The sequence below is a fragment of the Malus domestica genome, chromosome 02 (genome assembly GCF_042453785.1).
Source record: "Malus domestica chromosome 02, GDT2T_hap1".
Taxonomy (NCBI): domain Eukaryota; kingdom Viridiplantae; phylum Streptophyta; class Magnoliopsida; order Rosales; family Rosaceae; genus Malus; species Malus domestica.
The window spans coordinates 15,230,651-15,372,438 of record NC_091662.1 but is presented as its reverse complement, the minus strand read 5'-3'; the positions used below and the strand labels follow the sequence as shown (position 1 = coordinate 15,372,438).

Genomic DNA, 141,788 nt, shown 5'->3' with positions numbered 1-141,788 from the left:
ATCTTTATTCGAAAATCTATGCGTAACTTACAAGGTACAAAGCAGGTGCTGTTACAGCTTAGATTAATATTTCGATTGGATTCACATTCAACTGGGTTGGTTATTAAACTGCCAGGTGCATGCTTGCATCTTATCCTTATCATGCAATTTGGTTTGATGATCGAAACTGCTTTCTTTGAGTCGAACTCAATGTTTTGAAACAAACTCAAGTTATTCTATGTTGAGAGAGTGAATATCACGTTAAGAGATCATGCTGTATTTATATCGAGTTAGATTACTTTTTGGGTAAAGTAAAAAAAACTATCTCAACTATTGGTCTCACGACACTTTCATACCTCATCTTTTTAAAATGACAATGTCATACCTCATCTTACGAATTTGTGTCAATGTCGTACCTCCGTCGGTTTTTCTGTTAATTTTTCTATTAAGTGATGACATGGTTAGATAGGGGGCCACTCACTAATCCAACTAGATTAAAATATAATATTTTAATAATTAAAAATTAAAAAATTAATTTTTTTTAATTAAATCTCTCTCCTCTCTCTCCCATCTTTCTCGCCTTTCTCTCTTCTCTGCATCCCCAAAACCCCTTCCCACCCGTCCCCCTCCCCACCTTCCTCCAACACCCTCTCTCTTTCTCGCCTCTCTCTCTTCTCTTTCTCTGGACACCCACTTGCATCCCCAAAACCTTCCCACCCGTCCCCCCCAACCTTCCTCCCCCTCACCCTTTCTTCCCCCCCTCCACGGCTCCCATTAATCTAAATTAGTAAATTGTTCAAACTAATCTTAATTGTACCCATTGCAACAGCTATCAGGCTAATTGATATACCAAAACGCTATCTAACCATATCAATCAAATGGAATTAACACACAACCCACAAAACAAAAAACAAATCCTTTTTGCAAAATAAAAAGTGGGTTGTTTATAATTTCTAATTTTCCAAATACTCTTCAATTAAAATTCAAATACAACAGGAAAACAAAAAGGAGAAAACTTGAAGCATCCATGACTGAACAAGTTGAGAATTACCAGAATATGGAACATTACGATGATGAAGAAAGCTAGAAACAAGTGGACCCCGCCATGTAGCAGCTTGGGTCCCCAAGTGACGACGACGACGAGTGGGAAGGTTGGGAAGGTTTTGGGGATGCAGGTGGGTGTCCAGAGAGAGAGAGAAGAGAGAAAGGCGAGGGAGAGAGAGGGGGTGGTGGAGGAAGGTGGGAAGGGGTCGGGGTCGGGTGGGAAGGGGTTTTGGGAATGCAGAGAAGAGAGAGATGGGAGAGAAAGAGAGAGAGAAGAGAGATATTTAATATAAAAAAATTAATTTTTTAATTTTTAATTATTAAAATATTATATTTTAATCCAGTTGGATTAATGAGTTATCTAGCCACGTCAGCACTTAACAGAAAAATTAACAGAAAAACTGATGGAGGTACGACATTGACACAAATTTGTAAGATGAGGTATGACATTGTAATTTTAAAAAGATGAGGTATGAAAGTATCGTGACACCAATAGTTGAAGTAGTTTTTTGTACTTTACCCTTACTTTTTTTATTGTCAATTGATTTTATGATAAAACCTCAATTTTCTTTATGAGAGTACTGAGAGTAGGTTAACTTACGTGTCACCACGTCATTAGATATATTTGCTCACATGTTAGGTTTAAATGATCTCACACATGAGGAGGCACATTGAGAATGTGAATCCTAGCTTAGAGAATAAAGAGACATTCCGTGTACTTGTAAGGACTTAAATTATTTTTCATATTGTCTATTGATTTTGTGAAGACACCTCAATTTCCTTCATTGTATTTTGAATAAATGGCTATAAACGACTTGTGATTTCTTTTTTTGTTCTTTTTTGTTCTTTTTTTTTGTAAAATAATCTTTGAGGAATTACACCAAAAATGAATGATTAGCAAACAATGTTGTAGAATTGAAAAGAAAATGGAGAAGGCATATATAACACAACAACAACAACAACAAAGCCTTTTCCCACTAAGTGGGGTCGGCTATATGAATCCTAGAACGCCATTGCGCTCGGTTTTGTGTCATGTCCTCCGTTAGATCCAAGTACTCTAAGTCTTTTCTTAGAGTCTCTTCCAAAGTTTTCCTAGGTCTTCCTCTACCCCTTTGGCCCTGAACCTCTGTCCCGTAGTCACATCTTCGAACCGGAGCGTCAGTCGGCCTTCTTTGCACATGTCCAAATCATCGGAGCCGATTTTCTCTCATCTTTCCTACAATTTCGGCTACTCCTACTTTACCTCGGATATCCTCATTCCCAATCTTATCATTTCTCGTGTGCCCACACATCCCACGAAGCATCCTCATCTCCGCTACACCCATTTTGTGTACGTGTTGATGCTTCACCGCCCAACATTCTGTGCCATACAACATCGCTGGCCTTATTGCCGTCCTATAAAATTTTCCCTTGAGCTTCAGTGGCCTACGACGGTCACACAACACGCCGGATGCACTCTTACACTTCATCCATCCAGCTCGTATTCTATGGTTGAGATCTCCATCTAATTCTCCGTTCTCTTGCAAGATAGATCCTAGGTAGCGAAAACGGTCGCTTTTTGTGATCTTCGCTAGATTGCTCCGGTCATTAGTGTGGATAAGTATATAAATGGATAGAGATAGGAAAGCAAACACAAGATGTACGTGGTTCACCCAGATTGGCTACGTCCACGGAATAGAAGAGTTCTCATTAATTGTGAAGGGTTTACACAAGTACATAGGTTCAAGCTCTCCTTTAGTGAGTACAAGTGAATGATTTAGTACAAATGACATTAGGAAATATTGTGGGAGAATGATCTCGTAATCACGAAACTTCTAAGTATCGGAGTGTGGTGTCGTCTTGACTTGCCTTATCTGTCTCATAGGTAGATGTGGCATCTTCTCTGGAAGTACTCTTCCTCCATCCAGGGGTGGTATCTTTAACTGGTGGAGATGCACAAGGTAATGTATCAATTTCACTTGAAGCTTACTTGTAGTCTCAGGCTTGGTCAAGCGCGATACAAACCATGTAGTAGGAGTCCCCCAAGTCGCCGAGCTAGGGGGTCTGCTGAAAAAGGTGACAGACAAGGTAAGCAATCAGAGCTCCGACTGATTGTTCACCTTCTCCCCATCTTGCAGCAGCATGAAGGATAAAGAGAAGAAAAATGAGAAGAGATGATATGAGATACTTTTGCTTTTGAAGAAGTAACTTTCCACAGGCTTATTCTTGAACTGAGCTGGAGGGTTTTCTGGTTTCCTCCAGAGTATAAGGCCGACTGAAGAATTTGAGGGTCAAAACAAGTCCATCAAATCTAGAGTACGTTCCACCCTGCTGATATGGGATACTTTTGCTTTTGACAGAGTAATGGGTGTATCGGCACGTGTGCTGTTACGCTTGTCTCCACATGCTTCCTTGTATCCTTCGCACTTGCCCTATCTGTTCCTCAAGCAGATGCGGAATCTTCCCTGGAAACATAAGATGTTGAAGATGAGTACTCGAGAGCAATGCCAGGTAAGTAATCAGGTAAGGGGTTCCAGGCAGTCAGTTCCTGGCTGGAAGCTTGATCCAAGTGCTGACTGATTGCTCTCTTTCTCCTTGTCTTGCAGGTAAAAACAAGGCCAAAGGAAAAGACAGGGAAAAAGCATGATATGGGATACTCTTGCTTTTAACCCTGATGATATGAGATATTCTTGCTCTAGTATAGCTTGTTTGCAGAGGTATTATCGGGGGGAAAGAAAGCTGAATATTTCGAAAGGCTTCGTTGGGAGTGCCCTCTCAGATATGATGAAAGGTTGAGCATTTTTGCAGGTCTGCCTGTCCGTTGGGGATGGAGGTCGACATATATAGGAGTCTCCTTAACAACAAGTAGTAATGCTATTCCTTTACCCTGCTTGGTCATAGCACGGTAGTGGGAGCTGCCAGTTTCACATGTTTTAACTCTGTCAGAGCACTTTGAAAAAGTGGTCTGTGGTATCTGGCTCTCGAGATTCGGAGAACGATGCCTTTTCGATTTTTAAGAAAGCAATCATGCTGGGGGTCTGGCTCTCGAGATTCGTAGAGCAGTGTCTCTTCGATTTTTGAGGAAGTAATCATGTTGGGAGTCTGGCTCTCGAGATTCGGAGGGCGGTGCCTCTTCGATTTTGGAGCAAGCAATCCTGTTGGGAGTGTTGTCTCGAATGTGAGTAAAGGTTGGGCATGTTTGCTAGTCTACCTTGCCACGAAGCACAAAGGTTGACACACAGAGACTTTCCAATTATCCAGCAATGGTACTGTTCCTTTACCCTCTCTTCGCTTTTGAGAAAGTAGTCATGTTGGGAGTCTGGCTCTCGAGATTCGGAGGACGGTGCCTCTTCGATTTTGGAGCAAGCAATCTTGTTGGGAGTGTTTTCTCGAAAGTGAGTAAAGGTTGGGCATGTTTGCTAGTCTACCTTGCCACGAAGCACAGAGGTTGACACACAGGGACTTTCCAATTATCCAGCAGTGGTACTGTTCCTTTACCCTTGTGGGTAATAATATGGTAGCTAGACCTTCAAAATTTATGTGTCTAAACTTTGTTAGTGCTGTTTCTTTGCTATTCTTTTACCTTTCTTGGTCAGAGCGATGTAGTGGGAGCTGCAAGCTTCACGTGCTCAACTTTGGCAGAGAACTTTGGCAAAGTTATCTGTGGTACCCATGAGCTATTGTTGCGTGTGGGAAGTGGGTGATTGAACAGTAAGATTCATGTGCTTTCTACTTCACCAGAAGTCTTCGACAGAATGCCCATAATTTCTGCAAAGCTGAGTGTGCGTGTGACAGGTGCTGACAAGGCTAGAAAAGTAGGTGCCTCTTCGATTTCTGAGATCGGCCCTCGTGGTCTCTGAGCAGCCCAGCTTTTGAGAAAGCGAGCCCCTCTTCAATTGATTCGGAGAACGATGCCTCATCGATTTTTGAGAAAGCAATCATGCTGGGGGTCTGGCTCTCGAGGATTCGGGGAGCAGTGTCTCTTCGATTTTTGAGAAAGTAATCACGTTGGGAGTCTGGCTCTCGAGATTCGGAGGGCGGTGCCTCTTCGATTTTGGAGCAAGCAATCTTGTTGGAAGTGTTTTCTCGAATGTGAGTAAAGGTTGGGCATGTTTGCTAGTCTACCTTGCCACGAAGCACAGAGGTTGACACACAAGGACTTTCCAATTATCCAGCAATGGTACTGTTCCTTTACCCTCTCTTCGATTTTTAAGAAAGTAGTCATGTTGGGAGTCTGGCTCTCGAGATTCGGAGGACGGTGCCTCTTCGATTTTGGAGCAAGCAATCTTATTGGGAGTGTTTTCTCGAATGTGAGTAAAGGTTGGGCATGTTTGCTAGTCTACCTTGCCACGAAGCACAGAGGTTGACACACAGGGACTTTCCAATTATCCAGCAATAGTACTGTTCCTTTACCCTTGTGGGTAATAATATGGTAGCTAGACCTTCAAAATTTATGGGTCTAAACTTTGTTAGTGCTGTTTCTTTGCTATTCTTTTACCCTTCTTGGTCAGAGCGATGTAGTGGGAGCTGCAAGCTTCACGTGCTCAACTTTGGCAGAGAATTTTGGCAAAGTTATCTGTGGTACCCATGAGCTATTGTTGCGTGTGGGAAGTGGGTGATTGAACAGTAAGATTCATGTGTTTTCTACTTCCCCAGAAGTCTTCGACAGAATGCCCATAATTTCTGCAAAGCTGAGTGTGCGTGTGACGGGTGCTGACAAGGCTGGAAAAGTAGGTGCCTCTTCGATTTCTGAGATCGGCCCTCGTGGTCTCTGGGAAGCCCAGCTTTTGAGAAAGCGAGCGCCTCTTCGATTTCTGAGATCGGCCTTCGTGGTCTTTGAGAAGCCCAACTTTTGAGAAAGCAAACGCCTCTTCGATTTCTGAGATCAACCCTCGTGATCTCTAAGCAGCCCAGCTTTTGAGAAAGCAAACGCCTCTTCGATTTCTGAGCAGGCGCCTCTTCGATTTCCGAAGCTCCGTCGAGTGCAGATTTTTATAGAGGCTGACATTAAGTTCCAAAGCACACTTGAATCTCCACCAGTAGAAGCTTCATTCTTGCACTTCTAAGATCTTGATTTGTCCGACCTCTTCTCTCTTCAACACCTTTGAAAATGTCTGGCCCCTCCGACCGTCGTTTTGACTTGAACCTTGTTGAAGAGGCAGCCCCGCCTTCTCCAGACAACATATGGCGCCCATCCTTCGTCTCCCCTACTGGTCCTCTTACCGTTGGGGATTCCGTGATGAAGAATGATATGACCGCTGCGGTGGTGGCCAGGAACCTTCTCACTCCCAAAGATAACAGACTACTTTCCAAACGGTCTGATGAGTTAGCTGTTAAGGATTCGTTGGCTCTCAGTGTTCAGTGTGCAGGTTCTGTGTCTAATATGGCCCAACGCCTATTTGCTCGAACCCGCCAAGTTGAATCCTTGGCGGCTGAAGTGATGAGTCTCAAACAGGAGATTAGAGGGCTCAAGCATGAGAATAAACAGTTGCACCGGCTCGCACATGACTATGCTACAAACATGAAGATGAAGCTTGACCAGATGAAGGAAACTGATGGTCAGGTTTTACTTGATCATCAGAGATTTGTGGGTTTGTTCCAAAGGCATTTATTGCCTTCGTCTTCTGGGGCTGTACCGCGTAATGAAGCTCCGAATGATCAACCTCTGATGCCTCCTCCTTCTAGGATTCTGTCCAGTACTGAGGCTCCAAATGATCCCCCTCCGGTGCCTTCTCTTTCTGGGGCTCTACCGACTGCTGAGACTTCTCCTAAGCAACCTTTGTGAAGGCTCCGTCTTGTGTGTTTATTTTGACTCATGTATATGTACATATTTGTAGCTGGTTGGGGATATCAATAAATAAGCTTTCCTTCATTTCAACGTATTGTGTTAAATACACCAAAGCCTTCTTCGCTAAGTTCTTTGAATTTTCTTTTGTTGAAGCTTGTATGTTGAAGCTTTCTGAGTGGAGCATGTAGGTTGGGGTAGTGTTCCCTTAATTTCCCGAGTGAGGAAAACTTCTCGATTGGAGACTTGGAAAATCCAAGTCACTGAGTGGGATCGGCTATATGAATCTTAGAACGCCATTGTGCTCGATCCTGTGTCATGTCCTCCGTTAGATCCAAGTACTCTAAGTCTTTTCTTAGAGTCTCTTCCAAAGTTTTCCTAGGTCTTCCTCTACCCCTTCGGCCCTGAACCTCTGTCCCATAGTCGCATCTTCTAATCGGAGCGTCAGTAGGCCTTCTTTGCACATGTCCAAACCACCGTAACCGATTTTCTCTCATCTTTCCTTCAATTTCGGCTACTCCTACTTTACCCCGGATATCCTCATTCCTAATCTTATCCTTTCTCGTGTGCCCACACATCCAACGAAGCATCCTCATCTCCGCTACACCCATTTTGTGTACGTGTTGATGTTTCAATGTTGGGCGGTGAAACATCAACACGTACACAAAATGGGTGTAGCGGAGATGAGGATGCTTCGTTGGATGTGTGGGCACACGAGAAAGGATAAGATTAGGAATGAGGATATCCGGGGTAAAGTAGGAGTAGCCGAAATTGAAGGAAAGATGAGAGAAAATCGGTTACGGTGGTTTGGACATGTGCAAAGAAGGCCTACTGACGCTCCGATTAGAAGATGCGACTATGGGACAGAGGTTCAGGGCCGAAGGGGTAGAGGAAGACCTAGGAAAACTTTGGAAGAGACTCTAAGAAAAGACTTAGAGTACTTGGATCTAACGGAGGACATGACACAGGATCGAGCACAATGGCGTTCTAAGATTCATATAGCCGATCCCACTCAGTGACTTGGATTTTCCAAGTCTCCAATCGAGAAGTTTTCCTCACTCGGGATTTTCCAAGGCATATATAAGAGCAACCTTTTTTCTTCTTTTTTTCATTACAACTTACAAACTAAAAAACCCTAGCGGTGTCGCTCCCTCTCTTTCTCTCTCGAGCAAAGAACAAAAAAACAATCTCACCCAGAAGTCCATTCTTAGGTGGGGTCGGTTGGTAACCCCTTCTTCTTTTGCAATTTTCCTTTTCCTTTTCCTATTTAGAATTTTCCATTTCCTTTTCTTTTCTAGAACCTCAAGCCATGCCCTTCGTAGATGGCTTGTTTTTTCGGCGTGCTTTACCATTATCCCGACGTTCTTTGTTAATTTTTCGGTGTTTATCATCGTATTTTGTCTTCAGCAAACCTAATCCCTCCTTTTTCAAACCCCAACACCCACGTCCCCCCTCCTCAACAACCTTTGCTCAAAGTTATGAGCAGAAAACCTAATTTGGCTGCCAGATTTAAATCATCCCTATCACTACCTGTTGACCCTAAAAACTACCAAGCCTATGTGGTGCGCAGACCAAGTAATTAATAAGCTAATTAATTCATTCGGTTGTATGCGGGCGTGCCAACTCGTCAGTCGAGCTCGGCCGAGGAGTAAAATTTGTTGATGCTACGTTGATCGCGTTGCTGACTCCTTAATCTTGCGATTGAGGCCGAAGAAGGAACACGTCTCGGCCTTCAGATTCTAGAGCCTGAAGACAAGGCTACTAGTTTTGCGAAGTTCACAAATCGTCGGCGTCGGATTCGGTCACAGTGATTATATTCGTAAGAGTATAAGCATGCTGAATCAACACCAGAGTATAAGGGCACAAGTACTCAAAACAAATATATGTCTTGATTGTGAAAGTAGTTCGGCCGTACGAATGCCGAACTCTAAAACGTACTTGTGAATAACCAATCATAAACAACTCGGCGTTTAATGTGCCGAGCCTAGTAATTCGTAACACCTCACTTCGCCGAGAAGGCTCGTGAGATGACCTCTGCCAATAAGGATTCGAAAATCCTTCTCGACCGAGACTTAGATAGATAACCAGTCGGCATTGTCACAATGCTGTTTATCCAAACTGAAGATGCTTCATGGTCGGATGATTCTACGGCAACAGCGTTGTTTATCCAAACTGAAGATGTTCACCAGTTGCCTTCACAGTGCTGTTTATCCAAACTGAAGGTGTGTCGGCGGAAAAAGAAAATAAAAATCTCAAGGTTGTTGAGAGGTTTCGCAAAAGCGAGAGTTTGCGCAGGGCAGTTGTGTGTTGAATTGGAGGGTGCCTTATCGATATTCTTCCTCCTCTATTTATAGTAGCCAACTTGTACTGAATCATATCATTCTCGGATTAGAACTCCTTTCCCCGATCCAACCTTATCTCGGTTAATCCTACTCCTACCAGGATTCTGAACTCAACCCGTCATTAGGCCACATTCAGTCTTAAACTCCAACATCCTTATCTTATCGAGACTTCTTCCCATAATAGGACTCACCCACATCCCTCAGATTCCTAATGGGATATGGCTAATCATGACTACGAGGCCCATGAGCCGGATAACCTTCTGACGACTCCCACACACGGCCTCTGGGACGAGAATAATTCTAAACTCGACCCAAACCAATATTTTTGGGCCCAAACATTGCCTCATCCGTCATTTCTCCTTGATTCTCTAAGCATGTACAATGATTACCAACTCTCCCGCTCAATTTTATCCTTGATTTTGAAAATTAAACGCTTAGCCTTCCGCCTTAAATGTCTATAAATACCCGGATCCCTTCCATTCGTACCTTACACTTTCCAAAACCCTTGAAATTTTCTCGCCACTTTGTTTTCAAAACCTAGAAAAACTTAAGCTTCCATCTCAGAAATTTTTAGCCTCTCAATGGCCTCCTTCATCTCAGAGCTCTCCCCCGAGTACAATAAGTGCAAAGACTTTATAGATTGGAACACCATCAAGACTCTGCGTTTCGAGGGTGAACTAAACTCTACTCACCAAATTCTAGGCTCACTCTTCAATGACACGGTGCCATCATCCATCGTCAACTTGTTCAAAAAACATTACCTATCAGGTTTGCTGCAAGGATTCAATTGGCCTGGGTTGTATGAATGGAAAAATTCTTCGGTAAAGAGTGAGAGGCTTTTGGTATCCACAACGGTATTAAGCTCTCGACCATGGAGATTACAATGGATAAAGAACTCCTCATGGAAGCTCTAAGCCTCTGGTGTTCGGCCACCAACACCATGGTCCTTCCGTTCAGCCCTATAACTCCCACCATCCTCGACATCTCGACTATCATCGGGACTCCTCCTTCTAGCATTCCAGTTGACGTCACCCTGATTGGATGCCCATCAAACCTTGACCTCAAGGCCTTGTTCGACGCACGAGCCGTTAAGGTGTTAAACCAAGAAGGTCAAGAGCCTTCAAAAGATGACATTCATAAATTGCACAAGAATTTTCTGAACTACAACACCCTTATCCTCCATTTTGCTGGTCGATGGGAAGCGAGTCTACGAAAGGGAGAACATGAGGCCTTCCTTTTTTACTAGTACAACAAGTTCATATGTTGTACCAAGTCAAATAAATGCTTGGTCGAGAAAATGCTGGTGGCGGATGCCTTAGCTAGTGGTCACTCTCTGGAGCTCAGTCCCACCATCCTTGCCAACCTTCTACGTTGCCTGGCAGAAACCACCATCGACAAGATCGACTCGCACCAGAATGGACCTCTCTGGGTGTTCCAACTATGGCTACAGGTTTATTTTTCCACATTGCAGCCAGAAATCTTCGGCCTTCAGTTTGTCCCTCGACCAGTTCTGTCTCACTGAGCTGAATAAGTCTTTAAACATCTATTCGACCTGGACGTCATTTTTTATGATGATTTTTTGATATGTCATCGTCAAGAATACCCCTACTTCATTAGACTTCCTACCTCGACTTGGAGTGAAAGTGCAGATGCTGGTCTTTATCAAAACTGGGGGTCGTTCGTTTTAACTCGTGACATTCCCCTCGATTGCGATGCTCGCCGAGCAAGTTGGGAAGTCTGCCACTCTCATTTTGCCGCTCGACAACTTGGGTACCTTAAAGGTTGCTCGATGCCTCTACTTTCTTCCCGTTCCCTTCTAAGCCGATGACGTGTCTCTGGTTCCTCAGAAAGGGAGTGTAGAGACACCGAGAAAGAATTTCAGGAATGGTGTAAGAAATTTCACCTTCGACCAACTGTTCCTGAGTCTCTCGACACCGACACCTTCGGCGACTGGTGGGACAAATATACTCACAACGTTTTTGGCACTTCGGTCGAGGTTGTAGTCAACAAAATTTTTGGCGACTGACCCAAGAAAACCTCCGACCCTCAATCTAAAAAGGCGCCCCAAGGTATACCCCTATTTCCACCTTTATTCTTCAAACACTTGTACGGTTTTACTAACAAGATTTCACTTTCTTAGGCGGTCGAGTACTGAAACGGTGGACATGGTCATCCTGGCAGTGGTCAAGAAAAAATTGGCCCCTTCCTCCAAGAAATCCAAAGCAACCGCACAAAATACACCAAGGAAACAGCTTCACCCGGACGTTGAGACGACTAGTGAAGCTCTCCGTCCCTCAAAACGCGTCAAGCAATTGGCGAAGAAAGGAGCACGGGAGATTCATGTTATCTCTAGCCATACCACCGGGACAACTGTTTCGAGTACCTCTCCTCATGCTCTTGTTGTTCAGTCCTCAGCGGAGAATCAGTCATCTTCAACTAGCCCGGTAACCCAAGCTCAACCAGCACCTGAAGTCCCCAAGGTTGTGGTTGAGCCAATTACCGTACTGCTGGTCGACACACCTGCAACTCCAGGGCCGACCATATAACCTGTACTGGGGGAGGCAACCTCTTTAATCAGGAAGAATCTCCCCAATAATCCAAAACAATCGGCGATCATTTTAGAAGAGGTATAACTATGATGGCCACTCTCTTTACCTATTAAATTCAAAAGTATTAACATCTCTTTTGTTTCGAGATGACGAGAGTGACGAGATTCTCCCGGCAAGTCGTTCTCGACCAATCGAAACTTTTTTTGTTGATCATCCTCCTGTGGTTAAGGCGGCCACCCCGGTTGATCCTCATGCAGCCGATCGTAGGAAAAGGCCTATTATTGAACTTAAGGCGACGTCAGAAACTCTAATTCACCCGCGGGACCAGGACCTTGGCATCCCCTCTCAAGAAGTGACCTCGGCTTTTGTAAAGCTTAACTACTTTCTTTTGTCAATTTTGTTATAATGAGTTTGAATCGAGAAAAATATTTAAATGTCAGGTATCCAGTTATTCATTTCACCAAAAATTCTATGTGCCAAAAGCTGTTATCTATATTTCCTGGCCACCTCAGTGGCCATCGAACGTAGATAACTTTCATCGGCCGTGTGAGTTAAGAAGCAGTTTGAAACACTGGCCTCGGCCATTAAGCTCTCTAGGTTCGAGCAATGAACCTGAAGACATGGTCGAAGTCTTATCTTGGCAGATCTAAAGCAAATCCTCTTTGTTACCTTCTTTTATGATTTTCCTTACGCCTAAACTGTTTTCTTGTGCAGCCTTCATGGGAAGTCGAGTTTGATACTTTCAGCACTTCGGGAGCGGCTGGTCCTTCAGCAGCTACGACTGAGCCCACCGAATTAACTATTCTTGTTCGGTTGCAGAAGCTTTTGTCTCTCTCAGCTTCGTAAGTTCTCGAGCGCAAGAGCCCTGATTCGATGGGTGCATGTCTGAACTATCTCAGAGCTGATGGTCAATTGAGCAACGAAGCCATCATTCAAGTGTCGTCCGCCTTAGAATGGACTCGAGAATATTTCATTATTTTCGAGAAAGCTCTTCAGGCTGATGATGACTTGAAAGCTGCAACAGCCGGTCGAGAAGCTTTTAGTCTGAAGGTTGAAGTTTTAAAGGCCAAAAAAGAAACCCTGGCTGACCTTGATCGTCAAATTGCCGAACTTCAAAATCGAAGGTTGGCAATTGCTTCTGAGCTTGTGAAAGATTTTGAGTCGGGCGGTAAATCTTGCTTAACCGAACACGTGGTGAGCGTGAAGCGAGTTGAGTAGCTGAAGATGGACAAGAGGAATCGGCAAGCTGAGGTCACGATGGGCGAGCTGAGGTGGTTAGAGGTGAAGGCTGTTCTTGAATCTTTTATTCCTTCGTCACCCTTGAATTATTTGATTGTAAACTTGATCGACTAATGAAATGAACTTAATGAAATGAAGTGAACTTTTATTCTCGCATCTCCCATGTGACTGGATAGTATTTCTTTAAAAACCTTCCATTAATTGGCTACTTATGAACAATATCGGTTTGATCTCTAAGATGGTATGCCCCATTGCCGAGTACTTTATGAATAACAAATGGCCCTTCCCGATTCGGTGACCATTTACCGAACCTGGGGTCTTTAATTCTTACGGGTAGCATGGTTTGCCAAACCAGTTCTCCTAAACCAAACATTTGAGCCACTAATAAGATATAAGCATCATGCCGAGCTTCTTTTAAATCTTCTAGTTCTTGTCTCATAGCTTGACTGTACTCGGCGTTGAACAAACTACTTTGTTCAATTATTCGTAACGAGTTTATACTTAGTTCGACAGGCAACACTGCTTCGTGTCCATAAGTCAACGCATACTGATTCGTTCTGGTGGCTGTCCGCAGAGAGGTTCGATAAGCCAATAACGCTTCGTTTATCTTTAAATGCCACATGCCTGGCCTTTCTTTTATCATCATTTCAAGAATACCAATAAGAACCTTATTACTTGCCTCGGCTTGTCCTTCATCCGCGGGTAGTATGGCATAGATTGCTTGAATAGAATCTTTAGATTTACCGTATAGTCCTTAAATATGTCGGATGTAAAGATCGTACCGTTATCTGTTATGATTGTTTTTGGCACGCCAAATCTAGTCACAATGTTTTCTTCAATGAAGCTACAAACCTCCTTAGACGTTAGCTCGGCATATGAATTGGCTTCGACCCATTTGGTGAAGTAGTCCATTACAATAAGTATCCACGCGTGTTTGGCTGCACCAAAAGATGGTGTGATTTCACCGATAACATCCATGGCCCATCCTCGGAACGACCATGGTTTGGTGATCGAATGTAATGATTTGGCCGGTACTCTTTGTATAAGCCTATAGATTTGACATTGTACACAACCTTTTGCGTACTCAATACAATCCTTCAGAATACTCGGCTAGAAATAGTCGTGCCGTCGAAGCAACCAACGTATTTTTCGTCCAAATTGGTGGGCTCCGTAAATTCCTTCGTGTACTTCTACCATTGCTTGAGCAGCTTCTTGCAGGCCGAGGCACATCAACAGTAACCCATCATCACCTTTTCGATACAGCTCATTCTAGTGTAATACGTAGTTTATGGCATGAACCCTTGTTCGTCGGTTGTGTTTTTTGTTGAGGTTATCAATATATCGCATAATCGTCTTTCTCCAATCGTCTGGTAGTGCCTCGACAACATAAACCTTAATAGTATCCTTTCGTTCTAACAACGAAGGCAAATACATGACCCGTGTACGGATCACGTAATCACGTTGGAGAACTTGTTGATTAATGAAGGCCGAATGTGCTTGTTGTGACACAGGTATTTCTCACCCTAATTTGCCCCTCATAAGTTGGGCTCCGGAGGCTATTTGAGCCAGTTCGTCAGCGTCAGTGTTACGAACTCATGAAATGTGTTTGAAAGTTACACCGTCGAATGATTCGACCAAATAGCTAGCAACCATGTGATAAGGCGCCAGAGTACAACTTATGCAACAAAAAGTCATGTTGAGTTAATTAATGACAAGTTTAGAGTCACCAAGAACAAGGACATGAGTTGCCCGCAAATCGTGCAGCAAGCTGAGGCCAATAACAAGGGCTTCGTATTCGGCCTGATTATTTGTACAATCAAAATCGAGCTTGAGAGAAAACTACCAACGATTATGAGTGGGGGATTGAATAACGATCCCAACACCAGCCGAGACTGAAGTACTGGAACCATCAAAGTACATCGTCCAGTAATTATCACGTGTTTGTATCAGGCCGATGTCAACGTCATTGCCCCCGAACTCATACGGAAAAGGGTGTTGAGCAAAAAAATCGGCCAAAGCTTGACCTTTGACAGCTTTCTAGGGTACATATTACAGGCTGAATTCAGAAAAGGCCATCGTTCGCTTGTCGATTCGGCCATTTATGATCGGCTAAGTAAGCATGTAATGAATAACATCTGTCTGACCGATGACCTGAGTGACTGACGGAAGCATGTAATGTCTAAGTTTGGACACAACGAAAAAATAGGGCAAGACAGAGCTTCTTGACAGCGGAGTAATTAATCTCTGGTGGATTGAGGTTTTGGCTAAGGTAAAAAATGGCTTGTTCTCGCCCAGCGTCATTGTCTTGTGCCAGAAGGCATCCGATGGATTCTTCGGTCGTCAAGATATATAGCTTAAGAGGTCGACCCCGTCGTGGTGGAACGAGGATGGGTGGAGTCGTTAGAGAGACTTTGATTTGTGTGAATGCCTTTTGGTGCTCTGCACGTCATTCGAAGGTGTCGGAGTCCTTGAGTTTCAAAAGCATGGAAAAAGTTTTCATTTTCTCGGCCGAGTTAGCAATAAATCATCGAAGAAAGTTGATCTTACCGAGTAACGACTGTAATTGTTTCTTAGTTGTTGGTGGTGGAACATTAATGATTGTGTGGGCGTTGTTGTCGTCTACCTCAATACCATGGTGATGTACGAGGAAGCCTAAAAAAATACCGATTGATACGCTGAAAGCACATTTGGCAAGATTCATCTTCAGATTGTGATGCGCAGGAATGCCTGACGGAGGTCATCCAAATGCGTCTGCCGTCGTGCTGATTTGATGACCACATCATCAATGTAGACATCGATAATGGTACCAATTAAATCATGGAAAATAATGTTCATATCTCGTTGTATGTAGCACCGGCATTCTTGAGGTCGAAAGGCATGACGACCCATTCGTATGTGCTGAGTGCCCAGGGACATTGAAAGGCAGTCTTATGGATATCAGTTTCGACGATGAAAATCTAGTTATAACCAGCATGCCCATCCATGAAGGATATGATCTCGTGATGTGTTGCGGCATCAATTAGCAAGTCAAAATTTGACATCGGGTACTCGTCTTTGGGCGTTGCAGGTTCAGATTACGAAAATCGATATAGATGCGTAGGGCGCCATTTCTCTTTAGCACCGGGAAGATATTGGCCAACCACACGACGTATCGAGCGGTCCGTATAAACCCGGCTTTTAAAAGTCGAACTAATTCATCTTTTATGCCGAGCTGTACTTCGGTCAAGAACTGGTGAGGGGGCTGGCGGAAAGGCTTACACCCAGCTTTGATACGTAATTCATGTTCAACAAGGGTTCGAACAAGGCCCGGCATCTCATGATAACTAAAAAAAACAATCTTTAAACTCGTTGAGTAATTGATAGAGTTCGACTTTCATGGCATAGGGTAACAGTGCACTAATAAATAACGGTCGAGGGTCATCAGTTGTTTCGACATTTATTTCCTCCAAGGGGTCTTTAACTTAGGGTCAATTGTCTTCGAGTTTGGCCGGTGTGGCCTGAACTTTGTCTAATGACAGTACTGGGCCATTATCTTCCTCAGCCAAAAATTCAATTAAGTTGATGCCCGAATGTGGGTGATTCAAAATAGCATACCAATGGGCCAACAAACGTTCCATCATGGATGAAACCGCGGCCCGACGCCTCTTGCCTTTGATGTCAATCATCAGTAGTAGGGATCAGGTTGGCCAAGCCAAGTCTTGCCAAATCCTGGTGGACAGTCTCGGCGTCTACCTCGATTGATTTCTGGAATGAGATCCGAGTTGGCCGTCCATCTTCATTAAAACTCTGTAGGGTAATGTAGCCGACGTGATCATCATAATAATGGGCCTGAATCATGTTGGTTTCAAATGGCTGATTATCGGTTGGGTGGACCATGACCGATTTACCGTCCCAAAAAATGAGAACTTGGTATAAAGAATAAGAGATGCAATTCGTTTGATGAATCAAATCCCTACCGAGTAAAGCATTACATTCGATTTTGGAGTCAACGATAAAAAATACAGTCATGTGATTGTGACCTGCAATGTTCACCTCCAAAGGGAGTACTCCTTTAGTTTGAGACTTGTCACCGATGAAGCTGCTAACGATTATTCCTAAAGGTATGAGTTCGTCGTTGGATCGTCGTAATACTTTCATGACGGATACAAGCATGATATTGACCGTTGCTCCGCAATCAACAAAAATTTTAGAGATTGGGTAACCTTCAATATGGGCTGTATCATACAATAGCTTTAAGTGCTGAAGATTAGCTGAGGAGGAGCGAGGAAACAAGATGGCCAGGGTTGTTTTTAGTATGTCGTCGTTGTTTGCTGGCTCATCTTCATTGGCGATGAAGAAATCAACTTGTGTTGCTTCATCGATGACCACATCACCATCCAAGGAATTTGGTTGGTATGTAGTTAGCTGGAATTCAGCAGGTAGAACATGGACCATGCTGATTTCCATATTCTCAATAACTGAATGGCCCATTAGGTCCTGATTGTCGTCTTTCAGGTTATTAATGACTATAACATCGTGCGTTAGAGCATCCTCGGCTTGATTATTGTGTGTCACAACATGCTCTTGCTCTTGTGCCATGTAATTCGACCTTGTTTCCTTTTGAGTGTCGTCATCGGGCCCACTTGCGTCTGGTATCTGATTTTGCCCCTGTAGTGTCTTACGAATGCGTTCCATATAAGTGATCCGGGCATCTCTTGTATCTAGGTAGGCATCCAAACATGCCACCCGATCTTTCTCATCGGCCATTAAACCGAATAAGGATACGGCCGAGAAGACTTCGAAGTGATATCGAATGTGTTAAAGGTCTTCAAGAGAAAAAGGGAGTTCGGCTATATCAATGTCCGTGTATGGGTCGACCTCGAAGCTGTGAACCTTAGCTTCTCGTATGTGCTGGAATCTAGCTTTCATCGCTGAATCGGTGGTTTTTTTTATGATTTGTTCAGCATCGGGGCAAGTTAGTGCCAGGTCAAGAGCTTCTTGGCACGCCTTGGGTAAACCGTTCAAATCGTTGGCAGAATATTTCTTGTGAAACTCTTTCATGTATTCCAAAGATTCAACGAGGAATAGCTTACGCCGAACTCTTATTAGCGGCTCTTTCGGAGGTAAGAGTGAAAGTTGGCTTTCGGCCTCTTTCCTAAATTGCTCGAAGTGAGCTTTCATCTTTCTGGGCTGAATGAGGAGTTTGATGTGTTTCTCGGACTCTTCGATGGTAGTTTTGAAGTCATGATTGGTGCCCTTCTGCCCTTGTAATTCGGCCATGATTGTTGGGGTTGGCCAGTCATTTCCGCTCCTTACCGCCTCTTTCGGCTGCCATTTAGTGGCCAAAACAATCTGAGCTGCCTGCCGTCGAGCCATGTAATCGATACACTAACATTGACGTTTCTGAGATTTAGAGAGCACAGTATACATGCCGGTGGGAGAATTGTAACTATACCAACGTTGGTCACGTGGTTCAGGCAACCGGAAAGTTTTTGGATTCGCTGATGAGCTTAAGTTACTGGAATTATGCGAATAATAATCCTTGTTATAAAACGGTGCGTCGAAATTAAGGCGTCGTCTGACTGAGGTAGGTTCGTTCGTCTGTTTCTAGGGGCCGAGCCTATCGAACATTTTCTGGCGCTAGCCTTTACTAGGTTCCTTTGGCAATGCCACCGTGGCCATAAATTGTTGCCGTGATGTCGGAGTCCGAGTTTGAGGCAATTTCTCCTTGGGTTCAATTAATACAACGCGTGCTCTACAATTGCTGCACAAAACTATCGGCCTGTCACTTTCTTCTACACTGGAATCTGACATGGATTCAACTACATCCGGTCCCAAAAACTCAGTAGGGGGTTCATTGGAGAATAGGTCGATCTTGAGTCATGGTTGGGAATGTTTCTTTGGGACGTGTTGTACTGGAACAAACTTGGCCTTCCATTTCCCTTTGCTCTTGGGCAAAAGGGCATCTACCATGCCAACTATTGCCGAAGGGAATGGATCAGCGTCGACCGTTATTCGTTTTTCGAGAAATTTTAGCTTGCCTTTGTCAATCCAGCTTTGGATATCATCACGGAATACGACACAGTTGTTTGTGGCATGCTTGGTCGAGTTATGATACTTGCAATACGTCTTTCCTTTAAGCTCTTCGGCCTTAGGAATATTATGTCCTAGCCGAAGTTTGATGATCTTTGCCAATAACAATTGGTCGAAAATTGCCTCGGCCTTTGTGATATCGAAAGTGTAAACTTTCAATGTTTTCGCTGTCTCTTTGATAGCCGAGCGGGTTTTGTCACCTTGGAATTAATTTGAGTTAGTGCCTTGCAAACGTATGGTTTATCTATCACTATCTCGACCGCATCCACGCTGACGTATTGAGAATTTTCGCCTTCGGTCGATGCGTAGCTGACCGTGAGATTCTTGTAAATCGTTCCTCGGGATGGAGATTTCAAGATCTTTTCTTCTCGGAGCAAATAATCATATTGTTAGACATGCTAGACTAATTCATACATATCCCGAAAGTTTGCTCCTAAGAATTTCTTTTTGTACTCTACGTCAAGCCCATTCAAAGCAAGCCTAACAAATTCGATTTCGGGAAGAGGTACTCGGCACCAATTCCTGGCTGATTTAAATCTTGTAAGATAATCCATTGGTGACTCATCAAATGCTTGAGCCATCCTAGCCAATGAAGAAACTGACATTTCCATCCCCGGCCGATAAAACTGTTCGTGAAATTTCTCGACCAACTTCTCCCAATTTTGGATAGAATTAGGTGGAAGGTTGATATACCATGCAAATGTTGAGCCTGTCAACGAAAAGTTGAACAACCATAGTTTATGAAAGTCACTATTGACATCTCTGCATTGCACAATGAAACGAGCCACATGTTCTAACGAGGATAAGGACGATTCTCCAGCAAAAGGGCTAAAATCTGGAAATATTCGAACTTTTCCACATAAGTTGGATATGGGTGGATGAATTTCAGGAACTTCGGCCCCTTTTTCATGGCCGAATCGATCATCCGTTGGACGTCGGTCATATCGACGTGTGTTGCTTCCACTCTCTGGTCGGATTCATCTGACCTACTACTTGATCTTCCCCTCTTTTCTAAGTCCATTGTTTTGGGCCAAGTAGATACTGTTTCGGCCTGTAAGGGATAACCTTAAAGTGGAAGCCGCCGAGCCTGATCAACAGGTCCTAATTCGAAGACCTTGCTAACTAATAGTTCGAGTAATCCGGTTTGGGTATCACCATTGCTTTCTATCACTTCAAGCAAACTATTCATTTTTTTTACCCACTGTCTGTTCAACTTGTCGAGATTGCTCATCAAGTCGTCTTCGAAGAAATGACCTAGTCGGAAGGTCAGAGCCTTCACCACCGTCTTCGTCACAATCCTCCACTATCCCTTCAATGAAAACACCTGCTGTTTGGTTGGGTACTCCTGTATTTCCAGGCTGGGTACCGAGGCACACTTCATTTTCTCGGTGTGTCACACTTGCAGCCTCAGAGGTCACAGCGACGATAGGATTTTGTGCATGTGATACCTCTTGTCCAAGACTTTGAACCGGCAGATCGGTCGTTGATTTTCCCATGGTTGTTTTCTTTTTTACTGATCGGGTGTCGATGGTCATAAACTTCGTAGTTTTAGCACTGGGTCCTACTGGGCATGCCAAAATGTTGACCCTAGAAACTATCAAGCCTACATGGCGCGCAGGCCGAGTAATTAATAAGCTAACTATGTCATTCAGTTGTATGCGGGCATGCCAACTCGTCGGCCGAGCTCGGCCGAGGAGTAAAATTTGTTGATCATCGCGTTGCTGACTCCTTGATCTTGCGACTGCAGCCGAGGAATAAACACGTCTCGACCTTCAGGTTCTAGAGCCTGAAGACAAGGCTACTAGTTCTGTAAAGCTCACAAATCGTCGGCCCCCTGATTCGATCACGGTAATTATATTCTTAAGAGTATAAGCACTCCGAATCGACATCAGAGTATAAGGGCACAAGTACTCAAAACAAATGTACGTCTTGATTGTGAAAGTAGTTCGGTCGTCCGAATGCCAAACTCTAAAACGTATTTGTGAATAACCAATCATAAACAACTCAGCGTTCAATGTGCTGAGCCTAGTAATTCATAACACCTCACTTCGCCGAGAAGACTCGTGAGATGACCTCTACCAATAAGGATTCGAAAATTCTTCTTGACCGAGACTTGGATAGATAACCAATCGACCATGTTGCAGTGCTGTTTATCCAAACTGAAGGTGTTTCACGGTCGGCTGATTCTACGGCAATAGTGATGTTTATCCAAACTGAAGATGTTCACCAGTTGCCTTCACAATGTTGTTTATCCAAAGTGAAAGTGTGTCGGCGGAAAAAAAAAATAAAAATATCAAGGTTGTTGAGAGGTTTCGCGAAAGCGAGGGTTTGCGCAAGGCAGTTATGTGTTGAATTGGATGGGGCCTTACCGATGTTCTTCCTCCTTTATTTATAGTAGCCAACTTGTACTGAATCATAATCATTCTCGGATTAGAACTCATTTCCCCGATCTAACCTTATCTCGGTCAATCCTACTCCTACTGGGATTCTGAATTCAACCTGTGATTATGCCACATTCAGTCTTAAACTCCAACATCCTTATCCTGTCGAGACTCCTTCCCGTAATAGGACTCACCCACATCCCCCGGATTCCTAATGGGATATGGCTAATCATGACTACGCGGCCCATGAGCCAGATAACCTCCTGACGACTCCCACGCAGGGCCTTTGGGCCAAGAACAATTCTAAACTCGGCCCAAACCAATATTTGTGGGCCCAAACACCACCCCTTGCCTGACCGACGTCCCAAAATATCAAGGCTAAGTGTGCTGCAGCTTAACCTAAAGCGATGGTGTTTTAGATGTCCCCTTTAGCCCCATCTCTTTCTCAATTATTTTTGTTTTGGTTCTTCTTGCAGGGTTGTGTGAAGGTGGTTTCAATCTGGTAATTCTATTTTGGTGCAGCGGTTTTCATGATGAAATTTGATTTTGTTGCGGGTTAGAAATTTTGTGCTACAATGCCTTGGTCGAATTCAACTCAGAGTTGATTTTGGATTGAAGGATTATGCTTTTCTTTTTCGTTTTTTGTTTTTTTTTTTGTCAATCTATTGAATGGGCTTTCTGGCTACCCCAAAGCAATTTTGTTTTATGATTTAATAATGTGCAAAGCATGAGTCATTAGAATAATTCAAAACAAAACTAATGAAAATGGTTTAAAAATTTTGAGTTTTAATCAAATGAATAAAAGTGTATTGTAAATGAATAATACTATGAGTGATTTTTTAGAATAAAAATATTTTTTTTATTAAAAATAAACAATACTAAAAATGTTTCGTTAAAACTTTTATAATTCAAGTGATTTTTGGTCAAATTTACTTTTTAAGTAACAACCAAGGACCGGTTTATAAAGGCTACGCAAAGAGGCAAGGACAAAGGCAAATCCAGTGATAGCCGCCCCCCACCAAGCATCCGAGAGTATCGTAGTGCCATACTTTATGGCCTATGGTTTCCAAAAGCTCTCTGCTAATTATTGTCATGGAACTGTTGTGCTGTCCGATCTTGTGATTTATTTGTCTGACCCTCTCAATCAGTTTCCACATGCATCATCTGAAGTTTAACTATTTTTCTCAAGGAAAAGGATCCTCGCGGCATTATTTTTCTAGAGATTCTAAGGATTCTGTGATTAGGATCGTTTATCATATATCGTGCGATCAAAAATTATTTTAAAATTTAAAATTTAAAATTAAATATAAATAGTACATAATAAAAACTGATCGTACGATGTACAATGAACGATCACGATCACAAAATCTCTACGATCCTCAAAAAAATGATCTGGCGAGGACCCTTTTCCTTTTCTTACCAAGTGGTAAAGTAAATTTTTGACTCTTTTGATCATTTGCATATCATGTTTGGTGAAACAGAGGTAACTGATTGAACAAGCATCGTTCTCTCTCTATGGAAGGTGATGTCAAAAAATATTTAACCTTTTATTTTTCCCAAAGTTTGAGAACAATTTAAAAGGTAAAATATATATAACTTCCTTGTAGCGGTGTGTTGTATTTGTCCATCCTCTTTCTATCAACCTATCGTTTGTTGTATTGTTCATCCTCTTTCTATCAACCTATCGTCTCACATGACCTATTTACACTATTCTCCTTTATATTTTTCTCTCGTCACTTGATATGACAATTTCTTCTCTCGTAATTTTATTTATTTTGTGATATAGTTTATTACACTACTCTTTTTTAGAAAGAGGCTGAGAGACTGGGGTAATGACATTGGTAATATGTAAGTTTCTCTTTCTCATCTTAAAAGCTTGGTAATACGTAATTCTCTCTCTTGAGCAAGAGTGAATAGGCTTGGTGGAAAATGATTAAGGTTGACTTATTAATTAAACAAAAAAATATACATATATAATTATAAAACACTTGAGCTAATTAAGGCTCAAGGAAATTAGACAGAGAAAATGATTCTAGGATACTCTTCTTTATTATAAACCCCGGTTTAATGAAGACTTTCGAACCAACATCCTATTAGTTTATTACGAGTGCATGCATGTGTTCAACGTACGTACAACTCCATAACCCTAATTGATCAGGTCGTCTTTCCAGTGGTTGTTGTACTAGACGACCAAGAACTCAACCACTTCCAACATTTCGTTGTCTTGAAAGTCTACAAACTCGGACTTTTCTTTGTTTTGCTCTTACCCACCGACTACACGTACACGGTTAAAAACACACAAACCTTTGCTCTTTCTGGGTTAAATTATAAAAACAAACATTTGCATACATACATACATACATATATATATATAAGATGTCACAATTGCGTGCATGAAGAGAAACATGTTCCGTTCATTGGGGCAGGAAAAGTAAACTGCTGCTGCGTTCGCTGTAAGTAATAAGTTCAGCTTTATATACATGGAGTCCAAGGTCTAATTTATGTTTTTCTTTACCTTATAGGTAAGGTAGAAATTACTCCATTTGTGGGAAGATTAATGTTGCTCACCGACTTCAAAATGGTAAGACCTTTTTCTTCTAATCAGCCACAAAATGACATAACACGATAGATCTAGAATGAGAGCGCACTTGAGGACTCAAACTCGCCTGTAGTGAAAACTCAAACTCATCTAAAACGAGAATACATTACACAGACAACTCAATTGAATTTATGGAATCATTATAAGACCAACAACAAAGTAATCCTAGATCAAGAACACCTTGCTACCATGCAGCACCACGTACCAAAACTAAGCATGAACGACCATAACCATACAACTTTACCTAGAATAGGTAGGCCTGCCCAAAATCACCTAAACATGAGACACCATATGTCAAATATGAGGAGAAACATCAACACATCAAGCCAAAAAATCGATTGATGTCTTGCTGACCCACAAGAAGATGAAAGTAAAAACCATAGAAAAATAAGTAAAAGCACTTGAATTTGACCCCAACACATGAAAAGCATGGTGCAAACCACAAGAGAGAATAGACAGAGAAGGTAAGGAAGTGGAGGGATTGCCACCGATTTCATAGCAAAGATAGGGGTTGGCGGCTAAAGAATGACTCTTTGAGTTTCTCTTGCTTAGTTATTAACTAATTATAATAACAATTACTTGAAATATAGTTGAGATTTTTTTAGAGATAGAGGAATATTTGAGTTTATTCACTAATTATAATAACAATTGTAAGCACAATTGTGCCATCAAATATAGGACTTTACGGAGTCCATGGACTCACTTATTTTTTTACCTTATAGGTATAAATTAATTAATTTGTGGCATGAGTATGTTTCCCCAACAACAAAGATGACAAGAACTTTGTAAAAACAAGTCACATGCTTCTGAGAAGACATTGTGTTGGGGAGATTTTGCATCTCAAACCCACCTACTATTGTGCAAAGTTGAAGTTTGAGATTAGACTTTAACTAAGGATGATTTAGGGAATATTTTTTGTATTTATCATCATTTGATAAGTTTAAATTTCGAGATCTGTGTAGAGGATAGACATAAGTCTTAAAATTTAAATTTATCTAACAAGGATAAATAAAGTGGTGAGCAAAAATGCACCGGGTGATTTATGTGTTCTCATCCACTTGATGAAAGCTAGCTCTAATAACATTAGAACTCAATTGATACCATCTAAAACACTAATTATTGACTTGAGCACCAAAAAGCCTTTTATTGACGCTCCTATGATTATGATTATCTCTCTGTCTTGCAGAGTTTTGTGGCATTATGATTGCTTAACGCTCTTAACAACCTTTGATATTGATAGGTAACTTTTATTTGTAGTCTTTATCTAAAGCGATCCTTATTTTTTAGTAAAAAAGAGAACTAATTGTGGGGCCTAATATTTTTCGAATTTGAATGATACGAATTGTCTATTTGTTAAGTCTTCATTCATAGATCATTCTTACAAAAAATTAATTCAATCTGAAACTATTTACTCATTTGATTGTCATGATAACATTTTAGTGTTTTTAGAACATAGTGTTCGCCAATTTTTTTTAACTCAATTAGACGCCTCAAACATTTCTGATTTGGCTAATATTTTGCAAGCATAATCTATAAAGTGCAACTTGAAAAATAGACAGTTCAGGTCATTGAAGCTCGATGTGAAGTGGATCCACAACTAGTCTTCATGAGGATCCCTTTGAATAAAAGTCCTGTTTTATTTATACAGACCCTTAATGCAAAGGGATTCCTCTTTTTTTTCAAAAAATGGGGATTAGGTGTGGGGTTCACTGCACATCGAACTTCAACAATCCGAACCGTCTATTTTGTAAGTCTCAATTCATAGATCATCCTTACAAAAATTCAATTCAATCCGAAACCATTTGCCTATTTAATTATCAAGATAACAATTTCATTGTCTCTTACATAACAAAGTATTTGTTAATTTCTTTGAACCCAATTAGATGTCTTAAACATTTCTAATTTGGATAATACTTTACAAGGATGATCTATGAGGTGCAACTTGAAAAATAGACAGTTCGGATTGTTAAAGTTCGATGTAGTGTGGATGTAACATCCTACATCGATCAACGTAGAGGAGGTGATGTACCTTATATGTACATGCCCACCTACTATAGCACAAGGCATTTTGGGAACTTACTGGCTTCAGGTTCCATCGGAACTCCAAAGTTAAGCGAGTTCGAGCGAGAGCAATCCCAAGATAGGTGATCCCCTAGAAAGTTCTCGTGTGAGTTCCCAGAAACAAAACCGTGATGGCGTGGCCAGGGCCCAAAAAGTACAATATCGTGCTACAATGGAGTTGAGACTGGGATGTGACAGAATAGTATCAGAGCCAGTCTGCCATGTAGTGCGAGTGTGGCCCAAAAAATCTAATATCATGATACGACGGAGTCGAGACTGGGAAGTGACAGAATAGTATCAGAGCCAGTCTGCCATGTAGTGCGAGTGTGCCAACGAGGATGTCGGGCCCCTAAGGGGGTGGATTGTAACATTCCGCATCGACCAACGGAGAGAGGGTGATGTGTCTTATATGTACATGCCTGTCTCCTATACCACGAGGCATTTTGGGAACTCACTAGCTATGGGTTCCATCAGAACTCTAAAGTTAAGCGAATTCGAGCGAGAACAATCCTAGGATGGGTGACCTCCTGGAAAGTTCTCGTGTGAATTCCCAGAAACAAAGTCGTGAGGGCGTGGCCTGGGCCCCAAAGCAGACAATATCGTGCTACGGGGAAGTCGAAACTGTGATGTGATAGTGGACCTCACAACAACTAATCCCCATTTTTATAAAAAAATGAGAATCCATTCCCTTAAAGATTTCCTATTTATACATATGTATAGAGTATAAATGTAAAAGAGTCCATTCAACAAGAGTGAATACTAATGAAATTCCGTTTGAGAGGAATATTTATAACTATCTGTCTTGATCAATGAAACATTTCATTTTATTTAAGTGACTGTCTTCAAAAGGGTTTGAGAAGGATAAAAGGGTGTGCTATCCACACACCATTTTTTACTTCTCTCACACTCCTTGTTAATTTATGTCTCTTGATTTTCTTTAATTCATCCGATCTGACGGTCGAAAATTAAAAAGGTATGAAAAAAGTAAAAATGGGTGTGTGATAAATAGTTATCTGTGCTCAGAGTGATGACAATTATTGTTATGTATTGAGCTTTGTAAGAATAATTTTCTCTTCGCTTGGTTGCATGCAATTTTTTTTTTTTTCCGAAAGACGCTTAATTGTACGAAGTTTTAGCATTTATTGTCTGTATGAGTGTATTATTATGATCATGGTGACATGGTTGGATCCAGATTGTCCTTTTGAAAAGCTACCTGTCTAAACATGCATGACCAGATCTCCACCTTCAACAGTTTTTCTACTGTAGTATAAGTTGCTTGCATTTTAACATAATAAAGAAAAAGCTCAATGCTGTGGGAGCTTTTCGACACATTTTATTCTTAGGAAAATTAATGAAAAAAGTATGAAAGTTTTGAGTTTTAACAATAAAAAAAAAATAAAAGGTAAAATGAATAGTATCATGATTGAATTTTTAATGTAAAAATATGATTTTTCGTTAAAGTAAACAGTACCATAAATTTTTCGTTAAATTTCCCTTTATTCTTTGTATGTATAAACTTAAAGTTCAAGGAGCAAAAGGAGCTTTTCTTAATACAACAGAGATACGTAAGAAAATGGGACCATATATATAACCCCAATCTGAAAGCACGCACTTTAGACTTTTGCATCTGGGATTAATTAGTTAAATATGATACGGATCACCTACTCTAATTTGTTGATTAATTTTTTCCATAAAAAGCCAAGGTAGTCAGTAAATGAAGTTGTCCTCGTACTTAACAATTTTAGAAAGAAGAAAACAGGTAATAAAAAATTAATAATGCTTGGCTTCTCCATGGTGAGGAGGAACTTTCTTCAAAACATTTTTTTAGCTGATTTATAGAATTTTGTTCTTATAGTTAATTAGAATCGTTTATATTATAAATTACTTTTTAAAGATAATTTCACTAAAAATTTAATTAGAACTAATGTAATTTAATTAATCAACTGTAGTAAATAGATAGATGATTTATAATGTTTTTATCAATTCATACCATCTATTTGTATATACATTTCAAAAACTAAATGATCTCATGTTTTATTTATATTTTGTAGAGATGAACTTTACATCTAATTTATATTATGAACTGTTCTGATCATAAGTATGAAGTTCTATAAAACAACTATGAATACTTTAAGAAGGAATTTCACCTCAAATGAGGAGTCACGTTAATTCTAAAAAAGATTAGATGGAGATGGCTGAGATTGCTTAATGCATCTGCGTGGTAAAGATTAATTAGCTTTTGGATTAATACTCGATTGAAGTAGCTTCCTTAGTGCAGTGGAGGACTAAAACGCAGACCCAAGTATAGCTTGGTGCCAATATAGTTATAAATTCCATGCCAAGTTTACAGCCTTGGTTTGGTATTTCAGAAAGTAGTCCCACAAAGAGATGTGGTGGTCCGGCTGAGCCTGTTCATCATTAAAATGTGGACAGCTTGGAGCTACCAGAAATGATTTCAAAGACTTCTTTTGCATTATTGTCATCAATTGTTCGTTTAAAGTTTGTGCCTCGAATAGCTAAATTATCTGAAATGAATTTACTGTTATTGTTATGTTTTGAACTAATAATACAGTATTATATGTAAATTTCTCTTCACGTGACTTTACATAACTTTACATATTGAACTCGAAATGCCGCTTGATGGAAAACCCTTCTATTGCAATTCGCTCTCCTCATAGAGCCTCGACGCTTGAGTATCATTAGAAAAATTATTATATATAACTGGAAAGAAAATTTTATTACGTGATGAGAGCTGTAATCTCTCCCCAAGAATAACCTATATTATTGTAAGTTGTAACTATGTTAATAAATGTGGTTGGTTTACTACCCTTGGTAACGTTGAATTGTGAAAAAGTAAAACCTTTTCACCCTGGTACCCTCCATCCGTATGTACTTGGCTACCAGTCAAAATTGTACCAGAACTTCTCAATATGTTTGTGAAGGGACGTCGGTAGATATTTGAATCAATGTTCATAGTGAATTTAGTGCCTATTTATATTTCAGAGTTCAGCTCAACGTGTCGACTTTTCACATTAGTACGAATGAATGAGAATCGTTACTCAAAATGAATTGTGTGCTTTATATTTTAGATGTGTCATGGTTTCATATTAGTATGTATGAGAAATTGAGAATCGTTACTCACAATAAATTTCGTACATTATGTTTCAAAGTATGACACAATAAATGGAGTTTTCATCTTAGTACGTATGAGATTATCGTTACTCAAAATAAATTTCGTAGTTTATTAGAATTTAGCTTAAAAAGTCGAGTTTTTATGTTAGTACGTGTGAGAATCGTTACCCAAAATCCCTACCATATATCTCAGTCCGGCTCAATGCAAGATAGAATGTAGAGTGAGATGTGCAAAAGTTTATGTACCATATTGACACCTGTCATTTGGGAGATTTAGGTTCAGCGATGAGCCAACATGGGATCATTAGTTGTCCTTGATCTCAACAACTTAAAAAACCCCATGTATATATGTTTGTATCTTATATAGGACTTCTATAAACAGTTAACACAAACTAAATTACAACTTCCTCCTCCTACTTTCTTCTATCGTATTTGTCTTCCATTTCTTTATCCTTTTATAAAATTCTTTAGTTGAACAAATCAAATTGGACCAAAGCATTGACAATTTTTAACATTACTTTACAGTATTCTGCATCCATCATCTCTAAGTCTTTACAAATAATAATAGTTGTCGACATATATTAACAATAATTGACATATGCCTACTAAATGCTATATGAAATAGCTCAATAAAAAAAAATTTGATTGATATTATGTTCCTATTATTTGAAAATCATGATAACGCCACTATTTAGGTTGCTAGCCTATTTTACTCGAGCGTTAAACTGGCAGCAGCAGTTTAATAATCCAAAAACCTAATTAAAATAAGAACAAATGGTTTTGTAGTCAATCTAAAAGGAGAAAAGCTTCTGCAACTCCCAAACTCCACCTACATGTCATGTAGCAAAAGATGCTATTCACTTCACCTCCATAATTTTTTGTTTCTCTTTTTTTTCTTCTAAGATTTTTTTTTCTTAAATGTTGAGCTTGGCAGAGAGATGAGGCAATCTCCAAACGGTGAAGGCATTTAAATCAATTTCCAGAAAAGCACTTAAATTTTATATATCTGCAGCTGCAGAATCTGATCATCAGCTGTTGCGAAAAACAGAGAGCATATTGGTACCAACCTTGTGAGCTGTTCATCCCTACACCTACTTTTCCCCATAATATTTAACAATTCCTCCCTCTCACAGGCCTCACTTTTCCCATGAATCTCACTCCTCTCTCTCTCTCTCTCTCTCTCTCTCTCTCTCTCTAGTGTGTTTTTCTAGATAGAGAAATGTGGGATTCCAGTGCAAAAACATCATGAGCTCCCAAAGCCTCCATTTTTTCATATGCTTTCTTCTTCTCCTCTCGGTCCAATCTTTTGGTCTCGACAGAGATGGACTTCTGTTACTTTCTTTCAAGTTCTCTATCCTCCGTGACCCTCAGTCCGTTCTTGCCACCTGGAATTCGTGCGACGAGACGCCATGTTCATGGAGAGGCGTCGTTTGCGCGCCGCAGCCGACGAACTCGTCGGAAAACTACCAACGAGTGGTAAGTTTAAATCTTCCCAACTCTCAGCTTCTGGGTTCGATCCCTGCCAAACTTGGCATGATCGAACACCTTCAAAGTCTCGATCTTTCCAACAATTCCCTCAACGGTTCGCTCCCACAGTCGCTCTTCAACGCCACGGAGCTTCGGGTTCTTGATTTGTCGTACAATTTGATCTCCGGGGAGCTGCCGGACACGGTGTCGCAGCTGACCAACCTCCAGAGTCTCAACCTCTCCGACAATGCCTTGGCGGGAAAATTGCCCACCAATCTATCTTCTCTGCACTCTCTAACGAGCATTTCTTTGAAGGATAATTACTTCTCAGGCGGTCTTCCGAGCGGGTTCGAATCCGTTCAGGTTTTGGATCTGTCTTCGAATCTGATCAACGGCTCTCTGCCGTCTGATTTTGGCGGCAACAGTCTGAGTTACTTCAACGTCTCCCACAACGGACTTTCCGGGAAAATCCCGCCTGAATTTTCCGAGAAAATTCCAGGTAACGCCAAAACCGACCTATCTTTCAACAATCTTACCGGCGAAGTCCCGGAAACTCAGGTGTTCTTGAACCAAGAAACTGGGTCTTTTACCGGCAATCCTGATCTGTGTGGCCCACCTACTAAGAACCCATGTCCGATTCCTTCTTCTCCTTCCTCTTCACCCAATGATTCGTCTCCGAATTCTCCTCCGGCATTTGCTGCAATTCCCAGGAACCCAGAAGCCAGTTCGCCGAGATCGAAAAATGGGCATTCGCAACAAAGCCAGACCGGGCTGAGACCAGCCGCCATTGTCGGAATAGTCGCCGGTGACATAGCGGGAATCGGAATCCTCGCTCTCGTTTTCCTGTACATATACAGATTGAAGAAGAAGAAGAGCACCAAGGCCGAGATCACAGCAACGCTCAAGAAAGATGCTAATACAAATTCAACGCCGGTAGTCAACGACTGGTCGTCTTCCTCGTCGGAATCGAAAGGGTTCACCAGATGGTCGTGCCTGAGAAAGAGAGGCGAAGACGAAGACAGCTCCGACACGACAGCCTCCGACTCCGAAGAACATCAGACAGAGCAGAATCCGCAAAAGGGTAACGAAAGCAAACGGCAGCAAGAGCAGGAACAGAGCAAAGGCGGGACCTTGGTGACCGTCGACGGCGCAAAGGAGCTAGAACTCGAGACGCTACTCAAAGCTTCGGCGTACATTCTGGGCGCCACCGGTTCGAGCATAATGTACAAGGCGGTGCTCGAAGACGGAAGCTCGTTGGCGGTTCGGAGGATCGGGGAGCAGAGTGTGGACCGGTTCAAGGATTTCGAGAACCAAATCAAGCTTGTGGCCAAACTGGTCCACCCGAACCTGGTTCGAATTCGTGGGTTCTATTGGGGAGTCGACGAGAAGCTCATCATCTATGATTTCGTTCCAAATGGCAGCCTCGCAAACGCACGTTACAGTGAGTTCTCTCTGTTTTCCTCTGTTTCCCTCTGTTTTTCCTCTGGGTTTTGTGCATGGGCATGTTAGTGAAATAGTATCGGGTTTCGCTAACGTGCACTGAAAACCAACCACCACGGTGTAACAATCACACTAAAAATTTTCTCCTCCGACGGTGAGGTAGGTATAACTGAATATTTGATTTTTGATGCATTCAAGTCTTCCGATAGTGATGCTTCCACACAATAATTTAAGGATGAGATATCTACGCAACTTATTTTACTTCTCACACATCTTTTTAATTTTCGACCTTCGGATCGAATGAATTGAAGAAAATCAACTGACATAAATTATCAAGGGATGTGTCAGAAGTAAAATATGGTATGTGAATAGCACACCCCTAATTTAACTCACATGATAATAACAGCCAATGGTTTTTGCTTCTTTAGTACCGATAAATGTTATTTCTCGTACTAACATTATAAAATATTATACTATAAATATGAGCTGACAGATAATTATGTAGAGTCTTACTGTCTTACTTTTGAAAGAATCCCCCTTATTATCTAATAAATGACTTTGTGAATAAGATTTTTTTTTCCAAATTTGGTACTATATATCATGATTGAAATTTGATACTAATTATGTGTCCTAAAAATTTCAGGGAAGGTGGGTTCGTCGCCTTGTCATCTACCGTGGGAAGCGAGGCTCAAGATAGCGAAGGGGGTTGCCCGTGGGCTTGCGTACCTCCACGAAAAGAAGCACGTCCACGGGAATCTCAAGCCGACCAACATTCTCTTGGACACAGACATGGAGCCCCGAATTGGTGATTTTGGACTTGAGAGACTTTTGTCCGGCGACACAAGTTACAAAATCGGAAGCTCGATAAGAAATTTCGGAAGCAAGAGATCAACCGCTTCACGGGATAGCTTTCAGGATTTTGCACTTGGGCCTAGTCCAGGCCCAAGTCCAAGCCCTAGCTCTATGGGTACATCGCCTTATCATTGCCCCGAATCGCTTCGGAGCCTGAAGCCGAACCCAAAGTGGGATGTGTACTCATTTGGGGTGATATTGCTTGAGCTACTAACCGGGAAAGTTGTGGTTATGGATGAGGCAGTGCAGGGTCTTGGGCTTGGAGTGGATGATAGTGGCAGGGCTTTCCGGATGGCAGATATGGCAATCAGAGGTGAATTGGAGGGCAAAGAGGAGGCCTTGTTGTCCTGCTTCAAGTTAGGGTACAATTGTGCGTCACCTGTCCCACAAAAGAGACCACCAATGAAAGAAGCCCTACAAGTCCTTGAGAAATTCCCATCTTCTGCTTCATCATCATATTATTATGCCCTCTAATGACATGTTTTGTACCCTTAAATTGTAGAGAGAGAGAGAGAGAGATGTATGTATGATTTATTTTATTCTCAAGTCTTTTGTAGTTGGTCCATCCATCCAATTTTTTTCAGTATGAATCCATCTGTTTTTGGGATTATTAGTCCTTGTAGTGGGTTAAGTGTTGACCAACTAATATTTAATCTTTGTTAGGCTCTTATCTCGGACTAGATTAGCTTTTGGAACTAAGCTGAACTGATTTGACTTAAACTGAGCAAAAATAAAGCGTTTTGTGCAATGCCAGAGTAGTTACTTACTAAATATTCAAAAACGTTTTTACCATTTTTTTAATTCACACTTTTACTTTCAAAACTAAAAAACAAAATAAACCCTTACATCACCTCCGTTTCTCTCTCTCTTTCAAAAATTATCATTTTCTTCTGGGAAATTTTGTTTAACCTAGATGAAAATTTGACAATTTGTTAGCTGATCATCGTCCTTAATTTTAATATGCGCAGTGATTCTTCACCCCCTCCCGTCGACCGATTTACTCAACAGAAATGGACAGATTTGTGAAGCTCTTAAGGCAGAGCTTCAACAAGAACTTTGAGTTTTCAATCGGAGTTTCTTGACAACGTCAAATGACGAAAGGGGCTGAGGCTGACGAATCTTGACTGATTTTTTTTGTGGGAATTTCTTGACGGTTTTGACAAAAACATTTTGATCGGAATTTTTGGTGCGCATCGTCTGTCAGGGGTGGAGCGTGAATTGACAGCGTTGATCTGAAGATACGATGAAGTGGCAGACGAGGGAAGAAGAAAGAATCTGTAGTCAAGCTAATCCCCCACTTCTACCCAGGATTGTGTAAGACCAGTTAATGACGTCTGAAGGCCATGCGAGTCCCTCTTAAGCCCTGGTATCGTCAAACATGAGACAATAGTAGTATCTAAGCTAGTCTTAGTTTTTTTAATACATCGATATTTTTATAAATGAAGAGTTCAGCAAAGTTTCATAATGGTCAGCTTAATTTGATATCAAATTCGTCGTCCACAAGATTAGAACCTCAGACCTTTCATTTTCAAATGAAGAAAAATATCACCAAACTGTATTAAAGAGTGGCAAGCCAGTCTTACTGAAAAGAGGTAAAACAAATGTAGCTGAATCATGCACATTAAAGTTATTGAAGTTCTTGGGTCATTAATTAGGTATGTTGCTTTGTCAAATAATTAGGTATGTTGTTGAAATACCATTAAACATACCCAGAATCGTGCATGACTTTATTTTTGGACCTCAAAATAATTGGAGGTAGAGGAACATAACCTTAAATGCCAATTGACTAAAGATTTTTATAATTTATATGCCAATTTGTCGGTGATGCAGATGTTGGTCATTTTATGTCAAAGATTTGAGCTATGATGGTGACTTTAATGTTGATAAATACTTTTGTGTCATCGATTATCTTACAAACACAATCAATTGTTAATTTTGTGAGATTGTGATTTTGTAGAGTGGAGTAAGATGCATCAAAATACGAACACTTTAGAAATTCAGTCACAGACTTAATAGCTCTTATTCACAAATAGACCAGCGTTGCCACTATCATCTTGTATTCCTCATGGGTAGCCGAAGTTTGCAGACTTCGTTGAGATTGACAATTCTTGTTTTGCAAGGAACAAAAAACTAATCCGATTGGGAATCAGATAAGTTTCTATATTATTGAAGATTCCTACAATCTAGGAATTGGTGTGAGTCCCAAGTAATCACAACCCAAGTTTTCTATATTCTTGAAGATGTCTACAACATATTCCACCTTGTCTTTATACTATTTACAGTTTGATAGACAAGTTTATTCTATCCCTTACATCCCTATTCTTCTCTCTGCATACCGCCACATATCCCCCAGTATCAATATCATCCCCCAATATATGCATGTATCTCGCGTATCAGACTCGTATTAGTATCTGTTACGCTATATGAACCCAGATTAGAGTATTCTTGCTTCATAAGGTAATACAATAAAAGTGATTTTCGCATTCCCTTTTTTTACTTCTTGCAATGCACGACTCTCTTTCTTTTTTTTAGTTATTGGATCGAACAAAAGTTATAAAAAAAAAAAATGAAGAGACGTAATTAAACATATAGAAGTGCATAATATCATAAGAGCAAGTCCACCGGGGACTTTTTAGGCAGGCACCCAGCTCAAAAAATGGACCAATCTGCCTTTTTTTGCTCCACCCCATCCTAATAGGCTAACATCCAGCCCAAGCCAGGCAATAGGCCGGCCCAAAATCGACAGACCCGAGAGCGGGGCCATCTGACGTCAGGCTTGCGTCAGCCTAACGTCAAAGCCCACTAAGTCGCTGCTACTTCCGCTGCTACTATTGATCTTCAACGTTGAGGACGATCGATCCTCTCTGCTTCTCTATTGATCTTGCCAGCCGATTTTCAATTGGGATGTGGTATTTCGGTTTTCTCCGAACAGCGAAAAACTCGAGACGAGCGTAGTGGGATGGGTGAAGCAAGGAAGATGAAGCAAATGGAAAGGGCAAAGCAAGGAAGATGTGGAGATATAGAGACGTCAAGATTTTGTCCCACTACGACTGCAGTTGCGGAGTATAGCTGTGAAATGTGATGAGATTATGGAAGATTAGGGTTTTCTAGGATTAGATGGTGAAAATATTGAAGAAGGGAAGGGTATTTTTGGCCAAAACGCACCACATATTTTAGTTAACCGAAATACGCCACATATTTTATAAAATATTTAATAATATTTTAATACGAATTGATTAGGCTGGATGCCAGCGCATTTTTAGGTGTGGAGATGCATTTGACCAATCATTGTTCATGAGAGTCGATTACTATTCATTTGAGTGGATTAAATGGGATGTGCACCAGTGCATTTTTAGGGGTGGACTTGCTATAAAAGAGTGCAAAAATCAATTCCCTCAATACAAAAGCACTTAAAGTGATTTTAGAACTCAAAATCAATTTCACTTAAAGCATTTTCAATCATTTTAAAATTACATCCAAACAAACCCTAAGTTATCCCACCATTGTGTTTTGCCATCGTTGGACAAAAACAAGAAAAGCAAATAACACAGACGCACTTTCAAGAAGCAGCCTGAATATTGGGCTTAATGCTTGGGCTTCTGTAAAGCGGTTTAAAAGCCCACAGCTATCCAACTTTCCAGACAAACGGTTCGATCCGAAAGCCACTTTTGAATTTAAATTGAGAAGATCCCGCTCCCCCAGACTCCTCCCATTTTTAAATTCCCCTCTCTCACTCTCGACTTAGAGACCTTACCAGAATCTCCCATGGCGACGAATATTGGTATGATGGACGGTGCTTACTTCGTAGGTAGGACAGAGATCTTGGCCTGGATCAACTCCACTCTCCATCTCAATCTCAGCAAAGTCGAAGAGGTATTTTCTCCAAACCCTAACCCTAACATTTTACCCTTCGAATTACTCTTTTGGCTCATCGATTTTCTCCGATTTTTGTTTTGCAGGCGTGTTCCGGTGCCGTTCACTGCCAGCTCATGGATGCCGTTCATAATGGTATTGTGCCGATGCACAAGGTAAATTTTGATGCCAAGAGTGAGTACGAGATGATTCAGAACTACAAGGTCCTTCAGGACGTTTTCAACAAACTCAAAATAACCAAGGTTCAATCTTCTTCGCTTTCTTTCTTGTAGTTTAAATCTAACCGGAGTAGATTTGATCTTCATTTTTTTCTTCAATTTCTGCGATGTGTTAACCCTTTTTGTTTTCTCTGTGTGTGTGTGTGTGTGTGTTTGGGGTTTTTTTTAGTACATTGAGGTGAGCAAGCTCGTGAAAGGAAGGCCGCTTGATAATTTGGAGTTTATGCAGTGGATGAAACGATACTGCGATTCTGTCAATGGAGGCTGTATGAGCAAGTAAGTTCGACGCCTAAATGCATTTGTTTTCTTGAAATTCCCTTTCATATCGATTTAGGGGTTTAATGATATCACTCTAATATGTTGTCTGGGTTTGCATTTTGTTGTAAATTGAACTCTTGAGTGTTTGTAAATCTGTTAGGCATGCTGAATATGTTTACACATTAATTTGGGCTTCATCCATCTTTGAATTTAAAACTCGTATTCTTGTGAATTTTCATTTTGATTCTGCCTTTGTAGGAATCAAATTTAATTTCGACATTTTATAGTTATGCTCTCTCATTTGCATTCTGTTTGGTAGCACCTTTCTGCTAGGTTAGTACATTGGAGAGTTATTGGCTCCATCATGCTCTGCAAATTCGTAACATACGCTTGAATACGATGCTTACGGAACAGAACCGATGAAATATTTAACTCAAGACAGTTTGCTAGTTCCTTGGCCTTTCGGCTATTTCAAAGAAATTAGGGGGAAATTGTGTGTATAGATGATATACCTTTTGTTGTCTCTGTTAGTTACAATGCTCTGGAAAGAAGAGAAGCTTGCAAAGGAGGGAAAGAAGCTTGCAAGGTTGGGAAAGAAGGAAATAAGAGAGGTGCCCAATTGCAATCATCAGCTAAGGGTGCAGCAGCTACCCAAAGATCTCAGTCCACCCACACTGCTCGAAGAAATGATGTAGCACCTTCGGTGAACCCCACAAGTCAATCAGGGAAGACCTCGAGGCCTTCTTCTAGTGGAGGCCCTACTCCCCCTGCATATGATGAACAGGTACTTTCAGTAAGTACAGGAGGGAGAATTCAGTCAACAAATTTTAGATGGTCTAATGCTAATTTGAATGCAGATCACGGAGTTGAAGCTGTCGGTGGATAGCCTTGAGAAGGAGCGGGATTTCTACTTTGCAAAGCTCAGGGATATTGAGATACTTTGCCAGAGTCCTGAGATTGAGCACCTAACTGTACTGTACTGTCACTCTTCGGTTTTGGTTTTCTTTGGTGTCAGAATTACTTGAAACTTTTCTTTGTGACCACTACAAATAGGCAAAGTGCAAGCTGATGGTCTTTATTCTTCATACAGGTTGTTGCTGCTGTACAGAAAATTCTATATGCAACTGAAGATAATGCATCGGTGGTGGCAGAAGCTCAAGCCATGCTGTCTGGCCCCACAAAGGAAGCGGAGCCTTTGAGTCCAATCGCTGAAGCTTCAGACGAGAAGGCAAGTTCAGAGACACAAAAGAGGAAAACTTATCTGAATCTCGACGTTGACGCTGCTGCCATGACGACATTATCTCCAAAACAAAGGATCTCCGACGCTTCTGATGTCCATTGTAGTGGGTCACCCCTTATGACTTACTGATTTCCTCAGTTCCATCTCTGCATAAAACAGTCATCCATTAAACTTCTTAGTCTTACCTTTCTATTTTCGGTTCCGTTTGATATATTTGTCGAAATGTAGTTCAACAAAGTAATTGGTATGGGACATGGGATTTTATGCCTTGTTGGATTGAGAGCAGTCTCATGCTTTTTCTGTTGTAAGGTAGAAGCAGGTACAATATGAATGAAAATATTTTAATTTCTGCTACAGGATTTATGCCCTTTATGTGTGTTTTTGTTCCTTATTAAAAGAAAAATATGTTTCGGATGTTCGCACAAGCACCACCTAGACTATTATGAATGTGCGTAAATATAACGTTCACAAACTTTTGCAAATTTTCCATCCAAACTCTACAATTGAACAAAATTATTAAGGGTAAATTACAAAAAACTACCTCAACTATTAGGTCGTTAACAGTTTCATACCTCATCTTTAAAAAGTTTCAATGTCATACCTTTACTTACGAATTTGTTGCAATGTGCTACCTCCATTACATTGGTTGCCAATTGGTCCGTTATATGATGACGTGGCGTATGCCACGTCCCATCATCTCCACATATGAACTTCCACGTTGGCATCTGATACAGGTAAATCATCTAAAAGGATGACACGTGTATATCACAAAAAATTTAAAATAAAAAAAAAATTTAATCAAATATTTTAAAAAAACTTCCCTCGTGAATCCTGCAATTCGAATTGAAGCGTAAAGCCCCAACCCGTGTGATTCCCTTCCATTTCTTTCGTTCCAATTCCTAAATCAAAGAACCCTAACCCTAATTTCATATCACTCGCCCTAAATTGCCGTCCAAATCGTGATCAATAGTTCATTGAGCGAAAACCCTAAGTTCGTGTTGTCGTCGCCTACCTTCCTTTTGTTCGTTTTTGTTGAAAACCCTAAGTTCTTCTGGTTTTCGAAAGACTTGACAGTATTTCGAAGGATTCGAAATGGGGTGGAATGTGCGCGATGATCCCGAGCAAACAACGCCTACCTACTGTAAGTACAAATTTCAGTTCGTTTTGTGCTTTGTTACATCCCTTTTTTATTCCCGTTTTTCTAGGTTAGTTGATTTGAAAATCTTTATTGGCGATTTGTGGGTTTTATTGATTATTTAATCGAAATGCTTACGAATATGTTATAGAATGGGGGTCATGTGGGTCATTTGTTTATTGTTGTCGAGAAAAAGGTTGTTTGGGTGCTGGTGGTCCAAGGGTCTGGTGGGTGCTTTGTATTGTTGTCGAGGCCTCGGGGAAAAGGTAGTTTGGGTGGTGGTGGTCCTGGGGGTCCTTTGTATAATTGTTTAACAAAAGTTGAAATTTGGGTGCTTTCTTTTGTTTTCTTTATTCAAATGTTTGATAATGGAAGGTCCTTTAGGTATCTTGTTTGTTGGAGATGGGTGGGTTGTTTTCAAATTTATTCAAAATGCTTACTAATTTGTTGGATAATGGGGTCATTTTGGGTCCTCTTGTGCTTTTATCTGTGATGTGCTTTGTGCTTTGCTTTGTTGTTGGTTGTTGAATTTCAATTGTTTACATTTGGGGTGTGTGTAGTCCTAAGGTTTGTTGCCCACACTAACTAGGGTCATTTTGGTGTTTTTTTGTTGGTGAAGAAGATGTAGTGTTTTCAGTGTTTAGGGCTTAGGGTTTACAGCTTGGGGGTTAGGGCTTAGGGGTTACGGGTGAGACCTTAGAGGATAAAAGTTTAGGGTTTAGGCCGTAGAGGTTAGGGGTTAGGCCTTAGGGCTTAGGAGTTACGGGTTAGGCCTTAGGGGTTACGGGTTACGGGTTAGGCGTTAGGCCTTCAGGCTTAGGGGTTACGGGTTGGGCCTTAGGGCTTAGGGGTTACGAGTTAGGCCTTAGGGCTTAGGGCTCGGGGGTTAAGGCTTTGATAGAAGCATATTTATGCGACTTTGATAGCTTGTTTCTTTGCATTTAGTGAGTTAGTTTATGTTTATTATAGTGATTTAAGCTATTTTCGTGTGTTTATAGGTTCAATTGGCAAAGGTGACAAGAAAGAGCAATTTGGAGCATTTTGAAGCAGTTTTGGACATGGAATGGATTGCATACGTATGAAGCATAATGGATGGACGTTTTTGAAGTTTAAAAAGGCTAGGAATGTGCTACAAATCTGAAGAAATTAAATCAAGACTTGGAAGATAATGAATCAGCTAAAAAAGAAGGAACATTATCTTAACTAACCTTATCTTATCCAACATTATCTAAACTAACTTTATCTTATTTTATCCTATCCTAATCTTATCCTACCTTATTTCCAGCTGCAAGGGGGATTCCTTTTCATATTAAACCACTTGTTATCTGGTTCTAGAAGCCCTAAGATTGTGCCGAACCACCCTATCCCTTTCCCCCTAGGAATCTGCCACACCTAGTCCTTCTCCTCTACAACTTTGTGTCGTGCCCTAGCCCTATAAATACACACCTTTGCTACAGTATTTAAAGAGAGCTTTAGAGAGAAATTCAGAGATAAAAAAAATATAAAAAGTGTCGTAGCTTTGCAAGGAAGGAAGGAGATAGAGTTTTGTGCAGTGACCTGCCATCCAAGGCCATTGGAGTGCTGGAGCATTTCTAGGTTCTTTCTATCCTTAGTTTTAGTTTAATGTTTAAATTAGATTGGTTTCGTTTAATTGCAAACATGTGGAACTAATTTTGTTTTAGTTAGAGGTGAATTCGAAGCCATGATCATATGTTTTATATGAATTGATTACATCCAGTTATTGTTTTGTAAAACCGTGAATGCAATTTTCTTATCTGTTTTATTAAGAACTTATTCTTGTATGTTGATTAAGGATGCATACTTAGTTTGCATGTAGGGATTTGATGCTAAAATATAAGGGAATTTCACATAATCATTATGAACTTATATTTACAAGTAATAAAAGTCACTAGTCATGATTGTATTAAGTAAATTCCTGATAGGAGTATCGTGCAGTTCATAGTTATGAATGTCTTGTCAATGCTTATGATTTTCACATAACTTAATGATCTTTGATATGTATCTCTATCATTCAATTCATATATGGAACTTGATAAGAATAATTTGGTTGCGTCGCTGAGTCCAATTCAATGAACTTAGGAAAATCTGAGAGTTAATTTGTGCAGTTTACGATTAATTTAGGGCATTGTCATTCATGGTTTATAGGAATAATAACTGGAAATTGATTTGTATGCATATGGTTCATGTGTGGAGAAGTGTTTGTACCATACTTAGGGCATCCGTATTTAGATCTCATATAAATACTCGGGGGACTTAAATGTAATTATTAATAAAGGAAATGGCAAATATGTAATAAGTGAGGAGCCCTTATTCTATAAAATGACTCCTCACTCTCCTCATTAGGGGAGGCCAACTCTTAGGCCTAAAGCCCCCTCACCCTCTCACATTACAGAGGTTCTCTCCCTCACAATCCTCTCAGAGAAATACAATATCAGTGTGGACGTAGCCCAAACATTGGGGTGAACCACGATACATCTTGTGTTATTTACTTTCATGCAGATTCACGATCGGATTTACGTTGTTCCAAGACCTCCAGTTTTGTGCATCAACATTTAGCGCCATATGTGGGAAACGACACAAAAAGCTATGTCGGTTCCCTTTCATTTTTTCATCTCACCACCGTGAAAAATCCACCACCTCCACCGTACTTACACTTTCATGTCATGCATCCATTTTTCTCTTATCTGTTCATATTTTCTGAGTGATCAGACACTAGCCGTGGCTACCAGCTTGTACATTTTCAATTCACTGTTTCTTTTTGTTTCTTTTCTCTGCTACTTAATCATACAAGTCAAGCTCAAGAGCTAGCTCCCTTTGTCTCTATTGATCTATGTCTCTCTAAACATGGCTCTAGCTACCCAGTCCACCACCAACCTCCTCCAAAACCCATTCCCCTCCTCCAAACCCCAACCCAGACCCCAGCTCACCACCGACGTCCCCTGCCCTGCCCGGTGTCGTTCTGGCTTCATCCAATGCTCAGTTGCCGTCGCGTCCACCGAGGTTGCCAAGGCCTCCAAGGAGTACATGGTTAAGTCGGTAAAGGCGAGGCAGATCATCGACAGTAGGAGCAATCCAACCGTTGAGGTTGATCTTATCTCTGACGATCTGTAACGATCGGCCGTGCCTAGTGGTGCCTCCATCAAAATTTACGAGGTGCTAGAGCTTAGAGACGGTGACAAGGCTGTCTATGGTGGGAAATGTGTGCTTACTGCTGTAAAGAACATCAATGAGATTTTGGGACACAAGCTCGTCGGCGTTGATGTCAGAAATCAACCTTCCCATCCTAGCACGGAACCAAGGGTTCATGGTCTCATTTGTAGCAAGCATGACTCATGAAGCACCAGAAAACATACAACGACATCGGGGAAGAGAAGAGGAGGTTCGAGATCTTCAAGGACAACTTGAAGTTCGTCGACGAGCATAATACACTGGACCGTCCGTACAAGGTTGGTCTGAATGTTTTCGTTGACCTGACCAACCATAATTCTCAGTTCCCCTCTTCTCTCAGAGTGCTATCTCCCTCTCGTCCTCACAAGTAAGGCCAGATCTAATAATCTGATTTCAACGACGCATTCGGCTACCTGATCTAGTATTAGCAACCATTTTTGCTTGAGGATCAAGAGATTGCCATGTTGCTGTTTGAAAACGGAGGACTGCGATTGATGTTACTGGAAATATCCAGCATTCTCTCGCTTCTTCTGGAGATGGCACGAGAACAACTAAGCTGGATTACTGGTTGACATATAACTTTGGTTGTTTGTACCATACTATAAAGAGCATACCGGTCTGGGACTGAACTGAGAAAAAGCCCAAAGTCTTAACTTCCGATTCTGTGAGGATTTGGTCAGTCTATGCAACAGCAAGGGAGCGTTGATCTCAAGGTAGGTTTGGCGCCTGACGTATGCAAAGACAGAGACAGAGAGAAAGGCAAAATAGAAAGAAAGAAAAGCACTCTGATGGGGTTTTTTTTTTTTTACAGCTGGAGTACACCAGCTTGTGTTCAAACGGCAAAAAAAAGAAAAATGAGGAGGCATATATACCAAAGCTGCTTATGTCGATACAGATCTTGTCGGCAAGGTTGAAAGAAATATTCCCGATGATGACCCAAGAAACCCAACTGTGATAGCTGATAATGTCGGAGACAATGTTGGAGATATAACTGGTATGGGATCTGATCTTTTTGGATTCTATGCTGAACATTGAATTGCCTGCGCACTTCCTCAACCAATAAGGAAGCGTTGTCTGCCATCTGCCAAAAAGGAAAAGAGAAAGCAAAAGTAAGGAATAAACACCCCACTAGAATGATGTGATTTACCTTTCTTGTTTTTGTATGATGTGATTTATTTTTCTTATCTTTCGAATACATTTGTATAAACCATATCAGAGGGTAATAAAAAAAATGTCAAGCCCAAAATAATGGGCTGGAATGTTATGTGGAAGGCCAAGGCCTATATGCCCAAAAGAGCCAGACCCTATGGCACCAAAATTATCCGGCAATATGCCGCCCTTATTACCAACCAGGTGATCAAAAGTACGCTTAGTACTTCAAATTATACATGAGCATTACTCATGTCAATCATACATAAACATTTATGAGCATTACTCATATCAATCATACATAAACATTCATGAGCATCACTCACGTCAACATTCATGAGCATTATTTATGTCAACATCCATGAGCATCACTCATGTCAATCAATATAAACATTCATGAGCATCACTCATGTCAATCAGCTTCAAAAGCTTCATTTATAGAGCTCTAGCTTCAAAAGCTTCATTTACAGAGCTCTAGTTTCAAAAGCTTCATTTACAAAAGCTCTAGCTTCAAAAGCTTCATTTACAAAAGCTATAGCTTCCAAAGCTTCATTTACAGAGCTCTAGCTTCATAAGCTTCATTTACAGAGCTCTAGCTTCAAAAGCTTCATTTCCAAAAGCTCTAGCTTCAAAAGCTTCATTTACAGAGCTCCAGCTTCAAAGCTTCACTTGCAAAGCTTCACCTACAAAGCTTCAGTGCAGGGTATACAAATACCACCTCCGAACAACCGCCACTTCGGCGCATACATGGATTCAATTTGAAGTCTCCAGCCAACAGACTCTATTGACTGAAGACTTGGGGGACTACATTATACACTATATATTGGGCCTCAAATGGGCCTCATGAAAAATACTTGGGGGACTTAGCCCATTATTTATGTATTGATGAGCGAGCCCTTATTCTATAAAAGGGACTCCCTCACTTTCATTAAAGTGCACCCATTATTCATGTATTGAGGAGCGAGCCCTAATTCTATAAAATGGACTCCCTTACCTTCATTAGAGAGCATCGCCGCCTACTGAGCAACCGCCTCGCCGCGAGCATCAACTCTAGCCCATCATTTATGTACTGAGAAGCGAGCCCTTATTCTATAAAAGGGACTCCCTCACCTTCAAAGCCACAAGCCGAGCCAACCAAGGCAACATAAGCCACAAGCCGAGCAGCCTCGCAACATGTGCTATTTCTAGTTGAGCATCATTTCAGATTGAGCACCGCCTCATATAGAGTATCAGTCCAAGACGACATCTAGTTACTTCGGCCCACACATAAACTGAATTTCAAGTCTCCAGCCAAAAGACTCTCTTGACTGAAGACTTGGGGGACTACTGTTTGTACCATACTTAGGGCCTCCGTATTTAGATCTCGTATAAATACTTGAAGGACTTAAATGTAATTATGTAATAAAGAAATGGGCAAATATGTAATAAGTGAGGAGCCCTTATTCTATAAAAAGACTCCTCACTCTCTTCATTAAGGGAGGCCAACTCTTAGGCCTGAAGCCCCCTCACCCTCTCACATCCTCTCTCACATTACAGAGGTTCTCTCCCTCACAATCCTCTAAGAGAAATACAATATCAGTGTGGACGTAACCCAAACATTGGGGTGAACCATGATACATCTTGTGTTATTTACTTTCGTGTAGATTCACGATCAGATTTACGTTGTTCCAAGACCTCCGGTTTTGTGCATCAACAGGAAGAATCCTCTAGCTTGTTTTTCACCCCCTTCATTCACCCTAATTTTGTATCAATTAGTTTGTTTTCTGCAAGTTGCTTAGTTTTAGTTTCAAATTTCGTTCAAACCTGTTCCCTATTAGTATTTTAAGTTAAGTTAAGTTTAGAATTCATCCAAATCACCCTTTAATTCCTATTTTGAGTCAATTTGTTTGTTTTGTGCTATTTAGAGTCAGTCTGGTCAGTTTTAAGTCACTAGAGTCTAGTTTTGTATTTTTGAGTTAAATTTGTGTAGATTAACATCCCTTCTAATCCCTGGCCTAGAACGATCCCTACTTGCTCATACTACAACTGTCTAAAAAGGGTTTAATTTGTGTATTTAGCAAAATTGCTAATCTTCCCCTTAGTTTCTGTTCATGTTTCTTTTGTGTTTCTGATTTTGTTTTGTTTTGTTTTCTTTGTTTTAGGTACTAGTTTATGACTCGAAGTTCTCAACTTGTTCGTGAGCATATATTAGAGTTTGACGACGATTTTGAACGAACTTTGAGAAGGAAGAGGAAGCAGCCAGAATTCAATCCACCTAGTTCTAGTTCCGAATCTGAAATTGAAGCTGAAATTGAGACAGATTAGAAAAGGGAACAAGACATGGTTGTGGACAATCAAACAATCAAGGAACTTTCAGCCTTGGGTTTGGACAATGCCGTTCATCTTTGCATTCAATACCCTACAGTAGCTCAAGGCAAGACCGATGAGTTTGAATTGAAGTCTAGTTTGCTGCATCACATTCCCAAATACCATGGGCTGTCCATGGAAGATCTGAACAAGCATTTGAAGGAATTTGAAGTAGTGTGCTCGAGCATGACACCAATCAAAGTGGATGGCAATATTCTGAAGATGAAAGCCTTTCCATTCTCTCTTATGGACAAGGCTAAAGATTGGCTCTATGAACTAGCACTTGGAACTGTTACTTCTTGGGAAACCATGAAGAAAGTATTCTTAGAGAAATTCTTCCCAACTTTAAGAGTCGTTCTTTTGAGGAAGAAAATTAATGGAATTCAATAAGGCCCGGAAGAATCATTTCCAGCGTACTATGAGCGTTTTAAGACGTTAGTTGCATCTTGCCCACAACATCAAATGAAGGAAGAGCTTTTAATTGAATATTTCTACGAAGGACTACTTCCAATTGAGAGACAAATGCTAGATGCCTCGGCAGATGGTGCTTTGGTTGAAAAAACACCAGTTGTTGCAATGATCTTAATAGTTAACTGAGCCTTAAATGCACAGCAATACGAAGGAGTTGGACAAAGAGACCCCCCACGACAGCATCAAGCTTATGAGGTAAGTGCTATTTCCGAACTTCAGTCTCAAATGGCTAATCTTTTTGTTCTTATCACAGGTTGTTGAAGGATCCAAAGGGTAAGGAACAAGTGCTTGTGGCATGTGCTCTATGCCAGGACATCTCAATGATCAATGTTCTCAGTTGATAGAGAATGGGGGATGGGAAAGTGCCAATGCCATAGGTTATCAAGGCCAAAATCAACCAAGGAATGACTCATTCTCCAACACCTACAATCCGAGCTGGATGGATCATCCAAATATGAAGTGGAGGGAACCTCAAACTCAACAACAAGGCGGATATAGACAGCCACCTCTAGGGCTCTTTCCAAGGCCATTCGCACCACCACAACCTCATCCATAATCTGCCCACCAAATTTAGGTTCATTAATGGATAACGATAAAATTCTTCAAGTACTAACTTCATTAACACAGGGCCTACAAAATCAAGCCAAGGAGATGGGCAAATTAAAAAATCAAATGGGGCAAATGGCGGAATTCATGGGACAGTTTAGAGAACAAGGCAAACTTCCTAGTTTAACCATTGTCAATCCAAAATGAGGTTTTGAAACAGCTAAAGCTATCACCCTGAGAAGTGGCAAAGAGGTTGGAACCAACCCACAAACGTCCAAACAAAGCCAAAAAAAGGACGAAAAGCTGTTGCTCGAGGAAGAAGAGGATGACAAAGCCACATTAAGGAAAAAACAACCTTTACCGCAGCCCCCTAAGAACCCTATGCCATCCAATGCAGGTAAAATTGGTTCAAATTCATACCCTTCTAACCCTATTCCACCAAATATACCCTTTCCTAGCAGGTTTATGCAATCAAAGAAAGAAGAGAGTGAAAAAGACATCTTAGAAACCTTCAAGAAAGTACAAGTCAATATCCCGCTTCTTGATGCTATAAAGCAAGTTCTGAAATATGCTAAGTTTTTGAAAGAGCTTTGTACAACAAGGAAACGGATCTCAAACAAGGAAGTGGTATGGGTAAGTGAGAATGTTTTAGTAGTTTTACAAAGAAAAGTGCCCCCTAAATGCAAGGATCCATGTAGTTTTACAATCCCTTGTATTATTGGCAATACCAAGTTTGAACATGCCATGTTAGATTTAGGTGCTTCTATTAATGTCGTGTCATACTCTATTTATGCATCTATGAACCTAAGAGAGCTTAAAAACGATGGTGTTATAATTCAATTAGCCGATCGTTCTAATGCATATCCGAAAGGAGTTTTGGAAGATATTTTGGTGCAGGTTAACCACTTGATATTTCCAGTAGACTTTGATGTGCTTGAGATGAAGGATTCGGCCCATTCTACACCATTGCCAATCTTACTTGGAAGACTTTTCATGAAAATAGCCCGAACCAAGATCGATGTGTTCAAGGGGACGTTGACAATGGAATTTGATAGCAATATCATTTATTTCAATATTTCCGAAGCTATAAGGTACCCTATTGATGATCATTCGTGTTTTTCTATTGATGTATTTGATGCTTTGGCGCATGATTATCTTGAATCCCTAAATAGGGATGCCCTTGAAACAACCATTGCTCAAGGAATTAAACTCATCACCAATGGAGCCGAGCCTAATCATGAAGAAAGTGGCGAGATGGTGGCTGCCCTTGAGTCATTGCCATAATATGTTCGTAAGCCTCCAATCCCAATTCCAATTCTCGTTTCTATTAACAAGTTGTTACCTTCAGTGATTTAGGCACCCACTCTCAAGCTTAAACCGTTACCGAATCATTTGAAGTATGTCTTCTTAGGAGATAAAGAGACTTTGCCCATCATAGTCTCTTCATCACTCATAGCAGTGGAGGAGGAAAAACTAGTTCGGGTGTTGCAAGAGTACAAAACAGCCATTGGATGGACTTTAGCCGACATCAAGGGAATTAGTCCTACAACATGCATGCATTGCATACTTCTAGAGGAATGGCCTAAACCAATTCAAGAGGCTCAACGCCGACTCAACCCTCCAATAATGGAAGTTGTGAAAAAGGAGATCATCAAGCTTCTTGATTGTGGAGTTATTTATCCAATTTCGGATAGTTGTTGGGTTTCACCAGTTCAAGTCGTTCCAAAGAAATCTGGAGTCACTGTGGTGAAGAATGAAAAGAACGAACTTATGCCCATTCACATCCAAACAGGTTGGAGAGTTTGCATTGATTATAGGAAGCTCAATGCCACCACAAGGAAATATCATTTTCCTATGCCATTCATTGATCAAATGCTTGAAAGGTTAGATGGCCATTCGTTTTATTGCTTTCTTGATGGTTATTCAGGATATAATCAGATTGTTATAGCTCCAGATGGACAAGTAAAAGTATGATCAAGAAAATACTACTTTTACTTGTCCATTTAATACTTTTGCTTATCGTCGAATGCCATTTGGTTTATATAATACACCAGCCAGTTTTTAGAGATGCATGGTAAGTATCTTTTTAGATTATGTTGAGAAGATTATTGAAGTTTTCATGGACGACTTTAGTGTCTTTGGTGACACTTTTGATGATTGTTTAGCTAATCTCACTTTGGTATTGAAACCCTGCATCGAAACTAACCTTATTTTAAATTAGGAAAAATGTCACTTTATGGTAAAACAAGGCATAGTTTTAGGTCATATAGTTTCAGAAAAGGGAATTAAAGTTGATAAATCAAAAATAGACCTTGTATGCCACTTACCCTCTCCCACTTCGGTGAGAGAGGTTCGTTCTTTCCTTGGACATGCAGGATTCTATAGACGTTTTATCAAAGACTTCTCGAAGATTTCAACACCCTTGTGCCAACTCTTACAGAAGGATGTGCCGTTTGTGTTCGATGACGAATGTGAGAAGGTATTCAATCACCTCAAGAAGATGCTCACTTCGGCACGTATCATTGTTCCACCAAATTGGAGCCTTCCTTTTGAGCTTATGTGTGATGCTTCAGACTATGCATTAGGGGCCGTTTTGGGACAAAGAAAGGAAAAGCAGCCGCATGTCATTTACTTTGCTTTTCGGACCTTGAATGACGCTCAATTGAAATACTCCACCAATAAAAAAGAACTCCTTACTGTTGTGTTTACTTTAGATAAGTTTCGTTCTTATTTACTTGGAACTAAAGTCATAATCTATTATGATCATGCAGCTTTGAAATACTTACTCACGAAGAAAGAAGCCAAGCCAAGGCTTATTCGCTAGATGCTTATTCTCCAAGAGTTCGACATCAAAATCTAAGACAAGAAAGGAAGTGAGAATGTAGTGGCTGACCACTTGAGTCGTTTGGTACATAATGAAGAGCCATTACCTATCCCAGAGGCATTCCCAGACGAGCAGCTACTGACCATTAAGGTAAGTGAGCCATGGTATGCTGATATTGTGAATTATATTGTGTCTAAACAAGTTCCAATCACCATAACTAGGCACCAACATGATAAACTTAAGAAAATGGCATGGTTTTATGTATGGGATAACCCTTATTTGTGGAACTATTGCCCTGATCAAATTATTCGTAAATGTGTGCATGATTCTGAGTTTAATTCAATCTTCGTAAATGTGTGCATGACTCTGAGTTTAATTCAATCTTAACTTTCTATCACACTTATGCATGTGGAGGTCACTTTGGTACACAACGCACAACACTTAAGGTTTTAGAATGTGGATTTTATTGGCCTACTATATTTAAGGATGCTAGAATTTTTTACATAACCTGTGATCGTTGTCAAAGAACAGGGAATATAGGTTCAAAATGCCAAATGTCGCAAACCCCAATCTACTCTGTCGAAATTTTTGATGTTTGGGGCTTCGATTTCATGGGTCTTTTTCCTTCATCTCATGGTTTTAGTTATATTTTACTTGCGGTTGATTATGTATCAAAATGGGTGGAAGCAAAAGCCACCAGTACTAATGATTCCAAAGTGGTTGCAGATTTTGTCAAAACTAACATATTTGCCAGATTTGGAATGCCAAGAGTACTTATAAGTGATGGGGGTTCCCATTTTTGCAATCAAACCATAGAGGCGCTGCTTAAGAAGTATAATGTCACACATAGGGTCTCAACACTCTATCATCCTCAAACAAGTGGGCAAGCTGAGGTGTCTAATCGAGAAATCAAGCAGATTTTGGAAAAGACAGTTGGACAAACTCAGAAAGATTGGAGCTTGTGCTTGAATGATGCCTTGTGGGCATATCGTACAACTTACAAAACACCAATTGGGATGTCTCCCTTTTGGCTCATTTATAAGAAACCATGCCATCTTCTAGTTGAGTTGGAACACCAAGCTCATTGGGCAATCAAGACGTTCAATATGGACATAGATGTGGCTGGTCTTCATAGGAAACTTCAATTGAATGAGCTTGAGGAGATTCAAAACAAGGCTTATAAGAACGCTCATATCTACAAAGAGAAAACGAAGGCATTCCATGACAAGATGATTCATAGCAAGACGTTCTCTATAGGGCAGAAAATGTTGCTTTCCAACTCTCGCCTTCGATTGTTTCTAGGTAAGTTACGTTCTAAATGGATTGGTCCTTTTGTTGTTACTAATGTCTTTCCCTATGGTGCAGCCCAAATTCAAAGTTTAAAGATAAGACATGAATTCAAAGTGAATAGACATCGTTTGAAGCCGTACTATGAGTATTTTGAGGAGCATGTCGTGGAGGATGTACCCCTCCATGCCGTTGGCTCTAGTAAAGCTTAAATGGAGGTATCGTCCGACTGGAAGACGTTAAAGCAAGAGCTTTTTGGGAGGCAACCCATGTGTTCGAATAAAGAGACCTTGGACTCTCCGGCTCCTACAACCAGATTTACGTTCTCTAACCTTTCTCTTTATTATTTTTACTTTGACATGCTTGTCTTGTTTGCTAGTCATCTTTTGTTGCTTTCTTGTTTAAGTTTTATTTTGAAACATTGAGGACAATGTTTGGTTTAAGTATGGGGGTAAACAGATTGCTTTTCATGGCTTAGCTTTGAATTACATCACCTGTCACTTCTAATGTTGTTACCCACTGTTTTTAAGTGTCTTATTGTGTTTTAAAGTTAAAATTCGAAATTTTTGAAAAAAAAGATTTGAAAAAAAATCCAAAATTGTGAGAAAAATACCAAAAAGAGTCATTTTTGTTGTTTGTTTGCGTCTTAGGATACCTTCCAACACAATGATGAGGATTTGGTTTTTAATTGCATGACTATTAAAGAAAGTTACAAACATGGGTGGAAGTTTGATATGCTCTTTGGTTAATACTTGGTTGTAGTTGTCATTAATGAATTCACATGTAATCACAAAGAGAAAAAAAAATTAGTTTGATTGCATATAACAAAGACAAGATGAAGTGTTCAGTTACCATCAAAGCCAAAAAGCCTTATTCCTTTGCATATGTTTTGTAGGTTTAAACCCTTTGAGCCTTATTTAGCCTATTTTTCTTTGTTAGCCTGCATTATCCTTACCTAGCCTAGCATAGGAATATCCATACCATTGTTCTTAGAGAATAGTGGAGCATGACTTGTTGGGAATTCCTTTTGATCTACAATTTGCAGAAAAAACAAGTGTGGGGGAAGAATTTGTCTTTGTGAATTGGTGAAGTAGTACTTTTTGTGTTTAAAAAAAACGTGGAAAAAGAAAGAGAAAAGAAAAGTTGTGCAGAAAAAGAAAAAAAAAGGTTGAAAAGAAGTGAGAATGAGCTCACAAGTGTTGGTTGTTGAAGAAGGGGTCCAAAAATGTGAATCTGACCCTAAAGTTGTATGAATCTCCCCTTTGTGTTTAAAGTTAGATGTTGCAATCAAAAGTTGAATTCTAAGTGTTGATTTCATTACTTTGCTTACTATCACTTTAAGAACCTTTATTTATCTTTAACCTTTCTTTGTTAGCCATTACAACCCTAGACTTTTATCTTGGTTATTATGTGTTTGAATATGTGGAGTTTGAAATTGGTACGAGCATATGGAATCCCTAGTTCTCGCTTCTAAGTAATGTCATTCCGTTCATGAGATCATATACATGTTATATTAATAATTCCAGAAAGTGTCTTCTTTGTTATAACATATGTAAGTGCTAGTCTACATGTTTACATCAATCTTCTCACATATACTTAGTATAGGTAGTATAGTCAGAAAATCTGTGTGAAAATAGAGAGTATATCCGGTGAGGAATTGAGTAAATTCTCTAAGGCATGTTACTACATTCAAAATGTTGTTTTAATTGATTAAATGCGATCTAGTGAGTGGTTGCGATTAAGTATAAGCTCGAGGGTAAGGATAGCTAAAATCTATGGGAGTAGTGATTTTTAACATGTCATGTTTAATTGGAAATCCCTAAGGCAATTGTTGGAAGGTTTAGGTTGTGTTTTGCTTTCTTTGTTTTGCTCGGGGACTAGCAAAAGCTAATGTGGGGGAATTTGATAGGAGCATATTTATGCGACTTTGTTAGCTTGTTTCTTTGCATTTAGTGAGTTAGTTTCTATTTATTATAGTGATTTAAGCTATTTTCGTGTGTTTGTAGGTCCAATTGGCAAAGGTGACAAGAAAGAGCAATTTGGAGCATTTTGGAGCAGTTTTGGACTTGGAATAGATAACATACGTATGGAGCATAATGGATGGATGTTTTTGAAGTTTAAATAGGCTAGGAATGTGCTACAAATCTGGAGAACTTAAATCAAGATTTGGAAGATAAGGAATCAGCTAAAAAGAATGAACATTATCTTAACCAACCTTATCTTATCTAACATTATCCAAACTAACCTTATCTTATCTTATCCTATCCTAATATTATCGTACCTTATTTCCAGCTGCAAGGGGCTTCCTTTACATATTAAACCACCTTTTATCTGGTTCTAGAAGCCCTAAAATTGTGCTGAACTACCCTATCCATTTCCCCCTAGGAATCTGCCGCACCTAGTCCTTCTCCTCTACAACTTTGTGTCGTGCCCTAGCCCTGTAAATACACACCTTTGCCGCAATTTTCAGAGAGAGCTTTAGAGAGATATTCAGAGATAAAAAAAATATAAAAAGTGCAGCAGCTTTACAAGGAAGGAAGGAGAGAGAGCTTTGTGCCGTGACCTACCATCCAAGGCCATTGGAGTGCTGGAGCGTTTATGGGTTCTTTCTATCCTTAGTTTTAGTTTAATGTTTAAATTAGATTGGTTTCGTTTAATTGCAAACATGTGGAGCTAATTTCGTTTTAGCTAGAGATGAATTCAAAACCATGGTCATATGTTTTATATGAATTGATTACATCTAGTTATTGTTTCATAAAACCGTGAATGCAATTTACTTATCTATTTTATTAAAAACTTGTTCTTGTGTGTTGATTAAGGATGCATACTTAGTTTGCATGCAGGGATTTGATGCTAGAATATAAGAGAATTTCACCTAATCGTTATGAACTTATATTTACAAGTAGAAGTCACTAATCATGATTGTGTTAAGTAAATTCCTGGCAAGAGTATCATGCAGTTCATAGTTATGAATGTCTTGTCAATGCTTATGATTTTCACATAACTGAATGATCTTTGATATGTATCTCTATCATGCAGTTCATATAGGGAACTTGATAAGAATAATTTGGTTGCATCGCAGAGTCCAATTCAATGAACTTAGAAAAATCTGAGAGTTAATTTGTGCAGTTCACGATTAATTTGGGGCATTGTCATTCATGGTTTATAGGAATAATAACTGAAAATTGATTTGTATGCATATGGTTCATGTATGGAGAAGAATCCTCTAGCTAGTCTTTCACCCCCTTCATTCACCCCAATTTCGTATCAATTAGTTTGTTTTCTGCAAGTTACTTAGTTTTAGTTTTAAATTTCGTTCAAACCTGTCCCCCGTTAGTATTTTGAGTCAAGTTTAGAATTCGTCCAAATCACCATTTAGGTCATGTTCCATGTCAATTTGTTTGTTTTGTGCTATTTGGAATTAGTCTGGTCAGTTTTGAGTCACTAGAGTCTAGTTTTGTGTTTTTGGGTTAAATTTGTGTATATTAGCATCCCTCATAATCTCTGGCCTAGAACGATCCCTACTTGCTCATACTACAACTGTTTAAAAAGGGTTTAATTTGTGTGTTAGTTCTTACCACATCAGGCTTAAGCCTTAGGGCTTAAGGGTTAGGCCTTAGGGCTTATGGGTTAGGGGTTAGGCCTTAGGGCTTGAGGGTTAGGGGTTAGGGGTTATGCCTTAAGGCTTAGGGGTTACGGATTAGGCCTTAGGGCTTAGAGGTTAGGCTTTAGGGCTTGGGACTTAAGGGTAAAGAATTAGGCCTTAGGCCTTAGGGGCTAGGGGTTAGGCCTTATGCCTTAGGGCTTATAGGTTAGGCCTTAGGGTTGGGGGTTAGGGGTTAGGCCTTAGGGCTTAGCGCTTAGAGCATTTCTCTGTGATGTGCATTGTGCTTTTTTTTGTCTACATTTGTGGTGGCTTGTGGTCTTAGGGTTTTAACTGCTTTTTATTTTTATTTTTTTGTGAATTTCAGGTTATCCAGAACTATTTTCCATTCGTTTGCACCATGGTGGGGAGCTCAGTCATGAATACTAATGTGGGGGGAAAGTTGCATATATAGATATTGCGACAATGTCACTCCCTGTGATAGATGATAAGGTGGAAGCTATAGGATATAGTGAGATGTTCATGAACTATTACTACAAGATTCCCAACATGGACATTAGTAATGGTTTGAAACCCATTCAGAGTGATGCTGATGTACAAAAGATATTTAACTTTGTTCCAAAGGCTCGGGTGTTAGACATTTACATTGAAGAATTGTCTACAGAAAAAGCCCTTACCAAGGAACAACAATTTATGGAGTCTATGGAGTGCATCGGTCCAAGCACAGTGATTATTGAGGAATTAAGTGAGGAGGAAAGGAATGTTATGGCAATAACTTGTAAACCAAGAAAAAAAAAATGTTGCTAACTATTGAAGGCCCTCAGATAATAAGAGGGTGTCTATTGAAGAAGAGGTGACTATTATGTGCTCGAATAAAGGTTTTCACCAAGAAGAGGTGGCTAGTACAAGTGTGGCTGAGGAAGAAGATGTACAAGTTGCTCAAGAATGAGGTTTACAAGATGTACAAGTTGATGAACAAGGTGTACAAGTTGGTGAAGAAGGTAAAGAGAAACACGGTGATACATTCTTTGATGTACCAGTCGATTTTGAAGGAGACCAAGAAGAAAGTGAAGAAGAAGATCCTCAAGAAGACAGTGACTTTGTAGAGAGTGACTATGGGAGTGATGAAGATAACCTAACTTTTGCTAAGTATAATGTGATTCAGGAAGCAGATAAGGTGCAAAAGACAGGAAGACAATCTCAGAAAATGACAAAAAGGCAAATTGAGGAAAGCAATGAAGGAGAAGAAAAGCAAGTAAATGAAAGAGAAGGGGAGAGACAAGAAAAAGAAGGACAAGAAGAGGTTGAAGAAGCTGGAGATAGGGAGGTGAATCTAGTTCATAAACCATATTATAATTCTGATGATCTGGAAAGTGTACATTCTGAAGATGAGAAATAAGGCAAAAAAAAATAGCATTATCCAGAGTTTAATAAGAAAACGGATATGAAGAATCCACAGCTTGTTCTAGGGCTTATTTTCAGAGACAGTGTGCAATTCAAGAGAGCCGTCATGATGTATTCCTTAGTGAATGGATATGGGGAAATTCATTTCCATAGGAATGAGAAGTTGAAGATTACTGCCAAGTGTGCAAATGACTACCCTTGGATGTGTGCTGTTGGCAAGATGCATGAATCAAGCAGCATTCAAATCAAGACAATCCTTGATCACCACACCTATGGGAGGACTTGGGCAAATAATAACATGAATGCTTCTTTACTCACATATTTGTACTTTGATCGAATAAAGCTCAATCCCACATGGCTTGTCGAATTTTTTTATCCACTGTGGAATCCAAGTGGAATCATGGGTGTACAAAGATGAATGCTTATAGGGCATTAAATAAAGCTTTCAAGATTATTGAAGCGAAACATGCATACCAAGATACAAAACTGTGGGATTTTGCTAAGGAAGTAAGAAAGACTAACCCTAGAAGCACCATGAAGTTGAACTTGGATGGGGAAAGGTTTCCGAGGATATATGTTTGCTTAGAGGCATGCAAAGAAGGCTTTAAGATGGGATGTGGACCTTTGATAGATTTAGATGGGTGCCACTTAAAGGTTTTACATGGAGAGCAGTTACTGTGTACTGTTGGCATTGACCCAAATGATGAGACATGGGTTATTGCTTATGCAATGGTGGAAATGGAAAAAAAATATAGCTTGAGTTTGGTTCTTACAACTGTTAGTTGATAGAAAACCAAAATAGGTGGACATTTATCAGTGACAAGCAAAATGGGCTAATTCCAGCATTTCAAAAAGTCATCCCCAGATGCCACCATCGATTCTGTGTGAGGCATTTGTACACAAACTATAAGAATTTGTTCAAGGGGAAAACTTTGAAAGATGCTCTATGGGCAGTTGCCAAAACAACAACAGTTCCACACTTCAAAAAGGCAATAAAGAAGGTTAAAAAGTTAGATGAGAATGCCTACAATTGGCTAGTGAAGAAGCCTGCAACTCAATGGAGCAAGTCCCACTTTGAAACCTATCCAAGTGTGACATATTGCTCAATAATTTGTGTTAATCATTTAATGCAGTCATACTAGTGCCAAGGCAAAGGCCTATTATAACTATGCTGCAAATGATTCAGACTATTTTGATGAAGAGAATTCAAATGAGGTGAGGTATAATGATGAAGCAAGTAGGAGATCTATGCCCTAAGATTAGGAAGAAGTTGGAGGAAGTCAAACTCTTAAGTGGCAGGTACATTGCACAATGGTCAGGAAGGACCAAATTTCAAGTGGATGCTGGAGGTGGGGAACAATATGTGGTGGACTTGGTTGAAAAGACATGCTCTTGTAGGAAGTATGACTTGACGGGAATACCTTGCAACCATGCAATATCTGCCATCCATTTCAAGAGAGAAAAACCTAAGGATTATGTGGATGCATACTATTCAAAGGCACGGTACTTGGAAATTTATTCTCACTTAATAATGTCAATGAATGGTATGTCATTGTGGGGGGATATTGAAAACCCACCAATCTTGCCTCCATTATATACAAGGCAACCTGGAAGACCAAGGAAGAAAAGAAACAAATAAGCTACTGATTTGGAGAAAGATGGTGAACAAACTCCCACCAACCCACTAAATAATCCTTAAGGTCCTCTTAAGCCACTTAAGCTAGGAAGGAAAGGGCAAGGTGCTTTGAAGTGTACTATATGCAAGCAAGAAGGACATAATTCACAGACCCATCATCAACATATTCCTCCAAGGGACAAACAGGTAATATTTTGTACTTTCTTTAATCCTTTAATCCTTTAATGAATGACTTTATACTTTGTTATAGGTATCCACAGCAACCCAAGGGAGAGCATCATCATCAGCCGAAGCTACACCTAAAAAGAGAACAAGGAAATCTAAGGTACAAAACCTAATCCTCTCCTTTGTAGCTTACAACAGTAAGTTTAGTTTAGAACCTTGCTTTGCATCTGACCTTTTTGTAATGAACATTGAAATTAGGCATCACAATCAGGGGACGGTTCATCTGCAAATCCTGAAGCTCATTCATCGAGAGCCACCAAGCAGAGAAAGACAAGGCAAACCAAGACCTAAAGATGCCAGAAATTGTAACAAATTACTGTTTTTCACTTCATGTTTTATGTGCAATAGGAACTAAAATTATGGTACATGGGTTCTGGAATTAGACGTCACAAACATTGAATTTCTTTTGGTTTTTTGAACTGATTTGTATCCCTGAAAATGCATTGTTTTGCACTGTTTTGATAGATGGATTTCAGTATGTTTTTTAGATCAGTGCACTGTGCATTTTGGGATATTTAAGGATGTCTAATGCATATCTTTGTAAATGTTAGATGGAACAATGATGCTATATGAATTACAGTTCATCTTTTGGTCTTTGCAAATGTTTTGTTTCAAGTGGACTTTGTGTTCATTTTTGGTTATATCATGTGTATATATAGGATTTGTGTTGATATGGGATCATATGTTTATGTACAATTTCCATTTGGTTTGGTTTTTTTAGGTTGTATTATCTTCCAAAATTGGACCCCTTTAAAAAAAAAATAATAATTTTTTTTTTTTGCTGACGTGGACGATTTTTGGCAGGAAATAATTATGTTGAAAAAAATTCTAGTTTTTTTTTAAATGACGTGGAAATTAATTTGGCAGGAAATCTACGTGGCAGACCACCTGGAAGTTCATATGTGGAGATGGTGGGACGTGGCATACGCCACGTCATCATATAACCGACAATTGACAGCCAATGTAACGGAGGTATCACATTGCAACAAATTCGTAAGCAAAGGTATGACATTGAAACTTTTTAAAGATGAGGTATGAAACTGTTAACGACCCAATAGTTGAAGTAGTTTTTTGTAATTTACCCAATTAATAATGAAAAGTGTGGTAAGCGTTCTAGAATATGAGTCTGGTGGATAAATTAACAAGATTTTTGAAGCCAATGTTGTAGGATTTTGTAATAAAAGTAAATGAAAAAGGTCCTAAAATCTAAATGGTTAACTTGTGGATGTTTGGCATTGACCATTGGAGCTCCTCTTCCTTCGGCTGAGAAATCGTCCCATCAAACACTATGTAGTGATAAATACCTCCATTTTTCCCTAAAGAAGCTGACAGAGTTAATTATTTACCCTCACTTACAAAATGAATGCACAAGCCATCAAGGTATCATTCCCAAATTTAAATCTGTTTACTTTTTACATTTTTCTTGTAGTTTCTTCGTTTTCTGAATCAAAATTCATGCAGGAAATTAAGGAGATAAATGCACAACATGCCAAGGAGGCAAAGGTGAACACAGTAGACATTCGTTCATCGGCGGGGCAAGGCCAAGAACAAAGGAATGTGCAGGTGGTTCACCAGCCACATCCCTCCGCCAAGACAAATACCAGTGGTGGAGTCCTGACTACTGCAGCTGCTGCGGTGGCAAACACCCTTCAATCCGCCAAGGATGCCATCTCCAAAAATGACTAGCGCATTACATTTCGGATATCAAGACGTATATGATCCCAGATTTTGTCATGAATTGTCTATGTGTATTACTAAAAATTGTCAAAATAGTTCGTCTTTTTTTTAATTGGCAATTTTGATTTGTCATCTGTACAATGAAAATGTTATGATATGCATGTATGATATTGTTTTGGCTTAGATTTCATGGTTTCCCACAATACTTTAAACAGTTTCAGGCAATGCTAACAAATTTGTTACTCTCCTTGGAAGCTTTCACATTGCGTCAAGAACATGTTTTCAATAATTTGTTGTTCGGAATTGTGAATCAAATACAATCGGATCCCGCTACGCTCAAAACACGAGCGCTTCGGGGTAGAATATCTTGTCATATGGCAGATACTGTCCGGTAAAAATCTGTCGTATAGACGATATTTGATCAACCCTACTAAGCCATGCATGTAACACCAGCTTGATATTTTCTTACGACGTTCCCTATGATGGACGATATTCGATTAACAAATCCTATGTACATTCTTTATCCCGCCAACTTGCGACGTGAATGTATAAATATCACAGCCATCCCCAACCGGGCACAGTTGCAGCATGAAATTATTCCCAAACGATTTAAAGCAATCGTTCTTTTAATTATATTATTCTCCTCCAATCTTCATCAGAATCCAGTTCTCTTGCTTCTTTATTCCTTTGCTGCCACTATCATATATACAAAAAATACAAATATAATGTAACAGAATCCTTATTTATTATAATTTATATAACACACGAATGTCTATTTCTTTTACTTCCCTGTGCTTCTGATCAGCCCTTGAACTATCATACCATTTCTCGGCCGCCTGATTTATCGCTCCGGTAACTCGATCCTTCAGTTTATTCTTCCTGTAAATGATATAGTAAAAAGGATTTTCTTTTCTTTAGGGTATTCGTTTTCTTGGTCTCATGTTATTTTAACTACCTCTTTGGTTAAAGAAGTTGGAAGCAATGGGCATGGCAATCTCAAGGCTGGTGAAGATCCTCTTTGCAAGGAAAGAGATGAGAATACTAATGGTGGGTCTCGACGCTGCCGGAAAAACCACCATCCTCTACAAGCTCAAACTTGGAGAGGTTGTCACTACCATACCCACAATTGGTATATACTACTGATTATTGATTACCCCAACTTTTGCTTGTTATTTTTTCTTCAACTTACTATATATAAGTATATACACCTATTCGAATTTGGATGAAGAAAATTGTTTTCGATTGATTTTTCTGTAACCAGGGTTTAATGTGGAAACTGTTGAGTACAAAAATGTGAGCTTCACTGTTTGGGATGTCGGAGGACAAGACAAGGTACTAGCAAGTTCTTTTTTTCTTTTTTCTTTTTTTTTTTTTTAGACTAATTTTTCTGGCGTAGTGCTATGTCGGTTTCACAAACAATCTGGTAGAGAGTGCACATGTACAAGTTTTGTGTCTCTAATAATATGTCGTAGTACTGATCTTTGTGACTGCAACGTAGATTATTTTGAATCCTTTTCTGAGAGAGATTTTGTTATGCTAGAGAAGCTAGAAATTAAAGGAAGGGTTAAGCTGATGGGAATTTGTTCTTGATGAACTATATGTTATATGTAGATTCGACCGCTATGGAGACATTATTTTCAGAACACTCAAGGTCTTATCTTTGTGCTGGATAGCAATGACAGAGACAGAGTTTTGGAAGCAAGAGATGAGCTCCATCGAATGCTCAGTGAGGTCAGTTTCCTTGTTCCTCGTATAAATTGCTATCAAAACAATTTAATTTTGTACTACACAAATATCAATTAATCCCTTTTTTCCTTTGTTGTTGCAGGATGAACTCCGTGACGCAACACTGCTTGTATTTGCCAACAAGCAAGATCTTCCGAATGCCATGAATGTCTCTGAGATCACTGATAAGCTTGGCCTGCATTCACTCCGGCAACGCAGATGGTAACAACTAAAACGTGCTACATACATATATTATAGCATCTAGATGATAAGGAATGTTGTCAAACTTGAAGATTCAAACGTGACTTGGCCTTACCGAAGGGGTCTTGATTTATGATCTGACATGACTTAACTTAGCCTTACCATGGTTTTAACATATCTGTACAGGTACATTCAGGCTGCTAGTGCCACATCCGGCCAAGGGCTCTATGAGGGCCTCGATTGGCTATCCAGCAACATCTCAAACAAGGCATGATAGATAAACCTGTCTCCTTTAATGTCTTGTTTCTTATTTACCAGATGTTGGATATTGTATTTTTACTGGATATAGTACTTCATTACTTATATATTTTTACTATACAATGTATTTTTACTGGATGATGTCTTTGCATATATACAGACATAACCCATCCAGTCTACCAAGGCTTTGGCTTCCTAATTATGTTTAGAATGACCCAAAGGAGCAAGACTTTATGTTGTAATAATATTGTTAAACATATTGGTATATAATATATGTAGTCGTTGGTTTGTTAATAATTATTGACACTAAAAAAAATTAAAAAAATCATCACGCGCTTCTCCCTTCTAAATATAATGGTATTAGAGATCGCTATGGCAATTCACATGAGAGTAAAAACCCGGCATCTTCAGCTATGTCGTATGTCACTTCATTTGGTAAATCAAGAATACTTAAACCAAAAAAGAGAGCACGGGGTGTAAACTCATAGACCTTAAATCTCTATATACTTCCATTTACGCAATCTTTCTTGAGTATTATTTCTGACTCGATCACGAAGAGTCCTTCACGTACACCGATGTTTCATTCGCCCCCGTTAGATTTAGATTAGTGTCTTTTATCTTTTTAGGGTATAACTTGACCCAGCATTTCCAAGCAGAACCCAAACAAAATCAGGACTGAGACAAAGCACCAACCAACATGACATTTCTCTTGAACTCCTATAACTTTGTCTCTTGGGCATACCAAAAGGAAAAGGAAACATCATGTTAACAGATTAGATAGTTTGATAAAGTAAATTTATTTAAGAAAAAACGCAAAGTTACAAAAGGAATAGGTGGAAGATGAAAGGCTCTCTGAAATTTCCTAGTGAATTAACACTGAGGACTTGCCATTTCAGCAGCTTGATAGGAACAACTGATACACTTTTGACAATATCTCCAAAAAGATACAGAAACAAAACTTTCTAGCTGTTCTCAACAACTCTTCACTTCTGTTCTCTCACATGTCTTGTGTACTATTTCCTCTATATAATTTCTTATTAACCACAATACATATGTTCATAGTTTACCTTGTGATTTACTCCTTTTTATATGCTAAACCAGATTAATTGGCTTAATTAGCAGATGGAAATTTGGAAAATGGTTAATGACGCAGCTCTTGCTCCCGCCTTTTGTTTCGCACACTTGCAAGGTTTGCTGTTTAACGTTTAGGGTCAGTTATGTCTTCGACATAGTCGTTTAGGATTAAGCGAGATTACCTTCCTCTGCAAAGGTGTTTATCCAAACACAACGAATAGAGGAAGGTAAAGCTGCAAGACGCTCATCAATAAAATGGATGACAGATAACAAACAGGAGCCATTTTCTTCCTGGTGAGTACATTTGGTGGATGCACAACATTTATGCATGATAATTGCAAACCAGTGAAGCCACTTTTCCTTTAATTTTTGCTCATTCGGAGAGGACCCTACTCTCGTACTCCTAGTCCTAGTCTGAGTTGGATGCAGGAGTAGTTTCTTGTCACTACCTCTGCAGTGTTCCCAACTTAATCCACTTTATCTAATACGTTAAACGTCTTTCAACATTCTTATTAGTTATCGCTACAATTACGCACTGGAAGATTAGAAGGAGAAGTGAGAAGGTTGCCAGCATTTCTTAATATTTCTTTCTTTTGTATCAAGGATAAAACCCTCCCTCCGACCCCGCACCCACGGGCAATCTCAGAAGTTGTGTACCCCATAAGACATAAAGCATACCCCGGTCACACGAACCACTACCACAACTCGGGTGAGGTCAAATCGAGACTCGCAGAATCGATTGAGAATTGACCGACTAATGTCTAGATTTACAATTCATCCTATTGTCGTCTTACCAACCAATTTCCACTAGATCGCTAAGCGCCAGGTATTAGGTGGTAATCACCAAACAAAACTAGTACATCTGACCTTAACATTAATTTTGTCATTGAAAACCCAAATCAATTTACAACCAACATGACAGTGCCTGTCCATCAGCTTTTAACTGGTCAGCCCTCTTCGGCATCAAAAATATAATAATGTTTGGTGAGACAGACAGATACATCATACGCAATTTTCGTCTTGACAACGTGGTGCTTGACATCTGGCTTGGAAGAATAACATGGGAAACAAAACAACATAAGTAGTTGTTTCTTGTTGGTCATACGTTTTAAGTTAAAATTTCTGACCTTTGACTCTTCAAATTTCACAGTATGAACGACTATGGCACGCCTAATGTTAAGGACAGAAGGAAAGAGGGGATGGAAAGATGCAAACAAGTTCTGCTTTGTTTGCTCTAATTTTTTGAAGAATCTTATGCTGTCATGAATCATCATCTTCTTCTTTCTCTGCATGCGACTTATGATACGAAAGGGATGTAGCTAAAACTTTAACCAACCTAAAGAAAAAAAAGGCAGGGGAGGACCACAGACAACAAGAACAAAGATATCTCCTCACAAATTCCCATATCCTGCAAAAACCCAATTTCAAACCTTTCCTTACAGAAATTTATGGATGATAATTCACGAACACAATTCGTTGTTACTAAACATAAGACGCTTGTTACTATAAACATTGACATATTCTACTTGCTGATCGCATTTGCAGTCGACAGATGGAGTCTGACTTACAAATGTAACTAGGCATTCAGATGCATAAATGTACAAACAAGGTGCTTAAACTTGCAGACTACGGACTTCTACAAACATATGAAGACGACGTTACTAAAATGCTCATTGCCTGCTTGCAACAGTTACATTGCTCATTCTCTTAGCAATTGACTATTTGCAGATTTGAAATAAGGTGTTGGATCAAAATCAAAACAAAGAAGGGAGTAGGTGTTGACAGGGGACTTAAAAAGACCGACAGAGAAACAAATCAATGTGGCTAAATAACCTTACGATAAGTTGTTTAGACTTCAGAGTCTGATCTGTTAGAAAACAACTGGAAGCCCATCAACAACTATGCATTGTTTGAACATGTACTAAGATCAAGCTACACCAATTAGACTAGCTACTCAGCCACAACAATCATTTGTATAAGTGAAAAGAATAGATAAACGTATTACTCAGATTGTTCTAGTTTGGGACCATGTATATCATTTCAATTAGCATAATCCAAATATGAGACTACTTTATGAGTACTGTACTGGTTTTGGACATGTGCACAGGCACAAACACAAAGTTAAACGCCTCTAAGGCAGGACAAATTGTTGGCAAGAAAATATTCAGTGGTTTGGAACCTTGCAAACGTCTAATGATGAGTTTGATCATGTTGTAAGAGAAACCCGATCAAATTACCTAATCATAGGGTTTTGTACATTTGAACTTCAGAAGTGGACATTCCATTCTCTCTCTAATGTAGTTCAACAAACCAACTAACAGGCACACTGCTCATTTCTCACCTCTCTATAATTAGAAAACTCCAAAGTCATTGTTTTGTTCAATCATGCTGAACAATCAAAGACTTTCAGTGCCCAACATTTACTTCTTTTTGTTTGGTATAAAGTACTAGCGTTGCCCGTGTCCATATCTGGCTTTTTTATTGTTCCATTTCCATTTTGCTTAGAGGAACTGAACTTACACTTCTATATCTACCCTCATCCCACCCACTGCGGCGCTCATGGACGCCTCAGGTTTAGTTTCAAGCTAAGTCAAGGTAGATAAAGGGCATAAAGAGGATGTCTAGGACTTATTTTTCTTGACAACCACTACATATAACAAAATGAATAAGTGATAATATATACTTGTGTCAATTGTGGGTGTATGCATGATATAAGTACTTAAACACTATCATATGGCAGATCAAGCATGATGGATTTCTTCGACTCATCCGTAAACCACCACCCCCAAACCACATCTCAAGAAAGAGGTAAGAGAGGTGGAGTTTTAATCTCACAGGGTTTCATTTTCATAGTTTGGCCACAAAAGGAATGATCATAATATTAGAGAATGTTCTCAAAGTAGATACTGCCAATAATATAATATGCAAAAGAGGGATTTTATGTTTAATAGTAGACAAAAGACAATTAGAGACTAACGAGAGCTGCTCAGCACGTCCACAGACGCACGATTTAAAGAGGGCAACCTCATCTGCTGGTCCTCCAGTCTGCTCCTTTTAAATCGAGGATCCGGTGATGCTACAGCCCACGAATCACTTGACGTATCACAGCTGAAAGATGCATCAATAACTCCATTTGGGCTGCTGGGTACCGATAAATGCTTGCGTTTGTGGCCTTGGTTTTCGACGCTGCCTGCTAGTTCCTGGATGAGCTTGTAGCACTCATTTACCCTGTCCTGTAAAGGACATAATAATATTCTACTATTTAAGACATCATGCCTGAATTGAATTACGTTTACAGAAGCAGGAGATGAAATTACGTGACAAGTGAGAAATCGATGTATTAAGTACAAACCTTACTGACTTTAAGTACATTCATAAGCTGATTTTGGTATTCCACAGGATTAAATGCCTCAATCTCATCAATTACATACAGCATTGTCGCAGTGGCTAATACGGAAGGCAAATAACATGTAAATCTCAAATCTGCAATAAAAACACCATATCAAATGTAAGATTCAGTAACAACTGGTGTCATTATGAATACATTTATGCCTTCTTGATACATGTTTGATACTAATAAACTCGTCGATTATAAAACGAAATGAAGGCTTATTTAGATTGCTCACCCGCTATGACTGATAGAAGTAGGCACTCACACCTCCACAGAAACTCCCAATGCAGGTGGCTCTTCAAACCAAACCTCCTGATAATGTGATCAAAGTATGAATTTGGGGTCACTGGATTCATCCGCCACCCGAGAGTCGATAGCACCAAAAGCTCCATTCTTTGAATGGTCTTCGCTTCGAAAACATACTTTGTTTCCTCCACCTAATCACAATCACGAGAAATCCAATAAACACAACAGTCCAGCAATTTCACAAATACTCAAATTACAAATGGAAATTTACACGTACTTGCAAATCTAAGAGAAGGGGCACATGGGTCTCCTCGACTTTGGCGGCCAACGAGACGCAGGCGACGGCGGCGAGCTGACTCATCCACGGCTTGTCCCTCTGAAACGGCCGGCTGGCAATGAACCTATCAAAGTAGTTCACAGCCAGAATGGCGGTCAAAGAGGAGAAGCCATAGTGTGCCTTTACACTCAGAATCCACTCAACCACCTCCTTCCGAGCCGCCATCAAAGACCCATCTGAGATTTCTCCACTGAAACGCACATGGGTTTGTTCCTCTTTGGAGATTAGAGAGGAAAGTTCATCATTTTCCCAGAACATATCACTTTCCAGGAAAATCAAAGGGAAAGATGATTGCTTTTTTGAAAACCCATCACAGTTCTCGCTCTCCTCCTCACTACCATTGTCTCCCAAATCTTCCTCAAATCCTTCTTCGCAGAATAATAAAGGATCGAACGCCATTGGAGGGTTTTGGAGCTCTTGGGGTTCTTCTTGCAGAGCCATCTTCTTCGGAGAAGAAGAGAAGAAAAGCTTTGGTCATTACACAAAAAGAACAAGGGAGAGAGAAAGTGTTGAGCTCATGGCCATATCCATCTCTGAGTCTGTTCCTTTCTCTCTCTTTACTTTTTTAGGAGAGAGAACGCCAAACGCAGGAAGCAGGCGAAGGGGTTTTATCTCAGAACCCTTCACGCCTGTCCCTTTTTTTTCTTTTTTCTTTTTTATTTTTTTGTTGCCTTCGCGTTCAGCCATTACTTTATATTAGAGGAAATCAGATTTTATTTAAAAATAAATAAATGTGGCCTAAAGTTGTGAATATTTCTACTTCGGTGCTTTTAATGGCCTGTTCGACAAGTATCTTAAATAACTAAAAGCGAATTTTACAGAATATGTTTATATAATTAATTTTTAATAAAAATATTATGAAAAGACACTCGAAGTACTTTTTGTAAGTTGAAGCATTTAAGAAAACATTTCAAATACTTATGAAATAAAAAATATTTTCAGTTATTAAAAACAGTTACCAGAGGAGCCCTAATTTTATTTGGTTACTGATTTAAGTTAAAAAAAAAGAATGATTTTCCTTAGAGTCACGTGAAGCACAGTTTAGATCTTGGGAGTTTCAACACCGTCAGATAGGAGATTTTGATGGTTGAGATGGAAACGTGACTGTCACGCGGTCAAAAATTAAGGAAGGTCTTTGTTGTAATGGGAAAAGCGTTGACTGAGTATAACCGGAACGCCGTTAGAAAATTACCGGGGGATGTAATACAGACCGACACGTGTACCAATAGAAAGTAAAAGATGGTCAACCCGGTAACAGAAACAGTGCAATTTTGGACTAACCGACAGTCATTTTTCGGATTCATCAGAGATGCTCAACTGACAACTCCTCTTTTTTCTTCTTTTGGTCTTTCGGTTTCCTGCTCTCGAATTCAAACAAGAATTTATTATTTAGCTTTTACAGCTTACTTTACTTTACTACTGGATTATAAGCAGCTTTTAGGTCATTTATGCTAATTTCAGTGAAAAATATATTACCAATTCTTTTTCACGTGGAAGAAAAATTAAAATCCCAAGTACATGTTCTGGGGGAATCGGTGTTATTTTTTTTAGACAATGCCGGTGGTTATGCTAGAGGTTTCGTTCGGAAAATCTCGCACGAGATTCTAGCTGCTCGTGAGGGTCTTCGGCTGGCATCTCAAACAAATTGGTCGCAGGTTATACTGGAGTGTAATACGCTTCAGGTTGTTCAAGTTATTAGCACTATTAATTATCAAATCTCTGTTGATGGATCGTTAATTGAGGATATTAAGCTCAGTTTACGGGATTTTGAATCTACTAGAGTTCGCCATGTTTGTCGAACCGCTAATTATGCGGCATATAGAAAGAAAAAAAAAGGGTTAACCCAAGTTCAAATTCACTTTATCAAAACTTATAAATTCATCCAAATGACTCAACTTATATTTTATGAAGATTCTATTGTTTAGGGCATAAGAATGAGACAGTCAAACTCGAACTACTGTCATGTGGCAGTAATTTATTATCATGTTACTACAGTAGATAAGAACTTAAGTATCACATATTTATAAAATTTGTTTCATGTAAATATTTCGAGTCATGATAAACAGAAAGTTAAATCCTACCATAAAATTTCCAATAAAAAAGCAAAGGGAAATTTCCTAGTGTATGGAAAGTTCATAATTTTTTTTTCTTTAAGCATGTTGTGGAGATTGATTAAGAAATTAGGAAGGGGATCTTGTCATGTGCATCAAAAGTGAAGCTTCCTAGTTCCTACCGAGACATTGTTAAGTGAGGCCCAACAACACTTTTGGTCCGTTTGAAAGAACGCTACACAGCTTTCATTTCATTTTCTCAGTTTTTTGGAAATTAGCTTTCATTTCAAAACTGGATAATTTCGTGCATTTACAAGAGTGGAGAGGAGAGAGGCCATAGGATACAATTTGATTAATGGTTCTTTACGTGTAAAATATTATTTGTGTTCCTACTTTTAGTTGCACTGTCAATATGTTAATCGACACTCACATATAATCAAAACAACCTCACTAAAGTTATTCTCAAATGATAAAAACCATATTTTATAACCGGACAAACTCATACGAGTCGATTGACCACATAAGTTCATAACATCTAATGCAATAAGTATACATCAATTGCTAAAATGGTCAACTAATCTCATGGTTTTGATTAAGTTGTAAAAATAAGAAAGAGGAATTCATTGTACAAAGGGGACATCTCATGCCCCATGACAAATAATAACAAGAGAAGACGAAACTTGCCAATGGATTTTAACTGGGAAGGGGAGACAGCGACAGAGTGACACAATTTCCTTAACATTTGCTGCCGTATTGTCTGTCCGAAACGGCATGCCCTACGCCACATTTGATGTCCGCCCATTCTGCGCCGTAGAAAATATAGATTTACTATTTACTGTGGCATTTATTTATAAACTGTTGCAAACAATACACTCGATTTACCTCACCTGCTCCCTGCATGCTTTCTGCTGCTGCTGCTGCTGCTGCGACCTGTTTCATTACAATTACTCAATGACCGAATCTGATTGTTACCAACATTTTACTGCTTTCTCACTTGGCATTTATACAAACAAACAAGGAATCGGATTCTCTTCCATCATATTACCATCCCCTTCCCTTCTTTCTTTTCAGCAAAAAATAGATCTACCTGTTACTAGAATTGTTGATTTTTTGACAGACATATATGGATGACTAAACAGCCTCCACATTTCATAATTTCTTGAAGAGATGGTCTTTACATAATGTTAAGAGAATTTGACAATACCGATATATTTATATGCTAGTATAATGTCACATTAGGGTACGTAGAAGGAGGACTTTCCTCCCTTTTGAGAGAGGTTTAATTTTCTTTTGCTAGATACGTAGACGGAATTAAATTTGAATTGCAATATGTATTATAATTAATTTCCTTTTGTTTATTAGAAGAAAAAGGCTCTTTACAAAGATTACACAATAATGATATTCTCTTATGCATGCTTTTTCCATCGTTTCCAAAATCTTTTAATAAGTTTTTAAGATATATGTATGCATGCAGCATGCAGCATGCAGCATGCACTGACCAGATCTCTTTTTGCTCAGAGCAGCTAGACTGATCCTCTTTTAAGTTTTTCAACTTGGTAATATTAGCTACTTGTGTATATATGGCAGCTTGGTTAGGGCAAAGGTCTTTGTGTTTGCACGATAAAGGTATACTGTTGTTGCTATCAACCAAAGTTCTGATAAAAATAATCTGTTATTTGCGCAAAGAGATAAAGTTAAAAAGAAGAGAGTAATTATAAACAAGTTGGTTTTTGTTTTTCTTTCTGCATGAGTAATCGCTATCATACAGGATAGCTCTTAACATTTTCTTATGACAAAGAGTGACTGTTACAGTCTAAACTAAAACACTATCGACATCAATTTGGTCCATTTTCTGTTGGTATTTTGTACATGATACCGACATAATATGGATTATAATGTGGTTTAACACTTACATGATGCTTGAATTAGTATATGTTTATATGTATGTTTTTTTATATAAACGATATTAAAACAGAAGGGAGTTGAATATAAGATTTTGTAAACGCTCTTATCCGAGCTACAAATCTCTTGCCATACTCAACCGTAATTAGATTTACAACAGTAAGTAGAATCTGGCGTGCATGCTAAAGCTTTTCCTTCTTAAATAATATCCTTTTCCCCTTCATGCTGAAGTTACTAATATGTTTTTGGGCCGAAGACCCCAAAGCGCCGAAGGGAATTAAAGCCCATAAACAATATCCAGGCAATTTTTAGGAGTTGTTGTTGCTTTGTATTGAAGATACTCTACGTACCACAGATTAATGATACAATGATCCCCGTTTTCATGTAACGTCGTATAATATGAGCCGTCCGTTAACAAACTTTTGGCCTCCGGGTCAAACGGTACCCAAAACAGAGATGGTGGCCCCAAGAAATGCATTTCTCGGTGTTTTTGAACTTGAGTTGGGAATTTCAGATCTTTGCTCGTTTTCCATTGACCAATCCTTTGAAGTTAGTTCTAGGAGATTTATTCACCAAACAGAGAGTAAAAAAAATTATTGACAATTTTCGATACGATCAACAACTCCAAACTTGTAGGACAAAAAATCCTAATTAGGTATCTCATTTGGGGTAGTATTCAACTAGGTATATGACGATAAAATATAAAATAAAAAGCTATACAAGTATAAATTATAAATAAATAAGCAAAAAATACCACTATAACTCAAAATGATTACTTAATTACTATTAAATCCTACCACATTTTCCAACCGGCCAGTCAAATTTTGGTCTCAAGGTCGACCGTCGATGTCCAAGAGTGGCTTTAAAATAAAATAAAAACATGTTGAGTGATGAATTTTCTTGTGTATACATATAAAAACAATAAAACCACCCAACAAACATAATTTAAGATGATGAATTTGCACCTATTGCTAAATTTTTAGGCCATCGTTGAACAATAAGTTGAAATTTTTCGGCACCAATAACGGCGAACGACGACAATTTTCGGCACTTGCGCATGTGGCTTGTGGGTTATGTGATTGGGGGGTAAAAATGTAAGTGTATATGCTTATAGTTTAGTACTGTTCTGAGTTTCACAACCAGAATCAACAGAATAGTTAACCTGGGTTAGTATGACCCGGTCATTCTTTTAGAAGTTTGCATTCTATTTAGGGGATTTGGATCTTATCCGGATTCAAATTGTGTGGATTATAAGGATTTTCACATCTTAGTCATTTATTGTGTATCGTGAGGTTATAATTATTTGACCTTTTTATTTAAAATTAAACACAAATAGTACGTAACAAAAACTGACCGTATAATGTACGATGAACGGCTAGTATGTGAAGATCCCTAAGATCCCCACAAAGTGGATCCGAAGAGGATCATCTTCCCTATTAAGGGTCTGACTTCAATACTGCATATTTTTAGTAGTATTTTTCTATTTTTAAGCTTCTCAAATGAGCATGTATACGGAAAGGGAGCAATAAGCAATCTTCTATTAATAATTCTTTATAGGTTGAGAGTTTGAAATGATGAATGCACAACTTTTAATTGTTAAGTTGAAAAAAATTACGGCTAAATTGGATTGATGGTTCCAGTGGTGAGAGGGTAATCGGAAGATAGCCCCGTGGTAAAAAAATTCAGATTTAAACCTTCGCGGTGAACTCCGTTAGGATTTAAGCTCAAAATTAACATCTTTCTCGTCTGTCTGTTAACCCATTCAACCTTCATAACCAAAAGAGAAAAAAACTCATTCATCCAAGGCTATGAATTCGTTGATCCATGCTACGATTCCATTCAAATACTGAAAAATGAAATATTTGGTTGTGAAAACTGACTTACATATTGAGGATGGTGTGGTTAGAGCCTCTCTCCAGTAAAAGAAACTTCATGATTTGTAAAAATAAGAAAGAACCTCAATTTGGGTGGTAAATATAAATTTACTCAAACTTTACAAAATCTAAAGGTTAATAAATTATAAGGGATTGGAGCCAAAAGCTTGAAACTTCACAACCCAGATCAAATCTCAGCCGCAGATGCCACTTGAGAGTGAAAGGAAGCTCCTTTTTCTGGTTTTACCGTAAAGAAAGCTCTTTTTTTTTCTTCTGGGTATCCTACTCAGAGAAAGAGCTGAAATTTAAAAACATGCTCGAATTGAATTAACCCAGAGAACACAAAAAGTGACACTGCTTTGGACTAGAAATTTTAAAATGCAATGAAATCATTGGGGGGAAGGGTGGGATTGTTAATTTTGGGTTAACGAAGAGTTCACATAAATGTTAATTTTGGACTTAAATCCTAACGGAGTTCACCACGAGAGTTTAAATCTGAATTTTTTCACCACATGGACTATCTTTCGATTACCCTCACCACGGAGACCATTAATTCAATTTAGCCAAAAATTAAATATTAACAACAAATCAATCTAACGTTGACAACATATCGACCAAACATTGACGATATTTGTTTGTATGTTCCAGTTTCCATCAAAAAAGAAGTTTGCCTAACAAATAGACTTGGGTTCTTCACAACTAATTATAAATTTATAATAATCAGGTGAGACTTGAGAAGTTTTTTATATAGCTTGATTCTTTAAGTATTTTTCGCTAACATTATTAACTGTTTAGAGTTCATGACTTTGCACATGTTAGTTTAAAATATTTCAAAAGGAAAAAAGATTTGTCATTCAGAATTAAAAACAACCAAATATTGGAATATATGTATTTGTACCAAGTTAGCAATTCAAACACCTCCAAAGTAACAATCCAAAGCTCCAAACATATGAATATTTGTTTGATGAACAAGGAAACACCGACAATATATAAATATTATTAGAAAATGGTTTCATGAAATCAAAACCAGAAACTAACAAGGCTTTAAATGAAAGTCAGATCGATGGTTGTATCGTAGCAAAATCAGAAAGACATAACCCAAGACCAAGAACTGTAGTCTATACAAGACTTGGTATTAAGGTTTTGTTAAATTTAGGCTGCCCATTAGAGATTTCTCGACCAAAAAAAAAAAAAGATAATAAAATAACATAAGAGTAGGAGATATTCAACTCATCACAACCAACAATTAAATAAAGGAAATTTTATTTAAACTCATGTAACATCTTTCTACATTCAACTTACTCCTTTTACCCATATTGTTTTTTTATTAAAGAATTAATCTCTCTTTAAATCCAAATTTATTACCAAAATCACCCTCTCAAACCCAATTCAAAATGTTAAATTATCTTTACACTCATTCCCTTTATAAAATAACATTTGTAATTGATTTTTTTTTTTTTAAAAAAAAGAGGCATCCTTGCCCCACCTCCTCTTTCCAATAGCATTTTCATGACTTTTTTTTTTTTTTTTCTGTTACCAAACTCAAACATTTGCCTTTTTTATTTCTATTGATGTGCATAAGCAACAAATCAAACAATTCATCCCCTGATATTTAATCAACAAGCAAATAATCTAAGAATATTGGTAAGAAATTTTTCCTTAGAATTTTCCAATTGCATAATGACACACCCCGACCGAGATCGAGGCATGCTGGCCGTCACGTGAGGGTGACGTAGTCATGTGCACAGTGCGGAAGCAATAAAGATAAGAAATATACGAATAAATAAAAACTGAAAGCTACTAATGTGCACTAATAAACAAGAAGTGCTAAGAGTGAGATACAAGTGTAAATACTCCTAATCAGAGTATAGAAAGTCTATGTGCAGTCCAGTATGACAAATACTAGTTATACAGTACCAGAATATGTTCTACAAAGGTTTTCAAAACCATTTCATTTATCAAACGCTCTAACCTCTCGCTGTAAAACATGTATAATTTTCCCAGATATAGAATATAAACATATGCATATATATATATATATATATATATTTAAATCATGTTTCACATAACCATATTCATTAGTATGCCATGCCAAAACATAATATAAAATAAGTAACTCAGGTGAAAATAAATTCATGGAAAATAACATATTAGCCAGAACCCCTGTAGAAGTCTCTACGGCTGAATTCATAGCTCATTAGTCAATCTAGCCGGAGTCACTACAATGACCTATACGGCACTACACTGCACACAAGTCGGAACCACTAAAAGGGTTTGTACGACAAGACTGGGTGTAATATAATTATACTCAATACTATATTTTCATGATAGCTGGGCAATAAATCGATAGTCACCTACGAGTCGGAACCACCTATGATGGTCTGTACGACAAAAATGTGCACCTAAATTGGATCCAATGTGAGCATATGGTGCGGGAGGTGACATTATAAACAGGCATGTGCCATATCTCTGGCTAAATCATCACTAACACCGGAGTGCAGGTTTATGAGCTCTATGCTTCTCAATTAATCACAACCGTTATTCACATTCACAATTCATGAACTCACCTGGGTTTACCTGAGCGTCCACAGCACCACAATTATATATTATGCATCGTATACTAATTCATATACTGAACATAAATTTATATGCATGGCATTTCAAGGCATACTTTCATTTAAACGCATTTTCTGGGAAAATATCAAGTATATAAGTATATATTGAAAACCAAAAGCCCACTCACTAGTATGTCGAATGGTCGTAGCCCCCGAGTCGCTCTTGACTATGCTCGTCCTCGGGATAAGTCCCCCTTATAAGCGAAACAACTATAAAAATGTTAATTTAAAGCACATAACCAATACTAGCTAATAACTTCTCATACATTGATCAAATGGGATGTTTGAATATACCAACGTGATCTACACAACCTCACGAACATCCCCATATTTTTAGAAAAATTTTCCGACCCCTCATGCCCCACCACGTGCCTGGCACACTGACGGGGGCAGTTAATGCCGTCAGGAATATTCCGTTAAAATCTAGGATATTTCAACTAACAGCGTTACCTTACGCCGTTAGCATATTCGGTCAAAACTAACGGAATATGCTTCTTTTTCCTCGACGACTCACCGGACGCCGGCGACTGTTCGCCAGTTTTTTGAAAAGTTTCTAACCCTAATTTCTCTCTCATTTTAACATCAAACTTCATGAAACTTGAAGCATTTTGAAGATCTCACCAAGACGAACAAAACCATACTTGAGTTGAGCCCTGAAATAACCAGAAACCCACCGGAAAAAGCCTCGATACTCCGGTAAATCTTAAAACCCGTCGTTTTCGATGATTTGACGTCCAATTTCTTCCAACGAACCACTAAGAGCTTCGTGAGAACCACCTAAAGCTTCATGTGAGCTTGAAATCCCCAAAACACACGCTTTTACGTTTGCATGAATAGTGACAAAAATTGGGTTAGGGTTTTCATGAATTTTCGAAGAAGTTCTTACCTAAAAATGGTACCATTCAACTCGTATGAACCTCATGAACACAATGGTGCCCTTTGAACCCTCGATCTGTGCGTGTATGGTTGGTTTTGAAGTTCGTCCGTACGTTTTGTGCAGATTTTCTGAAACATCCTTGAGGGAGGAAAGAGAGAAGGCACGAGAAAGAGGGAGAGTTTGTGTGTGTGTGTGTGTGTGTGTGTGGTCCATGTGGGTCACCAACTAAAACCAAAGAAAACACTTTGAGTCCTAAGTGTTCCAAAACTTAGGAAAAATTTAGAATTTGTCCAAATAAATTTAAACTTAAACCACACCACCACATAACTCAATTATATCTCAACGTCCAAAGGTCATTTAGTAACTTCCACGCCATCGATAATTTATTTCGGGACGGGCTGTGACACAGAAAGTTTAACAAACCATTCGGGATTGATGAAAAAGAATGAAACCCAAATACTCATCTTCTAAACTTTAAAAAAATTGAAATCAAACGAACAAAATATTCATAAATTGAGTCATATCTTAGTTGGTGGATTCAAAACTTCAAAATCACCATCCATCAATAAAAAAAGTTGGTTTTTCTCTACAAGACCTATTAAGGTTTTAGCTAAGAATGAACATAGGATAAACAAGAAGTTATGGTAGGGTTTAATGGGTTTATTGATAAATTTGAATTTTATTATTAATTTCATTTTGTACTTAATAGTAATTATGCAATATGGTAAAATAAACAATTAACAATTTAAATTTAAGTTAGGTGTAGAAAGATATTACATGAATTCAAATAAAATTTCCCTTAAATAAACCTTCTATGCAAGTTGCTCTCTTGTTTTTAGACGTCTCAACCTAAAGTTCTTGTTGCGATCATCCTATCATCTGAATATATTTTCCAACAAGTTGAAGGCTAGTCACTGATTGAGTTGTTGATTTGGTATGATTTTAATCAGAAAAAGGGCCTCCCGTTTGAATAATGGTGGGCAGGATGGTACTAAATATTAATATCTGTCTTTGACCCACTTTACTTGAAAACGATCGTTCCCGAATTGGACGTTTCAAAATGTTGAAGTTGATAGTGTAGTTATAATTGATCACAAACGTACGTGACCATTCGTTGAAATGAACTCTTGGACCTTGACCGTTGATCGATGCCATTTTTCTTCATGAAATCCAAGTTTTACATTTTCTTTTTGTTCATGAAGAAAATCGATATTATATTTATTGAAAAAGAAAAAAATTAATACAAAGATGAAAACAAACAAAAAGGGGATGTTGAAGAATTAGGTGGATCAAACTACTCATGAAGTTTGGTTGTTGGACTACTATTGTACCCTTATGCTCTTACCCTTACAAAATGGGGAGGAAGAACTAATATTCTTGGATTTATGGCTCATTTGAAAATACTTTTAAAATGATTAAAAGCGGTTTTTAGTGAAAATATTTTTGAAATCAATCCCTAGTAAACATTCAAGTGGATCTTGTAAAAACACTATACTTGCTTCATGTAAGAATCATATATCTGGTGTTTCTTCCAAAAAACACTTAAAGTGCTTTTGGAGCCCAAAATCATTTTCTCAAGAGCATTTTCAATCATTTTAGAAGCACTTTCAAACTAATCATTAGTCATTAATTACAATATTAGGTTACTTCTTTCCGCTCAAAGCAAGTAAAAAAAAAACTCCCATATATAGTGACTCATTGTCACCCCAAGCTTCTTCTCAAGTTGTACATTTTCACGAAACCAATCAATCAACTAATTGCAATGAGTTGGCCATAATAATTAAGTAACGAACTCGTCATACAAGTGAATCAAACTTGAGTGAAGAATATTGTTAGACTATAGTCATATTTTTTTTTTGTATCTTATATTAGAAAAAAATCGAATCTTAAACATATCATAATCTTAATTTATTATCGCATTATTCTTCACTAGTTGAATTTACCCCAAGAGTTAAGGTCGATCCAAAACAAATTGAATTAGATTATTTTGAGAAAATGCTAAGGAGGCTACATCTTTATACTACATTGATATGTTATCTGATGTGACAAGTGATGTGTATATGTCACATTAATTAATAAATATCTTATCTGATGTTGGTTTATGCATCACTTACCATATAAAATAGTACACTAATATAAATTCAAATTGTAATCTCTCTAACATTACTTTTTATTTTGATTCACTTAAAAATAATAAAAAATTAAATACCAAATACGATTTTATACAAAATAGAAATATTGTGACTCATGAATCATGAGTGTGGTAGGGTCTCAAAGTAATTTCCAAATATAGAATGAGTCATGGCATGGCTTTTAAATAAAGGGATAAGGAAAGAAAGAAAAGTGGTGGAGATAGCACTTGAGAGTTTATTCTCTTTCCTTTTTTTTTCCTTTCTCCATTTCCGTTCATTACTTATTCCCTTTTCAGAAACCAAAAAAGCAAAAGAAAAATGTTCATCCACCCAAAACAATACTCATTCATGCATGACTCATCAACTAGATATTTTGTTATAGTAGTCATTTAATAATACGGTATAGTAATATTCTTTGTACTTAGTGGGAGACTTGAGGTTTGAATCTCATGAACAAAGAATTCGATATCAATTTAAATGGCTGACCTATTGTGTGGTTCAGTCTTGTCCCTTATCCCTTTAGTGTAAATAATACAGTTGTATTCATAAGTCATAGTACAATGAGCAACCATAACAAATTGGTATCGAACTCACAATCCAAGTAAGTCGAACTTAAACTTGTTTCCTAATGCTCTTGAAATCACATAAATCAAAAGTAGCATACAAATTCGGACGGCAATCAGAAGACGAAGTCGAACAACCGACTGCTGACCCAAAAGAAGGAAAAGTAATAATAAAGCACGATGTGGGGTATCAAGAAACACAATCACTGAATCACATAATCCTAATAATAATCCACATGCTTAATAATTCCGCTAAAGTCATGTACTTGAAAATTTTAACAGACATGGTCAATTGCAAAATTCGCCCTTTAAATATTTGGGTTTTCTTCATTTTGGTGCTTTCAAAATCATCTTAGTTGAATTTTCCCATTTGGTATATTGTAAATTTTATATCTACAATAAACATGACATAATCAATAAAAAGCCGTGATCATTTTTAGAAAATTGACGAAAACTGACACGACTAAACAATATGATTTAAATTATTTATCTACATGTGTCGCAATCTAAGTAATGTTTTCAATACCATTGTTTGCAAAAGTACTCTAACGTGGAGTCCTAATCTCGATTAGTTCTACATTTATTACAATTGTTCTTGCTCGATATGAGATGTTTCTTTAACGACATAGATCAGATAATGGCTTGTTCTGTCCAAAAAATCAATCAGACTGAATTTCATCCGTCATTAACTTTGTCAACTTTTATAACGAAGCCAATCTACGGGGTAGACCCTTGTTAAACACACTTGGGAAGGAAAAACAATGAAGGACCAAGTTGCAATAATCCATAATGTTCAGGCGATAAACCAAAATTTGACCCCAAAAAATTAAAAGTAAAAACAGTAAAATAGGCGCGTATCTGACGGCCAAGGATGAATAATGATGGTCGGCCGTGGCCCCGTGGAGATTTCGAGGACGCCACGGAGCATCCCATTTGACGGGTCGCACAAAACACGCTCAACGCCGTCGCCCACTCTCTACGCGCCTATTTCTCAGAGTGTTATTTTATATGCTCGCAAGAAGAACACACACACACACTCACATTTTTAGATAACTTTGAGAAAACCAACCACATCTCTCTCTCTCTCTCTCTCTCTCTCTCTCTCTCTCTCTCTCTCTCTCTCTCTCCCTTCTGGCGGCGCGTTCAGTTCAATCGCAGCTGCGCTATGGGACAGTCCTATTCGTTTCCTGAGTCTCCAGCGGAGCACAGTCCAAGAGAAATATCAACGAGCCGCCGTTTCGGCTTCAAATCGGTGGCGATTGGTTCATCCTTGAACGACGAAGACTCCGAGTTTCACGGGGAAGTCACCCAGGGCCGTGACTACACCTCCGATCTTCCCGACGAGTTGTTGGCGAGTATTTTTCACTTCCTCGGTGCCGGAGACCGGAAACGAAGCTCGCTCGTCTGCCACCGGTGGCTGAGAGTCGACGGCCAGAGCCGGCACCGCCTCTCTCTCAACGCCCAGGCCGGGCTCCTCACTTTCCTGCCTGCTCTCTTCGCCCGCTTCGACTCGGTCACGAAGCTCGCTCTTCGATGCGATCGCAAATCGATCAGCCTGGACGACGACACTTTGGTCCTGATCTCGATTCGCTGCAGAAACCTTACGCGCCTCAAGCTCCGCGGCTGCCGGGAAATCACGGACCTCGGAGTGACCGCGTTCGCGCAGAACTGTAAGGGCCTGAAGAAGCTTTCCTGCGGCTCCTGCATGTTCGGCGCCAAAGCCATGAACGCCGTCTTGGAGCACTGCCCGGCGCTCGAGGAGCTCTCCGTGAAGCGGCTCCGCGGTGTCCACGACGGCTCGGAGCCGATCGGCGACAAAATTGCGTCGTCGTCGCTGAAATCGATAACCTTGAGGGAGATACTGAACGGACAGTGCTTCGGGCCGCTTATCGTCGGCTCCAAGAATCTCAAGACCCTGAAGCTAATCCGCTGTTTGGGGGATTGGGATACGGTTCTGGAAAAGCTTGAAAATGGAAACCAGAGTTTGATTGAAGTTCATCTGGAGAGGTTGCAGGTGACCGATTTGGGGCTTTCGGCAATTTCGAAATGCTCGAATTTGGAGGTTTTGCACATTGTTAAGGCTCCTGAGTGTTCAAATTTCGGGCTTATCTGTGTTGCCGAAAACTGCAAGATGCTGAGGAAGCTTCACATTGATGGATGGAGGACGAATAGGATTGGGGACGAAGGTTTGATTGCCATAGCCAAAGAGTGCCCAAACATACTGGAGCTTGTTCTGATTGGTGTGAATCCTACCTCTTTGAGCCTAACTGCAATTGCCTCCAATTGCCAAAAATTGGAGAGGTTGGCGCTCTGCGGTAGTGGATCAATTGGAGATGCAGAGTTCGCTTGCATTGCTGCGAAATGCGTGGCGTTGAAGAAACTGTGTATTAAGGGGTGCCCAATTTCCGATGTCGGGCTCGAAATGCTTGCTTGGGGTTGTCCCAGTTTGGCCAAGATTAAGGTCAAGAAGTGCAGAGGAGTGAGTGGCGAGGTGGCGGAGTGGTTGAGGGAACGAAGGGGATCATTGATTGTGAATTGGGATGCTGGTGATATTGGATCAATGGATGCTAGTGGCTATGCAGGTGGAGCTGTACAAAGCGATGTGGAGTTTCCGGTTGATCACGGAGCTGTTGCCATTGCTTCAGCAAGTAGCAATGCTCCAGCAAGTAGCAATACTCCAATGGCATTATTTAGAACAAAGTTTGGTTTTTTTTCAGGTAGGAGTTTTGTTCCATGCACATTCAGAAGGTGGTCAGTTAGTCAGAGTAGTTCCAGTGCAAACTTGTAGGTGGAGTTTTTGTGGGCTGCAAAAGTTGCCGGCCTTAGCTCACGTTGGTACGTTGTTTACTGTGTATTCGTCAAATGAACATTCTTCTGTATTCATGGCCTGTTTCGGGCCTTTTCGTGATGTCGTATTGAATTTTTTGGTAATTTGTTCGTTACATAACTTGTTTACTCTTTCCATGATTTCAACATTTATGCGAGAACTCGAAACTACATTCGTTTTGATTAAGTTTAGGATGCCTGTTTGGTTTGAGCTCAATCTGGTTATGTCTTGCTTACAATCCAAGCAATAGTGCTCAATCTAATGTGTCGATGTTTCGTGCAATTGCTTTCACGATATGCCGATGGTGTTCAGTTTTGATGCACCAAGTGTTCACTAATCTGTTTCTGACCATTCCAAGAGAATTCGAAACTGCTTCGTGTTAAAAGTGCTTCCAGTCATCTTAAAAGTGCTTTTAAATACTCTTTAGTTTTGATTTTCTTGAAACATTTTAATTAAGCACATGGTTACTGCTTTTGAATTGGCAGCAGTAGTATTGCTTTGCCCACGTGAAAGGGTGATGAGAATATTGTTCCCATACGTTACATGTATCGTTTGTTGCCATTGGATTGAATGTTCCTCTGAATAGTAGTACTAATAGGTAATCGGTGACGTTCCAAACAAATAAATATATATATATATATATATATATAGGTAATCGGTGACGCGTATAGATTAGTCAAATCAGCCGATTGTGCAACACCAATTGCGGTTATGTTCCATGTGAACTGTTAATACGGGGGTAAACGCCCACACCACAATTTGAATTTGAAGGTCACGCTTACAGGTTTTTGATTATGAATTTTAAAAGAAAATTTACTCTTTTCCGATTCCTGTGGACGTATGGAAAAGTTATGTATAAAGTGATTCGTACTAACATTAGTTTTAAGGAAATTTACAAAAATAAACCTCATTAGGCCCGTGGAACAAAATTACTAAAGTGAGTTTCAATTGTTTTTTATTTGAAAAAAAATTACCTTCAGACTTAGCAATATTTTTTTAAGTTGGTAATCATCTTTTAAGATGTTTAGTTATGAATTATCGTGATTTATTCGTAGAAATTAGTCTTGTAAAATCTTGCTGCCACCACAACCCCCACCACAGCTGCTACCGCTGCCCTTATGATCGTTGTTACCTTTGCATCTCAACCACCTTCCCACTATTGACACCACCTTCATACCTCGACCATTGTCGCTACCATCACCACTGTTGTTGTCGTCACGCCCTACCATGTCCATTTTTGTCATTATATACAATGTTATCATTTTTGCATTAAAATTTACCAAACGCTTTACGTTGCTTTTCATACTTACAACTTTTTAAAAATACAGTTTATCAAATGTCCATCTACTTCATTTACAACTGATTATTCTTAAAACACAGCAGATAATTTTTTTTAAACACGACAAAACCTAGTTGGCCCTTAGAGTGGCTTGCCTCTTGGATCATATCATTCTAATGTAATTTTGTATTCTTTCGGACTTTATGGCTTATTTTACCCTTTAAAATTGGTTTTGTCTTACTTTGCCCTCTTGAAATTGTCATTTTCGTCTCATTTAGTCTAAGTTCACCCTATTTCACCCACTTCGTCAAATAGACGTTAAATTAAAGAGTAGTATGAACATTTTATTTTTGACACAACTCTTTGCCTTAAACCTACCAGCAAGAACAATCCTGATTCTATTTTTACAACTCTAAACTAAACCCAAGTTCGTCTCTCTTGCGAATTGCTATGGAGTTGTAGCTGCAACTGTTAGCAAAAGAAATAATTGGTTGTGTTTCAAAATGTAATCCAAGCCACTCATTGAGTCCAATGGCTGCAGCTACATTTCCGCAAAACTAATCCATGTGGAGTTTGAATTAGACTTATAAACAATGGAGTTGGGATTGTTTTAGTAGGCAAGTTGGGACAAATAGATGTGTCAAAGAAATGTTCATACTGCCACTTAGTACTACGGTCTAATGGTATTCTTTTTCACTTGTAAGTGAAAGGTATTAGGTTCGATCTTTGGCAAGGGCGAAGTTGAACCACATTATTATGGTAAACTCATTGTAAGACTTAGCCCACTCCCCCATCCTCTTAAGTATAGATACTATCGTTTGCTCGCAAAAAAAATAAAGAAGAAATGTTCATACTAACCTTTAATTTAATGTTTATTTGACGAAGTTGAGGAAGACAAAGTGAACTGAGACTAATAATATGAAAATAGTAAATTGTAGTTATGCTCCCTTAATTTTAACTCAACTGGAGCAATAGTCCCTTAACTAAAAATCCATTACCATTGGTCCATCAACTCATCAAAACGTGCAACTATGGTCCCTCAACTAAAAATCAATTACCATTGGTCGCTCAACTATAATTCAACTGGAGAAATGGTCCCTTAACTTTAACCCAATTGTAGCAATAGTTTTTTCAACATAACTCGTTTTGACAAAATTTTTGACGTAGTTAATGTAAAAGACCATAATTACACACTTTGATGAGTTGAGAGATCCTAATTGTATAAATGGTTATTCCAACATAACTTATTTTGATAAAATTTTGATGAAATTGATGAAAATGACTATAGCTACACATTTTGATAAGTTGAGGGACCAATGGTAATGGATTTTTAGTTGAAAGATCATTGCTCCAATTTGATTAAAGCTGAGGGACAATTGCTACAATTTACTTATACGAAAATAACAATTTTAAAGAGCAAGACAATACTAGTTTTTAAAGGTAAAATGAGATTAGATAGCTTAAGGGGGGCAAATAAATTAATAAAGAGTTACTTAGTATTACGGTCTAATGATATTTTTTTTCAAAAACGAATTTAAATTATGTTATTGCTAGGTCTAAAATATCAATCATATAGGAAATATCGGTATTTCAAAAACACGAAAATTTCGATGGAAATATCGGGATATTATCGATATCGATAAAAATTGAATAAAAACCACGGAAATTGTAAGAAAAACTTGGAAATTTTTATTGAAACTTTGCATTATATTTATTTAGTTAATTATTTATTAGTTTATCACAAAAAATTGGAAGGAAATACATTGCATGATAGATTTAACTGATTTAAGTTGATTATATAGCGAGCTGACAAACATTGTGAGTGTAGAAAATATGTAGTAATTAATTAAAGAAGTTTAAACATACCATAATCATTTATATATAATGAATTAGTACAATATTTTACACTTTATGCATTGCATGGTAAGATACATGAGTGATTTAGTACCACATAGAATTCCTATCAAGGTCTAAATTATCGATGATATCGGAAATATCGGTAGTTCAAAAATACGAAAATATCGAGATAATATTGATATTTTAAACCTTATTGCTAACCTTACGGTTTAACCCACTCTCCCACAAACACTTGAAAATATCAAAAACACCCTTGAGGTGAGGATCCTTCTTTGGAACATAGGCTAAACCCTATATACGAAAAACCATAAACCCTCTGTACCCTTTGATTTTTTCACCAGCCGCCCGCCACACGAACTTCGCGCCGTTGCTCTCCGCCTTGAATTTGGTCGTCACCGGAAAATGCCTCCAATGGATGATTTATTCGCCACAGCAGAGAAAAAGGTTCCTTCTCTCTCTATATATCACAGCTTCATACGTTTAGTCTCTCAGCTGAGCTTTCACCTTGCAAATTTTTACTCAATTCGAATAATTCGCCTGTTCTACTTTCTGGGCTGCCGATAAAACTGATTAAAAGGCAAATTAAGCTAACAAATTAACAAATTTTAAGCCTAAGCATTATTGGGTTGTAACTTTTTTGGTTTAATTGTGGGAAAAGTTGGATGCTTTTGTTTTGTGTGAATTTTGTTGATTTTTCTGAAATTTGTGGTCGATAGGTTCTTGTGGAAATTGTGAAATTGGCCCAACAGAGAGGAATGAAGGGTGATAAGGGAGACTGGAAGCAGTTTTTAAGTAGTTATGATAAGAAGTTTGGGGCTAGCTTGAGTGATCCCGGGAGGCGGTCTAATGACGTATTGACTGCATTTTTAAAGACTTTGAACAATGAGGATGATTTGAAGGTAATCAGCTGTGTCCAGTTTGTATGTTAATTTGATGGAACAGTTGTTTAACTCCAATGATTACTGTTGCCCCTTTCGTGTTTTCAGGTTTTGGCTAAAGTTGTCCAATGCCATACAAATCGCCAAGCCGTTGAGCAATTGTTAAAGAATTTTCCGGAAAATGAATCTCCGGAGCAGGTATGTTTTTTTGTTGCAGTTTGGTTATTGGTTTGGATGGGCCTGTAATTTTAAAGGCTTTTCTAGTTGTTAATTGCCTTTTTATTTTCAATATGCACAATTTGTTAGTATTAATTTTATTATGATGGTGGCCATGCAGAAGCTTGTCCGTGCAACTCTGGAACACCCACAATATCTGTTGGATTACTCATTCGCATCAAATGATCAGGTTATCTGGCAGTATCTCTGCTTGCATTTTTGTTTTAAAGTTGCATTAATGTGTGACTGTCTTAACATCCATATGAATCCTTGTGGTGAAATTGCTTCTCGCTTTCTGCATTGCTTCAGATTTCTTTATTACATACACAGGATATGCATTTTCCTACTTGCCTATGATCCATTTTAAGGTTAAGGTATTTTACGGTGTTGTTTGTCTACGTTTATCTGTTGGAAAAGGATACAACAACAACAACAAAGCCTTTTCCCACTAAGTGGGGTCGGCTTCATAAGGATTCGACGTGATCATGGAGTGCCGGCTGTCGACTACCTGACGCCCTCCCCCTCCTCCTTTATCCGGGCTTGGGACCGGCCATGTAAGACATAGGCGGAGTTTGTTGGAAAAGGATAACTTGTGATATTTTGTTTAGCAAACTGTTTTGTCGCTATTATACTTTTCATGGCCCTGATTTTGTAACACTGATTACAAAAACTTTTGGCATTTCTACTTTGACTAAATTATAAGTGATATGCTGTAGAAATCATAGCTTTTCAAATGGCTGTAAGTTTTACCTGGTCACGTGGTTTGTCTCCCTGTTAACTTGTATAAATGGCGAAGCAGGATTGGGTAGCTACAAAGCTAGGTAAAAAGTCTAAGATGATGACCTCAAGTGCAATGGTTGCTGTTGATTGTGAGATGGTTCTATGTGAAGATGGCTCTGAAGCTTTAGTAAAGGTGTGCGTTGTGGATGCAGAATTACAGGTATAGCTGCTCTACAACTTAGACTAGTTATCTGATTAGTGCCTAGACCTTTTTGAACTCCCCTTTCTATAACCGTATGAATTTGGACTTTGGCTTTTCAGGTCAAACTGAATGAATTTGTAAACCCTTGCAAAGAAGTTGCTGACTACAGATCTGAGATTACAGGAGTTTCAGTAGCGGATTTGGATGGAGTTACATGCACATTGAAGGATATACAGGTATTAAGGTTATTTATACGTTTCAAGTGGATTTTTTTTCAATCTGATTTCAAGGGATTATGCATGACTCTTTTTTACCTGAACTTTTTGGTTTATATTGTAGAAACGCTTGAAGAAGTTGTTGTCGGATGGTACTATTTTAGTTGGGCATAGCTTATGCAATGACCTGCAAGGTAAGTTCTGTTGTTCTATAAGTAGATGTTTGGGCCTTTTTGATGTCTCAAACAACTCATTGTATCTTCTTGTTTTCCTTTTCAGTTTCTGCAATTTAATTATGACTTTGTATTTCTTTTTTATTGTTGCTGTATTGTTCATTGTTGTTAATATTGCTCTTTTTTGCTCACAGCATTGAAGTTGGAACATGCCAGGGTGATTGATACTGCATATATCTTCCAATACTCTGATGGCCCTATCCATAGAAAACCTTCCTTAAATAATTTGTGTAAGGTAAGTTATAAGAAGCTGGTTTATCACTGTTATATATCAGTCGAATTTTCACATACCTCTTGCTCTGGAATCTGGTAATTAGTCTATTGCATGATTCTGCAATTCAGTGTCAGTCTTTCTTTGTCCATTTTAATTAGGAATGACTTGGAATTTTTTTACCTTTAAGTTCTTGATTGTTGCAATGTGGGCAATTATGTATTAACTTAGGCAATTTAGGATGGTGGTCTGCATATTGTTATTTGTTTTTTGGCATTGCATAAATCCCAAGAATGAAAGCAAAGAAATCATGGGTTGGGATTTTTTGAGATGGTTGACTTATATTTCCATATTATCTTTTCCAGTCTGTATTGGGTTCTGAAGTCCGGAAGCAAGGTTCTCCACACAATTGTCTAGATGATGCTTGTGCTGCAATGAAACTTGTTCTTGCTAAGATAAGGGGCGAAGTTGGATTTATTCCCCCCCCAGCTCAGGAGGATGTGAGTTTTTAGTTTTTCATCGTTTTTTAAACTTCAAGACAGGATTCCAGAATCCAGGTACATCATCATTGTCTTAATAACTCTTTCAATTGTAGGTACGGGAAGTTAATATGGCAAGGCTACTTCTCCACAGGATACCAATAACAGTGCCTAGTGAAGAACTGCGCAATGTCATTCCCGGGAACTATAAGATACAAGTCAAGGTTCAATATATATGCCTTAATGTTTTTAATAGAATACATGTTCTGTGTGCTTTAGAGGTATAATGTTATGGTTTTACTTCCGAAAGACCGTCACACGTCATATCATAGATACTGAGGTTGGGCTTTCATTTTGGGTAAAATAGTCTCGGTCTCATATTTTTCTTTCTCCTTCCTTCCCACTTTCTTCCCTGCTTGTTACTGTGAAGTTAATATAGTTAAAACATTTCCAGCAACCATCTGTGAAAGCACAAGGAGATAAATATTCTGCCTTTGCTATCTTTACGAGTCCACAAGAAGCACATCAGGCATATGAAAAAGTCCAAGGCAGCCAGGAGAAGGTACATATGACAGATATATCTTTATAGCATTGACAATGTTGAACACATATATACGATATCTTAGTTTGTACATGCCGTTCTTTTCACATGAGTATATTTTTATACCCCATTGATTTTCATTTGTGTGCTTTTCATGTGATGAGTTTAATTTTCATTACAAGGTGTTTTTGTAGTCTACAAGGCACTCGGATTTGTTTGGTTATAAAGAAACATAATGTTGTTAATCTATGTTATTATAGGACTCATGTGGACGGCCCCAGAAACTTATTGCATTTAAGCTTAGCACGGGTGTAACTGCTGATTTATTTGTTCGTAAAATGGCAAACGTTGAGTCCTCTGCCCAAGCCTCATCTAAGAGAGCTTTAGAAGTTGAAGAGAACTCAGGTGTACATAAGAAACAAAAGACGGGTAAAAAATTAGAAGACGAGACAGCGGCAGAGCTAAATCAGTGCTGCGATCACCTTAAAGAGATAGAAAGGTTAAAGGAAGAACAACAGAAGGCCTCAGAGAAGTGTTCTGATCAATTAAAAGAGATCGAAGGACTGAAGCAGCAACTCCAAAATAAAGAGTTTGAAATTTCTACGCTGAATAAGATTGTTTCCAAACTCCAAGGGGGCAAGAAAAAGGGAAGTAGACTTTAGTATGGCCCCGAGAATTATCTCAGCTCTGGAAGGCACGTCAATGCTCACCGCGTTGGAACAGCTTATAGCTCTTTGAATGTGATGGAATGATGGACAGATAACATCAGGCCTCGCGAAGGAAAGGTTGGAGGCCTCATTCTCGGAAATTATGGCATCCCCATGGCTCCCGTCGAGAAGTACATCAGTTTTGCTGCTGATCAATTTTGACTGGTGGGAATTTTTTTTTTTTTCCAATGATACAGATTTTTAATGTGCAATGTAATATTTATATGTAACTTTTATTGGTGATACAACATTCGATTGTTTTTTTTTATCGTTAAAGGATTGAGAAAAATGGCGGGATAACGCCTTTTCATTGAAAACAATGAGGTCAATCAACCAACATCTGATTCCTATGTTCGTCCCGGAACTCTGCGTTATCTATTGTTTGGAATAGTGAATACACTGGTGTTTCTTGTACAATTTCAAGCAAAGCTCAACTGCTTCATTCGCTATCAAAATCATCCCCGAAAGAGAAAACTGAAGCATCCGCGGCCATTGCCCTAATATCATCTCCCCCAGATGAGCTCAACTTGCGGGAGTGGCCCGGGTGAGATTTTTCAGCCCCGTCGTTGGTTGGTTTTCTGGAATTACTCCGCGGGCTATCCACTCTTCTGGTGTTAGATGGATGATTATATGCAGGAAGTCCAGCTCTAGAATTCGCTTCCGCTTGCCTGCTCATTTTATCCTCAGTCTCATCTCCATCACTATCCGAAAATACATCATCACCATCTTCACGCTGAGAGATTTTACTTTGGTTGGGATTTCCAGCAACACCATGACTTGAAGCATTGGCATCACTTGCGCTACCCTCAGGTGTTCTACCGGAAGAATCTGCTTTAGCTTTTGTAGGTAAAGTAGCACCATCATAGTCTATCATCACAACTTCAACCTGGAATCCGGGACAAGGTAATTTTCTCTGCAAATAACAACCAACGGTGTTTCACAAACAAGCGCCGCAAAGAAATAGAAATGTAGGGTAGAGAAACAGAGAGATGATCTAATATTTGACGTACATCATATTCATAAGTAATTAGAGTCAAACCATTTACCTTCTCATAACCATCGAGGTCATCTGCAGTTAGGACTTTTCTGTTTTCCGTCATTGTATTTAACCAGCTGAAAAAGGGGTAAGAATATAAAGGAATTCAATCATTCAATCTGGCAGTCTAGTCTCTTGCTACATAGCACTAAATGCTACGAGCATTGGATGGCCTGGATTCATGGGACTACAATAAAAGCAATAATTCAAACCAATCCAGGCCATCCAATGCTCATCGCATTTAACGCTTCGTAGCATGGAATAATTTTCCTATTTATTGTACCGCAATTGCTGAATGTAAAATTTTGGGTAGGAAAATAGCAAAATATTACAGAGCAGGTTCTGTGAAACAAATGCATGACAGATTCAACATTCGTCATTAAATTAGTGAAGGAAAGTTACAACATAACATAAACAAGAGTAAGATAGGGGAACCGATGTACATACCAATAGAAATCTCCATGGCTATCTTGGAATTGGATTTTGAAATCCCCCACTAACTCAGCCAGACCAGGTTCCCCTGGTAGAGCGAAAACCACAAACCCTTTCTTCCGTGCATTGATCCAGAAATCTTCTGGCTAAAAGAATGAGTTGATGCGCTTAAATTAGAAATTCAATGGATTTCTACATATGTATATAATAAATATAAAAGCATATCGATTAGTATGAAACTGTTTTACTTTGACAAGCGCTTACCATTAGATCTTTCGTTTTTGGATGCTTCCTTGATGAGAACAAAATTCCTGTGCATTGGGATAAACATCTTGATAAGTGACATAAAACAGCTTCTAAACATGGAAAGAGAGAAGGCATTTTTAGGAATGGATATGTATGCATGGCTCTAAAAACCCGCACATGCAAGAACATTGACACAATGAATCATATCGATTAGTATGAAACTGTATTATCATCACAACTTCAAGTATTGTCTTAGTACTCAACGGCAACTCTGTGAAGCGTTATCTGTAACCCAGTACTCGATTCCCTTATCACAAGTGCTCTTTTCTACCCAAACAAACTCAAGGTTCAACAAGTAACTAGTTCAGGAAGTGAACAATATTAGAAAAAGATCACTATTTATAAACAAAAATGCCTCTTTGGAATCAAAGAACAGTACATCAACTTATATTCTGCTATTAAATATCTATCATAAAAAGTGATGGTTCAAAACATCACAGAATATTGCAAGGATGATAGCGTCAAAGATTACCCTTATGATCCGAGACTGTAATGGAGGGCCTAATCCAATAAGGGCAATTGTGAAGCCGAAATCCCCTGAGCATGCACCTATAATATTGCAACTTTAGTACCTTCTAAAATGGAGTCTTACAGACACACATGTACACAAACACAGACAGAGGCAGGCAATCTATTTTTAGAACTTTAGATATGGACGATTGAAATGCATCTCACCCACCTGTGCACCTTAATAACCTATATCTGATTCAATAGCTCAAATATTCAACTTAACTCCTCAACCTAGGTCCTCATTACAAGACCACTGTACCACTTAGATACATATATACAAGTGAATGGTCAGTCTGTCAGAAGTGTACCTTCGAGCTGGAGGAGTTTCTCCATTGAAGTGTTTTAAGATATGCTCAAAGTATTTGACGTATCTCTGGGAAAATCATAGAAAAAATTGTTAATCGCAATGATGTAGATAGGTAAGCAACATCAAGCTTAAAAAGGAAATCCAAAAATTTAACTGACTCACAATCTGACTTGGGAGAACCAGAGCCTTTCCATCTATACACCTTTTATGGTTATAGTAATTCATGGCCTCCTCAGCTGTAGGGAAGAACTGCAGAGACATGGAAAAACAAACAAGAAAAAGTTATAGTCATAAGTCCAAGAAATAATAATATAGAGCCAAAAGAAGCACCAACATTTCCACCATATAACCCCCAGATCTTAGGTGCTGATTATTGATCTCACCTTAAGAAATAAGAGAAGGCTACAAATCATTACTCCTGTCCTTGCCATACCAGCTTTACAATGAACAACCACAACATTTTCGATGCCCTCCTTTAACCATGAATGAGCACTTCGACAGAAAGATTCTATGAGTTCGATTGGGGGGCAATTATGATCATCAAATGGGAAACTTGCAGCCTTAAAACATTCAGAGAAGCGAAAAATAGATGAAGCTGTTATTCAACATAACTGAAAAACAGAATTACAGCACTGGAAAGTTAAACTTCTTAATCTATTTGACTATACTTTCAACTTTCTTCTTTCTCAATATATTAACACATACAAGATAGCCCTCATTAAGTCTATCACATCATTCGCATATTTATCTTATGATTTCATCAACGGCCATTTTGTTATTTAACATGTTAAAATGAAGAACTTCAATAGCTCCATCAATGATACAGAATTCTTTATTTATTTTATATTTTGCATATAAAAAAGTGCCAACCACTTCACCTAGCAGCAATATCATGCCTTATTTTTCGATACACATCTTTGTAAACATCCAGAACCAAAAACCTGGGACACCCTCACAATTTGGTGCACTCACTAGGAAATTGACGGTTGGGCAAGTCTTGTACTTAAGCTAATACATATGCAAGAAAAGTTTTTAAATCTCGCAATTTCCCTACTCATTTGTCACATTTCTATAAGGCAGATTATCAAATTCCTTCAATTTCTTTAAGCTTTCAACACAAAGCAAGTGAAGATGAAACACACACCTTCCCCTCAAATCGCGATGCATCATACAACCTCTCTGAACAAAGATTGTACACTTTATATTTTCCCTGCAAAACAAATGTCAAATTGACAGAAAGTTTTGAACTAGCTATAGGCCGGAAATACAAAGTTTCAATTATAAAAGAGGAACAGAACCGTAACTGGAGATAAGCTAGAAAAATGTAAAACCATGTCCTTAAGCCCAACATCATTTCCTGAATTGTAAACAGATTTTCATGTTCCTAGTAAAAAATTTATGCCTTCAGATTTGAAAACCTTTTCTCACCTTGTGAGTAGTCTCAAGAAAGCTGATGACTTCTTCCATATGATTTCGATAAAAACCCTGCATCACGTTTTAGTTGGTACGTTAAAAATGATACAACCAAGCTTAGCCTACTGAATTTCAAACATAAACCACGTCAGTTTATTACCTCAACATATCCAAATAGGCCGGAACTTATATCTCCAGCTGGGAAACCCATTGCAATTATATTCTCAGTAATGTACGTCAGATCCAAATCAAAACCACCCTCCTAAATTTAGTGCAGAATAAGTGTCATAGGAAACATTCTTTGTGGAAGACTCACCATTTTATTTAGGTGAAGATAAAGGTAGTAATAAGTCATAGTAAGAAAAATGCGAGCAGTTGCAATCAAATCAACTGAATGTAACTAACTGCAACAATTAAGAATTTAACAAAAGAAAATGGAAAATCATACACATAACCGAGGCACATTCTACCAGAATTTGAAATGCAAATAAAGTAGTTGAATTGAATTTGTGATAGGCTCGGCATTATTAATCAAGAAACAAAACCGAAGCACACTCTGTAATTCTGGTAAGGTACCTGGTATCTTCGTTTGTTTTGGGAGACCAAATGGCGCGCCTTGACCTGCACAGCCTTCACTGCACTCTGAGACGTGTTAACCAAACCCTTTGTAAATGATAGAAAAACCCCAGATACCGCTTTTGCATATTGAGTATTATCTTGACCAGAGGCAGCAGCAGCAGCAGTAGCATTTTCAACCCCAGAATCTTTAGCAGGAGGTTGAGTTGACGGGTCAGTAGCCTTCGACTCCATTCAGGGAAATCAATGGAGATCCTAACACTACCCAGGTAGAACTCAATGGAGATCCTACAACAGCACATCAACAGGAACAAATAACCAAGTGAAGTGATTGCATTACAACATAAAGAAACGAATCAAAACTTGGGCAAAAGGATTTCTTGCTTCGAATATAAGCTGGATCGCAAAAACCCAATTGAAAACGAAGATTAACGGTTAGAATAATACATTTCAACATACAAAACAAACAATGGAGTCAATCAGAAACATGGGTTCTAGCCTAAATCTGTAACATTCAAGTTCTTGATGAACAACAATGCATCGTAAGATTCATACCTCACAAATACACGTAGGAAGATGTGCCAAGATTCATCTTTACAATGGCAAATGTGAAAATTTCATGGGCTATCACCAATCGAATTGACAAATTCAAAACATTTGGTGCCAAATTGTGTAAATATGCGTATAGAGTGGGCAAAGTGGCTTACCGGGAGTCTAGGTTTGAATCGGAGGATTTGGGTTTGTATAGAGGCCGAGATCCTTCCAGGCTTTTGAAATTTTATTGAAATGTTGGATTGAAAGCTGCCCAAGAAATGAAATGTTGATATTTACCATTTACCATTTACCTTTTACCAGGCAGGAAGATTCAATTACTGGCCGTTGTTCGTTAATCGTTAGTTCATTATATACTTTTGCATGCTTCCAAGAGTCAAATACTTTTTGGAAGCTTCAAGGAAGGGATTTTTTTCTAAAAAAAAAATAAATAGAGATTAGTTGTGAGATCCACACCACATCGAACTTTAACAATTCGATCCGTCTATTTTTTAAGTTGCACTATATAGATAGACTATTCTTGCAAAATGTTCGACATGAAGTAGGCTCCATAACTAATCCCTATTTTTTGAAAAAATTGAGGATTCCTTAAACTTAAAGGGCCTTACCTTTTTTAGGCAAAAGTGTTTTCTCAATTTACACACCTAATGCTTCAAGAATATACTTCTCATGCACTCATATTGAAGATTCGTTTATGTTGTAATTGTGATGGTTATTCGCTTAGAAGACGTTGTTTTGCCGATGATCGAGGGTTGCTTTGGGTTAAAAAAAAGTTGTCATGCTTGATTGCTTTAATCACGAGATCATAGAAATTATATGCATTAGGTACAAATACAATGTGTTTCCAAACAATCTACAAACTTGTGTGTTTAGCATGTTGACTTGTAAAAATGGATGAAACCAGAATATGATTTGAAATTTTGTGTCACAATACAAAACACTCTCACTCTGCAACCCGAAACTCAGAGAGGAAAGGCATTTGCATGTTGAACTTAGTTCGGCGGCCTGTAATAGCCATAGACTCCGTAGAAGGTCTGTGCGAAAGTGAGAAACAACAACACGACAGCGGCGATGAAGGAGAGGATGGCCCAGGGATTGCTGAAGTAGTTATGTTTTAAGCTGGCACGCCAAGCGTTCCACCTGTGGTCGTAGTAGCGGTTCACATCCGCTGACAATGGGGAGAGATAACTGTCATTGATATCGAAAACCACCTCTTGACAGAGGCGGTTAAAGAGGTCAGCGACCTCATCGTCGCTGCCAAGCCAGTGCTCAATTATTCCACAATAATGGAGGTACCCTACATCTTGTGGAGAGTTGATCAAGTTGTCCATGAAGATCACGTAGGATGTTATGTCATTGCTGCAATCCAGATGACACTGCTCAAACGCAATCAGATTGAGGAAGAGAGACTTGGTACCATCATGGATCAAGAGCCTGGGAATTTTAAGAATCCCATTCTCGAATTTCACGTCCCAAAACCTATCCGTCTTCCTTTTCTTGAACTTGATCCCAGCCTCCTTGAGCTCCGTAACGCAATGAATCAATTGCTGCCTTCGTTTATCTGCAACCCGATTCGAGTGTGACCATCTCTTGATCCAAACTCTCGGCACAGCCTGAAGCCCCGTGCGCAATAGACTTCGCCTGAACACGTCAAGACAATGAAGGCCACCTTGTTCAGACAGCGGATCAAACGTGGTTGCGTATGCAAGCGATGACTCGAGTTTGTTCCTATCGCTCTTTGTCAATGGCTCGTCAGTTGGCATCAATGGATCGAAAAACCGAAGTGCTAGCTTAGCTACAAGTCCTTTCTGCTCAGGATCTCCCAACTGCAGCCCTAATAACCGATCAAGAATGAAAAGCGGAAGCTGATTCTCAAGCATGATCATGTCCCTCTGAATCGAATGCATTGACCCACGCATTGCAAATATGGGATCATTTCGAGGGTAACCTAGTTGCTTAAATCCCTCACCAACGCCGCGAAACAGCTCGAGCACAAAGCAACCGTCAAGCACCATCATTTCAACGAACTCATTGCTGCTGAGCCCCATTGCAGCTGGCCCTTCATAGCAAGCTCGAGCCTTTTCTTCAACTTCTTTTATAGAATTAAGATACAGCTCTATGCACTGGTTTGTCCGCTTCAGCATCCGAAGAAGCGACCGCCATTTATGGCGGTCCATTTGGCGAAGACGCCTCTTGCCGTGATGGTAAGGCCCCAATGACACAATCTGAGGCACAATGGCTTTATCATCACCTTCTCTCAAGTAATGTGGGACTTTGTAAATGCAGTGCTTTGCCCACGAACTCACCGCGTCGTCCTGGCCGGCCTGATCAAGTTTGTCTTTGATGTTGATCGTCCACTCGGATTCTGGCGACTTGGGTCCCTCTTCAAATTTCTGATCACAACCATTTTGGATCACAATATGGAGTGGCTCAGACGGTTGCTGCTGCTGCTGATGAACATGTTGGTGTGGCAGTTCAATTGATCTGTTTGTGGAAGTAGAAGTCTTTGCAATTCCGGATTCCACTGTTTCTCGGAGTTTGACTGTAATGAGGTACCAGCTCAGGAGCTCCTTGTTGAACACAGCAACCATTTCTTTTTTTCCCTCAAAAATGATGTCCTGAACTTGGTTTTTGCTTGAATCCTAAGCAATAAAAAGCAGAGATTGCAAGGCAATTGTTTCTTGAATACCCGCAATCACTTAGTGCGGATACATATTTGAACGTTGGATTTGATCAAGCAACGTAAACTGAGTGATAGAGGACCGTTGGATTTCGCTTGCAAAGGGTCAACTATCAAGGGTTTAAAGATGATGGGGTTGTTGTAACAACATGATTTAAAGTGGATTAGATGGTTGTTTAATAATTTAATAGATGTAGACCAATGGTGCAGCTGTCGTGGAACCTTTTTAATGTGACTTTTAGGTGCAATGTTCTACTCTTATGTCTCTTAACTTAATGAGGGTATGTATGTTGTTGTTCCATTATCATATTGTCACACAGTTGTTTAAAAATTCCCACTACATCTGTCGAACTCGAAGACTTGGAGAATATCAACTTGGGAGTCATCTCACAAAGTTAACAACTCAATATAGTATTGATTTATAGAAAGTGATTACTACACGTTCATTTCTTTTTTCTGCATTTATATGTCTATTTTGTCCTTTAATATTAGTTAAAGATAATGTTACTCGACATTCAGAACCAGCCTTAAAGTGAATGAATTAGAAAGAACAAAGAAGTAAGGAAATGAGACGACTCTTTCTTGAGCTATATCATAAATAGATCCTCCCCTCCACACCAATCACAAGTTTTTTCTCCATTCCTCTCATATATCGTCGTAACACCCTTACTGCTAGGTTTTGAAAAAGACTTTTCATATCCTTCCCATTTAGGTTTGATTCGGATCCCTCTGTTGTTTCCTTTTCCTCCTGCACCTTTTTCTCGAAATGAGAAAGAAGTTGGTACACTAGAATTGTACTATTTAAGTGCTTATTGCTTGCCAAAGATCCTACTTCTACAATTGGTAGGTCACGGAGATATTCAAATAAGTTGTATTTTCTGTGGTTTTCTCATGTTACAACTCTCGTACCAATTCAGTTGATCTGGAATAAATCAGTTAAACATTCTCTTTTATGTGGTATTCATTCTCGTTCGGCTCTTGGAATCACTTCTAGCAGTGGTTGGAACAGCTCACAAAATCCAACCACTTCAATTAAAAGTTAAAAATTTGTGCTGGGAAGAAAAATTGTATTCGAAAATCACTTTAGCATTATGATCATCTATGAATTGTAAGCATTATAACTATGCCTACTTACTTATCACATTTTCTCATTCATGTTATAACTAAAATATAAATGACAAATTAAAATAAAACAGACGGGTGAACATAATAATATTTTGACATTTTAATGTTAAAACTTCAAAAAAGTGAAGATTGATATGCCAAAATCACTATTAATACCTTTTTGAGAAGTACCACTAAACTCGTAGTTAGTTATTGACTTATAATTTTCTCAAAGGATTTCATATAAACATAGGAATCTTAATTGCAGCAAACAAGGTCCTACAACCTTTTATTGCACGTGGTAGCAAAGGTGGGAAGAAGCAACACTTCAACAAAACCAGGCCTACCTACTCTGTTCAATCATCATCAATTCATCGTGGCTCTCAATTTCCACGTTGTTGGCAAATGCAGCAAGTAAATTATTTCTGTTTTTATAAGAATTTTTTTTTTTTTTTACATTTTTGTTTTATTTTTAATTAACGAATATAAATGTAGGAATATAATTGTAGGCCTTAATTTCTAAACTAGATATTTGATTCAATATTCTATTATTCAGTCTAACAAGGGCCAAAAAGTCATAGACCTTAATACGAAGGTGAAGTAATTAAGGAACCTCCAAGTTGACCAAATAACACAATTTTCTCGTTAATCATATGTCACATTTTTTATTAATCAATTGATTCTCTGAAGTTATTCTTGTTGTGAAATCTCGTTTTTGGTTTTCACTATTGCAAACTACGTATGTGTATTAAGGAGTTATTATATTATTTTTGGAATTTATATTAATGGTAGAGTGTTGAGCTTGCGTATTCAAAAGATATTAAGGTGAAAAAGCTACAATTAAAAAGTTGCCTTTAATTAATTAAGGAGAAAGGAAAAAAAAAACAAAAATCAGAAACTGGGGGGGGGGGGTGGGCGGGGGGAAAGGGGTTGCCCGATTGGAGGAGAAGGAAAAGAGAGAGATACCAATGAGATGAGGGGAAAAGGAGAGGAAATGAGGGAGGTGCAGAGGCCCCCGCAACCCACACCCAACCCGTGACCCAATTGGAGACCCGTTTCCCCGAGGCTTTTCCGACGCCAAATTGAGCGTTATTCCGGTGATTTGTGGCGAGGAACCACTTGGAAACAACTTGGCATCACTCTCTCCTTCATATCCATCCAAGAATTGAAGACATTAGCCTCGATTTCGTGACAACCGCACATGTGGGTGCGAGGGAACTTTGATGGAAAGCCACCATTTTTGAAGTGTTTCTTTTAAATTACTACCAACTTTGACATCCTCTTGAGGCCAGAAACAAACCCCAAACAAGTTTGGGGGCAGTGGAGCACCGGAGAAGACGAATTGATGAAATGCTTATAATTCTAAGGTTCTTGTGGGTTTTAGTAGAATTGGAGATTTTCCCGGCCAAATTGGACTTGGCCACATGTATAAAGTTGGCTATACTCTTAGAGATCTTCATTTTTGTAATTTTTTTAATAATTTTTAAAAATAGTTGAAATTTTCCGATAAGTCGTGGCGGCCGACCACCACCCGCGGCGGCGCTTGCAGTGGCGGCCTTGCTAGTGGGCCGACGATGTCCTTTTAAGTTCAAATAGATGCCTTGATTTCATAATTGATATCCGTATGACGTAATTTGATTGTTTGGACTTAGTTTCATAACGATACCTTACTTGGTCAAAATATGAATAAATGATCCGACCGTTAAATCGTCACCAAACCTTATTTCATGATAGAACATAATATTTTTGGATCATAGAAACTTACGGATCGGGAATCCGACGTACGGATCTTCCCTAATTGGATTTCTAAGTTTGTAAAATAAATTGTTGACCGCCACTTAATTTTAGTAATTGGCAGAGATCTGACCGTCGGATCGCGATGAGATTTTAGTATGTTGTTCTAGAAGCATAATGTGGACTTTGGGAAGTATGGATCCTAAATCAATGCGCGGATCATCAAGATCAAATTACGTAGAGTTGTGGACCCTATCGTTGACTGAGAGTTGAATTGTGGTCAACACGTCTCGAAATGTTATAAATAATAAAATTAGTACTACGGGACTAATTGAAGTCTAGTGGGCCTATATTGGTTAGATAGTGACTTGAATAAATGAGATATGATTATTATCTTAATTTCTTATATTAGTGTCATTTGTGAATATGAATTGGTCTTATCATTACGATTCTATTGAAATGTGATTTTATATATTTAGCCATAGACCTATGTTTATTAAATAGGATTTGGCTTGTGTACTGATAATGTTTGTGATATATATATGTGTGTGTGTGTGTGTGTGTGTGTGTGTGTTTAATTATCTCTTTAATAATGTGATTGATAATTATGATGAATGTTATGACAATTATGGGATCTAAATATTGTTTGATAATTATTTGGATATGATTGCCAATTGAATACCTATTTGAACTTGGCATTACTACCTAGCATGAGATGGAGATGAGTTAGGTATTTTATTAGATTTTTAGTAGAAATAGTAATTAAGGGAATTCCTTGTGTTGTGCTCCATATGACTAAATGCTGGTTGATATGGGGAATCGATAGCATGTATGTGTATAATTATGTATAATGTGTGATGATGAGATAGCACCATGTAGTAGTGGTACATAGATGGTCCTGCTTGGTATATCCGTGATGGGGGACCATGCACATGTTATGGGTGATCATGCTTGGTATATCCACGATGGGTGATCACTACCTAGAGCTATATGATACAATCCTGCTTGGTATATCCGTGATGGGAGACATGGGAGACCGTTATAGGTGATCGTACTTGGTATATCCGCGATGGGAGACCATATGTATTCATGGGTGATCATGCTTGGTATATCCGCGATGGGTGATCACTACCTGCACAATGAGATTATGCCTATGGTTCTACTTGGTATATCCGCGATTGGGGACCATACACATTCTAGAGGTGATGATGATTAGTTGTACTTGGTACATTTGATAGGCAATCATATTTAGTTTGGTTCCGTTAAGTGGTCCGAAACCCGAGTTTGTTGAATTTCGTGGAGTAGTCTAAAAACCCATTATTTGGAGAAGTAGGCTTGGTCTAACTGTGTCACTCTAGCCTTAGTTTTATATATATTTGTGTCAATAATTTCAAGAATCTTGTGAATTGAGTTAGAAAATATGTTGGACGTCTGAGTGACTATTTCGGGATTTTCTACGATTCGATTATGATTTCATAAGGTATGAATTTAGAAGATATGGGAATAATTGTTATTACTTTGATCAAATTAATTAATTAATGCAGCTAGAGAATGGTTTTGTGTTTCGTCGGTTCTTAAATATGATCTATGTTGTGAATTGCGATATCATGATGAGACATAATGATTTATATGTTGGATGGGAGAGAAATCATGTTTTCATGGGAGTTGGTTATGTAGCCTGAGTCCAGGAATTACATGTTGTCAGTTTATAATAAAGGATTGAGGAAGGCTATGCTTTTCTGCTTAAACTTAGTGGAATAAATGTCTGATTTTGTGATAAGTGAACTACGAATGGCTTGATCCCTATTGAGGGTACGTAAGCAGTTTAACGAGGAGGTTAGATGCAGCCATAAAGTAAACGAAAAATTACTTTGCAATTTGATTCTCGAGTTGTGATTTGCCATATTCCGGAGATGGGGTATGTGAGATATACGAGTATTTGATGACGTCACGTGTCGATCATGGATATATGTCAGGATCGGGCGTGAGACTTGTAAATTATGCAGGTTCCTAAATTTTGGTGATGGATTTTTTAAGTTGATCATGTCATTTTTATTCGCTTTTAGTTTTGAAAAAAATTAGAACTATTGTTTTTGCTATCATATTACTCATGTGTTTTAATTCCCGGTTGAAAAAAGTTTTCTTGATGGATACCTTTGATTTACGAATAACGAAAAAATAAAAAGTAGGCAAACAACATTAACCCAAGTAATGAGCACATAAAAGTAACTTTTGATTGAAACTTGGAATGTGATTGCACAAATTATCAGTTTTGCTAGTAGGTGCAATTTAAACATAATTTAAATCTATTTACAAACAATGATTTCATCCCAAATCTATAATACCAATAATAGCCCTCATCCATTTTCGTAAACTTAGACAACAAAAGGGAACACATTGGGCATTTTGTACCGCAATTGACCAAAAGGCCCCCATCATTTCAACCTCAAGCACTTGTGACCATCTTGATGTCTTGCTCGGCAGAGAAAGAGCTTGATGGGTATTTTTGGTCCTTCTTTGTTGGGTAAGAAGCCTCTATTGCAATGCCACACTTGCCTGTGTACGTGCTTGCAACATTTCTCTCTATCTTAAAATATCCGCTTTCTCCCCAGTTGGTGCCCCACGAGTTCCTCACCAACCAATAGTCTGTGCCGTTTTCAGTGCCATACCCGACGGCAACGACACCGTGGTCCAATGCTGATCCGCACTCACCAGTGAAAACACCCGACTGGTAGAGTTGTAAGGCCAAGCCGCCGGCTTCAATGGCCACGCTAACGGGTTGGTGTGCAACTGCTTTCTTCAATGCGTTCTCGTCGTAGGACGGAACATCTTCGTACCCGTCAATGCTAACAACCGTATTTTTCTCCTGCAAAATTATAGTGCAACAAAGCAAGACGTTAGAAAAAATGAAATATTACCCTACAAGAGTATAAATAGGGGATTGGCATTGAAAATTTTGGACTGACCAGGGCAACGTTGCATTTTTGGTCATATGCTTTGTAAGGGTAGTCGGATTCAGTGTCAATGCCGCCGTTTAGGATAATGAACTCGAAGGCGTAGTCCATGAGACCGCCATTGCATCCGGCGTTGTAGGACGTGTCACAGTCGACGAGCTCTTGCTCTGAGAGAGACACCAATTCTCCGGTCACTATTTGGTTTATGCCCTCCACTGCTGCCACTGTTGAAAAAGCCCAGCAACTCCCTGCAACCAAGAAATAGAAAGGTATTTGTGAGCACGAATTAGATCCAGTGGGCCTAACCCGAACTTTTGTAGCCATGTTCGGGTTTGGGTGAGCTTGGAGAAACATTTTAGTACTTAATAACATTACTATATGAATTTATTAGAACATATGTTATTATAAGATATAGTATTAATAGATAAATAATAAATATTATAACGCAAATGAATTAATAACACCATGTAACAATGAGCGGACTTAACTCGGTCATAAAAAGTTGAATGTTACATTATTAAAGAGCATGTGTTTGAAGGATAATGTCACACAAATCAATATTGCGAGAAGAATTTCATGATACAAATACAAACACACATTATATCCAATTTCAATGATATAATATTATATATAAAGTCGTTGTAGGTGATATTATTTAGTAGTACAAAATATCACGATGTTACCACCATAAGAGTCGTTTTCCAATAATACAACTTGTTGTGGGAGGTTGAAATAAATATAATTTTAAAATCATAAAATGCAAGTGATCCTTTACTATAGTAGTGGAAAGTTATTAAGCCTTGTATGACGATATTGGTTCAAACTCCGTCTATCGCTAATTTAACATCTAATTTAAAAAATTTATCGTTTGAAAAAAAAAAATCATAAAATATTATAAAAGACTTTAAGAAAACATTTTCAATTTTTTTTTTAATAAAGAAAAGTGATATTCCAATTTTATATTTGACGTGAGGGGTAAGGAATCCCAACTTCCAACTGAAAGTCCAAACTACTAGCAAGCAGCAAGCCTCTGCCACCTTATCTAACATTCCACTAACAACACTTTGTCGTTTTCGTGCATGACTAAAATTCAACAGTGGTGGAGCGCAGAGCAGGGCTTCCCACCATTTAAACACTACCTTTTCCCACCGACCAAAACACCTTTTTTTTGGCCTTTTACTTTTTTTATCTTTCTTTATGAAAAAAAAAAGTAATAAATATCACGAGGCCTTTTCTCCTGCCCATGGAGATCAGGAGATGTGCCTGGTCTCTTCCGAGAAGATAAGGGCTACTCAAATTATTGAAAAAAAAAAAAAAAAAACCAAAACTAGTCGAGATTTTGGTTATGGATTTGCTTATTGAGTCACGTTAAGAATCAATTTGAACATGACACCAGAATAATTAGACTCATCGTTGCAAACGTAACACGATTAATCAAATTTATCAAATAGTTAATCATGAATAACTAGTGAGGTTAGTTCTAAATACAAAGAATCTGACTTTAATATGACACATCTGTTTAATTGAATTGTACGGAGGCTTGAGTTACGTGTTTAATTTGTGTCATGCAGAGAATCAATTTGAACATGACATGAATTTTGAGTCACGCCGCAATTTTCAAGAATCAAATTGAACATGGCGTGGTTAATCCAGAATCAATTTGAACGTGACACGATTAATCAATCAACATGTAAACCAAGTTCCTTAATCCAACAAAAAGTTGCAGTACAAGAAAAAAATAATTACTCACCGCAACTTCCTTGATTTTTGATGGGATTGACGGCGCCCTTGACTCTCCAATCCACAGATTCCGGCAACGTCTCGCCGGCGCGAAAAGCGTACCTCAGGCTTGGGTTCTTGGCCTTCATGACCCTGCGCTTAGGGTCACTCCTGGTGCCCAAAAACTTGGCACGGTACTCCTGGTTGGTCAGGTCAGCGAAAGCATTCAGACCGACCTTGTACGGACGGTCCAGTGCGTTATGCTCGTCGATGAACTTCAAGTTGTCCTTGAAGATCTCGAACCTCCTCTCGTCCTCCCCGATGCCGTTGTATGTTTTCTGGTGCTTCACGAGCCACTCTTGGTAGATGGCTCTGACGTCGGCCTCGCTCCGAGAGCCGACAATCGGGGAGGCCTGTGAGAGGGTGAAGGAGAGGAAGAGGATGGTGAACATGGCGAGAGACACGGTTGATGCCATGGTTTTTGGGAGAGAGGGTGGTGTTTGTGTTTTCTCCGAGGAGAGAGGTGTGCAAAAAGGGTGGAGAGTTTGGGTTTATAAAGAAAAAACAAGGGAGTTTAATATTCAAGAATATTGGTGTCCCATAAGTTTCTTGTCCGATTTGTATTTGTAGATACAGATATTTACGATGTTAGACTTTGAATCTAGATTATAATTATTTTAACGTGAAACATGTTAATAATATTAGGCCTTAAAGTCTAATTTCACCTAACCATTTATATTACAGCAGGTAGATTAGTTATAAGATGATCAATAAATACATGATCACTCTTTGTTGAATTTGATATTAAGGGTTAAATTTGACATTAAGAGTAGAGAATCAATGTATGTGTATTTGAAAGCTATGACCTAGAACTGTTAGATTTATCTTTACTTTGTTGTTTGGGACTACTAAGGTTCGATGCCAGGCTTTGGTGTTGTAACTAGGCTGTTTTTGCAAGTGGCTAGTAACTTAATTTCAACTCTTAATATTAAATCAAATACTGAATGACGCATAACGATATATAGTCAATCATATAAATTTAAGCAACAAAATACTAAATACAAGTTATTTCGAACATTTTTACAAAAATTAACCTAGTAAGAGCATCTCCAAAAGAGATGTCAAAATCATAGGTGGAATGTCACTATACATATTTGACATAAAAAATCTCTCCAACCCAAGTGTCATTTGCGGACTGGATTTGAAAGCTTTGTGATTTGGAGGCAAATTTGATATCAATGTCAAATTTCTTTTTAATTCATTTTAGCGATGGGTCCCTTATTCCACTAACATTTCAACCAATAAAATTTTGTTTCAACATTTAACAACAACTATTTAAAACTCTATTTAAATAATAAAATAACATTTGACAATTTGGTTAGAAAAGTACAAAATTTAACATAAGACTTCAAATTATCATATCAAACATAAATTATAATTTGATATTTCTTTTGAAGGTGGTCTAAGAAATTTAGATTCACAATCAATAACCTCTTTTTGTTCACACGGCTCTAGTAATTTATGTTTTCATTGACAACAAAAATATCTTTGGTGTCATTAATCCAAAAATCAATATAAATTAAGGGCAAGTTCATGGGAAAAGGGGGAAAGGGATCTTCTTCGGATCCCTTCCTCCTAATCCATTAAATCAGAGAATTTGTGTCGTTGAAATTTAATCTAACGGCTAAAGTTATTATAACTTTTAAAGTGAATCCCTGTTTGTAGCAGTTTGATCAATTTTCAACGGCACGAATTCTTTTATTTGGTGGATTAGGTGGAAGGTATCCTCTACATCCCTTTCCGGAAAAGGGAATCATGTAGGGTTGGGATTAAAACGTGTTCATACTTCAAACATGGAGACAGATTGTTTGCCCTCTTGTTTGAGTGTTCTTTCTATCTCCTTCTATTTATGCGATCACGGTTAAGCCACGTCAATATTTTATATTATTATTGTTTTTTATTTTATTATCTTTATAAAAAAAATTAATATAAAATATTGACTTGACTTAATCGTTACAAGATACGAGAGAATAAAAAATATTCCCAAACAAAAGGGCAGATAATCTTCCTCCTTCAAACATACCTCCTTCAAACATACCATGTGGGTGGTGAGCAGGAGTCCAGAAAGGAGGGCTAAATCGTATCCTTCTGGGAGTTGGGTAAATTAATTAATCACTAGATATTTTACAACTGTGTATGGAGTATGGACGACAGATGAAGCACGCAAGCTTGCAAGCTGCAACCAATAATTGTGGGATTGGAACTTGGAATTTGCCAACTTGAAGGAACTGCTCTCCCTCTCTCTCTCTCTCTCTCTCTCTCTCTCTCTCTCTCTCTCTCAAGCTGCAACCAATAATTGTGGGATTGGAACTTGGAATTTGCCAACTTGAAGGAACTGCTGAGTTTACTGGCTAAATTGGAGGTAAAGTGTTCACTTTCCCCCTCTCTTCCGATAAGTTTTTTATTGTGACGTGAATATGGATATCGTTTTTCTTGAGTTTACTGGTTAAGTTGGGGGTAAAGTGTTCACTTTCCTCCTATCTTCGGAGAAATTTTTTATTGTGATGGAAACACGGATCGTACATAATATATTTTTATGTAAGTGGTAGGAAATTTTACTTTTTAAGTTATTAACTTTTTAACTTTTTAACACACATATCTCACTATTTATACAGTGACACGTGATGTATCATCTCGTGTGCCGATTACACTGAAAAACTCTTCGATCTAACAGTCAAAGCAGTGGTCGAACTGTACGCAAGACGCGAGGGTAAAAGTAGCTTGGTAGATGAAGGTACAAAACCAAACAAAAAGATTCATGTGGTCATCGATGACATCTACTATTTGAATATTGAATCTATTTATAATGGTTTTCATTGTTATAAATAGGCAAAATTTATAGAGAGATAACCTTTACTCGGTGAAGGAACGAAGCAGTTACAGAGTAATATACCGACACAAGCTGTTGCAGAGGAAGTAATGTATATTATTGCTATTAGATATATTTCTCTTTTGTTTCTTCTTCTCATCCACTCCTCTTTGCACAATTGAAGTGCTCTATTTATAGAGCTACTTCAATGGAAAATTACAAAACATTACTATTTAGCTTATGAGTATATAGTATACACATGTGATACTTTACTATACACATTACTATACACATGTGGGCAAACATACCCATTATTTACAACACTTCCCCTTGGATGCCCACATATCAACATCAGTTGCCTCATTAAAACCTTGCTTGGAAAAACCCTGTGGGAAAAAACCATAGCGAAGGAAAAAGAGTACAACTTTACCCGGATGGTGTTGAGCATGCTTAGGTTGCCTCGTTAAAACCTTGATAGGAAAAACCCAGTGGGAAAAATCCTAAGCGAAGGAAAAAGAGTACAACATGCATGTATCATGGATGCTCCCTCTGAATTGTATCTCCCCCTGATTCCGCATTCTTCAAATCTGTAAGCCGACGTAATCCGATTCCATGTACCAACTTCTGAAATGTGCACTTTGGTAGAGATTTGGTGAACAAGTCTGCTAAATTTTCATTAGAACGGATTTGTCTGACTTCAATAACTTTAGCCTTCTGAACCTCATGTGCGCTGAAAAATCTTGGAGATATGTGTTTAATCTTATCACCTTTGATAAATCCTTCCTTCATCTGGGCGACACAGACTGCATTATCTTCATGGATGACAGTTGGAGTGTCTGTCTTTGAAGGTAGACCACATGAATTCCGGATGTGATGGATCATTAATCTTAACCAAGAACATTCACGACTTGCTTCATGTAAAACAATTATTTCCGAATGATTGGAAGATGTTGCAACTAGCGTTTGCTTTGTTGATCGCCATGAAATTGCAGTATCTCCATTAGTGAACACATATCCATTTTGTGAGCGGGCTTTATGCGGATCGGAGAGAAAACCAGCATCTGCGTATCCAACAAGGATTTGTTCATTTGTGGGCTTGTCTGAGTAGAAGAGACCCATATCTGTTGTCCCACGAAGGTATCGTAGAACATCTTTGACTCCTTTCCAATGACGAATTGTTGGAGCAGAGCTATACCTGGCTAACAAGTTAACTGAAAAAACTATATCTGGTCTAGTACATTGTGCTAAATACAATAAAGCACCTATTGCGCTCAAATATGGTACTTCTGGACCAAGGACCAGTTCATCATCTTCTTTTGGACGAAATGGATCTTTCTTAATGTCCAAAGAACGAACGACCATTGGGGTGCTAAGTGGATAAGCCTTGTCCATGCCAAATCGCTTCAGTATTTTTTCAATGTAAGCTGATTGATGGACCAAAATTCCACTAACACAATGCTCGATCTGCAGGCCTAGACAATATTTGGTTTTCCCATGGTCTTTCATTTCAAATTCGCTTTTCAGATATTCAGCAGCTTTGTTGAGCTCTTCAGGGGTTCCAACTAGGTTCATATCATCGACATATACTGCCACTATAGCAAATCCAGTATTTGATTTCTTAATGAACACACAAGGGCAGATGACATTGTTGGCATATCCTTCTTTAATCAAATACTCACTGAGACGATTATACCACATTCGTCCAGATTGTTTTAGCCCATATAGTGATCGCTTTAATTTGATTGAGAACATACCCCGTGGTTTGTTAGTTGCTTCAGGCAACTTAAGTCCTTCTGGAACTTTCATATATATGTCAGTATCTAATTCTCCATATAGATACGCGGTGATGACATCCATAAGTCGCATGTCAAGTTTTTCTGAAATCACCAAACTTATTAAGTAACAGAACGTAATTGTGTCCATTACAGGAGAATATGTCTCTTCATAATCAACTCCAGGTCTTTGTGAAAAACCTTGTGCAACGAGTCGTGCTTTATATCTTGCAATCTCGTTTTTCTCGTTGCGTTTCCTTGTGAACACCCATTTGTAACCTACGGGGTTTACATCAGTTGGGGTTTGGACTACTGGTCCAAAAACACTTCGCCTTTCCAAGGAATTTAATTCTGCCTGGATTGCATCTTTCCACTTAGGCCAATCTTGTCTCTGTTTGCATTCATCAACAGAGCGGGGCTCAATATCATCACTTAATATAATTTCAGTGGCTATTGCAAATGCAAACATGTCATCGATGATTATTTCATTTCGATCCCACAATTCATTAGTACATGCATAATTTATGGATATTTCTTTGCTTTCATGTACTTCTGTCTCTTCAGGGACATGTGTCTCATCAAGGACATTTTCTTTTTCTGGAAGTACAGAGTCACGAATTGTGGATTTATCATTCAATTCCTTTTCTTGAATGATATCATTTGGGTTCAATTGGGCCCTCATCTTTCTCTTTCGAGGGGCTGAATATTTTGAACCTGGGGGTCTACCACGCTTCAGGCGTGCACTGGATGAATCATTCGTTGCCACTTTATTTTGTCCAACAGGGACATCAATTCTTGCAGGTGCGTTTGCAGCCGGTATATATGACTGTGTCACTTTCGAAGCATCATTAAATGCATCTGGCATTTGATTAGCAATACCTTGAAGATGAACGATCCTTTTCACTTCATTTTCACATTGAGTGCTTCTTGGATCAAAATGAGATAAGGTGGGAACAACCCATGTTAGCTCTTCTCGTTCTTCTGGAACGGTCTTTTCTCCCCCTAACGACGGGAAAACTATCTCATCAAAATGACAATCAGCAAAACGAGCTGTAAACACATCACCAGTCAAAGGTTCCAAATATCTAATGATAGATGGTGAATCAAAACCCACATAAATTCCCAATCTGCGCTGAGGTCCCATTTTAGTTCGTTGTGGTGGTGCAATAGGCACATAAATAGCACAACCAAAAACTCGTAAATGTGAAATATTTGGCTGATGTCCAAACACGAGTTGTATTGATGAGTATTGGTGGTTGGCTATGGGTCTCAATCTAACCAATGATGCAGCATGTAATATGACATGTCCCCATGTAGAAACTGGCAATTTTGTTTTCATGAGCAGAGTGCGGGCTATTAATTGAAGCCGCTTGATAAATGCCTCTGCTAAACCATTTTGAGTATGGACATGAAAAACAGGGTGTTCAACATTAATGCCCAGTGCCATACAGTAATCATCAAAGGTTTGAGACGTAAATTCACCAGCGTTATCAAGTCGAATGGACTTAATGGGATGATCTGGGAACTGTGCTCGCAACTTAATTATCTGAGCAAGAAGTCTCGCAAAAGCTACATTTCGAGTAGACAATAGGCAAACATGTGACCATCGGGTAGATGCATCAACCAAAACCATAAAATATCGAAATGGTCCACAAGTTGGTTGAATAGGTCCACAAATATCCCCTTGAATTATTTGCAAAAATGATGGGGATTCATCATCAACCTTTAGTTGTGATGGTCTAATTACCAACTTCCCTTGGGAACAAGCCTTGCAAGGATTATCATTCGAGACATTAATGTGTTTGCTCAGTAATGGATGTCCATTAGAGTTGGTAATGATTCTACGCATCATGGTAGATCCTGGATGACCTAGACGGTCATGCCAAAGCATATAAACCTTTGAATCAATGAACTTATGGTTCATGACAGTATATGCCTCAACTGTCTTTATGTATGTACAATACAATCCACTCGATAAACCATGCAACTTCTCCAATATACGCTTCTGGGTATCATTGGAGGTAATGCATAAATATTCCACATTTTCTACACTTTTCGTTTCAAGGTGGTATCCATTTAAACGTATGTCTTTAAAACTCAACAAATTTCGAATGGACTGAGTAGCATATAATGCATTCTTTATAGACAATATTGTTCCATTTGGTAACATAATCTGGGCTTTTCCTGAGCCTTCAATTACATCTGATGGTCCTGATATTGTTGTTACCTTTACTTTTGCAAGTACCAAATTCGAGAAATACTTTCGGTCTCGAAGTATTGAATGCGTGGTTGCGCTATCTGCAAGACAAAAGTCTCCGCCATTGATCTTGTTTTGAGAATAACCATAATTTTTATCCATGATCTCTGAGTAAAGAAAAAGCAGTTTATTCATACTGGAATACTACTTTTATTGAATTGAAAATGCGAGCATTAAACCATAGGTACAAATAACATGAGTACATTAAACATAAATAATTCAATCGGACCCATAAACTTCATTCCCTCTTTCATTAATAAAGTCTGTAGCATCCAGGTGGGTTGTGTTTAACTGTCCTGATAAATTGGTCACTGGATCAGGGGTTTCCATTGGTTTAGCCTGGTCAAGGAAATTGATCTCAACACCCTTTTCCTTGAAGGAGGCTTGATATAGTTCCACCAGATGCTTTGGGGTGCGACAAGTACGCGCCCAATGTCCGTTGCCACCACACCTATGGCAACCTCCTTCATGACTTCTAGGAGTGTTCACATGAGCTTTTCTTTTCTGGCGATTGGTATTTTTAAAGCTCGGGCCTGGATTATACCTTGGAACCTGGTTGTGAAACTGGACACCATGGTTCTTGCTTTTCCCTTTCCACCGACCTTGCTTGTGGCCACGTCCTCGTTTGTAATTATTGCCACGAGAGGATATGGTATTCCTTTCAAGGGAAGCAACATTCACTTCTGGGAACGGTGCTGATCCAGTAGGTCGGGAATTATGGTTTTTCATGAGAAGCTCATTGTTCTGTTCAACTACCAGGAGCACAGATATCAGCTGGTTGTATTCAGTGAAGCCTCGCGCTCTATACTGTTGTTGCAATACCATGTTAGAGGCGTGGAATGTGCTGAAAGTCTTTTCCAATAACATCTCCTCAGTGATAGTATCCCCACAGAGTTTCATCTGAGAGGTAATTCTGAACAACGCCGAATTGTACTCAGCCACTGATTTGAAATCCTGGATCCTCAGGTGTGTCCAGTCATAGCGAGCTTTTGGAAAAATCACCGTTGTCTGGTGATTGTATTTGCTTCTCAAGGCATTCCAAAGGGCTAACGGATCTTCAACCGTTAAGTACTCGCTCTTTAGTGCCTCATCAAGATGACGACGAATAAAAATCATGGCCTTTGCCCGATCTTGAGAGGATGAGCTGCTTTCTTCCTTGATGGTATCTCCAAGATTTGCTGCTTCCAGATGGATCTTGGTATCCAGTACCCATGTAAGGTAATTCTTTCCAGTAATGTCCAGGGCAGCAAAATCAAGCTTTGCCAAGTTTGCCATTTTCTTTTCTGAAAGAAAAATGAGGTGTGTAAGAACTTGCAATAATATGTGTACTGGAGAAATATATTGTTAGAACTTCTGGTTCTTACAAATTTTTGATCTTCAGGCCAAAATGATAAGTACTCGAAACTTCAGGCTCGAGATTTACACAATTAATGAGAAGGGCAATTGTACCGCACCATTATCATCGAAATAAGTATAGGATGGGTGATTATTCCGCACTACTTTAAACAGCAGGAAAATTTAAATATGTAGAGCAAGGTGGACGATTATACCGCACCACCTAAAATTGCAATAAAATTTAAATATGCAAAGCAGGGTGGACGATTATACCGCACCACCTAAAATTGCGATAAAATTAAATATGCAAAGCAGGGTGGACGATTATACCGCACCACCTAAAATTGCGATAAAATCAAATATGCAAAGCAGGGTGGGTGATTATTTCACACCACCTAAAATTGCGATAAAATTAAATAACGGGAAAATTTAAATATGTAGGATAGAGCGGGCGATTATACCGCTCCACTTAAAATTTGCAGTAAAATTAGATCTGCAGTCCAAGATAGGCGATAGAACCGCACAATCTTGGATTGCATAAATAATCAGTGGGTTAGTAGTCAATATCTACACCAAACAAGAAATCAAAGATATAAGTGACTGTTAGTTGGAGAACTAGAAGTAAACATGGTGCAAACAGTTCTTCGCGAGGGTATACCCAGCAATTGAGAGAGAGGAAGAAGAAGAACAGTAAAAACCTTAGAGGAAACATTTTTTTTTTCTTTCGGTGAAAGGAAATGAGAAATGATTAGAGAGTCGTGCTGATAACGTGTTATAAATAGGCAAAATTTATAGAGAGATAACCTTTACTCGGTGAAGGAACGAAGCAGTTGCAGAGTAATATACCGACACAAGCTGTTGCAGAGGAAGTAATGTATATTATTGCTATTAGATATATTTCTCTTTTGTTTCTTCTTCTCATCCACTCCTCTTTGCACAATTGAAGTGCTCTATTTATAGAGCTACTTCAATGGAAAATTACAAAACATTACTATTTAGCTTATGAGTATATAGTATACACATGTGATACTTTACTATACATATTACTATACACATGTGGGCAAACATACCCATTATTTACAACATTCATTTTATTTTTTCTTTCTTTTTTATTTTATTTTTATTTTTAGTGACAACTTGAGGCGCATGAGACTGCAAATGTAGTTAGATTCATTGCCCAATTCATTATTATTTCCCCAACTATACTGCAAAAGAAATGCTAACTATTTTGAGCTCAATATGGTTTTATGATCAGAATTGTTCATTTTTATTATCATACTTTATATAATAAAAATTCAATCAAAGTGAAAATCGATATATCACTCAATGATTTTGATCACTTAATTTTTAGCAGAGAACTTGTTTAGGTTGACCTCGCATTTGGACGGTTGCAATCATGAGAGCTTTATTAGTTGAATATTTTGTTGTTTCTTCACTTATTTCGTGCATGTCATTATGGTGGAGCATAATAGAATTTTTAAAAAATAAATATAGACAAAAGAATATATTGAAATTGAAAACATAGCTAATTTGAAAGTTTTGAATCCTACAAATTGTGAAAAATCTTCTTCATGCTCACTCACTCATTTCAAAATAAATAAAGTATTTGCCTTCACGGATAAGAGAACTTGAAGAAGAAGATAATAGCATGTTCCTCCCCAATCACATAAAGATCAAAGCATGTGCAAAAGAATTGGGCTTGCTTTTCCACAAGCCACACGCTTTGTTTATCCATCCATCCATCCAATATATCACACCGATGTGCTATCCACACATTTTTTTAAATTTTCGGTCGTCGAATTTAATGAGCTGAAAAAGATCAATATATCACACGGGTGTGCTATCCACACATTTTTTTTTTTAATTTTCGACCGTCGAATCTAATGAGACGAAGAAGATTAATGGACAAAAATTAATTAAGGCGTGTGTAGAAAGTAAAAATAAGTGTGCAGATAGCATCACCCTATATCATCCATCTATTGATAAAAATGAGATATGGCATAGGTGATGGGTCAACTTACACTATCTTTCACTTGGAATGTTAGGTCACGCTTATATTATACGAATCGATATCCAACTAACAATCGATGTTTGATGAACTCAGACCTCACAAGCACCCATACCCAATCTCCCTCCCTCACTCTCTTTCCACCGTTCCATCCCACCCCCTAGTTCTTAAATGTATAGCAGAGGCCATATATTAGGCCCATATCGCAGTTATGGAGTTTGTGGAAACCCTAGATAGCTACAAGAAGCATATAAACTTCCAAAACCAAATCCTACATACATTTAACTCACCCATACTCTAAACGGGGCGTGATGGGGAGTGTTAAATTGTGAAGTAGACTTGTATTCTATCTAATCAAACAGGAAAGAACATTCTCGTGTTCGACTTCCATATATGATTTATTTAAAGGGATCTTCATTTTTTTGTATAAAGAGATCTTCACTTTATATATTGAACTTTAACAATATAAACCGTCTATTTTTAAGTATTCATTGAGCAAATCAAAAGAAAATTAATGTCCATAAAGTGAAAAGGTTATATAGAAAATGCTTCCATTTTAATTTTCTTATGTAAATTTGTAAAATGATATCATTGGTCCAAGAGCAACGTGGCACCCAGAGTTGAGGGGAAGTCTCCTCAGTCAGAGAGATTTTTTTAGTGTGTCGAGAATAAAATCTAGTACATCAAGTGTCATGATACAAGTGATTTGAAACTTAAGAAAAATTTAATTATTTAAATTATAATACTTGTTATACCGAGCCGTATTTCTGACATATAAAAGTTTCACCCTGAACTGCCCTCACCCGCTACCTTTTCCTTTTAAGAGCTACAGTTTTTTATCCAGTAAATGGGCCCAAGACTCAAGTTTTTGCCTCACCCACATAGATTCCATTCCACTCTCGGAAGAACTGCTTCCATCCGAATTTACTGATAACGATATGGTTTATTGGAAACACTGGAATCTTATGATTGGCTTGCTGGAGCCAAGGTGCTCCTTCAAATTTGAAATTTCTGCACACACATTTTCTCCGACCCCACATCTTTAGTTCGTCTTTTCTAGTTTTTCTTGGAGTTATTCAATTCAAAAACCATAAATGAACAGGAGCATGCACAGATTAAGAGCTACTCCACCTTTGTGGATTGCTCGGGGGACATGCAAGAGAAGAAGGGCCCGAGGCCCTGTGGATTTGCTCCAGCGTGAAGGAGCCCGAGCGGAGGTGGAGGCCCGAGCTTCAGGCCTGTGAAGAGTTGACAGCCCGAGAGCCCGAGCTCCAGGCCTTGTTTTAATTTTTTTTCTGTCAGGCGCATGCAGCCCACTTGAGCCTGGGGGCGCGTCGCCAAACAACTTTTTAGAAAAAAACAGAAGCCTTTTCAGACTTCAATGTTACCGTTGGGAAGCCACGTGGCTTCCCACGGTCCGTTCGATCTCAACGGCTATTTAACTTGGACCGTTCGATCTCAACGGTAAAAAAATAAAAAAATCTTATGTAATAACAACCGTTCGATCTGAGATCAACGATCGATATTAATATGCTTTATAAATAAATTAAAAAGACGAAAAAAATAGTTTTAAAATTAAGAAAAGTTACCGTTGTGACACGTGGCACAATCTGGAGTGTTGGAATTCAATTTTTTTTAATCCAACGGCAGAGATTAATTATTTGAATAAAAAATTTAAAAAATTGGAAAAAAATCAATTACTTAGACAATCGTTTACTATTTGGAGGGACACCTTGGCACAAGCTAGTAGTAATCTTCGAAGTGGGGAAAATTACACGAATCAGGTAACAATATATTATTTATTTGTTTGTACTATACCCAAATTTAAATTGTAATTATTTATTTGTTACCTACTTTAATTATAATTATTTGTTTGTATTATTTATTTGTTACCTACTTTAATTATAACTATTTGTTTGTATTATTTATTTGTTACCTATTTTGATTATAATTATTTCTTCTCCCCCATTGTGTAGCTAATTCAAGCACAAGCTTGGTATGGTGCCAAAACTAAAACAAAAAATAAATCATTCAACCGGTGGGAATGTTGGAATATTGTCAAATATTGTCCTAAATTCAGAGTTGTGCCTGTCGGTCCAGAAGTTGTCATGAACAACACCCCGCTATACTCTACACCTGATAATGGCTCGCATGAAGATGATGTAGAAGAAGTGCCCGAAACGCCAATCCCTGAACAAACGTCGGGTTCGACCGTTATCCAATTAGGCCTCAAGGTAAGAAGGCTTCAAAAAGAAAAGGAAGTGCTTCCAAGCATGATTAAGCAAAGTACATGGAAGAACTTACTCACCATAGTGAATTGACTTTGGCACGGGAAATGGCGAAATTTGAGGCTGATAAAGCTAGAGAGGAGGCAAAAATTGCAGCTGTTGAGAGAGAATTTCAAGCTAATTAGAGAGAAAGAGAGCTACTTAGGCAAGAAAGGGAACTGGTTAGAGAAGAAAGAATGGCTCAACGAGATCATGAGATTATGAACACACCTTTAGAAAGGAAGTCTCCAAATTCTAAATATTTTTGGAAGTCGGAGAAAGAGGATGTGATGCATATGAGGCGTGCAAGAGAAGTGAGAGCAAGAGGAGATGGTCCTAGCACAACAAGAGAAGATCATCCTAACACCACAAATTGGTTAAGTGATGATGATTAGAGTACTTTTTGTAATCAGAGCCCATAGTTTTCCAATCACCTTGGGTTGTAATTTATTATTTATTGAATTGAGTATTTTATGTTGTTTTGAATTTATTGAATTTAGTACTTTATTTAAAGTGAGAATAAATTTATTTAATGTGGTAATATATTTATACTATAAAAGAATCTTTATTCAAATGACATAAACACACCAAATAAAATTACATAAACACATCAAATAATAAAAACCTCACTAAATGAACTAAAATAAAACACACCAAATAAAATTACATAAACATACCAAATAATAAAAAACACACTAAATGAACTTAATTATCTTCAGCTTGTTGCAATGCCCATTGGTGCTCTATCAAGTCATTTTGCCGGGCATTGTGCATGTCTGGCATTTGAAATGCAGTATATCATTGAATGATCCTTTCATTGTAACGTCCATCCCTTTCTAATGGCTCATGTTACATGGGCTCATTGGTGGCGTCATGAGCACAATATATACGTGTTCTTGAATTGTTCATCGTGTCTGCCTCATATTCATCAATGACTTCATAATCGTACTCATCTTCCACAATCACGTTGTGAAGAATGATGCACGTCACCATGATGGATCGAAGCGACTCTACATCAAACAATATGGCATCACCCCTGACAATCGCCCAGCGAGCTTGGAGGATACCGAAACAACGCTCCACATCCTTCTTACACCCCTCTTGACATCTTGCAAAGTGTTTTTCCTTTGCACTTCGCGGACGTGGCACTGTTTTGACAAATGTTGACCACCTTGGGTAAATGCCGTCAGCTAGGTAGTATGGCCTGTCGTACATACATCCATTGACCTTATATGTGACTTTTGGTGCCTTTCCTTGCAGGACATCGCTGAACACTGGGGACTGGGCAAGGACGTTGAGGTCATTTTAAGCTCCTGAAACCCCGAAAAAGGCGTGCCAAATCCATGTATCAAAAGATGCAACTGCCTCCAAAATGATACTTTTTGCTCATTTTCTGTCTCCATAAGCGCCTTGCCATGCGCTTGGACAGTTTTTCCACGTCCAATGCATACAATCAATGCTCCCAATCATCCCAGGAAAACCTCGCATCTCGGCCTTCTTCAGAAGCCTTTCCAAGTCCATGTGAGTAGGTTTTCGGAGGTACTCTGCGGTGTAGATAGATTCGATTGATCCGCAAAACCTCATCAGGGACTCAAGAATGGTTGATTTCCCCATCCTCGCTATCTCATCCACTTGGTCTGCAGCTGCTCCATACGCAAGCATCCGCAGCGCAACAGTAATTTTTTGCTCGGGAAAGAGACCCATACCACCACAAGCATCATTCTTTTGCACAAAGTAAGAATCATGGTTGCAAACAGCAATCATGATTTTGTTGACCAAATGTCGTTCCATTCTAAAACGACGTCTGAAGTACGTATCAGGAAATGCACTATTATGGACAAAATAATTGTCCAACAGCTCCTCACCTCGTTGTTGCCTGCTTCTATCAAGGTTTCTGGAACGGGTGGGCCTGCAATATGAGCCACAACTTGGATGACTCGACGAGAATGTGAGTCTCTGGCCATTCTTGCTTCGTCATCTCTCATTCTCCGCTCCTCATCATCTTCCTTCTCATTTTGGGCTATATGGAGATTGAACATTCCTTCATATTGGTTAAACAATTCTTCCTCTTCTTGATCAATTTCCCACATCATGCTTGAAGAAGAAGACATTGTAAGTAGAAACTATGAATGATGATACAAATTTTGATTTGGTGAAGAAGGAAGCAGAAACTATGAATAATGATAGAAATATTGAGAAAATTGGTGTGAGATTTAAAAGGATGGATGATGGATTAAATGGAGGATTCTGAAATGATTAGGTTGTAGATAGTGCCACGTGGTATGCCGTCATTCTTTAAAAATCTGATCGAAATCTATCCTAAAAGATTCTGAAAAGATAACGACACGTGTAACGACGACATTGGATAAAAATCTTATCGAAATCTATCACCAATAATTATCTTTTCGGATAATGACACGGGGTGCAACGAGAACGATTTAAAATCTGATTGAAATCTATCCTCAAAGATTCTGAAAAGATAACGACACGTGGTACGATAACATTGGATAAAAATCTTATCGAAATCTATGACCAATAATAGTCGTTTTAGGTAAATGACACGTGACGCAACGAGAACGATTTAAAATATCTTATCCGAAATTACAAAAAAAAAATTATTTAGTATTATTTTGTAAAAAACAAAAATTAATAAATATTTTATTGTCTATTGTCAGGGCTATTCAAGTGCAAGGGTGGAGATATAAAAGACAGTTACTATTCATTATGGCAGTTACTGTTCACATGGTGAATTGAATAGTGGATTGCCTGGGGGAGGGCTCCAAGGGTGGAGTTGCTCTAATGGGACGTCCAAATGTCATTAATTGGGTTCCAAATTACATCGACCCGAAATCTCACTTTTTTTTCCATAAATTTATGATGGCCAGTTAGGGCAATTGCTCAGTAAGTATGGCTTCAACGAGAATTAAAAGGGGAATGTTGTGAAATGAATGGGGAAATTTTGTTACATTTGGAATCGTTTCATTTCTACGCAATTCAACTGAACACAACTCTATAATTCCTATTTAGAAAAATATGTATAACATTTTGGAGCATATCAAATACAACTTCCTGCAAGGCAGCAGGTGCAGCAAGACTCGATCCGTCGATGACGACGACGTACCTTTTGCATGAGGCCAGAAAATGAAGCACCCAAAAATAAAAAAGGAAAAAATTTGTGAAACTAACGTAAGAATCAAACTCAAATGCACATATAAACTAGCCCCCCCCCCCCTCTCTATTACAAGTGCCTTACTGTATGTACCCGATGACAGCATACGCTTCTCGGCCTCTTCAACTAAATTTTCCTGATGCATCTTCATACAAATTTTCTCCACGCTGAAGACCGAAGTCTCAAATTCAAACAGCAGTATATGTTTTGAGCGTCGATGGCAAATGTTTCAGTTTTGTTCAGTATGCCTTGCAGAAGCCTGCATGTCAATCGTTTTTGTCTCGTGCTTTCTCTTGTTCCGAGGACTTCTCTTTGTTCTGGGTGCACGAATTTTTACAGGACGCTTCACTGTGTGCTCTTCAACTCCAGTTTCTGTTTTTTCATTAGCTGGGAGTTCAGGAGGAGCATCAGGCCATGGTGTACGTTTCGATGGTACGGTGATTTCCAAAGGAGGATCTATAGTCCATCTGTACAAGACAAATTCAAACTAATGATCAAATTGAGAGCAGAGAAATCATGCTAGCATGACAAAAGGCTGACTACATGGACAACCAAATGTAACTATACATTAAACTCCGATGGTTCACGTCTCACACAAGAAGAACAATATGACGCCTCATGGATCAAATATATTACACATTTCTTGTGAGGTAATATTTCACTATTGACTATCAGATCACAAAGAAAGGATAAATAATGTTGAAATGTTCCACTGGAGCATAAAAACTCAAAAGTAAAATACTAGGTGCGGTTGTATAAGTTCATACAGGCAGGCCAAGTTTTCAATCAGAATTGCCCTCATGAGGATATAATGGAATCAAGTCTTCGCACACAAGTAACGGGTGACTTGGACTACTTCTTGTGGGTGAACCTAGAATACCCTTTGGCCCAAGGAGAAAAAAAAAAGGAGAGGAGACTTTTAACGATGCAATAAACAAGGGAAATTATAAATTACAAAACCTGCTCTATTTAAGAAAAGAAAAGATGGAACTAATATACTTGTGACTAGAAACAATACTCTAAGCAACATCAATAAAATATGAGGACATCATGATAACATAAAATAGAATGTGACTTCACAAAGGCATGGACAACAAATAAAATGTCCAGTTTATACTATAAAAAAGTGGGACAACAATTATGTCTCGAACAATCAAAAGATATTTTTCAACTTTTAGGATGTGAGGGAGCAATTACATACAGTACACACAAAAAATAGCTTGTACATGTGAAGGCCGCTACATTTTAGGACTTGACCAAAAATAGCTTCCCCCCCCTACTCATCAGTCATATTGTATCTAGAAATCAATACAAGTATTACCAAAATGCCTTAATACAAAATAATCGCCTACTGAAGTATAAACATTTCAAATGCCAAAATATTTTCCTAATTTCTACTGATAATAAGATTATCGCAATACCTAGAAGAATGAAATGATAATTATCATATATTTTTATTATCTACATACATTACAGTTCAAAATGCCAGAAAATTTATTAATTAGAAAATATTTTCTCCAAAACAATTTACATTTTCAAAATCATTTTGCAATTTTTCTTCAACTGTAGCAATTTTTATACTAGACTCTGAAAAAAATATGCTAAAGGGTAGTTGTGATATTATGACAAAAAGACATGTTTATTCCTAGTGATATTAAATAAAGTCCCAGATCCATTCTTTACCAAAAAGAAACGCAAATGATATTGCCAATTTTATATTTAGAGCCTACATGGTCCTACTTTCTCTGGCATAGGTAAAGGCTGGAACAGGAAGTAATGAGAAAGAGAATCAAGTAGGTAAATATGTTGATTACATAAGGAGGTGTTAGATAGGGACCGTATAAATCAAATCCACGAAATTCGACCACCTTTTTTTTTTTTGTCAATAGAAATTCTATCATGTAGTTATTGAAAAGTCAGCATCTTATTTCAACTTTAGGTCACTTCAAGTCCAATACTAGCATCTCTTTTCAGATTGTGAGATGAGAACTTGCATCCGAATGAAACGCAGAAGGCTAATCAAATACTGCTCTAAATTCTCATATCAACCAACATAAGACACTATACAAAAATGGCTATGCCTACGTGCCTTGATCTGAATTTTATAATAGACTGGACCAGTTCGGATATATCGCCCATGTTGCTAATACTTGAATTGATTTCTAGATACAATACAACTGATGAGTGGGGCAGTTTTTGCGTGGGGGGCGGGCGGGGAGCTATTTTTAGTCAAGTCCTAAAATGTAGCGGCCTTCACATTTACAAGCACATATAGCCACTTAGCCAGTATTTGGAAGCAGGTAGTAGGAAAAGGGCTAAATGGTAGTCTCCCATTAATACATTGGACCAAGAAAAATTGTAACATTTGTGGACATTTTAGGTGGAAACGGGTGCAGGATATTGGGATATAGAGACTCCAAAGTACCATAGCACCAATAATCCTGAGATACGCAGCACAGATCATGCTGAATGCGCTGTAAAGAAAAAGTTCCCAAAATCTAGGCAAAGGACTTCTAGTGTTGGACACGAGAAATCTCCTAAATTGGCTGGCAAATATCTACCTATGTCCACACAAAAATTCTAAAAGTATCAAGTAGTTTGCCAGTATTGTACATGATAACATGTACAAACATACATCACCCACTGGGGTTCATAAGATACAAAAAGAAAATAGGGAAGCACCCCCATACCTAGCTTGCGGATCACCAACAGGTCAAAATGAACAACCAAACTGCATTGAATCAATAGGAAAAATGGATATTACAATGAACAAAATATGAAAGACTAACCTGGGAGGAAATTTACTATCGAAACGAGCTTCAACGCGGAGCCACCAGAGCAAGACTTGGCGCCCACAATTTCCAAGTGGTTCAACCATGGACAGGTCCTTCAACAAGAATAGAGGGGTCACTATCTCCTCATCAGCCCCACCAATACTATCTAGATCATTAACCCACTCTGGTTTATCTTCAGCTTCACTCCAAAGCAACCGTGAATTCAACACAAACCCAGCCCACTCCAGCTTCCTGGGTAGTACAGGTGCTCGATCATCAATGTAATTTGCCCTCTTTCCCAGATATGGCAAGGTGTTAAAGGTGTGCCAACCAATCAACTTATTGGATGAATTACAAGCAGGACCTTGAATTGGCATTGACTGGTACTCCCCTTCCTCATTTTTCTCAATTGCGGACTCTGACGATTCATCTGTATTCTCCGAATGAGCAAGTATTCCCACCGAAACAGCACCAAACCATTTCACATTCTGCAGCTCATCGAAAAGCTCCATACTGTGCATATTACTATCGTCTGCAAACATAACAATCCCGTCCAGGTTCTGCTCTCTCACAATTCTGCTCCATCACACACAAAGTCAAAATCGTAAACTAAATGGAACCCGCATTTCATAATCTAAAGATATCTTCAATTGCTTTAATTCTCATGAATAATAATAACTACAGATTATCAGTCCAATAATAATATCCACAATCATTTGGTTAAGCTTCAATTTTTCTTCTTTCATGATATTTAACTGCAATTTTCGGAGAATAACTAATTAACAGAAGTAAATAAACGAAAATAAAACTGTAAAAATTGAGAATTCACCTCAAAGCACGAAGCCGCATCCGAGCCTCCAGCAGGTGGCGGCCATCCCAAGTATTAGGCATCCGCTGATCAAACCCCTCGTGGATGATCCGGAGCCCGGACTTGGAAACAATCGACGCCGTCTCATTGGTAACCCCGCCGGCCTCAACGACGATCCAGACGACGTTGTACGGGACCAGCATTAGCGAGTGCATAACGCCAGTCAAATGTAGCGCCTGGAAAGTCCGAGCATAGGTGGGCGTGACGGCGATGACCGTTTTGGGGTTGGTGACTCCGAACTGCCTCCTCTGCTCCCTCTGAACCGTCTCAATTATGCGATGCGCCTTCATGGTTTCGGTCGGGTTCGGGTGCGGCCAGGGCCGGATTCGGATCCCGTGCCGCCCGACCACGACCCGGCTGCTGGAGCTCGCGGTGGTGGCGTTCCTGTTGAGATTAAACTCGAGATTCGCGATCGGGTTCGCGGGGAGCTCTAGGTTTCTAACGGTGAGATCAGCAACTGTCCGAAACGGCGCCGGATAGAGATTCGAAGAGGAGGTGGAGAAGAGGAAGAAGAAGACGAGGCGAGAGAAGCGGAAGCCAAGAACGAGGCTGATGAGGCAGCAGAGGCCATGGAGTACAAGCCAGAACAACGTCGCCGGCGACTTGCCGTCTGATGTGGAGTCCAACGGCGCCGATCCCCTGAAGCTGTTGCTCCGTCGGGTGAGGTAGCTCTGGTGCAAAGCCGAGAGCTTCATACTCTCTCTCTCTCTCTCTCTCTTTCTCTCTCTCAAATCGTAGAGAGGGAAAGCCGAGCTAAGAATTGGAGAGGTGGGCTTGTTTGTTGTGTGGTCTCTGGAGCACTATATCCCTTGAGTTCCCTTGACGTTAGTTGAGCTCTCTGTAGAGAGAGAAAGAGAGAGGAGAAAGAAAGAGAGAGAGGGAGAGGTAGGGGATGGTGGCGATCATTAAGACGTAATTAAGCTGTGATTTGTTCATTTTAATCGGAGATTCCTTCGAAATTACGAATGAAGTTTCAAAGTTGTTAGATGTGCTTTGCCTTTCAGCTTCCTTCTGTATTTTCCTTGTCCACTTTCAGACAGAGAGAGGAGAGGGAACGGGGGAGAGAGAGAGAGAGAGAGAGAGAGAGAGAGAGAGAGAGAGAGAGCTCGGCCCATAAAATGCGGGCCCAGATGGGCTTCGTGTGATTTCGGACAGGGAGGCTTTGGTTATAATGCACGCAACAATTTTCTGTTTTAATCTTCCAAATTAATTAATTTATTAGTTAATTGTGGGGGTTGATGAGTGACGTTTAATTATGTAGGTCAAATTAATCGTTGATGGAGTGAGACCTAAATAAGGAGAGAGCGATGTTGACCGACCAACCCCATTAATTTTTTGGGGTGGGAAAAATTTGGAAATTATTTATTGGGGGGAGGGGGGGGTCTGCAATTTCAACAAATTATATTGCTTGCTTGTTTAGGAAGTTAATTAATGGAAATTTCCCCCTAAAACCCAAACTAAATCTTGATTATTTACCCGTTTTGGAAAACAGTTTGCGGGAACTAATTGAATAGTAACCAATCGTGTAAATATATGAATTTTATTAGGGTGCCTAATTTGCATGATTAGCCATAAAAAGGCAGGATTTTGCAACATGAACCACAGGGCCCAGTAAACGACCACACTAAGAAGGAGGCCCAGTAAATGACACCCAAGAACGAATCATTTCATTCAATGACACATTTTGTCTAGAACGATTGGATTTGAACACGATACGTCATATCGAACGATAAACGTTCTTAGAGCTTGTTGGGATGTCTTTTATAATGCCTGAAAGCATTTTTTATGAAAATATTTTTAAAATCAATCCTTAGTAAAAATCCAAATAAATCCTGAAAACATTTTCTCTAAAAACTCTTTCAGTCATTTTGAAAGTACATTCAAACGACCTCTTAATCGCTTAGTCTATGAGTCATTTGCAGTTATACATCATTAACGGTCGAAATGAGGTTGGTGGGTGGTTAAAATTTAATTAAGTTTGTTTTGCTTCAGACGGAGGCAAGCAAATCTCTCTCATCCTTAAAACAATTAAAGGAAAGTTTGGTAACGAAGAAAAAGCAATTAAGAGAGAGACACAATGCGCATTATGCCATGTTGCTCGGCTAAAAAGCCCTGGAGCCATTTTACTACAAAAGCACTTCAACCAAAAGTTTCACTTCCAAATTAAGCTTACAGAAACATTTTGTGGACTCTAACTACAATCCCATTTAACTTGCACCACTTTTGGCAGAATCCAAACACAAGTAAACAATACTTGGTTACGCAAGGTTTTGAAGAAAGTCTGTCTCAAAATATTTCATGACTTATTTCCATACTTGGTTGCACGAACAAATAATCAATTTTTATATAGTGATTTATAATACAAGTGATTTTAATCATAAGTATAAAGTTATGTGAGTCGTCCGACGCCCACAGTGTATTTTGAGAAGTACTTCATTTAATGATCAACACGAAAATTATATGTTGGGTATCACATCAATCGTTCATGACCTTAACTTCTAAATTTTATTTTGATAACGAATTAATTAGTAAATATTGACCGGGATGCATGTCATACATATGATATAATCATGCAAAAACACCAACCAACTTCACAACAACATGTATTTTATTTAAGATTAAATATCATTGTTAAACCTTAAAATGAAACATTCTTTTTTTAATTATCACATGTTGCTTAAGTTTATAGGAACAAAGAGTCGGTGAGGACAGCCAAAAAGAAATAATTTGAGGTCCATGAAAGTTTTATACGTGAATTCAACTTAGATGTTGTCTTGATCGTAACCAAGAAATACTCAGTCACTTACACTTAGATTTGATATCAAGAGTGAAAAATAATCGAAACATAATGTTTAAATTTCAACACCTGACATCAAATTCAAGAGTGTCTAACAACAAATTGTTAGTCACCATGTGATCAAAAGAACGTAATTGTAGATCCAATAGTTTTTTTTTTTAATTTTTTGTTTTGTTTTGATTCATAGTTTGAGGATTTTAATTTATGTTATAAAAGAAAACATATGTTTGAACGGACTGAGATCCTTTCTGAATCATTTTCTCAGAATCTGTTGGGATTAATCAATCCTCACCGTTCACACCGGATCCTATGGTTAGAATCTTTTAAAAAATTCCTTTTCTGCAAAAAAATGTTCATCATTGTTTTGCAAGACCCCATCTCTTTGTCGTTTCATTAACAGCAGTTAAGATTTTAGGGTTGAGGGACTTGCAATTGGAGAGAATTTTCATTATGACGAGAACATGGGTGATACACCATGTGTTTTGTTGTAAGTGGTGAAAATTTTTATTTTTTAAGTTATTAACTTTTTAACACACAAATTTATATAATGACATATGGTGTACCACCTCGTATGACGGTCACACTGAAAAATCTCTCCTGCAATTGAGGGTTGAAGCGGTGTTGGTGCTGATTTTGGGAAGGTAAGGTGAAGGACCTGCAATTGGAGGTTGTGGGTTGCGTGGGTTGTGGTGGTATTAGGGTTGATTTTGGGATGGGGTTGAATTTAAGGAAAACTAATGAAAAGGACTTGAAAACTTTGAGTTTTAATGATAAGGACAAAATAAAGGGTAAAGTGAATAGTACCAAGTTTGACTTTTTAGTGTAAAAATGTGGTTTTTCGTTAAAGTGAACAGTACCGTGAGCTTTTCGTTAAAACTCCCTTGAATTTAACGTAGAATTTGGGTGGCTGGTGGTTCGAGGTTGGGAACTTCGAAATGATAGAGAAACAGAAGAGTTGAAGGGGAAGAGGTAGCAACTATTTTGGCTGTTGGATTCTTATCAACGGATGAGATCCATCGGCTCGGAAAGATCCCCTCAAAACTGATTCGAAGAGGATATGAATCCTGTTTGAGCATGCCCTAAACGTTGGGCCATAGCTCACATTAAGCCTAGCATAATGAGTAAGCCAGCCGAAGATAGAATAATTGGGCTTGGTGTTTGAGTCTTGAACTGGCATCACATCTGATGACACCAAGTTTGCATTCAAACTGACCGAAAGGGTCCAATTACTGGGCCAGATCAAGGACCCAAAAGAATGGAAAGACGCTCGAATGCTGCCCGGTAAAAGCACGAGCGAAGAATCGCACATTGATCAACAACTGTTAATGTCATCTTAGTCATGATATCAATGTGGAGTTTGAATACAAATAAAACACCACAATCTCACGTGGACCAAGTGATGTTTTATGTTAAGCATATTGTAAACTTTTTTGCCTTTTACTTAATTGAATAAGGATTGGACTGGTGGGATGGGACTTGTGTCTATGTCATATATGTTTGGATTATATAATCAAGGGAACTGGTAGTAATTAACTGTTCCCAAAGGTTATCTGCTATATTAAAAAAGTGTATAAATATGTACACACCAGATAAGGCCGTAGTAAAAATAAATATATTTTTCACGACAAAATCTTTTACTTACAAAAAGAGAGAAGCACATAAAAGTTCACCAGAGACCACAGACTCGGTGTTGGATCCTTAGTTTATAGATGGTTGAATCAAGGGAGATAGACGTCCATTGAACTTCCAGCACAAAAAATGAGCGAAATTCTGTCTTTAGGTCATTGCCAATACACAAACTTCAATCTACACAACAAGTCAATTTAGCTTGATTCATTTCATTTTCTTGATCTAGTGATTTTGTTGTTACAATATATTGTATCTACACAACAAGTACGAAATTTGTGCTAGTATGAAAAAGTCATTTTGGAAAAAACCATAATTTGTGGGATTAAAAATATTAAAATATAAATATACTATTGTGTGTGTGTGTGTGTGTGTGTGTGTGTGTGTGTGTATAAACATGGGGCGAGGGTCTTGACTTCCGTTGACCAACGTATAGTGAGGTGTATGAATTAATGCTTTAGTGTTTTCCGGAAGTACTCGACATTACGGACTCGTAGATGCGAGCAGAAGAGGATTTGGGGTTACGGTTAAAGTTTTACGGAACTGTAAACCTCAGAAGTACGTTTGTTTAGTCACTATTTATATATTTTTATAATGTTTATATTTTATTTATCATTTAGTGATTTTTAAAGTTGAAGAAGAAGAGAAAGAAGAAGGGGAGAACGGGAGAAGATAAGAAAGAAGGGTTTCTGCCCAATCGGAGGAGAGGAAGAGAGGAGACTGACCAACCAGAGAGAAGGGAAAGGAGGGAAGGTGAGAAGGGGGGAAATCGGGTCTCCTCCTTGACCCGTGCGACCCGGCCGAGTATCAAGGCCAAATCCGTGCATTTTCCGGCCAATTTCCTGTGAATTGTGTTGAACCACTACCTGGAAATACCACCCTAACCCTCTATCTTCCATTTTCATCCCAAAATTAGAAGAATTTGGTGGTATTTTGGAGGAAAAATCGATGGTGGTCCGTTTGGGTGTATGGCGACAATCCGTAAAAATTGAAGCTAACCCAACCAATTACCACCACCCATAGGCTCCCCTCAACCTCAGGAATAAAGCCCAAGCAATGGTCGAGGCGTCGAAGTGAGTATGGAGGTCAAATTGAATCACATCATTTTCTAGGGTTCCAGCGCGTTTGAGCAAAATTGGAGCTTTTCCCGGCCAAATTGGACTTGACCACATGTATAAAGTTTACTTTACTCATTGAGATCTTCATTCCTATAAATTTTGGTAATTTTTGGAAATAGTTGGATTTTCCGGCGAGTCGGGGCGGCCGACCGCCACCCACAGCGGCGCGTGGCCAGAGGGCCATCGATATTATTCTTAGGCTAAATTAGATGCCTTGAGCTCAGTTTTGGTAATTGTATCATGTAGGTTGATTGTTGGAACCTAAATTCTCTATGTTACGTTAATATGTCATTATTTGAATCGACGATCCGACCATTGGATTGTCACCAAACTTTAATATGTTATAGTACGTGATATTTGAGGACCATAGGAACTTACAAATTGGGAATTCAATATACGGATCTTCCCGAATTGGATTTGTAAGTTCATAAAATAAAATATTAACTGCCACTTGATTTTGGCAATTGGTGGAGATTCCACAGTTGGATCGTAATGGAACTTTAGGATGTTGTTAGAAGTATAATGTGGATCCTTGGAAGTAAGGGATCAGAAATCCGTGATGCGAAACTTCCGATTCGAACTACGTAGGGATGTGTGTTATGTAAGTTGCATATTTTATTGATAAAAACTCTGAGCCTGATTTGATAATTGTTCTAGGCGACGATGGTTCGTGATGTGGCAATATTCGTGTTAGTAAGTGGGTCTTTTCCTTCCTATCGTGTGTGTGTGTGTATATATATATATATGATTGATAATTCCATAAACGGTTATAAATTGATTATTGCTTATGATTATTGTGAATGCTTTGAAGTAATTATTATGAACTACGAATGACTTGATCCCTGTTTAGGGTACTTAGGCAGTCTAACGAAACGTTATGCAACCATACAATAAATGAGACTAAATAATTGAGACAATAGCCTTGTTTGGAAAATTGTGCAATGTGAGGGACATTGGTGGAAAATGTGAGATTTAACCTTATGTTTTGGTGGTTAAATGTTGGTCATAAATCAATGTGTGAAAAATCAAGAAATTGAAGTAAGGAAACGTAAGTAGCGATAGTAATTAAACTAGTGTCTAGTTGGGCTTATCACCAATAATTATTTCCGAAAATAAATAGTTCGGGAGTAGGGCGTTACAGCTTATGCATTTTATGCCATATTATATATATATATGATTGAAAATGCTATGACATGGTTGAGTATTAGATTGCATCATGGTATATCCATATGTATATTACCTGCTCATAATTATTGTGAACGCTTTGAAGTGCAAAGGTGAACACATGACACCTAGGTAAGTTTAGGTGAGTTTATGGTATTAGTTAAAATGATGGAGTTATGGCATGACTACATGTATGTTTTAGGCAACTCCGACCTTGTCGTAGTGGTTGTAATGATAGACAACTCTAACATTGTTGTACAGGTTGCCCATGAGTTGTACATGTTATAATAGATGTAATTAGAGCTCATAAACTTGCACCTAGGTGTTAGTGCTCTCGCTCGTGGCTAGGGCACAGTCCTTCACGTGATGTTCACCTCTCGCACCTTACGTTCACCTTAGATCCAAGGTAGGTGCACAATCCTGTCTTACAGACCACTATAGGTGGTTCTGACTCGTAGGTGACCCGTGATTACTCGCACAATCTTCACGTGATCATAGCACTTGAGTGTACTTATTTACACCAAATCCTGTCGTACAGACCACCAGAGGTGGTTCCAACTCGTGTGCAGGGATATGTGATGAGCTATGGGTTCAGCTGTACAAGCCACAAGAGGTGGATCCGGCTGACATATTACTTTATATGGATAAGTCATACAGGTCACTATAGGTGTCTCCGACTTATGAGATGGCATTGATTGATGAGATATGGATAAGTCGTACATGTCACTATAGGTGACTCCGACTTATAAGTTAGTATTGATTGATGAGATATGGATAAGTCGTACAGGTCACTATAGGTGATTCCGACTTATGTGGTTGCATTGGTTGATGAGATTTGGGTGCAGTCATACAGGTCACCATAGGTGATTCCGACTTGTGTGCTAGTATGGGTTATTAAACACATGATTATTTATATTGCTAATGAGATGCTCAGAGGTGGTATACTTCTGATTCACTGTTAGTATACTTTTAATTTCATACTTATACGTAGTATGATTTTCTGGAAACTATACAGGTGTTACAGTGATGGATTATATCATTTAGAAAGTCTTTATTATAGCTTTATTTTTTGGCCCACTCATTCTTGTTTTTATCCTTTCAGGTCTAGTAGCAGAGCTTTCGTATCGACGAGGATTTGTGGCAAGTCTTGGTATTGGAGATTACCTTCGATGGTATGATTTTCAATCCACTCTACTGTACTTTACTTATGCTCTGACGTCATGTGTGAAATGGGTTCATTTCCACTCACGGCGCACTCTTGTATTTAGGCACTTTTAGGTTTAAATTTATTCATTTTTTCCATATCATCACACTTTATGCTTCATTACCCTCCCGGTGTCGGCCAGCACAGCTCGATTCGGAGTCCTAGTGGACATTCCGGGTCGGGGTGTGACATATTAGGCTTAAGAACATTAGTAAATTTCTTCGATTAAACTTAACATGAATACATTCTCAAATCAAAGAAAAAAGAATGTATCCATATAAGTTAAAAAATGGATTAGAAAAAAATTGAATAGATTTTATATAAAAAAAATATGGTACATTTTTCATATAACAAATTGGTATATTTAAGAATCAGTACATTTTAAGATTAAAAATTTGAAAAAATTACATGAATGGGTACATATAATTAGCATGGGTACATTTAGCAAAAATAAAAATAGGTACAAATAAATACAAAAATATGGGTACAAATACAAATAAAATTTTAAAAAATATGGGCACAAAAAAAAATTAATATATGGGCACAAATAAAAACTGAAAAGAAAAACAGTACAAATTAAAAAAGGTTGCATATTAAAAATGGGTACAAACTAAAAATAAAAAATATGATAAAAAATGTAGCCATATATATAAATATATGTTGAAAACATTGGCAGTGTTGAAAATATTTGGCAGATTAATGAATGCCCACACAGATTTTCAATACCCACACGGTAATGTGGACTTTGGAAATGAAGGAGTTCGTATTTTCAAAAGGTGTGTGCTGTAAATTTCAAAATATAAATATATGTTTGTTTGGAGTTGCTCTATAAATAAAACGCTCCGACTACTATCAAGATATACAGAAAGAACAAGATAGATCAATAACATCATTATCTATCCCTCCCTCTTTTATTTGTCATCCTCTTGTGTTATAGTTACAGTGTGACATTTTACACCTGTTTCGCTCCTATCACTAGTAAATGTTATCTCTTTAACTTTTACCTATTTATAACACGTTATTAGCACGACTTTCTAATCATTCTCTCATTTCTCTTTGTCGAAAGAAAAAAAAAATTTCCTTTAAGGATTTTACTGTTCTTCTTCTTCTTCTGCCTCAATTGCTGGATATACCATCGTGAAGAACTGTTTATACCATGCCTGCTTCTAGTTCTCAACCTAACAGTTACTTATATCTTTGATTTCTATGTATTTAAATTTTCCAACTACTTGAGTGGTTTGGAATAATCGTCCATCCTATGTTATGAGAATGGTGCGGTATAATTGCCCTCCTCATTCATCTTGAAAATCTCAAGCTTGAAGTTTCGAGTGCTTATCATTTTGGCCTGAAGATCAAAATGAAAAATTTGTAAGAATCAAAAGTTCTAACACTACATACCTCTAACATACATATTATTGCAAGTTCTTACACATCTTAGTTTTCTTTAAGAAAAGAAAATGGCGAACTTGGCAAAACTTAATTTTGTTGCCCCGGACATTATTGGGAAAACTACCTTACCTGGGTAGTGGATGCCAAGATCTATTTGGAGGCAGGGAATCTTGGAGAAACAATGAAGGAGGAAAATAGTGCATCTTCTTAAGATCGGCCGAAGGCCATGATCTTTATTTGTCACCACCTTGATGAAAGACTAAAGTGCAAGTACCTAACGGTTGAAGATCCGTTAGCTCTCTGGAAGACATTGAGAAACAGATACAATCACCAGAAAACAGTAATTCTTCCAAGAGCTCGTTATGGGTGGACTCACCTAAGGATCCAAGATTTCAAGTCAGTGGCTGAGTACAATTCTACGATGTTCAGAATTAGCTCCTAGATGAAACTCTGTGGGGAAACCATCACTGAGGAACATATGCTGGAAAAGACTTTCATCACCTTTCATGGTTCAACCGTGCTCATGCAGCAATAGTATAGAGAGCGAGGTTTCACTGAATACAACCAACTGATATCTGTGCTCCTGGTTGCTGAACAAAACAATGAGCTCTTACTGAAAAATCATCAATTATGACCTACTAGATCTGCATTATTCCCACAAGTGAATGTTGCTTCCCTCGAAGTGAATGCCACATCCTCTGGTGGCAATAATCATAAACGAGGACGTGGTGAGGACGGTGGAACAGGAAAGGTAAGAATCATGGTGTCCAGTTTCACAACCAAGTTCCAAGGCATAATTCAGGCATGAGCTTCAAAAATGTGAATCGCCACAAAGGCAAAGCTCATATGAACAATGCTCCCAGAAACTCTGAAAGAGCCTGCCATGGGTGTGGTGGCAATGGGCACTAGGCGCGTACTTGTCGTACCCTTAAATATCTGGTGGATCTATATCAAGCCTCCATCGTGTCGAGACCAATTTTCTAGACCAAGCTAAACCCATGGATATACCTGATCCAGTGTGCGACTTATCAGGGCAATTAAACACAACCCACCTAGATGTCTCAAACTTCATTGTAGAAAGGGGGAATGAAGTATACCGATCCGACCGAATCATTTATGTTTGATGTACTAAATTTGTAGTTTAAAACTAGCATTTCAAATTCAATAAAAGTGGCATTTAAATTTCCTGTTATAAATTGCTTTTAATCATGATTCCCTTTACTCAGAGAGCATGGATAAAAACTATGGTCATTCTCAAAACATGAGAAATGGTGGAGATATTTGTCTTGCAGACAACACAACCACGCATACAATAGTTCGAGATCAAAAGTATTTCTCAAGATTGATGTTTACAAAAGTAAGGGTAACAACAATATTAGGCCAATAAGATGTAATTGAATGCTCAGGGAAAACCCATATTATGTTACCAAATGGAACAATATTGTCCATACAGAATGCGTTGTACGCTACTCGATCTACTCGAAATTTGTTGAGTTTTAAAAACATACGTTTAAATGGATAACACATTGAAACAAAAAGTGCAGAAAATATGGAGTATCTATGCATTATCTCCAATGATACCCAGAAGTGTATCTTAGAGAAGTTGCATGGTTTGACGAGTGGATTGTATTATACATACATAAAGACAGTTGAATCACATACTGTCATGAACTAGAAATTCATTGATTCAAAAGTTTATATGCTTTGGCATGATCGTCTGGGTCACCCATGATCTACCATGATGCGTAGAATCATTATCGACTCTAATGGACATCCATTATTGAGCAGACACATTGCTATCTCAAATGATAACCCTTGCAATGCTTGTTCTTAAGGGAAATTGGTAATTAGACCATAACAACTAAAGGTTGATGCTGAATCCCCATCATTTCTGCAAAGAATTCAAGGGGGTATTTGTTGGCCTATTCAACCATCATGTGGACCATTCTGATATTTTATGGTTTTAGTGGATGCATCTACCCAATGGTCACATGTTTGTCTCTTGTCTACTTGGAATGTAGCTTTTGTGAGACTTCTTACTTAGATAATTCAGTTTCGAGCACAGTTCATAGATTACCCCAGTAAGTTAATTCGACTTGATAAACCTTTGATGATTACTGCATGACATTGGGTATTGATGTTGAACACCATGTTCCTCATGTTCGTACTCAAAATGATTTAGCAGAAACATTGATCAAGCGGCTTCAGTTAATAGCTTGCACTCTGCTCATGAAAATAAAATTGTCAGTTTCTACATGGGGACATGCCATCTTACATGCTGCATCATTGGTTCGATTGAGACCTATAGCCAACCACCAATACTCCTCAGTGTAACTCGTGTTTGGGCATCAGCGAAACATTTCACATTTATGAGTTTTTGGTTGTGCTGTTTATATGCCTATTGCACCACCACAACACACTAAAATGGGACCTCAGCGAAGACTGGGAATTTATGTGGGTTTTGATTCACCATCTATCATTAGATATTTGGAACCCTTGATAGGTGATATGTTTACAGCTCATTTTGCTGATTGTCACTTTGATGAGACAGTCTTCTCGTCGTTAAGAGGAGAAAAGACTGTTCCAAAAGAATGTCAAGAGCTGACATGGGTTATTCCCACCTTATCTCATTTTGATCCTCTAAGCATTCAATGTGAAAATGAAGTAAAAAGGATCGTTCATCTTCAAAGTATTGCCAATCAAATGCCACATGCATTTAATGATGCTATGAAAGTGATAAAATCACATATACCAGCTGCAAATGCACCTACAAGAATTGATGTCCCTGTTGGACAAAATAAAGTGGCAGCGAATGATTGATCTAGTGCACGCCTGAAGCATGGTAGACCCCTAGGTTCAAAAGATTCAACCCCTCGAAAGAGAAAGACGATGGCACAACTGAATCCAAATGAAATCATTCAAGAAGAGAAAATGAATGACAAATCCACAATTCATGATTCTGTACTTTCAGAAAAAGAAAATGTACTTGATGAGACACATGTACTTGAAGAAACATAGGTACATGACAGCAAAGAAATCTCCATAAATTATGCTTGTACTAATGAATTGTGGGATCATAATGAAATAATCATCGATGACATGTTCGCATTCGCAATCGCCACTGAAATCATATTAAGTGATGATCTTGAGCCCCGCTCTGTTGATGAATGCAAACAGAGACATGATTTGCCTAAGTGGAAATATGCAATCCAGGCAGAATTAAATTCCTTAGAAATGCGAAATATTTTTGGACCAGTAGTCCAAATCCAGCCTAGTGTAAACCCCGTAGGGGTACAAATGGGTATTCACAAGGAAACACAACGAGAAAAATGAGATTGCAAGATATAAAGCATGACTCATTGCATAAGGCTTTTCGCAAAGACCTAGAATTGATTATGAGGAGACATACTCTCCTATAATGGACACAATTACGTTCTGTTACTTAATAATTTTATTGGTTTCAGAAAAACTTGACATGCAACTTAGGGATGTCATCACCGCGTATCTATATGGAGAATTAGATACTGACATATATATGAAAGTCCTAGAAGGACTTAAGTTGCCTGAAACAACTAACAAACCATGAGGTATACTCTCAATCAAATTAAGGCGATCATTGTATGGGCTGAAACAATCTGGACGAATATGGTATAATCGTCTCAGTGAGTATTTGATCAAAGAAGGGTATACCAACAATGTCATTTGCCCTTGTGTGTTCATTAAAAAATCCAACTCTGGATTTGCTATAGTGGCAGTATATGTCGATGATATGAACCTAGTTGGAACCCCTGAAAAACTCAATAAAACTGTCGAATATCTGAAAAGCGAATTTGAAATGAAAGACCTTGGAAAAACAAAATATTGTCTCGGCCTGTGGATCGAGTAATGTGTTAGTGGAATTTTGGTCCACCAATCAGCTTACATTAAAAAAAATCCTGAAGCGATTTGGCATGGACAAGGCTTATCCACTAAGCACGCCAATGGTCGTTCGTTCTTTGGACTTTAAGAAAGATCCATTTTGTCCAAAAGAAGATGATGAACTGGTCATTGGTCCAGAAGTACCATATTTGAGTGCAATAGATGGTTTATTGTATTTAGCATAATGTACTAGACCAGATATAACTTTTTTAGTTAACTTGTTAGCAAAGTATAGCTCTGCTCCAACAATTTGTCATTGGAAGGGAGGCAAAGATGTATTGCGATACCTTCGTGGGACAACAGACATGGGTTTCTTCTACTCAAAGAAATCCACAAATAACCAGGTCCTTGTTTTATATACAGATGTTGGTTTTCTCTCTGATTCGCATAAAGCCAGTTCACAAACTGGATATGTGTTCAAGAATGGAGATACAACAATCTCTTGGGGCTCAACAAAGCAAACATTTGTTGCTACATCTTCAAATCATTCAGAAATACTTGCTTTACATGAAGCAAGTCGTGATTGTTCTTGGTTAAGATCAATGATCCATCATATTTGGAATTCAAGTGGTCTACCCTCAAAGACAGACAATCCAACTGTCATCCATGAAGATAATGCTGCTAGTGTTGCCCAAATGAAAGAAAGATTCATCAAGGGCGATAAGACTAAAGATATATCTCCAAAGTTTTTTAGTGCACATGAGCTTTAGAAGGCTAAAGTTATTGAAGTCAGACAAATCCGTTTCAATGAAAATATGGCAAACTTGTTCACCAAATCTCTACCAAAATGCACGTTTCAAAAAATAGTGCAAAGTATCGGATTACGTCGACTTACCAATCAGATAAATTGGGAGAATGCGGAATCAGGGGGAGATATATATCAGGGGGAGCATCCATGATACATGCATGTTGTACTCTTTTTAGATTGATTAGGATTTTTCCCACTAGGTTTTTCCTATAAAGGTTTTAACGAGGTAACATAAGCATACTTAACACTATATTAACAATTCAGGTAAAGTTGTACTCTTTTTCCTTCATTATGGTTTTTTCCCACTAGAATTTTCCAAGTAAGGTTTTAACGAGGCAACTAATGTTGATATATGGGCATCCAAGGGGAGTGTTGAAAATATTTAGCAGATTAATGAATGCCCACACATATTTCCAATACTAACACAGTAATGTGGACTTTGGAAATGAAGGAGATCATATTTTCAAAATGTGTGTGCTGTAAATTTCAAAATGTAACAATACGTTTATTTGGAGTTGCTCTATAAATAGAGCGCTTCGACTACTATCAAGATATACAAAAAGAACAAGAAAGATTAATAACATCATTATCTATCACTCCCTCTTTTATTTGTCATCCCCTTGTATTATAGTTACAATGTGACATTTTACACCTACTTCGCTCCTGTCACTAGTAAATGTTATCTCTTTAACTTTTACCTATTTATAACAATATACTAATTGTAACATTTTTAACATTAAATGAATATATTTAGAAATAAAAAATATTTTATTATTGAAATAATTAATGATGTTATTAATACCAAGAACCTTGATAAAAAATTAAAAAATAATAAAATTTTAATCAATGGAATAGCAAAAGTTAGGATGAGAACCTAATTTCACCATATTAAAATTATACCATTAATTAGTTTATTCATATTAAAAATATATTAAAAATATATGGATCACGATCACAGTGCCAATGTAAAATTTAAACCACAAATTAGTCTACTAAAAACCATTACTCATAGTCGAGCCATCGCAACGTGTCCAATTTTCTCTTAATTAATGAAGAATAAAACATAATCTAAGGAAATGAAATGGGTCCATGAGTCGAATTCAAATGCATACATCGAAGGTTTGTCCAGATGCATTTGAAATAGGGTTGGGACGATGGAATATATCCAGAAACAAGCATGTGAGTTGTTACTGGCTTACGTCGTCACATAGTGGCTATGGATGAAATTCTTCTTACCTACCTGATCACTATCAACTCTCTATTATTTTTTTTTAAGAAAAACACGTGCATGCATCTTCCTCATTCTTCAATAGAAATGGGAAAAAAACAAAAACATACTGTCGATTGGGATTTTTCAAGGAAATTTCTTCAATGTTGAATAATACGTAAAAGGAAGGACTAATTGTGTACGAGTGTCGCATGCAGCTGCAGATACAATAAGTGAGAACGGTTTTTTGAATGGGTGGAGAGACAATATAGCAAGTTTTGTTTGTGTGGCTGAGTCGGACAACATGAATCATGGGTCTGGGTTGATATAAAAATTCATCCCCCCTTGCAAGGAGTGAGTGTTTGATATTGTTGGTGTTAACTTTGTGAGTATAACACTCGTCACATATCATGATCATACGATAATTTGTAAAATGTAAATAAGCACAATTTGTCAAGTGATGCAAAAATCATATTCTTAGAAGACTCCCAACTACTATGCTTGATATTGTCTCCTTGAATTACTTAATTTTATAAAAAAAGAATCATTAACAACTAGATCCTCTTTGTTAAATTTGATTAAGAAACTCATAATACAAGTTTGTCCATCTGAAAGCTTCTGAAACTACTTGCTAATATAGAATCCATAGACTAATGTTTAGTGATACTTTTATTTCCACCACATATTGAATAGCATGCAAAGCAATTGAACATTAGGTGATATCACTATTGTTCCATCTGTGTTTGATCCAATTTATTCATGCATCCCTTAACGTAAATATAATATTGTATTAGAAAAATAATGAAGATTTGATCTCAAATGCAATTGGTAGAATAGTATACACTTTACTGCAGCGATGAAAAGTAATTATGCGTATGCACTCTGGTGCATGTTCATTCCTCACGAATTCATTTTTTCCTTAACAACTAACTATTTAACCAACTATCAAAATCGCTCTACTAAAAAAATGCATCTTATTGAGTAAAAATGTTTTATGCAGGGAGACAATCCATGCTTAATATTTTTTAGTTTAAATGCTAGATTACAAAGTCAACATAGTTCAAATTCACGTCGTGGTGCAAGGGCCACAATTCTCTCTCTCATAATAGGAGGTAGATTGTCAGCTCTCCTGTTATGGTGTCCTTCCTATCCTATTTTATTTGTGCGGTTACGGTTAAGTCAAGTCAACATTTTATATTGATTTTTTTATAAAGATAATAAAATAAAAAATAATAAAAATATAAAATATTAATGTGACTTAATCGTGACTATACAAATAGAAAATGATGAGAATATCACAATAACAGGAAAGGAGACAACTCCCACATAATATGTTTTCTTTTCCTATTGGCCGCCCCGTAAATTACTGACTTTTGGGTGCGAAGTCAAAATTTAGGCACCCAATTCAACTGCATCACGTTTCGTTGCGCAAATAGTCAAATTTCTCCAGCTTTCCGGCTATTGACTTTGGTGCCAACGCAGTCAATTCATGAACATTTGTGGACAATCAGTCCCAATCCCACGCGTGCCCATTGCACGTGTCCAAATACAAATTAACAAATTTGATTTTGTTTTGGTCCCCCATAGTCGTTAATGAATTAAAATGGCCTTTAGTTACGGTGGAATCATCCTACTATTATGCCAATTAAATTGCTAATAATATTGCTAGGTCTTTGCTAATTGATTGATTACAAAAATTTCAATGTCGAGGAAAAAAAAAACAACTAAATATAGGCAGGCACTAGCCTACAACTAGAAGCAACATTTTTTTTTGTCAATCAACTAGAAGCAACATATTTCTTAACCACTTGCTGATATTGTTCCTAAAATTTTAAGGTGCACACTGACTGCGTCCGATACTAATAAATATAAGTATAATCATACGATAATACATAACTTGTTCAGTACTACTAAAATTATGTAGAACTCATTATACTTTAAAGCTGAAAGACCTCTGAAGATAATATATTAATACATGACGTGTGTACGAAGCTTTTTCATCTTATAATGTATTGTTATCTCAATCAACATTGCCATGTAAAAACATTCTCGCACATTATTAAGCGCTGCCTAAAATTGCTTGCTGAAATGGGTGCACCTCCTTTTTCAAGTTTTGTCAACAAAGCTTATCGAACGCATCGGTTGCTCATCACGTCGGCAGCCTCCCTAAACCATTTGTATCCATTACTTTTGTGTGTAATCATGATTTTTGCACATGAACCTACTTTCTAATATCATGCATAAAATTACATATGCATTAACATCTTTTCCTTTAGAATTTCTTTATTCAAAACTCTAATGTGTTAATTAATTAATTTGCATGGACCAAAAAAAAAATAATAATTAATTTGCATGGACCAT

At 38.5% G+C, this 141,788-nt stretch overlaps 13 protein-coding genes and 1 long non-coding RNA gene across 18 annotated transcripts; 8 read left to right on the top strand and 6 right to left on the bottom strand.

Annotated features, from left to right (window-relative positions):
• Positions 1–29,884: 29,884 nt before the first annotated feature.
• On the top strand, positions 29,885–33,531 carry LOC114820840 (probable LRR receptor-like serine/threonine-protein kinase At4g37250). The gene is made up of 2 exons (XM_029092088.2): positions 29,885–32,070; positions 32,713–33,531. The coding sequence occupies exons 1-2, from the start codon at positions 30,408–30,410 to the stop codon at positions 33,393–33,395; spliced, it is 2,346 nt and encodes a 781-aa protein (XP_028947921.1). The 5' UTR covers positions 29,885–30,407; the 3' UTR covers positions 33,396–33,531.
• Positions 33,532–36,564: 3,033 nt separating this feature from the next.
• On the top strand, positions 36,565–38,864 carry LOC114820837 (microtubule-associated protein RP/EB family member 1C). The gene is made up of 6 exons (XM_029092083.2): positions 36,565–36,794; positions 36,881–37,036; positions 37,182–37,288; positions 37,802–38,054; positions 38,128–38,241; positions 38,361–38,864. The coding sequence occupies exons 1-6, from the start codon at positions 36,687–36,689 to the stop codon at positions 38,637–38,639; spliced, it is 1,017 nt and encodes a 338-aa protein (XP_028947916.1). The 5' UTR covers positions 36,565–36,686; the 3' UTR covers positions 38,640–38,864.
• Positions 38,865–46,302: 7,438 nt separating this feature from the next.
• Positions 46,303–49,320, top strand: LOC139191267 (uncharacterized). Its single transcript, XM_070811844.1, has 4 exons — positions 46,303–46,647; positions 46,942–47,053; positions 47,567–48,603; positions 48,703–49,320. The coding sequence occupies exons 1-4, from the start codon at positions 46,303–46,305 to the stop codon at positions 49,318–49,320; spliced, it is 2,112 nt and encodes a 703-aa protein (XP_070667945.1).
• Positions 49,321–59,568: 10,248 nt separating this feature from the next.
• LOC108175117 (uncharacterized) lies at positions 59,569–60,186 on the top strand. The gene is made up of 2 exons (XM_017336946.3): positions 59,569–59,706; positions 59,788–60,186. Exons 1-2 carry the CDS (start codon positions 59,686–59,688, stop codon positions 60,010–60,012), a joined length of 246 nt encoding a protein of 81 aa, XP_017192435.1. The 5' UTR covers positions 59,569–59,685; the 3' UTR covers positions 60,013–60,186.
• A 525-nt stretch (positions 60,187–60,711) lies between these two features.
• LOC103453715 (ADP-ribosylation factor 2-like) lies at positions 60,712–63,603 on the top strand. Of its 3 annotated transcripts, none has more exons than XM_070808806.1 (7): positions 60,712–60,855; positions 60,973–61,132; positions 61,265–61,335; positions 61,615–61,734; positions 61,832–61,950; positions 62,116–62,197; positions 63,310–63,603. In XM_070808806.1, the coding sequence occupies exons 2-7, from the start codon at positions 60,985–60,987 to the stop codon at positions 63,394–63,396; spliced, it is 627 nt and encodes a 208-aa protein (XP_070664907.1). In that variant the 5' UTR covers positions 60,712–60,855; positions 60,973–60,984; the 3' UTR covers positions 63,397–63,603. The 3 variants fall into 3 exon arrangements, with proteins under 3 accessions (XP_070664907.1, XP_017192388.1, XP_070664915.1); XM_017336899.3 differs by lacking the exon at positions 63,310–63,603 and adding an exon at positions 62,348–62,484; XM_070808814.1 differs by lacking the exon at positions 63,310–63,603 and adding an exon at positions 62,348–62,484 and having other exon boundaries at positions 60,735–60,855; positions 60,976–61,132.
• A 2,511-nt stretch (positions 63,604–66,114) lies between these two features.
• LOC103453716 (cyclin-D3-2) lies at positions 66,115–67,922 on the bottom strand. The gene is made up of 4 exons (XM_008393279.4): positions 67,176–67,922; positions 66,888–67,089; positions 66,614–66,744; positions 66,115–66,494 (listed from the first exon to the last, which is right to left on the bottom strand). Exons 1-4 carry the CDS (start codon positions 67,674–67,676, stop codon positions 66,234–66,236), a joined length of 1,095 nt encoding a protein of 364 aa, XP_008391501.1. The 5' UTR covers positions 67,677–67,922; the 3' UTR covers positions 66,115–66,233.
• Positions 67,923–80,127: 12,205 nt separating this feature from the next.
• LOC103453713 (F-box protein SKIP2) lies at positions 80,128–82,180 on the top strand. Its single transcript, XM_070808798.1, has one exon. The coding sequence runs from the start codon at positions 80,415–80,417 to the stop codon at positions 82,035–82,037; it is 1,623 nt and encodes a 540-aa protein (XP_070664899.1). The 5' UTR covers positions 80,128–80,414; the 3' UTR covers positions 82,038–82,180.
• Positions 82,181–85,452: 3,272 nt separating this feature from the next.
• Positions 85,453–89,978, top strand: LOC103453719 (small RNA degrading nuclease 1). The gene is made up of 12 exons (XM_008393282.4): positions 85,453–85,656; positions 85,929–86,111; positions 86,199–86,288; positions 86,428–86,496; positions 87,106–87,246; positions 87,348–87,464; positions 87,568–87,637; positions 87,811–87,911; positions 88,253–88,387; positions 88,483–88,590; positions 88,821–88,928; positions 89,168–89,978. The coding sequence occupies exons 1-12, from the start codon at positions 85,615–85,617 to the stop codon at positions 89,567–89,569; spliced, it is 1,566 nt and encodes a 521-aa protein (XP_008391504.1). The 5' UTR covers positions 85,453–85,614; the 3' UTR covers positions 89,570–89,978.
• Positions 89,894–95,054, bottom strand: LOC103453718 (phosphatidylinositol 3,4,5-trisphosphate 3-phosphatase and protein-tyrosine-phosphatase PTEN2A-like). Of its 2 annotated transcripts, none has more exons than XM_029092054.2 (13): positions 94,902–95,054; positions 94,195–94,482; positions 93,779–93,880; positions 93,634–93,690; positions 93,350–93,415; positions 92,589–92,765; positions 92,368–92,454; positions 92,207–92,271; positions 91,861–91,937; positions 91,347–91,393; positions 91,098–91,228; positions 90,661–90,727; positions 89,894–90,527 (listed from the first exon to the last, which is right to left on the bottom strand). In XM_029092054.2, the coding sequence occupies exons 2-13, from the start codon at positions 94,426–94,428 to the stop codon at positions 90,054–90,056; spliced, it is 1,584 nt and encodes a 527-aa protein (XP_028947887.1). In that variant the 5' UTR covers positions 94,429–94,482; positions 94,902–95,054; the 3' UTR covers positions 89,894–90,053. The 2 variants fall into 2 exon arrangements, with proteins under 2 accessions (XP_028947887.1, XP_028947892.1); XM_029092059.2 differs by having other exon boundaries at positions 94,750–94,977.
• A 454-nt stretch (positions 95,055–95,508) lies between these two features.
• LOC103403362 (UPF0481 protein At3g47200) lies at positions 95,509–97,423 on the bottom strand. Its single transcript, XM_008342172.4, has one exon. It carries the CDS (start codon positions 97,335–97,337, stop codon positions 95,739–95,741), a length of 1,599 nt encoding a protein of 532 aa, XP_008340394.2. The 5' UTR covers positions 97,338–97,423; the 3' UTR covers positions 95,509–95,738.
• Positions 97,424–102,476: 5,053 nt separating this feature from the next.
• On the bottom strand, positions 102,477–105,611 carry LOC103403352 (cysteine proteinase mucunain-like). Its single transcript, XM_008342164.4, has 3 exons — positions 104,969–105,611; positions 103,231–103,466; positions 102,477–103,130 (listed from the first exon to the last, which is right to left on the bottom strand). Exons 1-3 carry the CDS (start codon positions 105,411–105,413, stop codon positions 102,711–102,713), a joined length of 1,101 nt encoding a protein of 366 aa, XP_008340386.2. The 5' UTR covers positions 105,414–105,611; the 3' UTR covers positions 102,477–102,710.
• Positions 105,612–107,256: 1,645 nt separating this feature from the next.
• On the top strand, positions 107,257–107,815 carry LOC139193054 (uncharacterized). Its single transcript, XR_011577561.1, has 2 exons — positions 107,257–107,359; positions 107,613–107,815. It is a non-coding gene; the product is annotated as an uncharacterized lncRNA (long non-coding RNA).
• Positions 107,816–111,941: 4,126 nt separating this feature from the next.
• On the bottom strand, positions 111,942–114,223 carry LOC139193044 (uncharacterized). 2 transcript variants are annotated; one of them, XM_070816003.1, is made up of 2 exons: positions 113,975–114,223; positions 111,942–113,118 (listed from the first exon to the last, which is right to left on the bottom strand). In XM_070816003.1, exons 1-2 carry the CDS (start codon positions 114,090–114,092, stop codon positions 112,055–112,057), a joined length of 1,182 nt encoding a protein of 393 aa, XP_070672104.1. In that variant the 5' UTR covers positions 114,093–114,223; the 3' UTR covers positions 111,942–112,054. The 2 variants fall into 2 exon arrangements, with proteins under 2 accessions (XP_070672104.1, XP_070672105.1); XM_070816004.1 differs by lacking the exon at positions 113,975–114,223 and adding an exon at positions 113,200–113,289.
• A 6,159-nt stretch (positions 114,224–120,382) lies between these two features.
• LOC103403342 (beta-1,4-xylosyltransferase IRX14-like) lies at positions 120,383–125,399 on the bottom strand. Its single transcript, XM_008342156.4, has 3 exons — positions 124,218–125,399; positions 123,404–123,964; positions 120,383–121,081 (listed from the first exon to the last, which is right to left on the bottom strand). Exons 1-3 carry the CDS (start codon positions 124,949–124,951, stop codon positions 120,844–120,846), a joined length of 1,533 nt encoding a protein of 510 aa, XP_008340378.1. The 5' UTR covers positions 124,952–125,399; the 3' UTR covers positions 120,383–120,843.
• Positions 125,400–141,788: the final 16,389 nt, after the last annotated feature.

What these genes read in the sequence shown, in the direction of transcription:
- LOC103453716 (XM_008393279.4), bottom strand. Translation starts at nt 67,676, where the DNA reads ATGGCTCTGCAAGAAGAACCCCAAGAGCTCCAAAACCCTCCAATGGCG. An exon ending in CCCTTCTCTTAGATTTGCAA is followed by an intron (nt 67,090 to 67,175) that starts GTACGTGTAAAT and finishes GATTGTGATTAG; the next exon opens with GTGGAGGAAACAAAGTATGT. An exon ending in ACTTCTATCAGTCATAGCGG is followed by an intron (nt 66,745 to 66,887) that starts GTGAGCAATCTA and finishes TTTTTATTGCAG; the next exon opens with ATTTGAGATTTACATGTTAT.
- LOC103453718 (XM_029092054.2), bottom strand. Translation starts at nt 94,428, where the DNA reads ATGGAGTCGAAGGCTACTGACCCGTCAACTCAACCTCCTGCTAAAGAT. An exon ending in CAAAAACGAAAGATCTAATG is followed by an intron (nt 91,229 to 91,346) that starts GTAAGCGCTTGT and finishes TCATTCTTTTAG; the next exon opens with CCAGAAGATTTCTGGATCAA. An exon ending in AGCCATGGAGATTTCTATTG is followed by an intron (nt 90,728 to 91,097) that starts GTATGTACATCG and finishes CCCCTTTTTCAG; the next exon opens with CTGGTTAAATACAATGACGG.
- LOC114820837 (XM_029092083.2), top strand. Translation starts at nt 36,687, where the DNA reads ATGGCGACGAATATTGGTATGATGGACGGTGCTTACTTCGTAGGTAGG. An exon ending in ATCTCAGCAAAGTCGAAGAG is followed by an intron (nt 36,795 to 36,880) that starts GTATTTTCTCCA and finishes TTTGTTTTGCAG; the next exon opens with GCGTGTTCCGGTGCCGTTCA. An exon ending in ACAAACTCAAAATAACCAAG is followed by an intron (nt 37,037 to 37,181) that starts GTTCAATCTTCT and finishes GGTTTTTTTTAG; the next exon opens with TACATTGAGGTGAGCAAGCT.
- LOC108175117 (XM_017336946.3), top strand. Translation starts at nt 59,686, where the DNA reads ATGAATGCACAAGCCATCAAG. An exon ending in TGAATGCACAAGCCATCAAG is followed by an intron (nt 59,707 to 59,787) that starts GTATCATTCCCA and finishes AAATTCATGCAG; the next exon opens with GAAATTAAGGAGATAAATGC.
- LOC103453715 (XM_070808806.1), top strand. Translation starts at nt 60,985, where the DNA reads ATGGGCATGGCAATCTCAAGGCTGGTGAAGATCCTCTTTGCAAGGAAA. An exon ending in TCCATCGAATGCTCAGTGAG is followed by an intron (nt 61,735 to 61,831) that starts GTCAGTTTCCTT and finishes TTGTTGTTGCAG; the next exon opens with GATGAACTCCGTGACGCAAC. An exon ending in TCACTCCGGCAACGCAGATG is followed by an intron (nt 61,951 to 62,115) that starts GTAACAACTAAA and finishes ATATCTGTACAG; the next exon opens with GTACATTCAGGCTGCTAGTG.
- LOC103453713 (XM_070808798.1), top strand. Translation starts at nt 80,415, where the DNA reads ATGGGACAGTCCTATTCGTTTCCTGAGTCTCCAGCGGAGCACAGTCCA.
- LOC139193044 (XM_070816003.1), bottom strand. Translation starts at nt 114,092, where the DNA reads ATGAGAAGAAGAAACAAAAGAGAAATATATCTAATAGCAATAATATAC. An exon ending in CGTTCCTTCACCGAGTAAAG is followed by an intron (nt 113,119 to 113,974) that starts GTTATCTCTCTA and finishes TTTTTCTTTCAG; the next exon opens with AAAAGAAAATGGCAAACTTG.
- LOC103403362 (XM_008342172.4), bottom strand. Translation starts at nt 97,337, where the DNA reads ATGGTTGCTGTGTTCAACAAGGAGCTCCTGAGCTGGTACCTCATTACA.
- LOC103403342 (XM_008342156.4), bottom strand. Translation starts at nt 124,951, where the DNA reads ATGAAGCTCTCGGCTTTGCACCAGAGCTACCTCACCCGACGGAGCAAC. An exon ending in ATGCGGCTTCGTGCTTTGAG is followed by an intron (nt 123,965 to 124,217) that starts GTGAATTCTCAA and finishes GTGATGGAGCAG; the next exon opens with AATTGTGAGAGAGCAGAACC. An exon ending in GATAGTAAATTTCCTCCCAG is followed by an intron (nt 121,082 to 123,403) that starts GTTAGTCTTTCA and finishes TGTCTTGTACAG; the next exon opens with ATGGACTATAGATCCTCCTT.
- LOC103403352 (XM_008342164.4), bottom strand. Translation starts at nt 105,413, where the DNA reads ATGGCATCAACCGTGTCTCTCGCCATGTTCACCATCCTCTTCCTCTCC. An exon ending in CAAAAATCAAGGAAGTTGCG is followed by an intron (nt 103,467 to 104,968) that starts GTGAGTAATTAT and finishes TCTTGGTTGCAG; the next exon opens with GGAGTTGCTGGGCTTTTTCA. An exon ending in AAAAATGCAACGTTGCCCTG is followed by an intron (nt 103,131 to 103,230) that starts GTCAGTCCAAAA and finishes ATAATTTTGCAG; the next exon opens with GAGAAAAATACGGTTGTTAG.
- LOC103453719 (XM_008393282.4), top strand. Translation starts at nt 85,615, where the DNA reads ATGCCTCCAATGGATGATTTATTCGCCACAGCAGAGAAAAAG. An exon ending in TCGCCACAGCAGAGAAAAAG is followed by an intron (nt 85,657 to 85,928) that starts GTTCCTTCTCTC and finishes TGTGGTCGATAG; the next exon opens with GTTCTTGTGGAAATTGTGAA. An exon ending in CTTATGCAATGACCTGCAAG is followed by an intron (nt 87,638 to 87,810) that starts GTAAGTTCTGTT and finishes TTTTGCTCACAG; the next exon opens with CATTGAAGTTGGAACATGCC.
- LOC139191267 (XM_070811844.1), top strand. Translation starts at nt 46,303, where the DNA reads ATGGTTGTGGACAATCAAACAATCAAGGAACTTTCAGCCTTGGGTTTG. An exon ending in CTTGGGAAACCATGAAGAAA is followed by an intron (nt 46,648 to 46,941) that starts GTATTCTTAGAG and finishes TTAAATGCACAG; the next exon opens with CAATACGAAGGAGTTGGACA. An exon ending in TCTTTTTGTTCTTATCACAG is followed by an intron (nt 47,054 to 47,566) that starts GTTGTTGAAGGA and finishes GTTTTGAAACAG; the next exon opens with CTAAAGCTATCACCCTGAGA.
- LOC114820840 (XM_029092088.2), top strand. Translation starts at nt 30,408, where the DNA reads ATGAGCTCCCAAAGCCTCCATTTTTTCATATGCTTTCTTCTTCTCCTC. An exon ending in CCTCGCAAACGCACGTTACA is followed by an intron (nt 32,071 to 32,712) that starts GTGAGTTCTCTC and finishes TAAAAATTTCAG; the next exon opens with GGAAGGTGGGTTCGTCGCCT.